Below are 144,179 nucleotides of genomic sequence, written 5' to 3' on the forward strand. Positions count from 1 at the left end.
CACCCCACTCTATCAAAAGCTTTTTCAGCATCTAACATGACCATTCTGAGTGAGGTGGGATTAATTGATGCTACACCAAAAGCCGTAATGGCTATGTTAATATGGGCGGTAGTATCACGTCCTGTGACTAATCCATGTTGTTGAGTATTGACCAGTTCGGGCATGAGAGGTGCGAGTCGATTTGCCAATATTTTAGCAAAAGCCTTGGCGACTGCGTTTATCAAAGATATCGGTCTATACGACCCCCACTCATCTGCAGGCTTTTTTTTTTTTAAAAGAATACTATCTTAGCTGTTCTCCAAGAAGAGGGAGCCCTCCCAGTATCACCAATTGAATCTACAACCATTTTGAATAAGGGGAGTAATTCCTGTAAGCATGTTTTATATAGCTCCATAGGGAGCAGGTCTTCTCCAGCTGCCTTACCCGAGGGGAGAGATAAAAATGCAGTCTTAATCTCATCAGATGGAATCTCTGAGCTTAGCAGTCCAACAGCTTCCTTGTCTTGTTGTACCTTCATATGAGAATTGAGATATAGTAGTATATCATCCTTGGTAGTAAGGGTTTCTGGAGTGTATAATTTACAATAATAGTTAACAAACTGTTCTAGTATCTGATCAGGTTTGTTATAAGTGACCATGTCGCTACCTTTAATTGTTTTAATATTAGTCTTGGCTTTCTTATCGGCTACTTTATAGGCAAGGACCTTTCCAATTCTGTCTCCACTCTTGTACTGTGTCAAATGATACTTATGAAGTTTAAAACTGCTTTTCTCCCTCAAAGTCTTCTTAGTATCGGATTGTAGTTTCACCAAGTCCATTCTTAACTTGTCAGTATTAAACTTCCCATCCATCAAGGCTGTTGCCAAATTCCGCTTGAGAGTTAAAATATTAGAAGTCATAAGTTTCATTTCGTTCCTAGCCTACGCATTTTTTTAAATACATATTGTTGGGCGAAGCCCCTTATACTTGCTTTGCAAGTATCCCAAACAGTTATTATTGTAGCTGAGTTTAGATTGATGTCTATAAATTCCCTTATATGTTCTCTAAGTTGTAAGATAAATGTTTGGTCAGACATCAGTGATCTAGGAAATGTAAATTGTCGCGCCTCTCGTTTCTAATGATAAATATTAAATTCCAGGAGTATATGGTTGTGATCAGATGTTATCCTAGGGCACAGTTCTATATTACATCCTTCCATAATTCTATCCATGCCCATGCTAGATCAATTCGGGAACAGAGTCTATGAGGTGCGGAGTAATAGGTGAGCCCTGGGATATTAGGTTGCATAGATCGCCATACATCCTTCAGGTTATGTAAGCGGCTTATTTCCAATATCGCAGCCCTAACTTTACGCATGCGTAGTGATGTACCTTGCCTTGTAGAATCAGCCGCATAGCTCATAACACAGTTAAAATCCCCCATGATCAATAATTCCCCCTCCCAATCTAATAATTCAATATTTAACAAATCATACAATATTGGTTCATCAATGTTAGGTCCATATACCACACAGAATACATATATTTGGTGTTCGAATTTCACTTGAGCAATTACCCATCTGCCTCTAGGATCAGCAGCAGTTTTAACAATTTCTATTGTAAAATGCTTCTGCTTCAATAATGCAATCCCTCTGATTGAGGCACCCAACGTAGAGCAGACAATAAGATTGTATCCCATCTGACCCAGTAGTTTTCTATCTTTAAAACCGATGCGAGTCTCAGATATCATTGCTAAATGTGGCTTGTACATATTGAGTTCCTCCTGCACTAGTCTTCTTTTTTGCCTACAATTGAGACCGGCGACGTTCCAAGCCAAACACCTAATCAAAATCATGTTGAGACCATAAATGAATACATTTCTTCTGCTCAACTCACCGCCAGTAGCTGCAGAGAGCTCAGAGTTACGAGCTCAGAGTTACGGGCTCAGAGTGCGGCTCAGAGTACGGCAGCAGACACGACAGCAGCCACGACCAGAGGAGCGGTAGCAGGGAGAGAGGCCGGTGCTTTTCCATTCCCCGGTGCTTTCTGCTCTCCCCGAGTCTCCCAGAGTCTCCTCCGCTCCCTCCATGGTTCTGAACCTATAACATCCCGAGGGAACCTGGTACCGTGTGTGCTACGCCTACTACGAGGTACAAGGTAAGAGGCGGAGGAAGCAGGGAGGGGCACGAGCGCGGCCACCGTTAGAGGTGGCTGCGAATTAAGAGCCGGGGGGTGCTGACCGAGGAGGCTGATTGACCAGGTCTCTCAGCCTGCGGTCCCCTGTGCGCTCCGCTTGCGTTGTCCCCCTCCTTCATGGCAGAAGACACCCCGCTCAAAGTTTCTCCCGCCCCACCTTCCCGAAAAAAGCGGTCGGAGATACTTCAAACCTGTAGTCAATTCATCAGTGGATAGCAGGTGCTTCATAACCAACTGCACAGCAGCTGCTTGCTAATTCCATTATTAAAACTCAAAAGCCCAAGGGAGAAAGAAAAAAAAACAAACAAACTTTCACATTTCAAAAATGTAAAGGAACAACCGCACCGCTCGACAAGAGTAAATCCCAACCATTACAAAAATGAGATCAGGAAAGCCACGAGGCGAAGACAACCCTCCAGAAAAACCTCAGGGGAAGACAAAAAAGGGCAATGGAGTCCTTCCGAGCACGATCAACGATGCAGTGGAAGGAGCTGCTGCGGGTAGAGACAAGAGCCCCAAAAAACTAAGTTCGAAAGACCCATGCACCAGCTCTATAGAGCCTTTAGAACCTTTTCACGCAATGACAAAACGACATGGTTGCCAGAGTTCAGCCGTGGCAGCAAAGAGGCCCCTCACGGGCAGCGCAGCCCGCGGCCAACCCGATTACGACGCAACGCCCTCTCCTGCCCAAAATGTTCAATCCCTGTGTCCCAAAGAAAGCAAACGTGCTTTAATCACTGACTTCCTTAAAGTTTGCCAAAGACTCTCCACCGGGAGTGGAGTGGAATTCCCTCGAGACAACGCCAGCTCCAAATCTTACAGCAACCAAAATAATGCCTCCACGGAGACAATGAATAAGGGCACAAAATCACCATCGTCTCCACCTAACTCAAGGTGTCACAGCGAGCCCCGCAACGCCCCCAACATTAAAATAAGAAGGATCTCTGGGGACGGGGGATCAGGCCCTCCCGGGTCAGAAGACCCGACCAGCAACCAACAGGTCAAAGGCCGTCTCTCGTCGTACCCACTTTCCAAGGCTCAACAAGCTTTCCACACTTCGTTGGCTTGCGCTTTAGTCCGTCGGGCTTCAGACGCAAGCAACGAAGCGAGCAACGATTCGGTCTTCCTGGGGCAATGCCCACGATCGACCCAGATAACCATCCCTGAAACAACAGAGGAAGGCTCACCTCAAAACCAAAACCGCACCCAAAAGCTGTCCACACCGCCAATGGTGAGTTCCCCTAGTCTACCGAGTGGTCAACCCATGCTGAAATCAGACAAAAAGGAGGGTAACTACAGCTTCCTCTCTGCAGGACCAACAACTGATGTGATCGAAGATCTTAAAATCAGTAGAACTTCAAAGTCACAAGGAGATATCGTTCAAGCAATTGACACTGCAGAGCTCAAACAAAGTACCCGCCTGTTCCCCGCCCTTTATGATTTAAGTCCTGGTAATGAAGACTGCATCTTAAAAAGGACATCGCGAAGGAGTGCCCACCAGTGCAAGCATCAAACCAGAAATTGATCCTTCCAAACATCTTGACTCCTCATCTATATTCAACCAGACCCAGGGGGAAACCATCGAGAGCACTCAGCCGGCCACAATATGGCCACAACTATTAAAGTCAATGGAAACCATAGGTGTAGCCATGTCCTACCACGCAGACAAACTAGACACGCAAGTCGATCTCCTCAACCTCTTGGCTTTTCATGTCCAGGAGATTGAATCAAATTTACAGGACTTAAACCGCATGATTACGAAGGTGCAACTTAATAAGGACTCCTCTTTTTACACTTGTCTTGCTCTCAAATAACAGACAAATTGGCTACGTACCCAGTCTGATGACACAAATACTGGGGGCCGTCAGGGATTCATCAAAGGAAACAAAGACAACCACAAACCAAGCAAACATCCAACAAGACGTTAAAAAGGAAACTGGCCGGCCAACAGACGATGATAGCAGTGGTGAGGAAAGCGCGGAATCTCGAGACAGATCCTTCTCTTTCTCCACCAACGATACCCCCATGCCAGTAACCTCAGATGATCAAAATCCAGTTGCCACTCGAGAGGAAGCTTTGCTAACTCAGGTACCACCACCAATCAAGGTAACCTCAGACGATCAAAATACAATGGCCATTCGAGAGGAAGCTTCACTAACTAAGGTACCACCACCAACCAAGGTAACAGGCTCCAACCATTCTGAACAGGCACCCACTCTCACAAAGAGAGAAAGGAAGCGCCTGAGAAAAGCAAGAAAATCTAAATCACAGACTCGAGGGGCGCCATAATCACAGTCCCAAACAACATACAAAAATTTCAACGGCAAAGAAGTCACACAACAGCCAGAGGCCAGCCCACCTCAAAACAAAATAACATCAGAGCCAGGGCTACTTTCAACAACAAATCCTCCACCAAAGCAACTACTAACTCAAAAGGTCAAATAGAAAGTCCGAATTCAATCCAGAACGTAAGGAAAGTGTATAGTATTTTCAACCGTCAAGGGGAGAAAGCAGAACGCAATCCACCAAGCTCAGACTTAGTTCATAACGCAGAGATTGAGCAAGGATCTCAACCAAAAGCTAGCTCCCAACTCACGCAAGCACCAGCCAACGACGGGCAAATAGACGCAGATACACCCGTCAAGAGTAAGGCAAAAAAGACAAGAGCCATGCCGAGTGTAGAAACTCAAGCATCATCTGTCCCGGCCCCTAATGGTAAGGAGGCAACAAGCAGCGTGAATACAACTAATTCGCCCACTTCAGAGCTAGAGGCAGAATGGGCAGGAACAGTCTCGTCAAATCCCGCAGAGATAAGACGTCCAAACGACCAAAAACGGCACACCCCAAGTAATAAAATCGAGCTAATTCCGCAATATAGCTCGAGAGGGCCTCATGACATACTGAACAGAGGTTCCATTTTAAAACTTTTAGAAGTACTACCTGGCCTCCGTCACCTAAAATCAAGTGACTTGGTATCAATCGAGTTTAAACCAAACCCATTCAAACTAGGCCATGAATCCACGATAACAACGTGGACTAAACATACCGTTACCAAAATAATCCTGACCCATAGGGAGGACTTTGCTTTATGGGGCATAGAGATAAAAAAGGTGGAGCCTGCACGATACCCCAGTCCGTTGCAGAAAGAAAGCCCTAAACGAAGTCTTCTAAAAAATGCCAAAGGTCCAGATCAAAGAAGCTACATCGAAGATGAAGACCATCCTCTCAGGCAAATCACAATTACTTTTGCCCACCAGGACGCAGCTGCATCCGAAAGGCACCAACAAGCACCCCAGGTATTAACCAAAAGGAACCTCGAATGAACCAACGGTAGACGAACAACAGGGAAAGCGCAGGGCTGCAAGATCTGTTCGTGGAACGTCAACGGACTAAACACAAAACTGGAGGAAGATGATTTCATAGAATTCATCACCCAGTATAAACTACTCTTGTTTCAGGAAACATGGTTGACAAAAAACACACCGCTGGTGGGATACAAACAATTCTTCACACCAGCACATAAGGAGGCGCGTCTTGGCAGGGTAAAGGGTGGCCTATCTATCTTCATATCTACTGATTTCCTTTGGTCATCCAGCTACATCGAACTACACTGCACTTGGATGCAATGTATCAAAATTGACATCTCGCCCATCATGGGTTTATTGATCATAAACTTATACATGCACGCCGGTGGAAAACACAAAGGGAAAAGGATAAAACAACTAATCAAAGCAATTAACACATTAAAATCCACCTACCCGAGCGACAACATCCTAATTACTGGAGATTTCAACATGAATTTACTGCAGGGCGATGAGGGAACCCTCCCTACTCACATCGATCCGCGACAGGGCAACCAAAGTAGGAAAAGCGCAATGGGGAGGAAATGCGCTACAGAACTGGAAGCCCTCCCCTTGTACACTCTAAACTGAAGGGGCCTCTTGGACAAACCAGCGGCCCTTACGAGGGTCAGCAAGACTTCAGGCTCAACAATAGACTACACTCTGGTTGACCCCAACCTATTCACTTACATCAAAGATTTCCATATTCAGGCACGGGGAGAAAGCGATCACTACCCACAGACTTTCACACTAATAACTTTGCCAACTAAGTCCGAGCAAGTGCAGCGTTTATCTTTGAACACCGAACTTTTCAACCTGCAAAGGCTAAATTGGAACGAAGAGAACATTTCCAACTTAATGGAGACATGCCACTCATTGTTGTCACCACCTGCCCCGTCAAAAGACATAGTTAAGACATGGGAATCCTTCGTGGTGGATATAAATAAGAATTACCAAAGCAAACGCAGAGGACAAAAAACAATGAGAAACGGAGGAGGGAAGTGGTACACTCCAAAACTACGCTTATTAAAAAGGCAAATGAACACTTATCTCAGGGCTCTACGCAAAAAGGATCTTCAACTACCACAAAAAACCTTGAAAAAAATTGAATCCTTAAAAAAAGAGCTAAAACGAGAGACCAAAATGGCCAAGCGGAAGTACATGGAAAAACTAGAGTGCACTATACTCCACGCAAGCAAACAGCGGAATTCCAAAGACTTTTGGGCAAAAATAAATTTCATGCTAAATGGCAAACATCAGCAGTTTAATTCAGATATGACCGACCAGCTCTGGTGTAGCCACATCAACTCACTATATAACTTCACGCACGATACATCCACCGATAACACACCGGCACTACCATTTGAGCCTACTACAACCCAAAGCCCGAGTATAATGGCAGAATCAAAGTCCCCCGAACCTAAAGTCACCTGCAAACCACTGACACTGGAGCATACAAAAGAAATCGATCAAATCACAACGAAGCAGGTATTGAACATCATAAAAAACTTGAGAGCAGATGGAGCCCCTGGTCCAAATGGCCTCCCCAACGCCCTATTTAGGCAAGATCCAAAGTTTTGGGCCAGCCAACTATCTCCTTTGTTTTGTCACAGCCTAAGCACCGGGAGCATTCCGGATTCCTGGAGGGGCAGTATTCTACACCCAATACATAAATCAGGAGCCCGCTCAGATCCAAATAATTATAGGCTAATAGCCTTAATAGATGCAGAGGCCAAGATCCATGCATCCAATCTTTTGGTAGATCTGGAATCCTGGGTCAAGGGCAAAGGACTAATTCCTCCGACACAAACAGGCTTCAGGGCTGGAATGGGCACTCTCACAAACTTATCAACGCTAACCCTACTGGCTAAAAAGGCAATCGATAATTTCTCCACGCTTTACACCTGCTTTTTAGACTTGACAGCGGCTTTCGATAAAGTGCCTAGATCCAAACTTTGGGCCAAAATGAAAGCCTGGGACGCGCCGCCAAAGCTACTGGGAGCAATTATAGAGCTATACTTGCACACCTGGGTTCAAATAAAAAAAGGAGACAGCCGATGTTTAGCAAAGAAATTCATAACTTTGAATGGCCTAAAACAAGGCTGCGTATTGGCCCTCAGCCTTTTTAACATGTACACCACAGACCTAGAAAGTGATCTACATACAATCCAGGGAGATCCACCAAAACTGGGACAAACACCCATAGTTAGTCTACAATATGCAGACAACATTGTGCTCCTCTCAAAAACCCCAATCGGCCTACAACGTTTGATTTCCCAACTCGCGTCATACATCACCAAAGCACAATTAACTATAAACCTTAAAAAAATCAAAAATCTTATGCTTCGCCAGCTTCAGAAAGAAAAAAACAAAATTCATATGGAAGATAAATTCTTCTATATTGACACAGGTGGACAAATATAAATATTTGGGCGTTCCACTTGACCATCAATTAAAGTACAACCACCACCTAGAACTGGGGAAATCAAAAGCCAAACAGCTTCAATTCGCCTTTAAAACTATACAAACACACCTAAGTGGTAGTTCTACCAGCCATATGCTAAAGATCGTAGCTGCCAAGTTCTTGCCATCGCTTACATATGGCTCGGAAATTATGGCAACTAGGGACTCCACAGTGCTAAATCTAGCCCAATCCAGACTGTTTAAAAACCTCTTCTCGATCCCGAGACACATCTCACAAGCCCAAATACGCTTGGAATATGGACTAACTAATCAGACTCCGGCAAGACAAGGTGCTCTGGCCAAATACTACTGGCGCATGAGGGACGTTGAAGATGACACCCTTGCCCATCTCTGCTGGCTAGAGGTAGGGAAACAGGCCGGGTCCTCTAATTCAACTTACAAATCCCTCAGGCAAGCGCTTGTTTCATTAAAGCTGGAAGAAACTTGGCTTTCACCCATATCATACAATGCCTTTAAACACTTCACCAACAAAGCCATCAAACAAGCATCGCTGCTAATGGACAATGCCGCAGTGGCCGGAAAACGCCACGCCTGGATTGTGCTGCTAACTTACAAACATCTGAAACCTCAGCCATACTTGCAAGACTGTTTTAGGGACTATTATGAGAGGAATTTAAGCCTTCTGAGGCTGGGATGCTTCTCGAGTAAAGACCTCACCCCCAAATGGCAATGGTCCTGGTCAACTCCTGCCTGTCGTCTCTGTGGCAACTCCACAGAGTCTTTATTGCATTTAATATGCATATGCCCTGCACTGCAAAAACTAAGGAAAACGCTTTTGCTACCACTTTTAAGAGAAGCTCAGGTGAGAACTTGCAGGGCGGCTGTGATAGAATGCCTCAGCGGGTCCCAGATACAACTAGCCTGCAAAACTATAAAATTCCTGGCTCATGCTGCAGAAGAGCTAGAAAATAAGGCAGTAATTAAAGATGACCTTGGCCAACCGGTCTTATCACGGCTGCCCCCGGACTCCCACTTCCCTTCCTAATGGTTATTCCTTTATTTTCACTTTTCCAGGATGTGTTCTCCATTCGGAGTCAAAATGCGTATTTTCCACCAAATTTATTCATTCCCCAAAGTATTCGCTCTTTTCCCTCGAACAATTATCAGTTGTTTCGTAGCTCCAACGAGATAGTCACGTCTTCCCTCAGCTACATCCTTATAATTTTATACTGCGACTGTGTATTTGTGTAAATTTGTTAAGATTATGTTTTAAACTTATTATTTTTCAGGCAATTTTAATTTTGTTTTTATGCTGTCCTTACGACGTACATGCTGTTTGTATGGTGGTAAGACCCACCCTTTTATGATTCTTATAAATCAAATAAAAGTATTTTTGACTACCTCCTCTGGTTTTAAATATTTCAAAAAACTAATGTTACTCTTTTTTTCTCCAATCTTTTCTACCTCTTGTGATAAATTTTAACATTGTCAATGTAATTTTTCTAGTTTTTCAATGCTCAGCACCGTATAGTCTGCTCCTTTTTGTGCCAACGAGATTGGTCTATCAGTAAGGTTAAAGATAGAAAATAATGATGTTGTGTTGATTAGACGCCATGGCACGTAGCCTGAACAGAGGTTTTGTAACGTCCAGCCTAGCTGTACAATAGAACGCAATTGGGATTGACCATGTTGTAACATTAGCATATCCTGTTCTATTATATCAATAGCAGATGATACAATGCTGTCAAGTTAATATATTCTGGAGGACAGAGTCGTTAACCCATTGTCCACTACAGAAAGTGATTTTTCCAAATTAATACGATCAATTTCTCGTATTTTTTCTGCAGTTTCAATTTGTGTTACTTTCCAAGCTTCATTGTAAGCTGCGTATATACCGGCATATATATAATGTTTTTGACGCTGATTGCGAGGTCCCATTATGAAATCTCGCAAGTCAGCACCTTCTTTAAGTAAAGTTAAGTGTTGCTTAATTTCGGGTAGTGTGGATTTCTGTAGCCAATCGAGGCATGGTTTTCCTACACTATATGTTGTAGTTATCCCTGGATGTTGTCTCTGGGAATATCTTGGGTCTGGCCTGTTCTGTTTGAACCCATGTGTTTTGTTCAGGAATCTATCATGACAGTTATTAGTGTCTGTGGGCCAGATCAACAATTTGTTCCAATCAGGAATAGTTCTGTTAAGTTGTAAAATATTGGACACGCCTAACCCCTCATCTGTAGTTTTATCAGGCATAGACTTTGGTATAGACGGGTTGTTTAAATCTTTTATCTTGGCTAGGCCAAGACAGGTTGTCTGTTGAATGGTGTCATTCAGGAACATTATTTATTCAGGGATCATGCAGGCTCTAAATAATGATTCTAAACCTTGTACCTGCCACTCTTTTGTACCCCAGATGGTTTTTGTCTCAATGTTATTTTTCCAAAATTCAAAACCAAATGTAGACATTTTTTCATAAAATTTTTCAGAATAAATCAGTTTAGTATTTGTCAACATGTTTTTCATTCCGGTCTTATTTAACATTTTGAAATAAAACGTTTCTGGATTAGTGATATTAAACCCTGAGAAGTATGGGAATTTTTCATAAAATGTTTTTGAACTGCCTTTTGGCGGAGTTGGACAATGTTCCCACTGATTATAACTCAAAACATTTCTAGGATTAGCAGATTTATGCAGATAATGATGCCCAAAGTGATTGAAGCAATACATTTCTTCATAATTCCAAGAACCTTGTAAATAATCATGTTCTGTAAATTTTGCTGACATTTTAAAATCTGACATCATGTTATTAATATTTTCAAAGTCCCAATCATCAGAGAATGTACTAGGTGATACAAAGTCACTTAAGGAGATCTTGAATTGATGTGGATATCTCAAGAGTTCAACCGGGCCATAGATTTCGTAATCAGTTTTGTCCCATGCTATACCACCAGGTATAGGATTTGCTGTGAAGTTCACTGATGATAGTTCTCGTTTTCGATGTGAGAAGATCTGTGTGGTTTCAGGACCAAGTTGATGTTCTGACTTGCTGTGTCCATTGTACTATATTTTCCATCAATAAATCTACCCAAACTTAAAACCAAGATGAGCCACAGAAGGAGGAAAAGTACGCCTAACACAATCCATAATTCAATCCATGGTGAAATCAGATATGTTTCTCCGAGTTGATGAAAGAGCTCTGTAATTTTCTTTTTGAAAGTTTTGTTTGCTGGCTTGTCTCCATGTTCACTTGGATCATCAGAAAAGTCATCCAAATTGATGAAGTAGCCAGATGCAGTTCTGTCAATTGTTTGGATGGCATCAGGATTGTTATTAATCTTTGTAGTTGCTTCTTCCTTTTTCATATTAGCATAGTCCGAGGCTACATCATTGTAGACAGGTGTTTCTTGACAAACTTTTGCAATTTGGGTTTCAAGAAGCACAAGTTCCATGGCTTTGTTGCATAGTCCTTTTTTATTCACTGCAGGTTTATCAAATGTGATTAGTCTCTCAGTTTGAACCTCTTGGATTGTAGCAAGATTTGGTCTTCTGCTATTTCTTGGGAGTCCACTGGGCCTACTACTTATGATTGGCCACATGATTGTGATTTTACCAGGTCGATTGATAAAACTCGGTTCTCCTTTTTACCAGCAAGGGGCAGTAGTACTACTGATCTTGTTCCGCTGACAGCTAAGACAGGTACTGCTTTTCTGTAAGAAGGCCCAAATTCCTTCTTCACCGCGATCTTTTCTCTGACCAGATCCCCAATCTTTGGAATCCAGACAGGTCTTGCTGGGACAGGTGGTTTTTCTTCAGTGGTCGTTGGCTTTAGCTTTGTGTTACTTAGACTTCTTCTTGTTTCATTTAAGTCCTGTAAAACAGCCAAATGATCTTTGATATCTTTTTTTTTTAGTTTGAATATGTTTATTATTGCAAGATGAGAAAAAAAGAAACAATACATTGAATCATGTAACGATAAAGTGACATAATATTAGCTTTGTGGTAAGTTTTACAATATAAAAAGATCAACAGAGAAAATATGAAAACAAGAGGAAAAGTTACGGAGTACATATTAGCTAGTTATAGATAGTGCGCAAACAAGTAGATAGTCACAAGTAAAAAGACTTTCAAATTTTATAATTCAAAAAAATGTTTCCAAATCTTTTCTTTTTTTTTTAAAGGCTTTTGGGCCTCTATGTTTAGCTAATGTAAGTTCCATAATTCTTATTTCGCTAACCAAAGCACACCATCCCGAAACATTAGGGGGATCCTTAGATATCCATGTTCTAACTATAACTAATCTTGCACATGCAAAAAGTATGGTTATGAGATCTTTATTAAGACAGCTAATTTCTTGTAGATCTAATAAAACTAAATGTGCAGAGAGTACCGGAGTTGTTATCTGTTTGTGTTTTAGGACTTCCATTATTCCGTTCCAAAATATAGATAATTCGGGACAGGAAAACAGCATATCTTCAATTCCAGCTGCATATATACCACATTTTGGGCATTTAGTTGTATCTGTTATTGAATTCCCCTGTGTCCAAGTAGATATTCTTTGTGGAGTATAATAAAGTTGTGTAATTGTTCTGTAGAGTTGTAGTCTAAGATTGGAGGAGTGTATTATATTATTTAAATGGGATAGTGCCATTGCAATCTGTGTAGGATTAATATCCATGTTATTTTATTGCAATTTTGATCGTATCATCACCCTTGCCCTTAACTAAGTATTGATAGCCCAATTTTATTAGTGATTTTGTTTTATCGGAGTATATACACTCAAGTAAGTCCGATTGGGTTACTTCCGTTATTTTCATTTTGCAAAAAAGGAAGTCTCTTATTTGTCTGTATTTAAAGTACATATCATTAGTTAGACCATTTGTTGCTTTCAGGCTTTCAAAATCTAACATACCATTTGATCCATAAAGGTCTCCCAATGTGCTAATTCCATGTCTAATCCATCGGTTTCCTGTCCCATCGGAGAAAATACCAGGAAGACCTGGATTGTTCCAGAGTCTAAGTTCAGCATTAAAGAATGAACTTTTGTCAGTGGACAAAATTTGATCCCAGATTTTTTTGATGTGCTTAGCCGTCTTAAATTTAACACGTTTAAAATAGTTCGGGGCGTGTGCACGAAGTAAGAATTGTTTACTATCAGATCCTAACATGTAGTGATGAAAAAATAGTGGATTTTCGTTCTTTATCAAACTCCTTATTCGACGAAAAAAGGTTGCTAGAAAGTACAGATTAAAATCAGGAAAAGTGAGACCACCTTTTGATGTTGGCAATTTCAGAAACCTAATAGCCCTTTGTGCTTTTTTGTACCCCCATAAAAAGCTGCTACATATGCCATCTAGTTTTTTAAAGAAGAGTTTATTAGGTTGAAATGGTATAGCCCTGAATAAGTAAAGTAATTTGGGTAGTACCTTCATTTTTATCAAATTAAGTCGTCCTATTAAACTACGTGGTGTCTTGTGCCATTTTTTAAGACTTAGAGCAGTTTCTTTTAGGAAAGCTTCATAATTCATGTTTAGTATCTTTTCCACATTAGCAGCTAATTTAATTCCTAAATATATAGCATTTTGGCAAATATCGTATATAGGTTCATCGGGGGTATAATTAGCAATGATTTGTGTTTTACTCACATTGAGTTTGTACCCAGATACGTTTCCAAATGTTGACGCTTCACTAATAATCCCAGGCATTGCCTTATTTATGTCTGTTGTATAAATTGCAATGTCATCAGCAAAAGCTGTTAATTTGAGGGTTTTTTCGCCGTGGTTAACCGGAATGATGTTAGCCTGTTCGTTTAGTGCATTTAAAAAGGGTTCAAGAGAGAGAGCGAAAAGTAATGGGGAAAGGGGGCAGCCTTGCCTTGTTCCTCTTCCTATCTTGAAATTAGCAGAATCTTTACCCCCATAGCTAATCTTAGCCAGTGGTTTATCGTATAGTGAGCTAGCCCAATCCAGATATGGTCCGGATATTCCCATTTTCTTTAGTACTTCACACAAATATTCCCACCCCACTCGGTCAAATGCCTTTTCCGCATCTAACATGATCATACCGAGTGGGGTGTGAATAGTCTCAGCCACATCAAAAGCTGCGATTGCCATATTTACATGGGCGGTGGTGTCCCTACCCGTTACAAAACCGTGTTGTTGTGAATTAACCATATCAGGCATAATAGGAGCAAGGCGATTGGCTAGAATCTTAGAGAAAATTTTAACGTCTGAGTTAAGCAAAGAAATTGGGCGGTATGAACCGCACTCTTTTTCAGGTTTGCCTTTTTTGAGGAAAAAGATTATTTTGGCAATTTTCCAAGATGATGGTGCTTGCTTAGATGAGAGAATTGAGTTTATCACATTTTCCAACAGTGGTAATAATTCTTAGGCACAAGTTTTATATATTTCCAAAGGCAAACAATCCTCACCGACTGCCTTCCCTAGCGGTAGAGCGTCAATTGCTCGTTTTATTTCAAATAATGTTATTTTTGAGTTTAATTGCTGAAGAGCTTCTATATTTAGAACCATTTGTGTTGATAAATATTTATTGAGGTATTGTGTTATTGTGCTTTTGGGGGGTCTATTATCTGGAGTGTATAGGTTTTGGTAATATTTAACAAATTGATTTAATATTTGGTCTGCTTGTTCATAAATGCCTTGATCTGACCCTATTATTGCCTTAATTTTAGTTTTGGCTTTTTTATCCGCAGTCTTATAAGCAAGTACTTTGCCTATACGATCACCAACTTCATACTGAGCAAGTTTATATTCATGTATTTTTGCACTATATCTTTCTCTTAAAGTTTTTTTTATACCAGACTGTAATTCGACTAGCTTTATTCTGATCTCATCAATATCTGTTTTTGAGTGTCGCGTAGCGTCGGCAAGTTGTTGTTCAGTTTGTAATATATTGGAGGTAATTCTCTTGTAAGCACTGCGACTCTCGGCGTTTGACATCAATATGTATTGTTGAGCAAACCCCCTGATGCTACATTTACAAGTATCCCATACAGTATTTATACTAGCCGTATTGATATTGAGTAGTATGAACTCTTGTATATGTTTTTTCAATAGTGTTATGAACCTAGCATCAGCCAATAAGTACCTTGGGAATGTAAAGTTTCGTGTTTCTTTTTTTTGATCTATTATTACAAATTCAAGTAGCAGAGTATTATGGTCTGAGGTAATTTTTGGGCATATTTCAATTTCACAGTTGTTTGCTATCTGGTCAGACGCCCATACCATGTCTAGTCTAGAACAAGATCTATGCGGCGCAGAGTAGTAAGTGTAGCCTGCTATCAGGGGGTATTTAGAGCGCCATAAATCTTTCAGATTGTTTAATCTTGCTAGTTCTATTATTGCTGATCTAGCTTTGTGCATTCTATTAGGGTTACTTTGCCCTGTGGAATCTATTTTATAATTAATGACACAATTAAAATCCCCCGCAATTATACTTTCTCCCTCCCATTCTAGTAACTCTACACTTAATTCTTCAAATACTTTGGGGTCATCAATATTGGGTCCATATACCACACATAGTACAAATTTTTTGTTATCGCCTTGCATCTGTGCAATTGCCCACCTACCCCGAGCATCTGAAGCTGTTTTAATTGTTTCAAATCTAGTTCTTCTTTGTTTTAAAATGGCTACCCGTCTAATAGTCGCATTCAAAGTAGAGCATACAACCAATTGATAACCCATCTGAGACAGCAGTTTTCTGTCCTGATACTTAATGTGAGTTTCTGAAAGTAGCACAAAGTCTGGATTGTACATTTTAATCTCTTCTTGTACTAAATTCATTTTTATTTTACTATTTAGACCATCTACATTCCAACTTAATAATCTTAGTTTAGGCATTTTTTATAAATTAAAGTTTCTCCCGTGTAATTAGTTTCCCTCTGTTGATACCTTTTTTTAGCCAAATATGTTCTAGTGTTCTTTAAAACAGATTCAATTCTTGCAATAAACTTTTCAAATGATCTTTGATATCAAAGGTTTTTTGTTTCACCACTGAAGTGTGACAATCGAGATCATGAATGATCATTCTTGTACCAAACAAAAGTTCGTACAGAGTGATACCTCCTAGAGAATTTCTTGGCAGATTATTAAGACTACGTTGGACACTTATTAGATGTTTGACCCACCCGAACCTAATAACCTCGCCGTTATAGATTGCTTTATGTCACGTTTTTTTCTCTCCACTACCGCATTTCCCTCGAGATGGAATGGACTAGAATACCGCAATGCAATGCTCATGCTTGCCATGGCCTCCTTGGCGCCCTGGTCAGAATGTAGCATGCCAATTGCGTATGTGCCGATAAAGACTCGCAAACCTTTTATAACAGTTCTGGCGTCATCCGAGCGCTGGGGCCACATCCAAATGAATCTCTTCCTAATATTTATGGGACCGCATTTGTCTAGTCGGACGCCTGCGTATAGATAGTCTAATGCTGTCTAATAAAGGTGTCTGGGCTGGTCTTCCTGTGTTAGAGTCAGATATCTGGTCCGGTTCATAACTGCGATCTCTATTGCAGTCCTGACACTCCATTGCAAAGTTATAAACTTGCACGCTCATTCCTGGCCACCAGTATCGTGATTGTAATTCTATTAGAGATTTCAGGATCTCTTGGTGCCTCAGACCCAATCCCACGTGTGCTTCTTGAATCAAGAAGACCCTCCGGTTCGTGTTTGGAATTACTCTATCCCCCACTCGTGGGATTTGAGCAAAAGGAACGGAGTTCGCATCAATTATGTATGTATTTCTGAGTGGATAATTCAGAGGTAACACCGCATAATTGCCTTCCATGGAGGCTTTTACTGCAAGCAGCGTTTCACCAACTATTTGTTTTTTCGTACGCTTTTTTGTAGCTACGGAAGCCGAGTGATCAGCTGCTGCTGTGGCTCTGTCAGTCAATGAATTCCCTGCAACGTGAACGCCATCACATTGAAGACTCTGCATATGTATCACTTGAGTCTTTCGTAGTTCTTTCTGCAAAATAACTACTTGTTCCCATAGATTTTTATGTTTAATTGTGGCACCTGTCTCATCTTTGTAACTGTTTTTTTATCCAGGTCTGCATGCTGTTATTGTAAGACCTGATGCAGTAATGTGAATCGCACACTATAAGTGTCGGGAATTCGCAATCGGCATTTTCAAGCGCCATCTTTAAAGATCATATTTCAGCTCGCTGAGCTGTACAGTTTCTGAGTGATTCAGTTTTAGTGACCATCGGTCTAAATTTACCCAAGCGCCAGCGACCTTTAACAATCGCGCACGCTGCATTGTAAATTTGTTTTTCCACAACGTAGTGTTGTGCAAATCTATCTGTGTAGATTACACAGGTGTATTGTTCTAGAGGCAGAATTTCGATTGACAGAGGACATTCATTTTCATATTCCAGATATTCTAGTTTTTTCATTTTCAGATCAAATGCGTGTTTCACGTCTTCTATTGCAAGAGAATTTTCCCATTGTATCCATTTTGGATCTAGAGCTTTAGCATTTAGAATGCCTGGTCTTGTTACTGCCTCAAGGGCTGACACTGATGTTAGTACAGATATGCTCTTCCCTTGGGCTAGGGCTCTTTCTTTTGCTACAGCAGTTTGAACCGTAGCTAGAATTTTTTCAGTAGAACTGAATTTCATTTCAGCTTGTGTGTACAAGTGTGATTTGTAAGCTATTGGTACCATTTCTCCCTCATTAGAGGTCAGGTATGTGAATCTGGTATACAACTGTTACAACGAAGTTTTTACAATGCACTACCACTACAACGCAGGCATTACCACGCATACCATTACAACGCATTGCGCTGGGGGGCGCTCTAGGATAGGGAATAAGTATAATTTTATATCCAACACCTTCCCTAGTGTCCACGGGGACTGGAGTTGGAATATAAAATTATACTTACCACTATCCAGCACCTCTAAGCGCTATGCGTTGTAAAGGTATTCGTTGTAAATACTGCGTTGTAATGGTATGCGTGGTAAAAGTATGCGTTGCAACGTCATACATCCTGTGAATCTGCATCTTCCTGGGATGACTCGGATTACAAGGTTGAGTTTGTTTGCGCGTGTTTGCAGTTTTGTTTTAGTTAACATGTCTGTTTGTAATGATCGTAAAATTTCTGTGTGTTTCTGAGTCCAATTAATCGGTTTAAAACCAGGTTTTATTAGTTCGTAGAGAGGTTTAACTCACTCTGCATAATTTAGAATGTATGTTCTTCCGAGATTCAGGAAACCTAGAATTGATTGTAACTTTTTCAGTGTTTTTGGAGCTTGCAGTACTGCACACTTCTCGAAGAAGTTGTCTGCTAGGCTTTTGCCCCCACTTGATAACTCATGATAACTTGATAACTCATGTTGTTGAAACGTTGGCCCCCCACATGCAGGTGAATTCAGATTTCATCTTGGTAGGGGACTTTAATGTCCACAGCGAAATAACTACCTATGTGGAGGCACAGACACTTTTGGCTGATGTGGCTACTCTTGGCTTTCATCAAATGAATCAGGGACCCACGCATTTAGCTGGCCATACTTTGGATCTTGTGTTATATAATTCCACCACCATAAAATGTTTGCCTCCCAGTCAAGTGGACTGGACTGACCACTCCATTATAGAATTCTATACTCGCTCTAATTATGACGTTAAGGGCATCCAGAGGACTATGGCTGATGTCAGAAGACCCTGGAATAAATTAACACCAGAGAGCTTTAGGGAGAAATACACAGAACCCAATTGGGTCGAATGTGGCGACAATGTCACCACTGCACTAGCCAAATTTAATGAAGCTGTAACCACAACTATTAAATATGTTGTTCCTTTTAGAACATATAAACCATGGCCTGCCCCTAAACAAGAAGTTTGGTTTACAGACGATCTCAGACAACTAAAGTTAATTGCGAGGAAATTAGAAAAACGATGGAGAGTCACACGTAAGGCAGAGGATAAAGAAAATCACAGGACTTCCCTAAAAAGTTACCATAAAGCTATTCGGGCTGCCCGGAAACATCACATAGCAGCCCAATTATCAGCAGCTGGTAAAAATGCTAAAGTCCTCTATCAAATCTTACAGACCTTTATCAAGCCTGCAGCCTGTGAAACAGAGGGGATTGAGTCCCAGGAACTCTGCAACAACATCTCACAGTTCTTTGTTAGAAAAATAGAAGGCATTTACGCTAAGATCTTAGCCTCAAAATCCACCTCCAATAACATGAGAACTGTTGACAGGATGGATCAGCCATACCTTAGTACAGCAGAAAACAATGCTAGCAAGCTTGTTGAATTCCCCCCAATATCAATGGAGGACATAAGTACTCTAATTACCCAAACTAAGAGTGGATGCCCTTCGGATATTATTCCAGCACGGGTCATGTCACTTCTGAGGGATGATCTGGGGGATGGAATTCGGCGGGTAGTCAATCTATCCTTGAGTAAAGGGGAAGTCCCCCTAGACTGGAAGCATGCTCTGGTGAGGCCTCTACGGAAGAACAACTCCATTCCTTGGACCGACCTTTCAAACCTGAGACCCATCTCTCTCCTCCCTTTTTTAGGGAAGCTCACTGAGAAGTTTGTTAACCGGCACTTATCCAAATACATCGAAAGTGCGGGGGGACTAGATCCATCCCAATCGGGTTTTAGGCCCAGGCACAGCACTGAGACCGCCTTGCTGTCCGTCGCTGACGATCTCCATATGCTTCAGGATAAGGGTTACTCCGTTATCCTGGTGCTTTTAGATCTGTCAGCGGCGTTTGACACTGTGTCACATGATATCATGACCGCCAGACTAGTTGACATCGGTCTGGGAGGCAAGGCGCTGGCCTGGTTAAGGAGTTTTTTCACCAAACGCACCCAAAGAGTCATACTGGGTCCTTACCAGTCAGAGGAGGTGGAGATCTCAAAGGGGGTGCCACAGGGCTCCTGCTTGAGCCCAACGTTATTTAACATCTACGTGACACCCCTAGCTAACATCATGAGATCCCACGGGTTTATCCCCGTATCGTATGCAGACGATACACAACTCCTCTTTCCGTTTAAAACCATGACTCCTGAAGTGCGAAACTCCTTTGCCCAGGGGATGAAAGAAGTGGCACATTGGATGGCAGCAAACTTCCTTCAGTGTAACGTCTCTAAGACCGAGGTGATGCTCTTTGGGGAAGCCAAACGTCTATGGACTCCTGACTGGTGGCCTCAAGATCTAGGCCCAGTCCCTGAGCCCAAAGTGGTAGTGAAAGATCTAGGAGTTAAATTGGATCAGGAGCTCACCCTTAAACATCATGCTACTCAAGTGGTAAGCTCCTGTTTCCATGTTATTGGGCTTCTCCGAAGAGTGTTCCCCCTGTTACCTGATACCACCAGGAAAACTTTAGTTCAGTCGCTCGTGCTGAGTAGACTGGATTATTGTAATGGTTTACTGCTAGCCGCCAATGAGGGGATCATTGCCAGACTACAAGTTGTGCAGAACACGGCTGCACGCCTCGTTCTCAATGCCCCGGCCCGGACTCCCTCAAAACCTCTACTCAATAAACTCCATTGGCTCACTGTGAAACAGAGGGTGATGTTTAAAACATGCTGCATCATCCATAAGTGCCTCACTGGTAAAGGTCCCGATTATTTAACCAAGAAATTCATGCCATACATCCCCTCAAGATCTCTGAGATCTGGAGACCGTGAATTGCTATGCGTCCCCAGATTCTGGAAGACACGTCAAGGGGGAAGGGCTCTATCAGTAGCAGGCCCGAAGCTTTGGAATGAACTTCCTTATGAAATCAGATTATGTAAGGAACATTTCCCCTTTAGGAAAAAACTAAAAACTTTCCTGTTTAATTATTAGTCTGGTTGAGCATTTACAACATAAGATAGGGCCTTTTGCTTTCTGATGCTGCCAAAGGCGCGGAGATACTCCTCAGGGAGTCGATTCCCAGCGCGGTACAAGTTTGCAAATAAAATAAATAAATACATATCCTAAAAATAGGACAGTGTGGTGGGCAATTCGTGATTTTTTAAAGTTGAATTTGTACCCTTCAGATGCGAACCCAAGTATGATGGTGTTCACTCTTTTCAAGTGTGTCTCCAGGTCATCGTCTGTAAGATAGATGTCGTTGACATAAGATAACTTAATCTTAGATCAACTGGAATATCAGGGGGTGATTGAAACATGCACCTCAAAAATGAACTTGTTTCCTGTTTCCAAGTCAGATGATTCATATCGTCTAGTTTTGGACTACAGACACCTAAACTCTTGTTGTAAAACTTTTGCAGTACAAAACTCACACAGTGCAGCACTAATGAATAATATTGTTCGCAAAAAATATAAAACGACATTAGGTATTTCAAATGGTTTCTTCTGTCAAAACATAGCACCTGAAAGCAGATATTTGACCGCTTTCTCCAGCATGGGGACCCAAAAACAATGTTGTTGTCTCCCACAGGTATTCAAGAATAGCCCGGGATTATTTTCAGCCAGGAAACAAAGGATCGTTCATTTGTGAGGTACATGTTTCAATCACCCCCTGATATTCCAGTTGATCTAAGATTTCTCGCACTTGTTTTTTAGCTTCTTGCTTAAGAGGATACTACCTCTGTGCAGTAGGTTGATTTGTTAACTGGATTTCATGGGGAGGAGAATCCTCATCCCATCCTACATGGTTTTTATATAATGCAGGGGCTTGGGTCATTGCCCATTTCCTAGTAAATGTGTATTTTTTATGAATTGGAATGTGATTTGAGAAGGCAGGCATAATCATTTCTTCGCCATGTGGGCACTCCCTGACAAACTCTGGTGGCTAGTCTTTCTCTGCTAGAAGGATATCATAACCTTTAGATAGATTCTCCAAGAAGAGACCTTTTATTTTTCTAGTTTTATCTCCCTCTATACGTAATGTTATTTCATATAGTTTATGGCGCACGCTAACTCTGGTGTCTGCAGTTTCCACTTGAATATATTCATTTGTGTCCAATGTCTCCAGAAGATTCATCAGGATCTTGCGAGCTATGGTAATTTCTGCTGCACTGTCTAGCATTGTCTGGGCCCACTCTCAGTTTTTCAGTTGTGTCCTCAGAATTTTCGGCATGTTTTACTTTAATACTGGCTACCTTCTTTCTGGGAAATTGTAATTTTTTACTTTGATGAGCAGGTTCCGTGCTCTTCTTTATGTTCTGACCGTCCTCTTATTTCTGATTTCTGTGAGGAAGTCTGAAAAGATCGAGAGGGACGTGTATCAATATCTTGATATCTGTCAGGTTTTCTCAAATTGTCCCTATTTCTAAGGTTATATCTTTTTTCAGTGGGCTCCCTTTGGGGAGACTTGCCTCCTCCTTTTGGAGATCTATCCCTTCATTGAGGAGACCTTCCTCTGGACTGAAACTGTTTTTCTCTGGGAGTTGTTTGTTTATTACCCTCCCACTTCTTCTCTTGAGAGTTTATATTATTTTTAATGAAAGTCTTTTCAGGATTTTCAGTTAGTGTTTTTAGTCGGTAGGTTGTACCGTCAACTGTTAATTGAACTAAATCTCTATATGCTTTTGTTAATTCTTTTATTTTAACTAAGAGTTCTTCGCTTGACATTTTTTCAATGTCGGGATGTGGTGTATAGCTGGCTAGAACCGGCCATGTGGCTCCTGGCCTACATAGTGGACCAAGCCTGATAATGTGATTTTGATATTTTAGGGCGCCATTAAACCAGAGCAGGTGCTCTTGGTAGGTTAGTGGAAATTCAACGTCCTCCAAAGGGGCGTATTCCGCTGGAGATTCCTCTATTTTGTTGTAGTGGAACTCGCGTGTCACAGCGTGTGCTTCTGGAAAATGTAGCCAGGAATAGAATACCTCTGTCTGCCGATATTCATGGGCCTCTACCACAAATATGACTGTACCGCCTCTTGATGATACTCCATTTTCTATAAGTTTTATAGTTCTAGTTTTTCTTATATTGACCGGGATGATTATAGCATTCGGGTCATTTTCATTAAACCCTGTAACGTCTGAATCCGGTTGATTCGCATCTACTGCAGCTCCACCGGTTTCGTTGTTGTCGCCGTTAGTTGACATTGTTTAATGGAAGTTTGCAGAGCAAGTTTCAAGGAAACAAAGATTAGGTGCACAATATTTTGGAACACTGTATCCTTCAGCGTTGACTAAACAAAAAATTAATAAATAGGAATCTCTTCCTACTAAGTTCTGGCGGATATTAACCTTTTACCCACTCCAGACGTCTGTTGGAGTTTTTACGGGAAAAAGGGGTCTGTGTGAAAAGCACAACTGAGTTACTCTAGTATCTTGCGTTAGATTATCGCCTTACCAAACGTTGGGCGCCATGTAGTGTAGTTCCTATATTCCCAATAGGCTCTGCGCATTGGAATAACATAAACGATAGTTTAGACGTAGGACTGAGGTCGACTAGGTCTCTATTGCATATGTTAGACTTAATTATGAATGCCAGCTAGCTCAGAGGTCACTAGAAACTTTCTCGAACGAACAGGAATGAGTTAACTTTCCTGAATAGACAAGAAGGGATTAGCTTCTGACAACCGCATAAACATGACAACTTTGCTCCCTCCAGAATAAGGAGTATATCTCCAGAGTCGTGTGAAAACAATAGATAGCTATTTCACTCAGTCAATCATGCATGCTTAGTTTCACCAGAGTGCAGAGAAATAGAGAGACAGGCGTTTTCAATAAAAGTTGTTATTTATTGAGCAGTCCTCTTTCTCATGCAAGAGAAGTGAATTGCCACAATTGCAATACTTGTCATAAAGTAAAGTGCGTACAGTAAAAGGAGTATTAGGAAATAATACTGTAAAAGCATTTATATGGTTCCTGAGCCATATGATACTTAAAATGGTTAAAATATATTCAATACATACAACGATAAAATATGACTAAACGTACTCAACTGGTGCTTCTAAAATACGCCTACCCCGGTGTACCTAACCTGAGCCTAGTACGTGGGAAGGAGTAAGTGAGCTGTAGTTTAAGTTAAGTTAGTTTTGCCAAGAATCTGAATCAAGAATTCTGTAAGGATCTAATCAGCTCCGTACCTTGGTTTTAGAATGAAGGAGGTCTTGTATCTCTTTCTCAGGACTCTTTCTGCCAGCAACCCGCAAGGGTGACTGGAAACACTAAAGCTGGATTTCTCGACAGGAGAAAAGAAAGCGTCTCTCTCAGTGCGTCAAATGGGAGGGTGGGCTTCCTTCCTCACTCGCATCAGCTGGGCTTTGGGTAAGTAGATAGCCGCCCTGCTCCAAATCACTGTGTGTTGCTTAAGGCAAATGATGGTATATTTATACCTGGAAGGTGCGGTGTTTGACGTAAGGTTGGACATAAGACGTCACTAAGAACTGTCACTAAGAACTGGCAGTTCTTTCAGGACTCTCAGGAGTTCTAGAACAAATCAAAACAGAAGCAGGGGGAATTCCCGAACTGCTGGAGGCTTGGCTTGTTTAAAGAACGCGTTGTACTTTCTAGGAGTCTAGGGAAGTAGCCTTGCCGTATTTGGACTGCATTGGCTATGACTAAATATGGATATGATTCTTATGCCTTTATAAGGATATCATTTGTTATAACCACATAAGGGCATGAATCGGGAATATTTAATTAGGGTCCTAGATACATTCACAACAAGATCAGCAGACCAGGGATGTGGCGATGGGGGCTTTCTTCTCCCCCAGCTATGCCTGCCTGCATATGGGCTTATGGGAGGAGCAAGTCCTCAACAATATTTACGCAGACATCATGAGCCAACACATTTGTCATTGGGACAGGTATATTGATGACCTGTTCTTGATTTGGAGGGGCCCTGAAGATCTGGCACTCCATTTCATAGAACAGATTAATTCCTTAAACCTTAACCTGCATGCACTTTACTGCACACATGAGTAGAGCAAGAGTCTGCTTTCTTGATGTTGAGGTCTTTATTTGGGATGGAAAAGTTGAATTTAGAATGAACAGAAAACCAACGGCTGGCAATACAATACTACATGCCACCAGACATCATCCCAGACACCTTATCCAGAGCATACCCTATGAAGAGATGCTGCATATTAAACGCATCTGCAGCACCCCATGATTGTAATTTGGCCCAACAAGAAAGTAGGGAAAGGTTCCTTGCTAGGGGCTTCTCCATCAAGACCATAGACAATGCTAATGCCAAGACTAACAACATTGAGAGGGTGGACAATCTGTCCATAAAGTCTAATATACATGACAATAGTGCTAGCTCCAGCAATCAAGTGACGCGAATGATTCTTACATACAACAGCACCAACGCATCCGCAGAATATTGAACAAAAACTGGGTGTTGGTGCGTAATGATCCGGTATTAGGGTACAGATACCTAAAACCTGACTTAACATTTAGAAAAGCACGATTGATGAGCAATGTGCTGGTTAAAAGCAGTCCAGAGATAGTGACAGGTAAAACGTGGTTATCCTCCCGTTAGTGATTTGTGAAATGTTCCTTGTGTAAGGCATGTAGATTTGCTAGCACTAGAACATCATATGCTAGCCCCTTCAAAACAGAAACAGTACCGATCACAAAACTGTTAACATGCAAAACAGAGTACGCAATATATGTGCTGGAGTGTCACTGTGGCCTGCGATATGTGGGTAGTAATAAGTTGCAGGTCCACAAGAGGATACTCCAGCACATAAGGGCAATAAACATCTGTGACCCTACGTACCCAGTTGCAAGGCACTTCAAGGACACACAATAAAAATCCAGAGTATTTACAATACTATGTGGTAGATACTATCCTACCATTAAGAAGGGGAGGTAACCGTGAGGCTCAACTACGCCAATTGGAAACTAGATATATCCTAGAGTTGGACACAGAGACACCCTCTGGTCTGAATTACAGCGAGGACTTTTACACCTGCCTGTTATATACTTTAGATTCAATGTTTGTTCTATTTGCACATATACAAGATTATATGACAAGCATTTTATATTTATTTTTATGCATCTTCACTTTTTAGTCTTCTAATATTAGCACTTTAAAAAACGTGGGTGGTGTCGTCAGGTAGCACGTTTAGCAATAGCACTTTGACAAAATAATAGACAAATTGAGTTGATGCCCACTTGGGGCTGTATGAATTCGCAACAATAGATACAAAGAATTATAATTAGGGCTCCCGGTTTTCTGTTTTTACGGATATTTACTTATAAATACAGACGGAAAACAAGTTTTCCGTTATCTGTATTTATATGTATAAACGGGAAAATACTAGTACATTTTGTTCTGCTGCAATCTGGTGTCTCCCCCTCCTTAGAGGGTTAAGAGGTGTCAGCCTGAGCTGAGACACCTTCCCGGGCAGGCACGGAGCCGCCAGCCGCACCTGAGCACTTCACAGGTCTTTGAAAGACCATTTACAGAGACGCGGTAGGGTGCTGGGCCACCTTTGTCGCAGAGATGAACGACGGGAAAGGAGACAAACCCCTCCCAGCAAGTTAGTTAAACAAAGCATCTGGCAAAAAGAACGGCTCACACAGAGAATGCAGAGAGCTCAATTGCAAAACTTTATGCTGATGGATTTAAGAGGGCCAAACCCGCTCTACTCCCCTCATTATCATTGGGGGGTAGGGATGTGAGAATTCTATTTGTCTGGAGCTTAGTGACTCCTCTTAGAAGACGGTTCTGTTTAGGTGCTACACAGCAAGACCTCCTTTGCGCACACACTAGTGTCACTCAGAGTCTCCTGTGCAATTCTAGTGCTTGAAAGTTACTAGAACCCGAAGATTTTGGAGCGCTTTACCTGACGACAATCACATTACGCATGACAGTTATTCATTTTTTGTAGGCACGGGGAGATTAATTGACTTGCCCAGAATCTAAGGATGTTGAGCCGGCGCGGAGCCTCGAACCTCGTTCTAAAGTTCCAAAGTAGGCAGTTTTGGCTGTTATACCACATCCCCTCCCTGATATTCAGAGAGGATTATTGCACAAACTGCGAGACACTCGACTCTAAATATAATTTTACAAATTCTTGCACAATTTGATTGCTCCCTCCCAAACATATCGCTTCTTGTATTTTATTCGGTCTGCTCTTCCTTCCCCAAGAATTCTTGTATTTGTAGTGTTTAATATCGTCAGAGAGAAGTATTGCTATCTTTTTGGAGGGAGGATCCCAGTATGTTGTTTTCAGTGGTCGAAGTGGGGTACAAAAAAGTAGGGAAACTGTGGGAGTTTGAATCAGACGGCGGGAATTTCCAGAGGAATGGGTCAGTGAGTGGAGCCAGAGGTGTGGCCAGAAAGAGCAAAACATCCCAGTTTTTAGTATTTGTCTGGGATTTCAGTGACCAGTTCCAGCTTAGTACATTATTTAATTCAACCAATGGATACACATGTTTAAGGTTTAATATGAGTTATCAACATTAAAATACATTCACAAACTGGGATACGTTTTTGATCAAAGAATGTCCCAAATAAGCTTAAAAATGGAATCACAAGCCATATGTCTCTGACACATGCAGTTTCTATCATCAGCACTTCTCCAATTTTCCACAAAAGCCGTTCAAACATGAATGGCAAAATATCCTAGTTTGCAAATGTTTTCCACATAATTAGGCTCTGCCATATTTGCCACATAATACATCATCTGCAGCATAATCTGACGATTTTAATAAAAAAACGTGTTTGTAGCTCAAACAGATCAAAAGTTACAATAAAAATGTGACTTGTGTTGCTGCAAAGGAGAGGGCCCTTTGCAAAGGTTGACTGGTCACCATTCTCACTGCTGCATTTGTATGTTACACTGGTAAGGATGAGGCAAAATCTTTGCAGAGACTGTTAATATGTGTAAAGATGTCAAAATAATAAAGTATCAGAAAACGTACAGCATTACGATACAGTTTTTTTTTGCTGTATAATTTAGTTAACACTGCAACAAAATTTTGTCCTCCATTGCTGCATAATTCCATTGGCCACAAATGAGGCAGCATGCGTTAAAAGTGCTTGTGCATGAAGCAGAGAGACTGTAATGTTTACAAACTTAGTTTGGTGCATGTGCAAATCCTGCTTTGCCTATTCGTGGTGAGTTGCACTACCACTGCTAAAACAAGGCCAATTGAGGTACCAGTGGGTGAGGAATACTGGCCTCAAGGGTCCTGATACCTCATTCACAGAGTCGCTGTTGCTCTAGGGTATGCTGCTTCATAGGCCTACCCACAAGACTGGAGGTTAACGTCAGTATGGATTGTGGTGGACAGGCCTTCAAGGTTAACTCACACTTGCCACTGCTAGGGCCAACCTGCTGATGCTAAGACACCGGGGCTTCTAAGGTCTGGCGTGGCCTTCTAAGGTCTACAATGGGAATGTGCTCCCTCAGGAGAGTGGTCTGGTGGACTAGGCATGACGGCTGAGCCTGGTTCCCCAGTTCCATATTCAGCAGCTCTGGCCATAGTGCCACATCCTCTCCCCACTGAACACCATACTAACCCACTGAGAGAAAATTGCAGTGCCTTCAGCTACAACCCAATTGTGCCCGCTATAAACTCCTGGATGGGACACAATTCAAATTATGCACTACACAAGAGTAATGTGCCGTCTGGAAAAAAAAGTAACAACATCCTGGAAAAAGCAAACACTCATAAGGAGTGCAAGATTAAGTAAAGCATATGAAATGTGAGCAGGTACAACATGGTTACCTTAACGCTTTTACACGAATTATTCAGAAATCAATGAGTGTTTTTGCCTGAAAAGTTAATGACATGACTACAGGGCCCGGAAAGGGCCCGTTACAATGTCCATTGGTTATATACTTAGAAAATGGAAGCAGTATAGTGGAAAAATCATTTGTAATTATTTAATGCACATGCACTCTGTGTTGTTTAATGAAACATTTGATTTTGCTTCATGCAGCCTGCCTGTTGGTATGCAACAAACATTTTAAGATATTACGAAAGTGTTTTCGATTCAAGTAGTGTTACAAGAAGCTTGCTAGTCTCCCTGGAACATGCTATGGGCAGACAAAGGAGTAATAAACAAACATTTTCAATGCAATAAGTCTTGCACTTACCCGAGTTTAAGCTATTGGCATGGTAAATGACAATGCCTTTTATTTATATATATTTTTTAAAACAGATAAATAAAAGGCATAGTCATTTACAATGCCAAAAGCTTAAACTAGCGTAAATGCGGGACCTATTGCATTGCAAATGATTGTTCTCCTCTGCACACACAAAAAATCAATCCTCATAGTAATGGCCAGGGATAGCTTTAGCGCTGGTGAGGCACAAATGGGTTGCAGCGGAAGGCAGTGTGAGTTTCTCTCAGTGGGGCAGTATGGTGTTCAGTGGGGGAAAGGAAGTGGCATTCTGCCGATGACAGAAACTGCAAGGCTCTGAGACCGTGGCTTGCGATAGCACATTTAAGCATATTAGGGACATTTTGCAAAAGGCAAAGTTTTCAAATGAATGTATAGTGTTGACCAATAACAACTTAGCGCATGTGTGCATTGTCAATTCAAATAAATGTGGAAAAATACTAGCTGTAGCGTTGTTTGCTTGTGGCAAAAATAAATGTGGATAAATACAGAAAAAAATGCCTGAAAAATAAATGTGGATAAATACAGACGGAAATGGCAAAAAAATACATACCATAAAACCGGGAGCCCTAATTATAATTTATGAAAGGCATCATCTGGCAGCACTTGTTTTAATCCTTATCACTAGATTAAGTCTAGGAATGTTTACAGTTGATAATATATTTACATGTTATTATCTACTTATTAGTTTTTGCTGTTTGAATGATTGCCTGTCTATCTTAAAAATACGCTATATAATGCGTTTTTTTAGAATACGTTTTGGCGTAACCTTTTTAAACATATTGAAATGTTTTTAAGAATGTCATCAGTGATGTCACTTTCCATGTCATGAGTAATGTAATATTGTAACGAAGTAGGGAGACGTACCCCTCATGAATGGTGGAGTCCTTGCCCTGCTGACCTTGCATCTCCGCCTTCTTCACAGACTAAAGAGTGGGAGGACGGTCTGACCGGACCGGACCGGACGACGAGGGAGAAGAGAGCGGCTCCTTTAAATGGGCGTTCACATCTGAGGAGGAAGGACCAGTCCCGAAGGACGTCAGAGTGACCGGATTGGCTAAAAGGAAGAAAGTACTGTACACAGGGTGTGTGATCACCCCGGAGGAGGAGAAGGCGGAAGTCAGCGGTACGGAGGAGAGCGGAGGAGACGAGGAAGGAGAGAACCCGAGGGAACAGCGCGGAGAAGACGGAGGGACCGAGACCAGAGGAAAGCCAGGAGGCCAATGACCCCGTGAACCGCCGTGCCACACTCCCGAGGGAGGAGTGTGGCTGTCACAGGTACGGCGGCGTTGGGCAGCCTGAGTGGGGAGCCGGAGTGCTCGAGTGTAGAAAGTGTACATATCCCGCTTTGTCCCTTCCCTCTGTGGTTTCCCTACACTTCCGTTACCTTTTCCCTCCCCGGTTCCTCACTTCAACCCCCCCCCACCTTTCTTTCATTCACGGAGCACTGTATATAGAGCGAGCAAGTGTCACTGGGTTCACCCTCACCTTTCCCGGTCCCCCTGGTGCACCTCACCTAGAGGACATTGACCTAACGGCCTCCCTCTTTGTTGGTCTCTTCCATGTTACGGAGCCGGCAGTATCCGGAGTGAGGACCCACCAAACTCCAGCGAGAGACGGGAGAAGACCACCGCCACGGACCCAAGTGCCTTTGCCCGAGAGAGACTGACCTTGAGAAACCGAAAGACGTTTATGTCAAAGCCCCTGAGAACCAATAAAATAAAACCCTCTTTGAATCCTATACCTGGTGTCACGGTCGTCCCTACTCCCACGCCTACACTGGTGTCAGAAGTGGGATCCGCCCCATCTGAATCGACCATGGCAATGGAACAGGTGATACAGACTCTTATAGATGGGCAACAAAAGCTGGAATGGGCGATCAGCCAGCAGATCAACACCGCTGATGCAGACCGGGAATTGTTCCGAACCTCTATGACCCAGCAAATGAACAATCTACAAAAGGTAGTACAGGCCCCAAGCGCCACCTCCCCCTTGGACAGAAGACCAGTCGGACCACACCTTTCGGGAGTGGCTTTGCAGAAATATGTGGTAGGAGAAGACCCCGACGCATTCCTGTTAAACTTTGAACGAGCGGCAAGGGCGTGTGGATCGCCTGAAGAAAAATGGTCCTTCTTCTTGGCCCTGTTACTGACTGGAGAAGCTCAGACTGCCTACTAACCATTCAGGGACGTCCTCCTACGCCGACATAAAAGAGGTGATTCTGGACCACCTAGGGATGGATGCGGAAGCATATAGGCTCCGCTTCAGAAAGGAGAAGGGAATCACTGGAGAGAATCCCAAAACAATGTATCTACGAGTTAAGATAGCCCCTGAGAAATGGCTGAGACCCGACATTAGAAGTAAGGAAGAAGTCATGTCCAGTATCATCCTTGAACAGTTTATGGAAGCCTTGCCTTATGGCACACAGAGATGGTTAAGGCAACACCCCGGACTAACAGCGGCTCAAGCCATCGAGATGGCAGCCAACTATAATCGGGCAGCACCCCAAACTTTTCCTTGGGATACCGAAAGGAGTGGCAAATCCAATCCGACTCCTTCCAAAACAGAGAAAAAGAAGATGGTCCCCGAACCACTCAAACCGCGACCCTATAGACCGGACGTACCTGCTATGAAGGGGCCCCAATGCTTTGAATGCGGAGAGTGGGGTCACATAGCCAGGATGTGCCCCCAACGAAGACCCACCGAAGAACCCATGGAGGTCGGCTACATTCCCAAGGCAGTGATGTACACCGCAGAGATGGGCCCTTCCTTTTACGTAAGGGTACTGGTAAATTGTAAAAATGTGAAAGCCCTGCTAGATTCCGGATGTCGGCAGTCCGTCATCCAGGAAAGACAGTTGCACCCCTCCCAGATAGGCCACGATGGGACCGTTCACATTAGGTGCGTTCACGGTGACGTCAAACCCTACCCTATGGCTCGCATAACCCTGCACCCGATAGGTAGGGAGCCTTGTTCAGTGAAAGTGGGAGTGGTAGGATCCTTACCAGAGGAGTTAATAATAGGAGTAGATAACCCAGATTTTCTATCCCTGTTTAAGAGAGAACTAAAAGAACTCCCTGCAGGGCGTACCTGTCCATAGAACCCTGGGCGTTAGATAGGGGTTTCAAATTTGCACAGGCCAACGACCCTTCCCTTATGAATGCGTAGGAGGCGGCTCACATCTCACAGACCACACCTGCACAGGGGTACCCCAGATTCAGGATAGAAAATGACCTACTGTACAGGGAAGGGAAAGTAGGAGATCCTACCCAACTGGTAGTACCAAAGGAATTCAGGGAGCAGATACTTTTCTACGCCCACACCCACCTAACTGCTGGGCATAGTAGGACCGAAAAAACGACATAAAATATATTGCAGCTCTTTTATTGGCCAGGCATCTACAAGGAAGCAGAGACCTATTGTAGACAATGCGAGGTGTGCCAAAAGAAAAACCTAACCCGACCGCCAGCGGTACGCCTAAAACCGCTACCAATCATAGGCAACCCATGGGACAGGGTGGGGATGGACCTAATTGGTCCCCTACCCCGCACCTCAAGAGGACATACATATGCTCTAGTGGTGGTTGATTACAACACAAGGTTCCCGGAGGCCTTCGCCCTCAGCGCCCCAACTACAAAGAACGTAGCTGAAAAACTGGTAGAGCTGTTCTCACGGGTGGGGTTTCCGCGGGAGATCCTAAAGGATCAGGGAACACCCTTTGTTTCCCGGATGATGGGAGAGGTATGTAAGTTGCTGGACCTCCATCACATCCGCACGTCCGCCTACCATCCCCAAACGGATGGCCCCGTAGAGAGGTACAACAGGACGTTAAAGACAACCCTCAAGAAATTATTGACTGCTGAAAATAAGGACTGGGATAGGATGTTAGCCCTATATGTGGTGAGAGCCCAAGTACAGAGCAGTTTGGGATTTTCACCATTTGAGCTCCTGTACGGCCGTCAACCACGGTCTCTTCTGGAGATAACCAGGGAAGCCTGGGAGAGGGAGGAGGCAGCCGAACAGAGAACCCTACTGGAATATACCCAGCAGTTAAGATTCAGACTGGGAAAACTAAGGGACTTGGCATACTCGAACCTAGAAAAGACCCAAAACAACCAAAGACGGTACTACGATAAGGGTAAGAAGTGGAGGACACTGGAAATAGGGGATTGGGCCCCGGTGCTCCTACCGTCTTCCACGCAAAAATTCCGGAGCGAGTGGAAGGGGCCCTATAAGGTGGTAGAGTCCTTTGGGCGTACCACATATCGGTTACAAATGTCCCCTACCAGGATACAAACCTTCCACATCAATCTCCTAAAAAAATAGATAGGACAGCCCCCTCGCCCGGCCAATCTAACACTACCATCCAGTAGTATTGGGTCGGCCTTGGAGCACCTTCCAGTGAATACCGAGTTGACCGAGACAGAAAGAAAGGAGTTGTTAAAGACTCTACACCCTTTCTCCCCATTTTTTTCGGACACCCCGGGTTGTACACATTTGGCGGAGCACCAAATCAACACAAAAGAAGGACAGGTAGTGAAACAGAGGGCCTATCGCATTCCAGCAGCCAAAAGGGCCGATGTGAGGAAGGAGGTTCAGGAAATGCTCAGGCTGGGAGAAATATGGCCTTCAAAGAGTAACTGGGCATCCCCCATAGTCATGGTTCCAAAGCCCGATGGGTCTACCCGTTTTTGCATGGACTTCCGGGCCCTGAACGCTGTGTCGTCCTTTGACGCATTTCCCATACCCCGGGTGGATGAATTAATAGAACGGATAGGGGAGGCACGATATATAACCACTCTTGACCTGACCAAAGGGTATTGGCAGGTACCCCTAAGGGAGGGGGACCAACACAAAACCACCTTTGCAACCGAAGATGGCCTCTTTGATTTTAATGTTCTCTCTTTCGGGCTACATGGAGCCCCGGCCACGTTCCAACGTTTAATGAACACAGCGTTAGCTCCCCACACCCAATACAGCTCGGTGTATCTGGATGAAATAGTCATCTTTAGTACATCCTGGGAAGAACACTTGGGACACATAACCAACGTCCTAACCGCCCTACAGGCAGCTGGACTACATGTAAATGCGAAGAAGTCAAGAGCAGCTTTCCGAAAAGTAAAGTACCTGGGGTTCATGCTAGGGGAAGGCGTTATAGCCCCTCAAGAGGAGAAGATCGGAGCCATAACCAAGAGTCCTTTCCCATCTACTAAAAAGGAACGGAGGGGTTTCCTGGGCCTCATCGGGTATTATAGACGCTTCATTAGGAATTTTGCAGACCTTTCTAGTCCCCTAACCGACCTCCTACAGAAAAACATCAGAAACACCCTTCCGAACCCTCCCTCAGATGAGGCCCTTAAAGCCTTCCAGACCCTGAAGGATGCTCTTACTACAAGTCCAGTCCTCATTCCTCCGAACTTTGATAAGTCCTTTTCCCTAGCAACTGATGCCTTTGACTCTGGCATTGGGGCAGTATTATCCCAAGAAGGGGATGACGGAGCCGAACATCCAATACTCTATGTGAGTAGGAAGCTCCATCCAAGGGAACATAAGTATCCCACGGTGTAAAAAGAGTGCCTGGCCATTCTATGGGCGATAGATAAATTGCGGTACTACCTGGAGGGAAAGGCCTTCGTCCTCTACTCGGACCATGCACCTCTTCAGTGGATGCAAAGAAACCGTTCCCAGAATGCTAGAATCCTGCATTGGTTTCTATTCTTACAAACTTTTGCCTTCACGGTAATACACCGGAAAGGAATGGACAACGGGAATGCCGATTTTCTTTCCAGGATGCCCGTTCTCCCCGATCGGGAGAATCCAGGGGGGTGGGATGTAACGAAGTAGGGAGACGTACCCCTCGTGAATGGTGGAGTCCGTGCCCTGCTGACCTTGCATCTCCGCCTTCTTCACAGACTAAAGAGTGGGAGGACGGTCTGACCGGACCGGACGACGAGGGAGAAGAGAGCGGCTCCTTTAAATGGGCGTTCACATCTGAGGAGGAAGGACCGGTCCCGAAGGACGTCAGAGCGACCGGATTGGCTAAAAGGAAGGGAGTACTGTACACAGGGTGTGTGATCACCCCGGAGGAGGAGAAGGCGGAAGTCAGCGGTACGGAGGAGAGCGGAGGAGACAAGGAAGGAGAGAACCTGGGGGAACAGCGCGGAGAAGACGGAGGGACCGAGACCAGAGGGACCGAGACCAGAGGAAAGCCAGGAGGCCAAAGACCCCGTGAACCGCCATGCCACACTCCCGAGGGAGGAGTGTGGCTGTCACAGGTACAGGCGTTGGGCAGCCTGGGTGGGGAGCCGGAGTGCTCGAGTGTAGAAAGTGTACATATCCTGGTTTGTCCCTTCCCTCTGTGGTTTCCCTACCCTTCCGTTACCTTTTCCCTCCCCAGTTCCTCACTTCAAACTCCCCCCTTTCTTTCATTCACGGAGCACTGTATATAGAGCGAGCAAGTGTCACTGGGTTCACCCTCACCTTCCCCGGTCCCCCTGGTGCACCTCACCTAGAGGACATTGACCTAACGGCCTCCCTCTTTGTTGGTCTCTTCCATGTTACGGAGCTGCCAGTATCCGGAGTGAGGACCCACCAAACCCCAGCGAGAGACGGGAGAAGACCACCACCACGGACCCAAGTGCCTTTGCCCGAGAGAGACTGACCTTGTGAAACCGAAAGACGTTTATGTCAAAGCCCCTGAGAACCATTAAAATAAAACCCTCTTTGAATCCTATACCTGGTGTCACGGTCGTCCCTACTCCCACGCCTACAAATATACGACTTCATCAGGAGTGCATTGAGGGGGCGCGAGTCATAGTTAGCTGAACTAACTATAACTGAGGAATTTCTCTGGTTTTGTACGAGTGAAATGTCTAACTAACTATAACTTTCCCTAAAACCTATGGTTCTTTTCAGTGAATTTCTAATGTTTTTTAAATGCTAATTTCTAACTATAACGTGCCTGAAACCTATTTTTTTTCAGTGAATTTCAAAGGTTTTTTAAATGCTAATTTCTAACTATAACGTGCCTGAAACCTATGTTTTTTTCACTGAATTTCAAAGGTTATTTAAATGCAAGTTTCTAACTATAACGTGCCTGAAACCTATGCTTTTTTCAGTGAACTTCAAAGGTTTTTTAAATGCTAATTTCTAACTATATCGTGCCTGAAACCTATGGTTTTTTAAGTGAATTTCAAAGGTTTTTTAAATGCTAGTTTCTAACTATGCCTACAGAGGTAGGACGTGAAGAAAGAAGAAAAAATGCACAGAAAGAAGCAAAAGAAATGCAGAAAGAAGCAACAGATGCCCACAAAAACAAAGAAAAGTGCAGGAAGACGCAAGACGTGCAGAAAGAACCAACAGAGGAGCAGAAAGAGGCCTTGTTGCAAAATCATCCTGTGCCCACAACTTTTTAAGACCGGTACAGGTGGTAACTGACTGACTAACCAGGCCTAGAGCCAGTGCTATGCTAAAAGACACTTAGAATACAGTGAAAACACCTACATACACTAGGGAACACTATGCATTGAGTTACCCCTGTGCTTAGCATGACCTCCTCTGTAAGGCCTTAGTACATAGTAGGGCAGGGGGATTAAAACTACGTCTAAGTCAAGTTTGGGCAGGCAGTTCTCCACAACTGTCCGTTTATTGTGTAGAAGAATTTGGCAAAACAAATTGCCAAATTTGGAGGATCTAGCCTTACTGCTAGAGCGGTTGACCTCAAAGCTGGGGAACTGGGTTTGAGTCTCAATGATGACGCTCAACATCCTGTGATTCTGGGCAAATCACGTAATCTCTCCATGCCTAACAAAAATGAATGTGTCCATCTGTAATGAAACAGGTGTGCATGTACAGCGCTCTGATACCCGATGTCTCGGGTCTATATAATACTCATGCCCCTATAATCCTTATACTAACACGTTTTATTTCACAGCTCAGTCTGGCATGATCTTGCCTGACTGAGCCTAAAACATTGTGTGTGCTACAAACTGAACTTACTATAGGCAGTGGAATGAGCTTGGGCTGTCCTCAATCAGATGATTCTCTTTTCATGGCAGTATACGCATCTAATATTAAGAACGCTTTCCAAGCCTGCCAAAGTAGCCATTGAGGCCAGAGAAACCCATTCATCCTACAGCACTCGCCCTTTTAGATTGTGTACCTTAGTAGAAATGCAAGTAGAACTTCTGCAAATGGTTTCTTTTAGTTTCAACTTTGGAAAATGGCTTTATAGCACTGCTTTATGGAAGTCCAGTGCAAAAACAAGGGACTATTTATAGTGGCTAAAGAAACATACCAGCTGAAACTAATACACCTGTTAAACACTAATGACTACTCTCATGATGCAGTTGGAACTGGAGTCAACAGGAAATTCCTCCAGTGAAGTCCAAAATCCCATCGGCCAAGAACTGGAATAGTGTAGAAACCATTGGTAACAAATCATTTGAAATTTCTATCAGGGTGCACACATGGAATTTCCTTCAGTGGATAAACTGTTACTAACCCTCAACTTCATAGATACTGTCTCAGTCATGCACTATTATTATTTGGGGGTATTTTTGCTGTTTCATTTAAGTATCAATCTCCTTCATTTTGGCACTATGTAAAAGCCATTAAACAAAACAAATTGTCCCTTCCATCTCCTGTGGCCTTTTTAGTTTCCCCACAAAATGTAATAGAATGCGATGTTCTTCAGAAGACATGCAGTGCTGTTACCCAAGCTGCACAGATCTGATGTTGAAGATGGGAGGCTGAAGGTACTCGTTATTACGCCCCTGACCTAAGAGTGCTGCTCTGAGTTGTTCCTTGCACATAAGTGGCTGAGGCTGATGCCATCTTTGCGGCCCGGACCCCCTCACGGCCTCGCCAGCTGCTTCCGCTTGGACGCTCCTAAATGGCGCCGGCCCATTTGCCGAGGCGGAAGTGGGGAATACGTCAGCGGACAATACACCTAATGATCATGAGCCACTCATTGCAGAAGCGCACAATGCAGGGGCAGGCCGCGTTTGATCACAGCTCTTCCCGGGCCCGTGTGACTCTGGCCGGATGGCATCCTTTAAGGAGGTCTGGGGCTCATTTATTTCCCTCTTGTCACCGCGGATGCTTTGTGCTAGCCGTGTAATGCGTCCTCATTTTAGATGTATACTGGTCAGCATGTGTGAAGACTGCCGGAGGTGGGGTGGGGAAGATTTGAATTTTAGATTGGAGTTCGGCTTCCAGGTCATATGTCAGCAGAATGACGTGTGCCTGCAGAAATAATGTGGTCAGCTAGAACTTTTATTTAGCACGTTAAAACAAATTTCGGCCTCTGAAAGAGATGCTGAGAAATCTGTAGATGTCACGTCAGGCAATCGTCTCAAACAAATGCAGTTAGCAGAGATCACTATGTGGTAGGTGCTGCTGCCTCTTCTAGTGCTTTAAATGGACAGGTACTGCCCGGTCGGTACCTGCACTTTTTGAACTTGCTGGAATACATTTAATGGGAGAGTACCAGCGCTTCTCATGAACCAACGAGCTCTACCGGTCATTAATGTCCTACTCCAACCTTAAAGTCCCAAGCGGAAGGCGATGGGTTTTAAAGCTGAAGCGGCCTTTACTTGCCGTTATAGCCCGCTACGACGGGCTCTAAGGCTGTAGTGAGCCCCTAAACTTCTACATTCCGACTGAAGCACTGCTGCCTCCTCTCGCGCTCCCACGGGTGCCCCGCTCCTTGTTCCTCAGGAGCGGAGGACAGGAGACGTGACTCATGCAGCACAGCGAGCAGAGCTTCGAGCATCACGGTGCACCACAGCAGACCTGCGACCGTCCTGCCAGTGCTGCTGTGCCTGGAGGAGCTTCAGCGGGCGTGTTTGGAAGCAGTTTCAGTGCTTCTGGGTTGAAAGCTGTGTACAAAAAACACAACAGGGATGCTAAGGGTCTAAAGAGAAAGCTACAAAGAACCAGTACATGCATAAGTAGTTTGTATAAGGAGAGCAGGAAGAATGTGAAATAATACCCATCAGCCCACCCAATGGCGGAGTCTCGTCATCTGGGTTTTGTTAAGAACTGGTATCTGCTAAGTACCTCCTTGATTGTATGTAGAGGAATACTAGCGACAGATCCACCAGTGATAGAGAGCCAGTAGAAAAGTATAGGTGGGTTGAAGATGGAGTATTGTTGCAGTGCTAAAAAGAAATTTTGTGGAGTGGTGAAAGGGTGTGTGTGTGCCTAGTGATTGATTGCCTAGTGTGATGTCAAGAAATGACTTTATTAAGGGGGGTCATCATACTGGCAAGATTACAAGCAGAGTGAAGATAGTGTGTTAAACAAATATCACTACCAGTTGTGAAAATAGAATGGTCAACATGTTTCAGCCATACAAGGCTTTCGTCAGGACCTGTTGGATTTACACTACTGCAACTGTAAAAAGTGAGAAAAGAAAAATAAATGACCTACCAGATATACATTATTTATTTATGTGGTGGTCTCAACATCATGAACAAAGAACTCTCCTATAACAAAAACAAATGTAATTACATTATTGTAGTAAACAGAAGCCGTGAAATGAGTGTGTGAATAGTCCACATTTCAGGTTCAAAGTTGAATAAACTCACCCATAAATTTATATGGAGATGGCCTCACCTCGCCTGGCACTCGCTCAGGTCAAAAAAGAGGCCCCGCTCTAAAGAGATGAGAGGGAGAAAACATATAATTCATTATATTTTTGAATTAGTAGGCTTCAGAGAGATGACTCTGAGTAGAAAAGGCAAACACAAAGAGGAACCTCTAAAGCCCAGCAGGAAATGACGAAGAATAAGCTCGAAAGAATATAATGAAAAAAGTCCCCATATCATTGTTGTAAAAAGGTGGACTTGTTTGTCAAAAAAATGCTTTGCTCCATACTCTGGAGTGATGCTAAGTTGATCTTAAATAGTGATTGTAGCTGATACCCCAAAACGAATGGTCAAAGGCGCGTCCTCTAAGGAAACGCTCTAGGGCCAATCCCTCACAAGAGACGTGTCAAACGACAGAGACCCACCTGTCCGTCGGTACCTCCTGCTGCCTTCTGTGCCGAGGGGAAGGTAGCCGGCATACCGGTGTGTTAGGAGTTAAAGACACACTGCGGACCAGAAAGGAAGCATGCGCTTCTGTATTGTGATTGGGAACAAAAACGGACCAATCGGCGAAGGGGTTTGCCGCTTCCTCATTGGTCGAAAAAGGAGACAACTTGAGACTCCTCCTTCGATGTGCTAGATGTTGAAAAAATGCCCTGAGGACCAGAATGGGAGCATGTGCTTCTTTCTTATGATTGGGAACCAAGTGAACCAATCGTCAAAGGGCTTGACTTTTCGTCATTGGTAAAAGACAAGAAGACACCTCCAGGCTCCTGCTCCCGCCCCTTAGTTGTTGTAACCAAAACCCGAGTAACCGGATGGGCAGTAAAAAAGTACAAAAAGGATTTTTATTATTCGCCTTTTGTCCTGCATGCATATCAAAAGACTGAGGTGGTATTTATTTGGCAGACTTTCTCCTGTTCCTTGATTGGTTAAGTTCCAAAAACAGGAAAGCGGAAGTAAAACAGGTCGGAGCACCGTATCTTATCCGTCTATGTAAGGCTAGGTCAGAAAAGCGGCCAAATTGGACCATATTCAGTTGCCACGGCTCTCTGTCACCATACATTGCCAATATCAACCAGGCGCTTTAAGAGTTTGGCCACATTTATTTCAAAGCTCTCTGCCACCATACCTCGCATATATGAACCAAACACTAAAGAAATGGTTGCATAATCACCGTAGTTTAGTAAGAAGATGTATTGCAAGCTCACTCAGCATACTGAAGGCCATGTGTGATGGCACGTTGGTAATGTGTGGGGGCAATCAGGATTTGTGTAAATTGTTTTTCAGAACCTCGAATAAAGAACTACAAAAAATATATATAGTAGAATATATATATATATATTTATTTAAAGGTGGTCAGAAAATAGATTGTATAAGGAAATTACAAATTTCAGAAGGCATATGAGTAATGCTAGATGGTAAAGGCACTTATGCACTATTGGTAAGGGGTCAGAGTTGGATCCAGGGGATGTCATCGTTCAACCCTGTGGTGTCACAATTAAGTTTAAAAATCCATTTCTGTTCCTTGATAAACAGGTATCGGGAGATGTCACTGACATGGTGAGGAATGAACGGCTGTTCCAGAACTAGCCATTCCATGTCTTCGGCAGAGTGTTTCATTGTCATGAAATGGGTGGTAAGATGTTTCGCCTGTTTATTACGCCTGATTGTACTCTTACGTTCTTGGATTCTCTGTTTAACCTTCCTTGATGTCATACCGACATAGCATAGTGAACAGGGACATCTGATTAAATATATCACCCTTTCACTATTGCAATTAGTGTGTTTTTTAAGGACCCATGGACGTGAGGTGCCAATATCAACAGTAAGAGTTTTCTTGGTCTGAGGACACACAGAGCAATTGCCACACGGGTGGTGGCCTTGAACTGGCGAAAGGTTCCAGAGTGTTGTAATGGAATCTTGGTGTGTGGACCGGGGTCTGGTATGAACCAATTCATCTTTTAAGTTAGAGCTTCTCTTAAAAGAGAACAGCGGAGGTGGAATGTTCTTGCCAGCAGTATTGAGAATACGCCCGTTTCTCCGTATAATCTTTTGAACCTGAGTAGACATGGTGCTGAAAGTGGTAACGAAGGTTAATTTCTCCAAAGGAGGTTTTTCCACTGGTGGGGCCAGCAGGACTTCTCGTGGGTTATTGGAAGCCCTTTTACATGATTTTCTGACTAAAGTACTCGGGTACAGTCGTTGTTTCAGTTTGGAGCATAGATCTTCAGACTGATCTTTAAAGTCTGATTTCTCGTTACAGTTCCTTTGAACTCTCAAAAATTGTCCGAACTGCAAATTCTCTCTTAAAGAGCGTGGATGATAGTTATCAAATCTTAGGAGAGAGTTTCTGGACATAGGCTTGCGATACAGTTTGCTTGCTAGGTGGCCATCTTTGGGGAAAATGAGTAGATCTAAAAAAGGAAGTTCCTTCTCACTATATTCCACTGTGAACCTAAGGAATTGGTTCTGAGAGTTCAGCCTCCTGGAGGTAGGTGGGCATAGTCCGCACAAGCGGTCTCAGGAAAAAAAACGACAAAAGAGGAGAGGGGTTCAAGAAGCGACCCGATCCCTGAGATGATCGGTCGTCCGGGGGGGTGGCCTTGCTGGTTTATGTATTTTAGGCAGGGCGTAAAAATATGGAGTCACTGGATGTGAAGTGACCAAGAATTGGGCTTCCTGTGATGTGATCCAGCCCTCCGCACTTGCCTCTTCCACGAGACTCTTGATCTCAGTAGTCAGTCTATTAGTGGGATCAGTGCTGACCAGGGTGTAGGCATTGGTGTCACCCAGTTGTCTCAGACATTCCGCTCGATAAGTGGTGGCGTCAAGAATGACTATCGCACCACCTTTATCAGCGGGTTTAATTATGATGTCCTCGTCCTTTGAGAGGGTGTCTATTGCCACTTTTTCGGCTCTTGACAGGTTTTGAAACAAATTTTTGTCTGACAGATTCAGAGAACTGATCTCATGGATTACCGCTTTCTCAAAGGCACCTACCTTAGGTGGTACCTGTTGGAGAAGGGGCATGAAAGTGGATTTCTTTTTAAGACCAGTATTGGTTGTAGTTTCAATCTGATCTTGATCTTTATCAGAAAAGAAGAAATGGAGCCGAACCTTACGAAAGAATTTTTCAACCTCTCCACGTAATTGGAAATCATCACCACTGTAGGTGGGTACAAATCCTAATCCTTTATTAAGGACTTCATGTTCAATGGAGGTAAGTGTACGTGTGCTTAGGTTGACTACCAGGTCTTCATTGCTACCTGGAATGATCCTTACTGGCCTCGTTTGTTGCTGCGAGTGTTTGGGGGATCCTGTTCGTCTTGCCATTGTACTTGAACTGGGTGTTGGCCTCTCCTTCTGCCCCTGCTGCGGCCACGGCCCTGTCCTAAAAAAACCTGGCAGTCATAGAATTGGGGCGGCGGATGGAATTGAGACAAAGTGTGGAAATTGTGGGTATCCCCAAGGCGGTGGTGTCCACCAAGGGCCTGGTTGGTAAAAGTTCCCTTGTCCAGCACGCCTACGATTTGGTCGATTATATTGGCCTCCCTCTTAATTGTGGCTTCCCGCTGGTGCTCGTGTCCGAGTCACTCGAGTCTGGGTCGGAGGAGGATGTGGAGTAACTGGACCCATAGTTCTTCCCTTTCTTTGTAATTTATGGAGTGTAGTTGTCACTTGTGTAGGGATAGATTCTTTCATGGGAGAATTTTGAACTTCTCAATTTTTGCGAAAAAGATAGGGTCTCTGTATTCTTTGTTAGTTTTGTTTGCCTCATCCAGTTGTTTCTGAAACTGTTTAGTAGTGAGTGTTTTAATTTGACCGTCTAACAGTTGTATTTCGATGAGGATTGCATTTGCCACCCTTTGCGCGGTTGTAATTATAAGAATAAGCCAGTCGCGTGTACATCGCCACGCGATCAATGACCAATCTTTAAGGAAAGCTTTGTCTGTCAAGAAAAGTCTTGGGGCATTGGTAACCAATAAGCCCGTAGGGGCACATTTGCCTTGTAGATATTCAGCCATAAGTTGTCCATGGATAATGGTTCGGTATGGCTCTTCTTAAGATTGAGTATCGTATCCCAATCCCCAGGAGTACTTGGACCTGCAGTAGGTATTGAATCCAACATACTCGGATTGTCATTTAAAATGGAAGCTAAAGTTTCATCGTCAAAAGCTAGGCCTGCGAAGTCCGCCATCTCGATGTCCACCTGTTAATCCCAGAGTAGAAGAAGCTGGAGGCAAAGCTAAATTTGCTAGCCTATATATAAGACCCGCAACCGTGGCTGCACAGAGAAGTCAAAAAACACAACAAGAGAACAGCTGAGGTGGAATGTTCTTGCCAGCAGTATTGAGAATACGCCAGTTTCTCCGTATAATCTTTTGAACCTGAGTAGACATGGTGCTGAAAGTGGTAACGAATGTTAATTTCTCAAAAGGAGGTTTTTCCACTGGTGGGGCCAGCAGGACTTCTCGTGGGTTATTGGAAGCCATTTTACATGATTTCCTGACTAAAGTACTCGGGTACAGTCGTTGTTTCAGTTTGGAGCATAGATCTTCAGACTGATCTTTAAAGTCTGATTTCTCAGTACAGTTCCTTTGAACTCTCAAAAATTGTCCGAACGGCAAATTCTCTCTTAAAGAGCGTGGATGATAGCTATCAAATCTTAGGGGAGAGTTTCTGGACATAGGCTGGTGATACAGTTTTCTTGCTAGGTGGCCATCTTTGGGGAAAATGAGTAGATCTAAAAAAGGAAGTTCCTTCTCACTATATTCCACTGTGAACCTAAGGAATTGGTTCTGAGAATTCAGCCAACGTTGGAATGCAAGTATAGAAGCCGTGTCTTCACGCCATACTACTAGCACGTCATTAATATATCTCTTCCACAACACCGTTTGTTGGTAATACGTTTCTTGGCATCACACTAGGCAATCTTAACACACACACAACCTTTCACCACTCCACAAAATTTATTTTTAGCACTGCAACAATACTCCATCTTCAACCCATCTATACTTTTTCACTGGCTCTCTATCACTGGTGGATCTGTCGCTAGCATTCCTCTACATACAATCAAGGAGGTACTTAGCAGATACCAGTTCTTAACAAAACCCAGATGATGAGACTCCGCCATTGGGTGGGCTGATGGGTATTATTTCACACTCTTCCTGCTCTCCTTATACAAACTACTTATGAATGTACTGGTTCTTTGTAGCTTTCTCTTTAGACCCTTAGCATCCCTGTTGTGTTTTTGTTAGCTAGATTGGGGGATAGGATGCAGGCTGGGCTTTAAATACTCCCCTTAGACCCCTCTCACGTTGTGTTTTTTTACTTGAAAGCTGTGTATCCAATAAGCGTAGTCTATGAGATTTCCCACACAAAAGCCCCTTCATCAAATCTGGATTGCTCAAAGGTTCCAGCTGATTTTAGCGCTCTCTGGATCCGCTGTTCACCAGACTGTACGGGAATTGAGTGAAAATTGCTGCAGAGATTTTCCTGTGGCTTTAAGCAGGGGATACCTAAACCAGTTATTTTAATCGGTGTGTATTTGACGTACAAGTACTTTAGCTGGCATTAGACAACACCAGTCTTAGGAGGCGTTCCGCCTCCTCCCTCACTGTCAGGGTTGTTGGTTTAAGGGCTTTGCTTTAGCACACTGACTCTGGAAGAATCTGCCAGGCACTTTATGACCTTTCAAAGAGCAAGGGCTGGCAAGAGCCCGCTCAGAATAGACAGCCTCCTGCCAAGAGAGGAGATGAGGATGTGGTCTCAAATGCCCCCGGGACCTGGCCACCTGGGGGCCTCAATTAAATGAAACGCAGGTGCCCGCGCTTAATTTTTTTAAACATTTCGGCTGGATTCTGGACCCAGTGTAAATTTTGCAGATTTATTCTTAAAAAATGCTTTTTTGGCCCTGGGGGTCCTTGTGGGACCCCCTGAGCTGGCCTAGGGGGTCAGGGTGTTTCTATCCTGCCCCCTTTTCTTGTTTTTCACGTTTGTTTTTCTGTTTTCTTGTGACTCAGTTCTACAGAGTCACAAGATGGCAGCCAACACTTCCTGGTTTGGTGTGTTGACAGCCAATTAGAATAAAGCTTGTGGTCGGGATGGTGCGCGGATCCTTCATGCCTCTATATATCGAAACTTCTATTTTTAGATTTTCTCAGCAACTACTGCATGGATTTACACCATTTAAAAAAAGGACGCTTTCTGAACCAAGCACTACCTTTTTGCCAAATTTGGTGTAATTCCGTTCAGCAGTTCGAGCTGTAGCCGTGTCTAAAGTTTCCTATGGGAAATGCATTATTCAATCTTTTTTTTACATTTCTCAGAAACTACTGAATGGATTTACACCATTTAACAACGAGAGTTCTTTCTGAAACAAGGGCTACCTTTTTGCCAAATTTGGTGTAATTCCGTTCAGCAGTCCAGGATGTAGCCGTGTCTAAAGTTTCCTATAGAAAATAACATGGAGAAAACACGTTTTGGGACCCCCCTTTTTTCTCGGACCCTGCTTGGCGAATCACCCCGAAACTTTCAGGATAGGAGCTGACCGGAGCGGGCCATAAGTTTTGAAAGTTTTGCGAAGACTCGTCAACCGGCGCCAAAGTTATTGGGGAAACAAAAAATTATTTTCCTATGGAAACTAGGTCCTAACTATCACTATCTACTGGCGACCACCAGTAGAGAATATGTATATCACCTGAGCTCGAGTCACACTCCTCCTGTTTTCACACAGGGAAGAGAACCCAGTTGAGTGGAACCAGCTGGCAGTAGTAGGGGCAGGAAGGGTGTAGAACCTTAGGGGATCACATTCAGAAACAATAATTTGGATGATTATGGAATTGTGTAGCATTTAGTGCAACAGTGTCATAAAAGTATTTTCTTTCTAGAAAATAGAAGCAGTGGGATGGACATTATGAATATTGTTTCTATTGATTGATTATTGAGTGCTGAGTTTGAGCATCTCCACACTATCTCCCCCTCGTTGTCTTGAGAGTCAAGTGTGGATCTGGTTGATTGTTGTACTTGACCCACTTTTCAGAGTCATAGTAGGACAGGCACGGTACATTAGTGGCAAACTTCCTCAACCCCTACATTTAAGGTTCAGTAGGCCTAACTTACACCATAGCCCCCTGAACAGGGTCTGAAAGCAGCATCTAGTTGTTAATTTATGTTAAGTTACTACATTTTGTAGAGCGATCAACCCCCACTGTGTTTTCACCACTAATAGAAAAAGATGTATTAGGGCACTAACCATGTTTTAATAGTTTTGAAAGAATGTGTAACTGTTCTCTAACTTCAGATGGTGATGGACTTTGTTCTGCAATGTGGCAGCTGAATGAAAGAAAGGAGAGCCACCTATACAAATTCTCCACAAGTGATAAACCACAAGGGTACCTTCTGTGGCGGAACACTGAGTGTTGAGGAATGCGATGATGGAAGCGATATTTTGGAAATATGTTCTGATGCTTATTCCCATCAGTTGCCTGAGATTTGGCACCATGCAACCTAAGACAGCAGAAATGCCAACAAGAGTGAACGGCTAACAGGCAGGACAGGGTAGTACTGGGGGATTGGCAAAACCCTCTGTAAATGCAGCTGTGCCTCTTGGTGTTCTGTGTATCTGAAATAAATGACAGAGAACAAAGTCGCCTAAAAGCAGTCTATGAAACTAGGGACTATATTGGCAGAGATGCAAATTTTGGTGGTGGGAAAGAAGCAGTTTACATTGTTTACAAGATGAATGGGAAGATTAACTACCAGGGAGGAGATACGATTAGAGAAGAAAATAGAGAAGTTATAGATAACCTGTATTATGTGAGCCAATGAAGACAGTGGGAGAGAATCGGGACTAAACCAGAGAGACAGTGCGGGTAAGTGCATGCAGATGAGGCATGGAAAAAAAATAATGTACGTTTTGGATGGGTTTAGTTGAAAAGAATGATATGTCATCCAATAATGGATAGAGGATACATCTACAGACATTGTCGTTAGGCTAAGAATGGTGGAAATCAAAAAATGAAGATCAGGGTGGTATTCATATAGAGGTGACACAAAAGCCCAGAGGAGGAAATGAGGGATCCAAGAGGAGTCCTGCAAATTGAAACGGCAGATCATCTGTGACAGAATTATGGGGATGCCTGTAACAAACAGAGGGAGAGGGTCACAAACTAGCCTTTCCCAAGTCATGGATTATTCATTCGTTGCTGCTCTGATTTGTTTATATTTCTGCCTAATAATTGCTGCCTGCTGTGTGCCTAGCTGCCGCTCTGATAATTTTGCACTTTACAATTTAAAAGCGCCGCTTTTTCTGTTTTAGCGCGTCTCCGCTGTGCTCCCCCTCCGCCTCCATTTTGTTGATGTTGTTGTTGTGGTCATCTATAGCCCGCCCCGCCTCCCAGCTGAGACGCCCTCCCACTGACCATTACAGCGCTCCACCACCGGAAAGCGCCGTGACTCGCTCCTCTCCCTTGGGCTGAGTGGTCGCTCCCCAGTGTCCTCCTGCTGTGTCACTCGGTATCGTTGCTGCTTTGATTTGTTTATATTTCTGCCTAATAATTGCTGCCTGCTGTGTGCCTAGCTGCCGCTCTGATAATTTTGCACTTTACAATTTAAAAGCGCCGCATTTTCTGTTTTAGCGCGTTTCCGCTGTGCTCCCCCCTCCGCCTCCATTTTGTTGGTGTTGTTGTTGTGGTCATCTATAGCTCGCCCCGCCTCCCAGCTGAGACGCCCTCCCACTGACCATTACAGCGCTCCACCACCGGAAAGCGCCGTGACTCGCTCCTCTCCCTTGGGCTGAGTGGTCGCTCCCCAGTGTCCTCCTGCTGTGTCACTTGGTATCGTTGCTGCTTTGATTTGTTTATATTTCTGCCTAATAATTGCTGCCTGCTGTGTGCCTAGCTGCCGCTCTGATAATTTTGCACTTTACAATTTAAAAGCGCCGCTTTTTCTGTTTTAGCGCGTTTCCGCTGTGCTCCCCCCTCCGCCTCCATTTTGTTGGTGTTGTTGTTGTGGTCATCTATAGCCCGCCCCGCCTCCCAGCTGAGACGCCCTCGCCCCTCCCCCTCCACCACCCATATATGACAGGAGTTCCCGCGCGCAGCGTTTACGCGCAGCGACCGCGCCCAACCCGCGCCGAAGGTGCGCCAAAGGTAAGCCCGTCTACGCCCGTCCGCGCCTGGACCACGCCCAGCGCCAGACCCCCTGGCCCCCGTCCCACCCAGCCCCCCCGCATTACCTACGATGCCGCCACCCTCCTAGCCCTTAACCCCGGCCGCGCTCCCAACTACGTCCATGCCGCCCCTGGACAAACCCATGGACCTTTCTCCTGCTTCTCCTGCAAATTCAGTGGCACCGTCAACATCTCCGCTACGACCACACCACAGATTCCCGACCCCAACCACCTACAATGCATCCTTCTCAACACCCGATCAGTCCACAGGCACGCCATTGACCTATGGAACCTACTAGACACCATTTCTCCGGACATCGCCTTCCTTACGGAAACATGGATGAATGCTTCCTCCGCACCAGACATCACCATTGCCATCCCTGAAGACTATAAGATCACTCGCAAAGACCGTACCAGCCACACAGGAGGAGGAATCGCTATCGTCCATAAGAAATCAATCCGCATCTCAACCAGCTCTGACGCCAACCTCGCCAACTCCCAACACCTTCACTTCCAGATCCACATCGACCCCAAAACCACACTCAGAGGCACCCTCCTCTACAGACCACCAGGACCCCGCGCAAAATTCAGTGAAGACATCACAGACTTCATCACCCCACACGCGCTCCCCTCCAAAGACTACATCCTTCTGGGAGACTTCAACTTTCACTTCGAAAAGATCAACGACCGCAACACCGCCATCCTCGTGGACAACCTCGCCAACCTCAGACTTAAACAACTAGTCACTTCCCCCACCCACATCGCAGGTCACACACTCGACCCCATCTTCACATCCAGCAACCATGTCTCCTTCAGCCACACCACTGACCTCCTCTGGACTGACCACAGCTGCGTTCACTTCACCTACAACAAACCAAAACCCAGCATCCACCTCCAACCTACCCTGCAAAGAAACTGGAACAAAATCACCACGGACCAAATCTCCGCATCGCTCCTTCAAAACACCCCAGCCCTCTCTTCTAACGCTAACGAAGCCGCCGCCAACCTCACCCTATGGTTATCCAACACCGCTGACACCTTAGCACCACTGAAAAAACGTCAAAACAAACCTGGAAGCAAGAAGGCCTCATGGTTCAACGATGATCTCAAGAAGTCCAAGAAACTCTGCCGCTCCCTTGAAAAGGCCTGGAAAAAAGACCCAACCACCAGCACCAAGGAAGCCTTCAAAAACGCCACCCGCACTCACCACCAACTAATCCGAAAAGCCAAGAAAACAGCATTCAAGGATCGACTTGACAACAACGCTCACAACAGCAAGGAACTTTTCAACATCGTCAAGGAATTTTCCAATCCCTCGGCCAACTCCAACGACATCACCCCCTCTCAAACCCTCTGCGACTCCCTAGCCTCATTTTTCCACAACAAGATTGCAGACATCCACAACAGCTTTGACAACCAACCCGGAAACCAACCCACCCTACCATTTGCTGATCATCTTCCCCCCGTGAACACCCTTAACGACTGGAACCCAATCTCCACTGAGGACACCATCCGCCTGATGAATTCCATCCACTCAGGATCCCCCACAGACCCATGTCCTCACCACATCTTCAACAAAGCAGACTCCGTCATAGCACCGCACCTCCGAGACGTCATCAACTGGTCCTTCAACTCCGCCACCTTCCCGGAAGACTGGAAACACGCTGAACTCACCGCCCTTCTGAAAAAACCCACAGCGGACCCCACCGAACTCAAAAATTACCGCCCCATCTCGCTTCTTCCATTCCCGGCCAAAGTCATCGAGAAAGCTGTCAACAACCAGCTCGCCGCCTTCCTCGAAGCCAACAAATCCCTCGACCCCTCACAATCTGGCTTCCAAGCTAAACACAGCACTGAGACCGCCCTCATCGCAGCAACAGACGACATTCGAACTCTACTGGACAATGGAGACACAGTCGCCCTCATCCTCCTTGACCTCTCTGCAGCATTCGACAAAGTCTGCCACAAAACCCTTTTACAACGCCTCAATAACATCGGAATCCAAGGAAAAGCACTTGAATGGATCACCTCGTTCCTCACCGGAAGAACCCAGAGAGTCCGCCTTCCACCATTCAAGTCCGAGGCCTCTGAAGTGATCTGCGGCGTACCACAAGGATCCTCACTCAGCCCCACCCTCTTCAACGTATACATGAGCCCCCTCGCGGCCATCGCACGCCAACACAACCTCAACATCATCTCTTACGCGGATGACACTCAACTGATCCTTTCTCTCACCAATGACCCCAGCACCGCCAAAACTAACCTACACGAAAGAATGAAAGAAGTTGCCGAATGGATGAAACAAAGCCGTCTGAAACTGAACTCAGACAAAACAGAAGTCCTCATCTTAGGTACATCCCCCTCTGCATGGGACGACTCCTGGTGGACGGAAGCCCTCGGAAAAGCACCCATCCCGACAGACCACGCACGGAACCTAGGCGTCATCCTGGATTCTTCACTCTCAATGAACAGACAAGTCAGCGCCGTATCCTCTTCCTGCTTCAACATTCTTCGCATGCTCAGAAAAACATTTCGCTGGATCCCCTCCGACACAAGAAAAACAGTCACCCACGCTCTGATCACGAGCCGACTGGACTACGGAAACACCCTCTACGCAGGTACTACCGCAAAACTCCAGAAGAAACTCCAACGAATCCAAAACGCCTCAGCCAGACTCATATTAGACATCCCACGCAACAAACACATCTCTGGTCACCTTAAAGACCTCCACTGGCTACCCGTCAATAAGAGGATCACTTTCCGACTGCTTACCCATGCACACAAATCACTCTACGACATCGGTCCAGAATGCCTCAACTCACGACTGTCCTTCTACACCCCCTCCCGCCAACTACGTTCTTCCAGCCAAGCCCTCGCCACTGTACCTCGCATCAACAAGACCACCATGGGAGGCAGATCCTTTTCATACCTGGCTGCTAAAACATGGAACTCACTCCCCGCTTACCTTCGCCTTACCCAGAACCACCTAGCATTCAGAAAGCAACTTAAAACGTGGATATTTTACAAGTAATCCTCCTCCCCTTCCTAAGCGCCTTGAAACCCTCTGGGTATGTAGTGCGCTATACAAATTCTATGACTTGACTTGACATGAAAGATCGGAAGAAACCCAACAGAGTGCATTGTTAGGATTTCCTATTGTGGTATTTTATGGTTTTTACTAGTGCCACAAGTTTGATCCATAGGCTGTCTAGAAAATAGTTGAGAGCCACAGAAGTTAATTCTGATGCTAGTTAATAGGCAACAGGTAAAAAACTGCAGATGTCCAGGATTCCAACTGACACATCCACTCGCACTATAAATACGGGCTTCTCAAGGAGTCACCAGATATTTTCAGCCATGAACAAGGTCAGTACAACATGATCCAAATTGTCAACGGATAGGGTGCAGAAATGGTACAACGTATGAAGATAGACAAACATATCACTACGCCCTGCGTAGACAGTAATAGATCGCAGACTTCCAGCGTACTAGCCGCGGTCCGTGCAGATAACAGCGGTGGGCCGCTTGAGAGGGGATTTTCAAGGGACGATGCCGGGGGAAAAAAAAAATTAATTTTACCTCTGCATCGTCCCTCGAAATCCCCCCCCCCCCCCACACCCCCACCCGGCCCCACCGCTGTTACCTGCACCGAACGCGACACTTCAAAAGCTAGCATTTATTTCTAATGTAAGCCAGTTGGTACCTCTTTCTTTGGCCGAGGAGACAAGTCAAGTTCTGCTTTCCCTTCCTCAGCCCATGTCAAGAAGATCCCAATGAGTTTACTCTAGGCTCAGATGCTTCTTCATTACAAGCATTGGTCTACAATCACACTGTTTTGTCCAGACATGGGCATCTTAAATGTCGGTTTTTACACCTGTGTTTTGAATTTATATACAATAAATGTGCAAAAAAATCAATTAGTGTGGCCTACCTAGCAGAGGACATCACCAACAATCAGAAAGTAGGAGGCCTAGGTGTTATTACACAGCATGTCACCAGAGAGAATGACTGATTAAAAATATTTCAGTACCACTGGAACATTTTTTAGAATGATGAAGGTTTAAATTAGGTGCTTACTGATTGCCATTAATTACATTTAAATTAATAGGACATCTTAAAGGCATGTTAAGTTTGCAAGCACAACCCAAGAAACCTGCTTCAGATGCTTGACATCATACACCTATAACAGGCTTTCTTTACATGCAAGAACTACTCTGACAGAAACAAATGTGGCAGGTCTCTACATGATACCAAAAAAACATAACTGTGATAAGAAATGTGTAGTGCATTTGATTGAATGTTTATGCTGAAAATTATACGTGAATTCCCGAACACGCAAGAGCTTTGCAAAATAATTATTCTGAATCACACCTTGCACAGCATTATACTTTTCATCCTTCTAACCAAACAGAGTTTAAACCTATTAGGACAATGCATCGATCCAAGGTCAAAAAAGAGAATTCCAAATCAGGCAAAGAGAATACAGATGCATTATTAAATAACAGGTGGCATAGTTTGGTCTAAATGAAGAGTTTGAGGTAGGATTATCATTAAAATGAATGATTAAAGATACTTTACATCATCTTTGACATGAATGAGTGGGAGAAGGATCTATTTAGAAAAGGATTTGTCATGAGGATCTATCTTCTATCAGTCATAGCTAAGTATGCATCAAACGTTCCAATCTCTTGTAAAGGCCCTTAGCATCAGTACTCACTCTAGCAAAGTCAAAGTGGCTTCAGCAGCAATTCCAGACTTGCATCATCAACATAGCTGCACACACATTAAACAGGCACTATGGTCTCCATGCATCATCTGAGACTAATGCAAGAGGTGATCAATAAGTTTTAAGTGATCTATTTTCTCATAATCCGTACATTCCCTGATACTATATTTTATCTTTCTTATTTCCTTCCTTTTGCTGTGAAATTTCACTATTACCTGAGAAAAGTCGAGAACTAGGACAGAGGGTCAGAATAATATTATCTCTATGGTAATACTATTATTCTTGATCTAAGGGTCTATTCTAATCTCAGTGCCCACTCCCCAAGCCATCTGCAATTGTTCCTTGGTATGGGCTCACCACTGTTGTGCCTGGGCACAAGGCTGCTTGCCTCATATATTTGCAAGCGTGATGTTAGCTGCTCACAGTGTTTATGCAAGCTTTAGAGAATCATTTTTTGGTGACAACAACCCATTTCAGGGGACCCTGTAGTTGGAAATGGGGCAGAATCTTGGATTACCAATAGCAGATTTGCCATAAAGTTTACTTTATCCTTTAAAATTGGGTGCCATAGTGTAACTTATATTTTGGAAATAGTTATTAAATAGGTAATTGACAGGTTTAATGCAAACTATCTAAAGTGAAAGTGTCCATGGTAGGGCAACCAGTCACAAATGTCACAATAGATGCAAATACAGTCCATGGTAGAAAAAATGACACAAAATTAGGTTTGTAAAAACATTAAAAAATAAAAATTACTTTGGTGAAACATCATTAGGACATTGGAATGATCGCTACTTTAAAGAAAGATATAGAAGTGAACTTCCTTCTCACAGCACAATATAATTCATGTGGTGTGCATCATGTATTCCTCACTATGCTGTTGGTAAAATCTTACAGGACCTTGTGGAAATGTACCCTGCTGCAATGTCTACTTTACTTCTCCTAAGAAATAGAAGCGGTAGTTTTTGGAAACATTATAATGCAGTGCTTCCCAAACACTACAGAACCAAGACCCACTTTTTAGTACGACAATCCTTCGCAACCCACCTAACTTACATAGACAGGAAGGGGGCGATTGATTTAAAGTAACTAAATCATTGTATGGTAGCACATTGTAATTTACAGGCTGCATATTTTCCATTGAAATGGACACTAAATGTGCCCAGACATTTAATGATAAAACTATGTTGCACACAAACAATGTGTGGAAATCGGGTTTCAGTGAGTGTTTATTATTTGTGCATCACCAAAAAAAGCATCTTGATTTGTTCTGATCCTATTAAAATCTTTCTTTCCATCATACTTCAGAATTACAAAACAATTGTGCTTCATTTTTGATTTTCTAACTGCTGAATGTGTTCAATTCATTTACAGGTATTTTCAATTTGTTGTGTTAGGAAAAAGTGACCTTCTACAGCCTATCCTTTCACACTTCATGTACGCCGGCAAGATTGTAGCATAATTCATTTTAAATTTTCATTTTCTCACTGCAAAGTGAGAGTAATTTGTAAACACCAGTCCCCATGTTAAAAAACATTAGCAGCAATTTGCCAGAAGACATAGCCTGACATTTGACCTCTGTTTTTCAAGCGCAGAAATTGTGACAATATAAATACAGAATTCTAAGGCATCTTTGTTTATTACTTGGACTTTTGCGAACTACCAAAAATCGGCTCGCGACTCAACAGTGGGTCCCAACCCAAAGTTTGGGAAACCCTGTTATAAGGAGATTTCACCTTGGTCACGCTTCTGTTGCCATTACTCCAAGAAAGAAGGGGAGATGATGTGGTCTCACGGCTAGAGCTGCCAAATTTGAAGCTGGGAATCCAAGGATTTCACTTAATCTCCCCGTACCTACCAAAAATAAAAAATAAAATGCATGTGTCCTTGTGTAACGTAACTGGTGCTGATGTAAAGCCTTCGGGTTTAGTTTGCGCTATATAAATCTGCAAAAAAAAAGTCGCCGCATTTACTGTACATCATTTATTCTGATTACCCTTGATAGAGGAAGCTGCTGAATGAACATCCTTAAGAGGTGTAGAAGCACTGCTCGAGAAATAAGGGTTCAATCACAGCTACAGGAACGTGTGGCAGAAATGTAAAAAGAATTAGGCTCTATACTAAATACAGATGCTTATAATTGCCTCAAGTAGTAGGTTGCTTGTTGTGTAGGTATTTTATTTAAATACATATGTATCATGAAAATTTATATAAGCACAATATTCCGCCTAAATGTTATATTCCTCCTCCAAATACCTAATGAAAACAAATTACTACACTCTGTTGACTACTTTGCATTCCAAATTGTCAATATCTCTTCTGAAAAGAATGAAATTGAGTGCGGTGTTAGGATCACATCACATTAATTTTATGTGCGGTTTAATGGTTTATTAAATCTAAGATGGAATATTTACTTCTAGAAACAGATTCGACAGCATTATTTCCTAGTCATTTCAGTCATAACATCTGTTTGATTTGCATAGGTTTGATATTGGTCTCTACGAGGAGACAGGGAGGCCACTGTTGGTCAGTATAAAATCACTAATGTGCAACGGATGATGCTAGACAATGCCTTTAGCTGATCTTCAATGTAAACAGCAGTGTTTGAATACTGGTGGATGTGATTAGTCAAAGCAGAGAAAAAATTCTTGATGGACACCATGCCGTGGAGGCAAGTGCTGCTGGATCGTTGGAACTTCAAGTGGGACATTCTCGCTTTGAGTTGCAGTTGTTGATTCTCTGTTGTGTGTATGCAGGGTCTACCAACACGTTTCAAGATCATTGCTATGTCTACGATATCATCTAGATTTTATTCCATTCTTGACCAAGAAATAGTTCTTCATGTTGGTTTTAGGACAAGTGAAGACATTTCAGGCATTTGGAGTTCCCGCTGCCTGATTAGTGGCTGCATTGGTGGGAACGCCCCTCCAAGTTTGGAAGCTGAAGAAAGAACTTGCGCCGTAGCCAAGCATCACGAGGCAGGCAAAGAACTGAAATTGAAAAGAGGGCAAGAAGAATTAGTGGCATTTTAATGGTTTCAATATTCATCATCATACACTGTGTGCCGCATGTCAAGACAACTTGATGCTAGTTACTTACATTTTTTTTCAATTTACTTTTTTGTTTTTGTTCAACATGGGCGTAGCCTATTCAAGTGTGCGACACCTGCACAGAGGTTGTACCTATAATGACAGTTCCTACTTATGCTTTGACATACATTTATAATATTGACTATACGCATGTCACTAGTCAAGTAGCACATGCTTTTCACTATAGGTACATAAGTCACATAACCAGGCTGGAAAGCCAATCGGCGAGCAAATGCATCATGTGGAAAAAACAATAAGCTTCAGTTCCAACCGGCAGCAATCAAGAATCAAGATACTCTAGCATGAAAAGATAAGCAAAGGTAATGTATGCCATTGAATGTTGGTGTTCTGCTAATATATGGCAAGATAACTGCAGATAAAGTTGGATGGATGTGTTGCAGGGAGCAGAACTATGCTTGGGATCTCAGAACATCCGTAGTCAGGAACTGAGTCCCCATACTACCTCAGTACCCATGGGCCCGAGTATGACTAGCTATAGTGTCTCACCTGCCTCCAAACCATATCCAGAGTAAGTGACTTGACAATGAGGAACATAACACTCCCAACTCTCTTAGGGATCGCGATAACAGGACACCCATTTTTGCTCTCAATCTCATCCACAATAAAAATATAACAGAGGCACAAAGGAAGTTTGAAATGTTTATTTAAACTATTCAGCTCTAGAATGCAGTATTCATGCCACAATTAGAAAAAAATGCCTAACAAAAATACAGTTAGCATAATCAGTAAACCATATATTATGAAAAGCCCTATCATATTATAACACAGACAAGCCTAACCCCCTTCCCTTCTACAGAAGTGGAATGATTATACAACAAAAATCTCTTGGATTAGTAGCAGACCCCATACCATAGCATTCACAGTTGGATATTCTACACCTTGGGTTCAGCCGTGATCTCCTCTCGGAAAGTCTCTCTCCGTATGTTACATTAATGTGCATACCTATATAACTAGGTGCTTATGCTCACAAACAACAGCTGCACACATGTGTTGTGTCTAGGTTCTAGTGCCTGACCAGAACGAAATAGCAGGGGACATAGTTGATTGACCTTGTCTGCTGTTTTCAGACTAAATCCCAAGAAAGAACAGAACGTAAAAACAGCTGCAAGTTCTGTGTGAAAATACAATGTGGCACAAAGATAAACGTGATTAGATAGTAACATGCCCAAAACAAATGAGGCCTGGATCGAGCACAGTTAGGCTAACATAGGAAAAATGATAATTGGCCATTAGGAAAAAAATGATTGGCTTTCCTTCACGTTGGGCTTCATATGTAGCACAATCCTACTAAATGTATCAAGAAAGCACAAAGCCAACTAGACTGCATATGTAAAGTTTCAAAATTACTAAAAGAAAAACTAAAAGACACATTTATGGTCACATGATTATGTAAACCAATAAATAAATACACACCAACTAAACTAGTGAAAAATAAAGAAATCACATTAAATCTGATTGCCACTCTGTAGTTATAGTTAGAATTCCCAAAGATCAGAATTCCTTGGATTTCAGCTCCTTATAACTTTCCACCCATTTGACGAATCACCACTAAACTTTCTAGACCTATAGCATTATCTACATTTTGAGATTATGTAAATTTGTGTGGAGTACCGTTAAGCAGGTGCAAAAATAAAAAGGAGTGGTCCCAAAATGTGTTTTCTACCAATGCATGGCCGTAAGCAAATTTAAAAATATAATAATATATAAATACATTCTCTACATATTACCACTTTAACAAAGCAGTTATAGGTAGGGACCTACTACTCACCTATATCTAAGGCCCTAAAACTGAACACAGCCAAAGTGTAGTAAAAGCAGTATGGCTGCCTTTTCATTCTCTAAAAATAACAATTACCCAATTATATAGTGGCTTGCCATTGCCCTGTACCAAGGTATACTGCAAAGTTATCACGCGATACCATGGCCCAAATTAGAACTAAGGACTAGCAGTATTATTGGATTACGGTACCCTTGCATCACTCATGTGTCACATGGGCAATAAAGAACTTAAGTCAGAATTACAAAGGAACGCAAGGTCACTATGCATGGTGGCCCTGTGTTGATTGGTAAATCTGGAGAAAAGCAAGGCAGAGCAATTCAATGTTTTGTGTGACTTTGCTCACCATAATCTACATTGCTCCTAAATATCACATACATCTGTATGACACTCCACTATGTGCTATTCCACTCTGCATTATTACGCTGAACACAATGCCACTATACGCCATTTCACTCTACGCCATTCTGCTGTATGCCATGACACTCTAGTCTATTCCACTGTATTCTAATCCACTCTACAACACGCCACTACATGTTAATACATTGTATGGTACTCTACTGTAAGCCACGCCACTCCAGTGTTTGGCTCTCCATTCTATGTCATCTTATTCTACACTATTTGATTGGACCCCACTCCAATGTACGCCACTCCACTGTATGCTACTCCACTATACACTATTACAATCTATGCCACTCCACTGTAGAACATTCATCTCTACGCCATGCCACTACACTCTCCGCAATTACACTGTACACAATTCCACTCTATAACAGTCCATTCTATACTATTACACAGTATGCAACTCTACTCTACGCCTTTTCAATTTCTGTCACTCCACTGTATGCCACTCTGCTATATGGTACTCCAGTATATGCTAATCCACTCTACACCATACCACTGTATGCTATTTCACTGTGCCACTCCACTGTAGGTTACTCCACTCTACACCACTCTAGTGTATGGCACTCTACCCTAGCCCACTCCATTCTACGCTATTCCACGGGACACATCCACTTAATGCTTTTACACTATACCCAATTCCAGTGTACGCCACTCTGGTCTACACCCCTTCACCACTGCGCTGTGCGCTACTCCACTATACGCTATTACACTTTGCACCACTCCACTGTACGCTACTACACTATACACTAGTACACTCTACGCCACTCCATTGCACGCCATTCCAGTCTCGCTACTCCATCCAACACTATTCCATTTTATGGCACTCCACTGTAAGCTACTGTACGCTACTCCACTCTACGCTATTCCACTTTATGCCGCTCCACTGTACGGTACTCTATGCCACTCCAGTGAATTCTTCTCCACTCTATATAACTCTACTCTACAAACCTCTTCTACACTATGTGCCTCTCTATTATCCACCACTTGACTCTAACCCTGTACACCCCACTGTCCAAATTTGCACACTCTACGACATTTTCAACACTGTATGACACAGCACTACACAGCACTAAATTCTACTGTATGAGACGTAGCTCGTATTTATAACAGTTTCCTCGTCTCTAAGCTATGCCACTTAAGCCTATGCCATCACAAACGATGGTAATCAACTGTACCCTACTCGAATCTAACCTGCACCACTGCACAATACTCAACTCTACACTATTCTACTCTATGCCACTCCACTGTTCTACATTAAACTGTACACTATTCTCCTATACGGTACTCTACTTTATGGTAATCCACTCTACACCCCTCCATTGTATGACACTCTCCTGTACTCTATATAACTCCACTCTGTAAAAGTATGCTACACTTCATGGCACTCTACAACATTCTACTCCACTCTATCTTCATATACTCCACTTTGCAACTCTACACTTCACTTGATGCCTGTACTCCAATGTACAACACTCTATTCCACTATACAACACTTTTCTATATGACAGCACTCCATACTACAGTATGGGACCCTGCTCCACTTTATAACAGGTTACTCCCTATGCTGCCCAAGTACACTCCATGTCACACTACTTTATGACACACCAGTACACTCTACTGTGTTTTACTCCACACTGTTTTACACCACTTCACTCCACTGTACGAGACATTACCTCACTGTATGCTACTAGACAATATTCCACTCGATGCAACTCCTCTGTTTCACACACTGCTGTACTTTATGCATCTCCACTCTACAATACTCTACCATGTATGCCACTCTCCGACACTTCACTCCTGTCTTTATTCCTTCATTCCACTGCACAACACTGTACTGTCATACATTGTTTTTTAATTATTTTAATGTTCTATGGAAAATATTTTGTATGTGTGACCACATGGTTGGTTATTTTTTATAAAATATTTGTATTTTTCTAGCACTTGGCCTTTGATAGTGGTGGTGTTACGTTCTGGTGATATGGTTTTGTGTTTGAATGCTTACAGTTAGGTTAATTGAAGTTGCCCAAAGGGGATTTTCTCTTGGCTAAGGTCCATTTGGTGCCCTACTCCTTTGGTGATAAAGGAGCCCCCCTCATTTTCTTTGAGACAACACTGTACCACTACAACATGTATGCCACTATACAACACTCTACTATTATACTCTAGTCCACTATAAGACACTGTATGCAACTTTGTATGCCACTGCACCTCATTTTACTCCACTCTACTCGGGACACAGTACTCTACTCTACCTCACTACTCCACTGTAAATCACTCAATGTAATTGTACTCTATAATACTGTCTGCCAATCCAGTGTACTACACTCTACAACACTGTACTGGTCACCACTACAAAAATATCAACTAGACTTAACACCACTCTACTCTACTGTACTGTAGTCTACATCACGTTCCAATACTGCACAATGCCTCTCTACATTCTACTGTACAATACAGTACTCCAATTTATGACACTTTATTGGCCTGTATGCTGCACCACTCAACTCTACTGCTTTTCACACCACTATAGTCTATGACATGCCACTACACTCGGACACTTTTCTCCACTCTGCACTATCTGACTCCAGTGTACTCCACTCCACTTTATTCCACTCTACACTTTATCCCACTCTAGGCCACTGTATTATACTCTTCTCTATGCCGCTCTACTGTCTGACACTCTACTCCACTGCATGCAACTTCACTCTACAACACTGTTCTACACTTTATGCCCCTGTATGGCACTCAAATCCACTTGTGCCTATCCAATCAACACCATTGTACTACACTGTATGACACTCAATGACACACCACTCAGCTTCGCTCTACGATTCTCCACTTCACTATATGGCCTCCACTCGATTCCAATCTGCAACAGTCCAGTCTTTGACACCAGAATTTGCAACACTCTCCTCTACTATTCTGTATGATTCTACACAAACCAGCTCTCCACTTGCAACACTGGAGTTTACGATTTGATACACATTTTTATTTAAAATATGAAAAAAACAGAAATTAAATGAAAAAAACAAAGGTTAAAGCTTTGTTATAGTTAGGAAAACTTATTTTCCCTATACAAACTGTAGGAAGGTGGAGTATTATATGGCGATGCCGGTTAGGTTTCACCAAGCGATACTCTCACAATACCCCAAGGATGGTCCTTTGCTTTACAATAATAAATCCTTAGCTCAGTCCTGGTAGCGTGGCAAACAGCAGTCAGGCTTTACTAGAGGAACATGTTTCAAGCATTTTAGAGTACCAACATGGACAATAAGTACTTCGAAAGAAATCAGATACCAATTTATAAAAATAAAGTCGATTTTAATGTATATTTAGACACCAAAATGTAGTAGATCAGATAAGTAAGACCGGAGATATGGATTTTAGAAGCAATAATAATTCACTGCAAAACATTAGCATTGCGGTTAAAGAAAAAACCACTGGTGACAATCAGTCACTTGCAGGTCGAGTTGCGTGGACCCCAAGGAGGGTAAAGGTGATCCAGGTCCCAAGACCAAGCCACGAGAATCTAGAAAACCAGTCTTTGGTCCGGGATGAGCCGCAGTCGTGCAGTTCCAGGAAGGTTGTCATAAGGACAGAGTATCATGCCTTTGCATTGTGCACATCCTGTTGTCACAGACAGAGGTCTCTTCTTTGTCCTTTGTTGCAAGCCAGAGCAGAACTGAGGTTCTGGTGCCAGGAGTAGCCCTTTAATCCTAGATTTAGGGGTGTGGGTTCAAGTACCCAAAGGGCTATTAGCCCCAGTGGCTAATCCACCCCGGAGGTGACCACATCTGGTGGAGGGTATGTCACATCTTCTACTGAGAACCCTCTAGTCTGCCACTTTTAAAAATGGCAGAAACCTTGCTTAGCAGTACAGACCAGGTAGCTGACCCTAGAACTTTTGCTAGCCTTCTGGGGATCTACACCTCCTGAATACCTAATTTTCCCACCTGACTGCGTGCAAATGTGCCCAGGCAGATGGGAGGCTGTATCCTCCTTTTGAAGGTAGCCTGGTTGCATATCACAGGCAGTGAAGGCTTTGAAGCTCACTGCCTTGATGTGCCACTTTACTAGCCATCCTGTTTGGGAGGGAGGTGTGACCTCCATCCCACCCAGCCCATTGTTTTTGACTCCTGGGAGGGTTCACACCTCCTAGTAGGGGATTCGATTCCTGTCTTGGTGGCAGCAGCTGGAGGCAGGCTGCCAGAGCACAGAAAAGGATGGAGCACCCAGGTGGGCATCCTCTACTCAACACTAGAATTGTGTCAGGGGTGATAAGCACATTGTTTGATACCAAACATGAAATATTTTGGCGGTCCCATAATGGAGCTGGTGAATTCTATTTTGCCCGGGTGCCAGCCAATGTTATCCTATGAACCGCTGATCACTTGTAGTAGCCTTTAATGGAAAAGGCCAAATAGGGACATATAATCTTGAACTTCCATGTCCACACCTTTTAATATAATGCACCATGCCTCCTTGGCTCCTTAGGGGTGACTGGCATATATTAAAAAAAATTGCATTGACTCTGCCACACATGCAAAGTCGAGTTATAGCAATACTGCTTTCATGAATTTACCTGTGTCACTCAGGGTGGCGCAAACAGTGCTTCAGGCCATGGTAACCCCTTTAAAACCCATGCCATGGGTATCCCTGGTACCACATATTAGGGATTTATAGGGGGGTTAAAGTCCTTGCCAATTGAGGTTGTCAAATCACATGTGTAAGTTTTAGGGAGAGAGCACTGGCACTGGGACCTAGGCAGCAGGCTACAGTGCACTTCCAGAGTTAAAACCATCAGCATTGGAGCAAAAAATAGAAGGTGACCATATAGAAACCAAGTTTAAATTACACACACTTTAAAAAGTCTAAACTTATAGTTATAACTTTCATTTACAATGTAGCCACCACCTTCAAATTGTTATAAGTAGGGGCCTCGCTAAACTCTATTTTAAGCTTGCTCCAGACAACACCAACTATAACTCGCCACTCTACCATGCACTGTGTTCTCGCAAAAAATGATACTTCACTACACAGTGCAAGACTCTCCATAACACTACACCCGACAACACTGAACTATATATACGACACTCTGTTACACTCTTTGCCACTGTACGACAATCTACTAGATGATACTCAACTCCACTTCATGACACTCCAGCCGACATCACTCCACTGTACAACACTCAGCTATAGTGTTCGACATGCCTCTGCGCTGTACAACATGCAGCTTCACTTTACAATACTCAACTCCACGATAAGACACACCACTCCACTTTTTAACACTTTACTCTGCTTTTAGTTACGGCACTTCACTCTATTCTATTACACTCTACAATACTCCACTCTATGACACTAGACTCAACAACTCCCCTTCATTGTACTGTACTACACTCCACTTTATGACACGCCAATCATTAACACTCCACACTGCGATTTGAAACACATTTTTATTAAAAAACAAAAACCATTAACATGCAATGACAAAAACACAGGTTATGGATAAGTTATAGTTAAAAATACCTTCTGTATTCTTTCAGTACAAACCCAACTTAAAATACACAAACACTAAAAATGGTAAAGTCATAATTATTATTTCAATGTATAATTTAAGTGCCAACTCCAAAAGACTACAAGTCCTTACCTCGCCACACTAAATCAACTATAACTCATGCCTTTTCCATGCATTGTTAATACCCTTGCATATTTCATCACTTATAGCATGTGAAATGATAGCATTAATAACAACATTTATAACTTCTCATATGTCATTATAACAACACAGTGCATGGTAGAGTGGCTAGTTAGTGTTGTCTGGTTAGCGAGCTGAAAAGGGTGTAACGAGGTGCGCTACTTAATATTATTAAAGTTTGTGTAGTTTAAACTTGCTAGAAATTTTCCTAACTATAACTATGCTTTAACTTTTGTTTTTTTCATTGAATATATAAGGCAGTTAATAGTAAGCAAAAGAGTCCTACAGGGGTACTAGGTTACGTTCTCTAAAATGACTTTGTGAATAGGTCCTACATTATAGCATTATTGATGAGTCGACTCACGTCAAGAAGACAAACTCATCAGCCAGTGAATCACAGACCATAGTAATGCAGACAACATTGAGAACTTAAAAGAGGGTGGTGTCAAAACTGCTCCCAGAATCTATTACATAATCTGCAAGTCAGTAGAAAGTGCAAAAAACATCTGCAAGGACAAAGTCTACAATTCAAATCCCAAACAGATTCTGCAAAGAAGCACAATAAGTACCTCTTTGAAATTATTGTCCAAGTCGCAAAAGTCATCACATCTACAACGATATTCCCACTCAGGCAATCCCAAGTCATATTGCCAAAGTCAGCATCAGGGTATGCGCACCTAGGGCATTGTCTCACCTCCCCTCCATATGTCATATTAAGCCGATGTGGTGTCATATAAGTCATATGCGTATAGTTAAGTTGAATATATTTCAGTCGGGTGTTCCTGGAAACGTTCCCAGAGTATCGCAAAACTTTACGCCACCCTGAGTCAGTAAGGACTCTACCCCCATCGATCCCAGCGCGCCCGTAATCTATCTAGAGGGCCAGTGGAGCCCTCCACTAAGGTGGTATTGAGCCATTTCACGAGGTGCCCCTCTGTACCAAGAGTGAATAAAGCATGTAGGACAATGTGTGTATCTAGTTCCTCCTTTGCTGGGCCTCATAGTTGCGCAAACGTGTGTGTCAACGCTTCACAGCACAGGAACTGGCCCTGGGGGAGTTCACTATCTTCCATCAGGCTTGCGAAAGGGATCAGAGTCTTGTCTAAGTAACAATCCCCACTGTCTCCAATCCGGCGTCCGACCATCTGGCCAGTTGGGCCTCCAAGAATACAGATTGAGGTTCACTGTGTGGCAGGCCAACCAAAGGGATCAAGGGGGGAGTACTTTACAGGTAGTTGCCTTCCGCTGCAGCATCGTCGGCACGCTTGGAAGACAGTGCACTGCAAAAGGGAGCAGGAGGGGAAGGACGAAGCTGGAAATAGGAGCTTAGGCCGTCACTAGCCCGCAACTAGGTACCGGATCCATTAGACACTTTCCCTCCTCGTTCACTCCCTCCACCCATTGTGCCAACCATTGTAGTTAGGTGGGCAACATATGAAGTTAGAAATTTGGCACCCCAAGTCCGCCTTCCGACATAGGGTGCTGTAGGATTCGCACGGACACTCTTGGGCGTCCGTCACCCCAAATCAGTTGCAGTAGGAGTGCGTGCAGAGGCCTAAACCAGCTTTTCCGCATCAGACCTGGGAGTATCACAAATACATATAGCAACTTCTGCAGCATAAGCATTTTGGACAGTGTAATCCGGGGCATGATGGGCAATTGCAACGAGCTCCAGAACTGAGCATAAGAGCGAAGGGAATGTAACGTCTTCCCCAGATTCCCATCCTTAAGATCATCCAGGTCATGAAAGATTTGTATACCCAGGTATTTAAATGTATGCTGTGCCCAGAGGGTATCTGGAAGATTCGTAAGGTCACAGTGCCCCCCCCCCCTCAACTGCCTCCGTGAGGTACAACAACAAGTTGTCTGCATATAAGAAACATGATGGCAATGCCCGCCCAAGGTCAATCCCAACCCACGCCCACTGAGTCGGAACTGCTCTGCCAGCGGCTCCACAGCCAGGGCAAACAGGAGCAGGGAAAGAGGGCAGCCCTCCCAGAAGCCACAAGAGATTTTGTAAAGTATGGATATGGTTCATCCCATCTCGACCCTCATAGCATGCAAGGCAAAAAGAAGCTGTACCCACCGCACCCAGTCACCCCCAAGCCCATGCGACGCATCACCTCAAACAGGTACCCCCAACTCACTGTGTCAACCGCTTTCTCCAAATCGACAGATAAAACCGCTGCTTGCTGGAGAGCCAGTGCAGCCGCGTGATAGAGCACGGAGTAGAGCCTGCGGAGGTTAGAAGAGGTACTAAGAGTGGGGATAAACCCATTTTGGTACGGGTGAATCAGGGATTTCACATGCGGAAGCAACCTCCCCACCAACACTTCACTCAGGATCTTAAATTATAAATTCAGCATGGAAAGCAGTCGGTAATCTCGCACTACCGCATTCTTTGGACTTCCCATCTCAAATTTAATTAAGCGTGCTAACAGTCGACCCACCCTCCTTTCCTCACTCTGCACTTTGTCTAAATAATCCTTATAGTTGTAACACCTCAATCTACCCAGCACTTGGTTGTACCACGCCCTCACTTCTTGTAAGGCCGTCTGGGACGCATCATCCATACCTGCAAATTATCCAGTCTGCGATAGTCCCCTCCAAGTCCAGAAGTTCACGATTAACCTCCCTGTGTTTCACACGCTTGAGCCATGCAATGGCCTTGTACCACAACCTTAAATGCCTCACACTCTATCTGTGGAGATGAGGCAGTGTTGGCATTAATAGGAAAGTAGGCTTCAACTAATGCTTCAAGTGAGGACCCGAAAGGGACATCATCAAGTTAAAACTGGTTAAATTTCCAAGTAGGGATCGGGGGCGCCAACCCAGCGGTTGGTGTAGCATAGGTAATGGGCTATGGTCTGACAGGTTATACTCCAGGTACTCTGTATGAGACACTGAACAGTTGAAGGCCTGGGGAACAGAGGAACATGTCAAGCCTTGTATGGACTTAGTGAACCAGTGAGAAGAAGGAGTACTCCTATCCCTTGCATGTTGCAGTCTCCAGGTGTCTTCTAAGCCCCAATGGGACATCCAATTCTGGAAGCCCGAAACAGTACGGTGTCGGCTGGGTCCCTGGCATGGGAGGGTGCGAACGTTCAAAGGTAACATCCGCCACACAGTTAAAGTCGCCCCCCCAGTATGAGAGAACCTATTAGAGATTGGGCCAGAGAGGTGGAGAAAGACTCCAAAAAACCGATGTGGTCCTGGTTGGGAGCATAAACATTGCCTAGGGTCACCTCCCGCCCTGCCAATCGGCCCACAAGCAGGGCATACATTCCCTCTGAATCCAGCCATGTGCGATCAAGAGTAAAGGAGACCCCAGGTTTCACCCACATCAAGACCCCTCTGTCGACAGCTGCGAAGGTGGTCGAGAAAACCTGCCCCGCCACCTCTTCTGTACCCTCCCAGCCTCCTCTATTAAGATGTGTCTCCTGGAGGAAAGCTGTGTGCACACCCCTGCGCCAAAGGTAGGAGTATATGTTATGGCTTTTGGCTATTGTACCAATACCAAGGATGTTCCACGTGAGGAACCTCACAGTGTTACATGGACCTGCCATTTCGACAAGAACCCTCTCCACAGTGACATAAGGGGGACCCCTCAACCGCCCGTGTTCCATTGCATGCACCACCACCCTCCTCTGCGAACAACCAAACAAACAAAAAAAACAGCAACCAAAACACCCCGCCCCCCCCCATTAAACTCCCCAAGCCCAGGACAGCCTGACAACGGTCAGCCATCCAAACAGTGTGTGGAACATGACCCTTAGTGAGGCCTTACTCTAGTAAGGTTCTCAAGGGGATTGGAGAGTAATAGCAGAAGGCAACATAGGGTTAATGCGCAGACCGTCCTGGGCACGCCGGCCCCGCCAGATCATGGTAGTCCAGGACCAGAGACCGCCGTTGGTAGTTCAGCAACTCCCAAGGATTCAAACTAGTCTGAAGTCTAGGCTGCCTCAGATAACTTCCTCAGCTGTCTGTGGTGTCACCACCGGCATCCTCACACTGTCACTGCGGGATGTGTTAGAGTCAACGTCCCCAGTGTCCTTCGTCCAATGAGCTGCCGCCTCAGGGGTGGGGCTCTTGCCCCGCATCCGCGCCGCCACCGCTTGCAGAGCTTCTGCCCTCTCCCTTTCGGTTTGGGTACAGGTCGGTTTCTTGGGAGCTCAAAAATCCCCAAATTCAAAATGCTCACATTGCTTAGGTTATAATGCATATTTCCTCCTCAGTTTCATTGCTTGGGTAATAAAGTTCAATACTGAGCAACATATCAATGGGTACTACAAAAGCTGGAGAAAGAACAATCCGTCCTGGTGGGTATTAAAAAATCTACCACTAAGAATGGGACGAAGGAACCACGGTCCTAGGAACAGAATATAAGGTGCCGAAAGGCATAAAGTGTTTTGTTGATTGGTGGGACCTCCAATCACAAGGGCAACAAGGTAGTGTTGGGAACCAAGTACCTGATACAGGAAAGGCCACCCAAATGTGTGTTCATGCTTTTCTGGACACCATGATTGGACGTTGTGCTGTGTACTTACTGATGCAGCCGCTCTCTTGTTGTAATCAATCTGAGTGTAAGCTGACTGGACCGCGGCGGCACAGGTTATGAAACCAGTGATATAGAGGGTTGCGGCAGCAATGTTGTAGCTGAAAAGCTGGAATCAAAATAAAGTGGCAGATTAATAGTGCTTATTACAGTCACCAAGTAACAAACAACTGAACTGTCTTATCCATTTGGCACTTAACTTGGCCTTTCACGACCTGATAACAATTGTTAACTAAAATCATCAATTCAATTTATCTGTAAGGGTCAATTTTTTGTATAAAAAAATAGGTATCTAAAGACTGTATTTGTAAATGTAAAATACACAGACATTAGTTTAGGTGGCAAATGGATTTGTAAAAAGAGTTGGTAAAGGAGATTGCATTGTATGTTATGGAATCAAATTTAAGGTAAAACACAGAGTAAAATCACATCTTTTTTAGTATGGTCAGATAAAACTAACATCTACAAACTGTCCTGCTAACTGAAAGGATGTAATAACAGATGCAGGCCACTTTCTTCTTTAATGCTTGCAAAGATGATACGGAAGTAAAATGACCGGAGGCAGATCTTAGGAAAGAAGAAAGTAATGTTGACTTTGACACCATGCTGACCTAGCCATGAGGTACGACCTGGGGTGGGAGTGGCTGATGCTGAGACGGCCAGGGACAGCCCTGAGGCAGAGAATACCATGCCCTGTAACCTCTCAACAGGAAAACAGGAACCTGTCAGAACACATTTGACGATCATCTTTTGCTGTGTCATACGCCCAGTAACAAGTGGGGTTCAGGGTAATGGAAAATAAGTTTTTACTTCTTTCCGCTTTACTGTAATCGTTATGTTAAAAGGGGGTGGTGGCAGGTGTAAAGTGCAGGGGGGAGGGGGGAGGCAGTTCAAAGCCCATTGTGTTGGGAGGGAGTTCATCCGACTTGACACAATTAAAGAGGGGAGGGTACTTGCACAGACATCTGTGAGATGAGCTGCGGCCCGTGAAGGGGTTAGCGACACAGGAAAGAACAGGGAGTGTGAAAGACCGAATACTCCTCCACGAGGCCTACTTGATGGGGACCGAAGGGGAAGGGGATGATAGTTTACAAGCTGTAATGCCATGCGAGATGTAGTAAGGGCTCAAGAGGAGTAGCTGTGCTGGTGAGAAAAACAATTCCACTAAGTTAACAAGGAATAATCACTCCCAACCTATGCACAGTAGTAACAGGCACCAGGGGAAGAGAGTCATTCGTAATAGTGTTTAAGCCCCCCAGACTACAAGGGAGTGTACTTGACAGGGTGTGCCCATTGATTCTTGAGACCCTGGACACATATCATTGCATATCAATTTCAATGATGTCCTGAATGCAGAAGAGGACAAATCGACGGGCGGTAAAGAACCGGGGAAGGAAAGTACAGCGCTAGCCAGATTTGCCTGAAATTTTGCCCAGTTAGACATATAGCACTTGAAACATGGCCAAGAGACACAATACTCTTATCTCTTATGACATCACTCGTTTTATAGACTGGACCACCTGTTGATCTGGGAAGGGGGGGTTGACTTACCAAGATACTGGGGACTCAGTTCATGGTTAGTGGAATCTCATATAATTTACAGCTGAAGTGAGGAATGGATGAAAATAGAAAGCCTGTTAATATGGGTGAATAAATTGAGGGGGGTTACTATTCTGTACTATGAAGAAAACGTGGAAGCAGTGCAGCAAGTGGTGACCCTATGGGTCGTATATAAAACAGTACTCAAAGGTCCCGCCCAGATAGAAAATGAAGGAAATGAGCGGAAACGATGCAGAAGCTCGAGGGGGAGGTGATGAGGAGAGAGATACAGCTTGAAATACACAAAAGGTGATGGGAAGAATGCTTGCAATGTATCGAACCACTGATGATCACTTAGGGAGCATTCCAAACCATCAATCTTTTGCTCCCCATGCCACCTTAGATTTGAACCAGTCATGTGCAAATTAGGCTTGGCCATACTCTAAGGGGAATAGTCCAGACTGAACTGCCAAGCCAGGTCTTCTCTGAACCTGAAACACAAGCAACTTAAGACCAGTTTCACCCAGACTGGGGCTTGTCAGTCGGTTGTACTTTTGCTCCAGTGGCACAGTGAGTAAGGGACCCATGTTTGGTCATAACCTTTGCAATGACGGTCATTACAAGAAACACACAAAAACTGATAGGGCAATGCTTGCAATTCATCAATTCATCTAACCAGTGGCAATCACTCGGGATAGCATTCCAACCCATCATTCTTTTGCCCACCATGCCACCTCAGATTAGACCCAGCCATATGCAAATCAGTCTGGACCCTGATCTAATCGGAACAGTCCAGACAAAACTGCCAAGCTAGGTCCCCTCTGAACCAGGACACAAACAACCAAAGACCGGTTTTGCCCTGATTTGGGCTCATCAGTCAGATGTAGCTTGGCTCCAGTGGCACTGTTCCATTGGAAAGTGGCACTTACCCACAACCACACTTCTCTGGATGCACCCCCTTCTTACCCACAGTAACATCACAATCGGATAGGGAAGACAAAAAACTGAAGCGTTTCATCTAACGGCCATCAAAGCAAAACCCAATGGAATCTGTAAGTAATAGCTAGAGGCTTGTGATATTGTAGGTGGTTCAGACCTCAGCAATTACCAACTCTATGAAAATGTCCTTTTCATTCAGTGTGTAGCTTCTGTTATATTGGAGCTAGACGGACGTAGTGTCAGCTCACCAGACTGAGAATCTGCGATATCAGATACTAATAAAGGAGGGACTATAAGTTATCTTTCACAGTTATACACCATACTGGACTGATCACACAGAGGTGGGTTATTTACAAAAGGGCATCATTTGGTCTGTCTGGGGAACACAAAGAAATGACAGCCTATCATGTGTGCCTCAGCTCTTGTACATGGAATGTTTTGTATATGAGACTGGCCGGGTGGCAGCATTTGTTCTGATCTGTAGCTTGAAAATATCAGATTTGAAGGCTGAATTAAATTATCACTTTTAAGTTTTAAATGATGTGAGATAAAATATTGTATATCTTGTCCCAGTCATAGTACATTCATGATGTTTACCAAGTAAGAAAAAAAATAACTCAATCTAAGTGATGGCACAGAGCCACAAAACTAAATCTGATTCTGCTCTGGTATGGAAGAGTTTGGAACGTCATAGCCTGGTCTAACAAAGGTACTGCGATGTCATACAGATGGCAGGCTATACACAATGCAAATATCAATTTTTTATTTTATTTTAAAAAAAATCTTTTTATTGGTATTTACAATTTACATTTAACAACGTACATATAAACTTGATGTTCTTGGAAGGTCTGCCCGTTGGGTCGATCTGATGAGTTTGACTGTTCGGTTTTATTTTGCCCCAACGAACTCGAAAACACGTAACACGTAATATGTAACAGATACTGTCCCCATTGTCTGGTGTCTAGTTGAAACCTAAAAACATACAACCCTGGAGTTGCTTGTTGACAGAAAAACACATCCTTACTCGTGGTTCAGCTATATTTGTCTATGGTGGTTTGAAGGAGTCTAAAAATGTGTCTGACTTAACCCACATCTATCTGTGGGGGTGTCTTCCAGGAGTGTTCCTGAGCGTTGTTTAGTCTGCTCCTCTGAGGAAGATCACCCAGTTTAGGCATCCTTTGAATTTGGCCTTGCTGGTGTTCTTCTAGTTAATCAGTACTATCTTTGCCGCTTACGTGAGGAGAAAGTCAAGAAGAATCCTATCCTCTTGAGTGGAGACGTCTGGTGTCATATGTGCTGTGATGATTGTGGCGAATGTTTGCCTAAGGCTGCAGCCCAATGTTCTGTTTGTGAAGTCTAGGACCTGTGTCCAGAACTGTTTGACTTTTGTACAGCTAAAGATGAGGTGTTCTAGGTCTCCCTTCTCAATTCCGCAGTTCCAGCAGGTGTCGCTGTCACTTAGGCCTATAGAAGCTAGTCGCGCTGGTGTCCAGTGAGCTTGGTGGAGTAGCCCAAATTTTGTCTTTGCTAGTACCAGTGATATCATATACTTCGACAGGGACGCCTACAGTGTCCCTAGTTCCTGTTCTGTCAGTTTGGTTTTAGTTTGGGCTTCCCAGTAGGCCGACTTTTTGGTGTTGAGTTTGGATTTGGCGGGTCGGAGTAGTTTGTATAGGTGTTAGACTTGGTGCCCTGTCTTGTTTATGTCTACCATAAGTTGGAAGATGGATGGAGTTTGTCTGTGTAGCTTTGATTTAGTTAAGGCTGTTTTGATAGCTAGGAAATTATAGAGTTCTATATCTGGGAATTTGTGTTTATTTTTTAGGTTGTTAGAGGTATATGGCTTTCCTTCCGTTTCTAGTTGTGCTGGGAACTGAATTCCCGGCTCCTTCCATGTATTCATGTCTAGTGTTTTCCTTCTGTATTTGATCTTGGGGTTACACCAGAGTGACTCCCAGTGTGAGTTTTTGATGCTGAATTCCAGATTGCGGTCTACCTTCAATAGGGCTAGGATCGGGTTATTGTTGAGAGCTTGTTTGTTAGATGTTAGCAGTGTGAGTGGCTCTGTATTGTTCAACAATGCTTTTTCTATGGCTAGCCATGTTGGGGTGTATTTTTGTGCAGGGAGTATCCAATGAATCCCTTGCCTGGTGATGAATGCAAGTTGGAACGTTTTCAGGTCCACTAAATTGAGACCCCCCATTTTTTTCCCCAACCTCAGGTTCCGAAGGCCTAATCTGGCTTTTTTATCTCTCCATATAAATGTTGATCATTAGGTCTATTTTTTTGTGTAAGTCTTCTGTTACGGTCAGGGGGAGCATGTCCGCCAGGTAGTTGATTATAGGGGTTACCATCCTTTTGATGGTGTCTATTCTACCCCACCAGGTGATGAACTTTGGTGACCATGTATCTAGTAGTTCTTTAATCTTCCTTAGCGTGAGCATCTCGTTCAGATCTAGGGTGTCTCTTAGGTTTCTTTTAAATTGAATCCACAGATAATGGACTGCTTTTGGCTGCCATGCCAGGCCTGAGCTGCCTATAACTTCCTTTGTTGTGTGTATGTTGAGTGGCATACACTCAGATTTGTCTTTGTTGAGGTTGTAGCCCGAATGTTTGGCGTATGTTTCTATTGTCGTCGGCGTAGGCAGCGATCTTGGCTGTTGTGTTGTTAATTGTTATCCCTGCGATGTCCCTATTTGCAAGTGTGTCGGTGATCAGATGTTCTAGGGCTAGTAGGAATAGTAGAGGGGATAGCGGGCAACCTTGTCTCGTACCTCTTTCTAATTCGAACCGGGCCGATGAGCCCCTGTTTATGGCTATTTGCACTTTATTTTTTTGTATAGTGCCATGACTTTCTTAGTATACTCGTCCCCTAAGTTGTACTCTTGCATGCAGCTCTCCAGGAAGTGCCAGGAAACTCGGTCAAAAGCCTTTACGGCGTCTAGTGTGATAGCGACGGCCGGGCCTAGTGCGTTTGAGGCGTATTCTATGACTTGGCAAAGGAGTCTCGTGTTGTTGTGCGACATACGTGCCTTCATGTAGCCTACTTGTGTGTTTCCAAGTAGCTGGGGTAGTATTTTGTTAAGTCTTGTGGCCAGAACTTTTGCTTATATCTTGCAGTCTAGGTTAATTAGTGATATGGGGCGGTAGTTTTTGGGCCATTGCTGGTCTTTACCCTCTTTTGGTATCACATTTATGTTGGCTTGTGCCATTGTTTCTGTTATTGACCCTTCTTTAGCGCAGTAGTTGAACATTTTGGTCAGAACTGGCAGGAGAAGTTCCTTTAACTTTTTGTAAAAGGGTGCTGTGTATCCATCTGGGCCCGGTGCTTTGATGTCTTTTAATGAGTTTATGGCTATTTCTATCTCTGTCTCTTTGAAATCTTGGCCTAGTGTTTTCGCCTCCTCTTTCAGAATCTTTGGTAGGTTCAGTCTTTTTAGGTAGTCTGTGGTGCCAGCCATGTCGATGTTGTCGTCTTTTGTGTATAGCTCCTTGTAGAACTCTCTGAAGGTATGTAGGATTTCCTTGTGGCCTGTGTGTGTTTTGTTTAGTTGGTCGGTGATGGTGGATATGCAATGCTGTCTCAGCTTGCGTTTGAGGTATGTAGCTAGAGTCTTCCCGGCCTTATTTGCCTCACAGAGGTTAATATGTTTGTACTTTTGTATCCATAGTCCCTCCCTCTCACTGAGGATTCTGTTAAATTGGTATTTCTTTCCTGTAAGTTCTAGAAGGAGTTCTGTGTTTGAGATGTTGTCTATGTGCTTGGTTTCTAGTCTTTTTATGTCCTTTTCTAATGCGTCTAGTTGTGCTTTTGCTTCTCTGTCCCTTCTGGCTTTGATTTCTATCAGGCTCCCTCTGATGGTTGTTTTTAGGGCATCCCACAGGCATTTGGGATCTGTATCTGGCGTGTCGTTCTCGGTTATATAGTTCCTGATTGCTCTCTCTATTGTGTCTTTGTCTTCCGTGTTTGCTGTTATGTTGTTGAACCGCCATCTACGGGTAATGTTTTCATTGTGCCTGTCCATTAGGTGTAGACTAATGCACGAGTGATCAGAGACCGTACTAGCTGCGATGTCTGTGTGTTCTATTAGGTGTGTGTGCGACTGAGTTGAGAATGTAGTCGATCCTGCTGGGAGTATAAATGTTGGTGACTGATATTGTTTCTTCTCCCCTCTTGAGCTGAGTGTACAGCAGTCTACCTTTGTCATCCTGTTCTACTCTTTCTATTGTTATTTTGGACTTTGTATTCACCAAGGTGATCACTCCTCCCTTTTTTCCCACCACGGGGGAACAGGCTAGCTGGCCTATCCATCTCGCTTTAATCTTATTTGCGTCTTCTGATGACAGGATACCTCATTTTGTTTTGGCCAGGTAGTCTAATATTTTCTTCCTCTTTATTGGGTGATTCAGGCCTTTAACCTTCAGGGATATAACCTTGTGTCTTTGTTACTCATCGTGGTCGGGTGCTTGGATGGCAATGCGAGGAGCAGACCAAGTCCGGAGCTCCTCTATACCCCGGGACTTAACCAGTACTACCAGCGCGTCAACACGGGCCATTCCGAGACCTAAAGAGAGAAAACTGAATCGGAACAATTCCTGCACGGAATGATAAGAACATCACACGGATAGCACTAACTAGCGACCCAAACGAAGCAAAATCAGAAGCAGCCGGTCGACAATAGCAGACTAGACAAGATGGCGGCAGGGGTCTAAGGAAAACTCTGCCCAGCAAGCACCGAGAACCTCGCACAGCGGGCAAACCAGGCGATAACGAGGTTAGTGCCGCCGATCACCCTAAGAAGTAGAGCGACCCCCCCCTAAACGAAGCTCACGAAGAGGAGCAGGGACCACCTTGGGCACAGCGCGCGGCGGAATGAAACCAAAACTAAAGGTGGCGGAGACGGCCATCTTCACAGGGGCTCACCAACACAACAGAGGTGTACCGGCGGTCCAAGTAGGGGGTCAGAAAAACAACATGAAAAACAACACAAAACACAAGGCACACCAGCGCGGGACCAGTGCTGCCCAATCCAGCGAAAAGGCAGCGGTTGCACTGGCCAGCAAGCTGGGAGAGAGTGCTTAGAGGGGAAAACGAGTGACAGAGGCGACCATCTTAACCGAGCTCAAGTCAAAAGAAACAGACGAGTGTGGCGAGCAAACAAAAACGACCAAGGAGGGGGTCAGAAAAAGAATACAAAACAAAAAGCGAGAGTGACCCCCCTCCCTCCCCTCCCTCAACAGAGCCCGTGAAGACAGCAAGGACCATCTTGGGCATAGTGCGCGGCGGAACGAAACCGAAACTAAATTGCGCAGAGGCGGCCATCTTCACAGAGAGCGCTTAGAGGGGAAAACGAAAGCGAGTGACTGGAGCGGCCATCTTAAAAAGAGTTCAAAGCAAAGAAATAGACAACAAGAGCAGCGAGCAAAACAATAACGGGAGAGTTGTGACCTATCACATCAGCGCAACCCCACGAAGGGGAAGAGCAATAGGTTTCGGTGAGCCAGGAAAAGCGCACCACGGGAGCCACAAACTACGAACTCAGCCATGAGTTCCGCGAGAGCGTAACGAAAGCAAAAAAACTACGCCCCGTGAAGACGACGATCTTAGGCACCTTGAACAGCAAACACCACAGCAACAGTTGTAGCAGACCAAGAAAGTGGAGACCATAAAGTTGCCGCATCAAACGGGAAACATCAAAAGCCGGCAGCACAAGAAATTTATATCGCGAACTTCAAGGATGCTACACGCATCACAAAAGTGGAACTATTGCCAATGAAATTGGCCATCTCAAACACCAAACTCCTTGACAACGTGAAGGAGTGCGAGAAGGGGGTAGCGGGCCAACGACTGTGAACGAACCAAACGGCAGTACACCTGCAATAAACGGCTAAGAGTCACCACAAAGAAGCGCGACGGGGGAAAAAAGAACTCAAGATAAGGAGCAAAAACGACTGGAGGAACAAAAGAAGCAACAAGCAACAACACAGAAAAAAGCTCTAGGACAAAAACGCAACCTCCACCAAGCGGGGTGGGAACAAACAGCCAACATAAGAAAAGCAGTCTACCACCGCCGCTAAGCAACGACAGGAGATTCGAGATCCTACAAGTCAAAATAGGCCTCCGAGCAATGGCAGGCAGCGAGGACAAGGCGTCGCAGCTACAAAAAAAGACTAAAGGCGAGAGCATGCCAGAGTCCCCCCTCAAACAAAAATCAGACATCGGCAGCCCGCTAGACAATATATCCCAAAAACTCGCCGAAGTCATTGAGCTGGCAAAATCGACGTAAAAAAACTCTGATGCCATACAACTAGAAGTCGCGGCATGCAGAGCAGACATCCATACAGCCAACACCAAGCTATCGACAGTAGAGGAAAGAGTGAGCAACATCGAAGACAAATCACTGCTAGCGAGCAAGGCAATGGGAAATATGGCTAAAGCAACTGCAGACATACAGAGGGCAAACAGCTGACTTTGAGGATCGACATAGAAAAGGGAATGTAAGAATACTCGGTATTCCGGAGGGAGAAGAAGAAAAGGCGGGGTCATGCGTAGCCATGCTGCAGGACCTCATCCCTAAAATAACAAATCTAAAATTCGAAAACCCCTTTGAACTGGACAAAGCATACAGAGTGCCGGCGCACAAACAAAGCAATAGACAAACACCAAGACCAATAATCTGCAAACCCTTGCGCTAACATTAAACAGAAGACATCTTCGGAGTTGCTAGAAAGAACCCAAACTTGCAATGGGGCGGAAACAGGATCATACTCACGCAGGACTACTCAAAATCCACAGATGACATCAGAAAAGGCTTCCTGATGCAAAGAGAAAGGTTAAGGAAAAAAACACTGTCTACTCTTTCGTTGGCCCATAGAGGTTCAGAGTAAGCAACAATGGATCAACGAGAATCTTCGATGATCCTACAGAACTAGCGCGATACCGGACAACAACTGAACCGCAAGAAATGGAAATGTCTACAACATCATCAAAAAGAAGAGCCACGCAAGACAATGAAACTGAGTAGATTCGTAAAGAGAACGCACAGGAGGGGACAAAAAACCCAGGAGGGGGGACTGAGTACACACCTACCTCAATAAAGTACCCTAAGACATATCTACCTCAGTAAGGTAGCCTAAAAGGGAAGGAAGACCCCGATGCAAAGAAGACAAGCACAACATAGAAACGCAACTGCCTCATATAAGGATACCACGCAACGCAATCTACCTCACAGGATCTCTACAGAACGAAGAACAAACATACGAACTACAGAGACCCGGAGAGAGGACTCATCCGTAAGAACCAGCTGCGAGCGACACAAGAACAAAGATATCCAGGCTCGACCTAAAAATATAACCTCTCAGATATGGGAAGTGCCTTGACCATCAAACTTTGTCAGGTCTTCAGAAACCCATCCAGTAGGACCTCTGAAAAATGCACACTTAAGTTGCAGATCCCTGAAAGGACACCATTTTCTGGCAGTAAATGTCATAAGTATGGGAGTTCCACAAATCCTGAACAAAAGGAAATGTATTACATACGGCCCCACATATATCTAAAGGCTGCCTGACACAGTACGTCTCTGGACACAGTAGGTGTCTTCTTCCTGTTGAAGCTTTTTCTTCAGCTCAATGGTTCACAGAGCTCTAAGGAATATGTTGCCAGGCTCCCTCAGCCCTGCTCGGGTATAGGGGAGTTCTGTACTGCAGAGAAATTTCCTTCATTCAAAGGGCCAAGCACAAATGTAAATACTTTTGGCATGAATTACAAAAAACAAAGTCAAGTTGAGAAATGTCCTCTACCGCTTGAATTTAATTTTGTAGTATAGCAATTCCCAGACATTCCCTCTAATACATCTGAAAAGCTGAGCCAGTTGCAGTGTTCCAATCATACTACGGGGAAAGTTGTAACTGTTTCCAAGGCTGGAATCCCTACAATGCAGAAGTGTATGCACAGTACAAGTCTACTCTGGCGAAAGCCAATGCATATATGCATTGGATCGTTTTCTCAGCATAGAAACCCCTTCCCCTACACTGCCACGAGGTTTGGGAATGTTCTTTTTCCCTTTTAACCCTGACAAGACAGTTAGTTCAACCCTTTGCAGGCACTAGTTGTAACCAATTCCAGGCCGGGAAAGGGTAATAAAGACACTTGCCAATGCTCAAAGAGTCAGAAGTTTGTAAGTGCTCAAAAACTCATAGGGATAAACACAAGTTGGAACCCCTAATTAACTCTCCTTTGCGTGGCAGGTATCACTGAACAATTGTTTATAGTCATGGCATACAAATACTCAGGGCTACATGATTTTACACCTGCTCGATAGCCTCCTGTAAATTCCTACTAGATGTAAACCTAGCTTTTTCTGGTGATAAGAATATCTTTACGCTTAAAATAGCTTGTGAATTGAGCAATTTAACCTGGACAAACTCCCTTATTCAGTCAATACCATACATTGTCGGAAAGTGTGCACAGAAGTGCTTAATTTGAGGCAGTGGTTTCTGGTGCTTGGCACCGGCACTTATGACAGTCTGCCACATGATGGCACTATCTGTCTAATTTAGAGATGAGCACAACAATAGTTGTTCATTATTTCAATACAAATTTAAAATAACTACCAGCCGCCCACGCCATTCTTATAGCTTTGGGGGTCTGGAATAGTCTGAATTGTTACACTTGTAGGAGTGTGATAGTTGGATGTTGCATTGGTACTGCCATTAATCCCTTTAAAAGGGGCAATGGGTGGTGGACCCTGTAGTGACCTCCTGACGAGGGCCCTGGCACTTATGTTTTCTAAAGATTAGACACTGGTGCATTGGTCCCAGGTTGAACTTTCATAAAAAACGTGGGCAATTTTTCACCACATTTGCTGTTTATCCAACACAATAATTTTTCTTTTTATACTTATATACATTTTTAACTCCTTCTTAGTTTCCCCATTTTTACTTATTTTCTTTTCATTTGAACAAATCTTACTTATTTATCTTATAGATTTTAAAGTTATCTGCATTGCAGTCAGACAGATTCACTGTATTTATTTTACAGCACAGTTTACTTCAGGCAGGGATGAGACAACCAACCCATTTTCTTTTGTTTTGTATCAAATTTGATTCTGCACGGTGGCAGTGGATTCTCCCCTTTTCAAAACTTATAAAGCTAGATGTGTTAAGTCGGCACTGACACTGTGTATTAGGTCGGATGATATGTACGTGGTTACTTCTATAGCGTCATTCCTTTGGGTGTCTAACCTTTGTTCCCTAGTCTCCATGATTATTATTTTCTTTATAAGGTTTTTAGAACGTTCTACTCCAGTCTTCCAGGCCAGTAATTTTCTGCAGCCTTCCCCATACACATAATGCACCAGTTTGCTAGCCTCCCACTTTTGCCATGCATCTCCTTCTAAATAATCTACCAATTCACCTCTTGCGTCTTTAAATTTATTATTTTGGATTATCTGTTGCCCTGCTTTATCACAGATGTCTAAGTCCCTTTGTATCCCCCAATCTTCAATTCCAAGTCTCTTCCTCTGGGCTTATTTTCCTTTCTTTTGTAGGCCGCACAGTTAGTTAAAAAAACTCCACTGTATCGTGCCTTAATTGACTAATGACTGATGGGTCCCCTGATAATGTCCTGTCCAAAGTCCATATGGGTGGGGCCAATCCTTTGTCTAGCGCAAGTTCTAACTTCACAGCTGAGTGGTCGAATAATTGTTCAAGCTGATGTACTACTTCTTTAATCTTTTGCCTCAGGTCTAACAACAACAAAAATCAATCCGGGAGGCATGGCCATATTGTTTATTATAATATGTGAAGCCCTTTTCCAGGTTAGTCCACTGCCTCCAAACATTCACTAACCCTAGGTCTTTCCACATGTGATGCACACAGTCCCTGATCTTGGGTGAGTTACCACTGATTTGATAGTAGATTTATCTGGAGTGGGCTCTAATAATACATTAAAATCGGCTCCCATTACTATGTATTTTCCGACCTCCATTATTTGGCTGTACAGTTCTCTGAGAGGCACAGGGTCATTTAGTATTTAGACCATAGTATCCTGTAAATCTATAACCTACGTTATGTATCTTTACATTTACCACCAACCATCTCCCCCCAGGGTCCGCAATATAGGTATTGTATTGTAATTGCATTTATAGAGCGCTTACTACCCCTGATGAGGCATTGAAGAGCTTTTTCAGCGAGTAGGATGCTCTTCCGGAACCCACAAAGAATTAGTGGTGAATTAGTAATAGTGAAAACTTGAAAGTTATTTGAGTGGTGGATAGGTTAGTCAGTTATTTGGATTGAGAAGTATAGTGGAGGGATAGAAGAGGAAAAAAGGTTTGCATTAATAGAGCGCGTGCTACCCTTGATAGGGTGTTGAAGCGCTTTTTCGGCAAGTAGCACACTACTTCGTAACTCAGAAAGGATTAGTGGTGAATTAGTATAGTGAAAATATGAAAGTAATTTGAATGGTGGATACGTTAGTCAGAATATTTGCATTGAGAAAGATAGTGGAGGGATATAGAAGGGAAAAATGGTTTGCATTTATATAGCGCTTGCTACTACCCCTGATTGGGCGTTGAAATGTTTTTTTCGGTGAGCAGCATGCTACTCGGTAACTCCTACAGTGCTAGTGGTGAATTAGTATAGTGTAATATGAAATTAGTTTGAGTGGTGGACATGTTAGCCTTCGGTAGAGTACAGTAGCCTGCCTCGAGTTTTTCAACAGGATGGCTACCACTTTTATGCTGCACCGCTGGTTTGTGCATGCAAACCGACTAACACATTTTTGCCCCTTTAGGATTTTAACCCATTCTGGATTGAGTGTGTTTCCTGCAATATTATGACGTCGCTGTCTAATTGATTTAAGTATTCTAGGAGTCTCTTCCTCCTGCTGTTTAAGTTCCATGTTAGGACCCTTAAATTGAATGTTGGGCTCAAGTTAGTCATTTTATCTTTAGGACCCCTTTCTGGACAACTTTTCTGATCTCTCTAGGACCTCGTCTCAAATGAGGATTTCTTTTTTCTATTTTCTTCTATATGCTTCCCACCCAGTGATTATCCTGTCTATCATTCAGTCTTCTTTCGTGCCCCCACCATGTCCTCACCACCTCCCCGCCCTCCCTGGGGAACCCTCCAAAGAACCATGTTGGGTAACTCAAGGTACCCCTGAGCCTCGTCTCTCCAATGTCTACTGATGTTTTGTTTTTATCTGTAGTATCAAACTCGGCCTCAGTCGAATCCTTTATGTTGTGCATTTTAATATTCCTCATTATCCTGAGAGTTGCAGGGGGCTTTAATTGAGAAGTAGCGGCAAGAGATCGAAGTTCCTGTATATATTTCCCCAGCTCCTACTGCCTGTCTTGAGCTGCCATGGAAATGTCTGATCTCGCCTTTGTTGAAAGTGTTGACCTTCAGGGCTTCTGATAGAATCTGCTCCTTTAGAGTCTAGGATTTGAAATTAACCAATATCTTCCTACTTTTTTCCTTATTTGGATCCTGATGTATCCTCTTTATATTAGTTTCCAAATCCTCTGAATCTACTGAAGGAACACACTCCTTAATCAAGTTAATCACAAACACTTTCAGGTTCTCCCCTTCAGCTCCTTCCGCAATATATAGCACTCTTATGTTATTCCTCCTAGCATTATTCTCCAGGGACTCTATCTTATCTCGTAGTTATCTTTCACCCGTTTTCAGTGTTTGAATTTCTTTATGATTGGCGCAGACTTCCTTGTTTAGTACCTCTATAGCGGCTTACATGGAATATAGCTTGTCTGTCAGGTCAGTATTTTTAAGTTCTAAACTGTCACAGACAACTTGTATTTTAGTTGATTCTTTTCTGGGATTGCGAATTTATGTTTAATTTCTGCCGTCAGTGCCACTATCAGAGATTCTTCTATACCAGGTTGCCCTGTAGAATCCTACGTTATGTCTCGCGACACTTTAGGTGGCAATTGTGGATCCCATTCCTTATCTTTGCCTGGGGGACCCTGAGAGAGTCCTTGATATCTATTTGTGAGTACTAGCTCTGCTCCCTCAAGCAGGGTCTGTTATCTTGTTTGCATATCACCACTTTCAGCTGACAAAGTCAATGGGCTGGATTGATGGTGATTAGGGAGTTTCCCCTCTTTCCCTTTGGCTGTACATTAAAAAAAGGATCGCAAGGATGGTGTGATTTTAAATGTACCCCTTGGGTTTTCCATAATATGCACTAAATACCAGACTGTGATAGTGGAACCTAGGGCGTACTACACACACACACACCCTTGTGAACGGTGAGTGATAACTGCAATGGAGGGGGGAGGACTCTTACTTTCATTTGTTGTGTTTTACCACTACCGCCGCCTTCGGTTGAAGGTAAATATAAGCTTACAATGTTATTTCTTAGAGCATATCTATTTTTATTACCTTTAGTTTCAACTGAATTAACTTTCACAGGTCCTTCTTTGTTTAGTCATGCTGGTTTTCCATTTATGGCTTGCCTCGCATCAGTAGGGAAATTGACCAATTCCTGGGGCTTTCCATTACTGCCCAACACTGCTCCTCGTGCTGGGCTCATAGATCGCTGCTTTGCCTTACATTGCTCCTTTGCGCCCAACTCCTGGAGCACCACTGATACTGCTGCTGGCACATCATGCAGCCGCCAGCCTGTGCTGGTGCAGCCTGGAGATCCCCGAAAGCTGATCAGAACTTAAATTCATCGGTCTCTAAGGAGCCCCCGAGCCGCTTGTTTCCAGGACCCTGTTCAGTGAGGACTCCTACACATTCTGTTTAGAGTCTTGCCCACCTGACTTTGCAACTTTTTGAGCCTGCTGAGTTTCTCAGGTAGGGCTTTGTAGACAAGGTTACAGTAGTCGCAGGCCCAATTTTACTGTACTTGGTCCATGGCAAAATTGCATCAGATTTTACAGATACCATAAAGTTAAATCACCCCAGTATCATGAAATTACGATTTGAACCTTATGGAATGGAGAATTACCATGTGGAGCTGATTTTACCGGTCATAAAACCACATTGAATTCACCAGCCCAGTGGGTTTTACCACATGCATTTACCACGTGCTCTGAGCAGGTGGTAAAGGTACACGTGGGCCTGAGGGTAGTCCAGGCATGAATTAATATTCCCAGTGCGCATTTGAAATGTCACCTTGTATTGTCTATGTAGTGTATTTGTAGAACACAACTGTTACTCCAAGGAGTGGCCTGGCGCTAATGCAGAAAAAACAGTAGGCGGGAAATAGTAGGGAGAGACTTAAGGACTGGAGAAGAGCCAGGTCTGTATTTGTTTGCCTTGATGCATCTTAGTATCAGCTGATGTTTATTCCACGAGGAGGGGCCCAGGAAAGAGAAAGATCTACCCCCTGACTTTGCCTTCCTAACCCGTGGAACTTTGGCAAGACAAAGATATGTAGAGCGGAAGTATCTCTGGGCAGCATGGAACTTAATTCTATCTTTTAGACAGCCCAGGCCGGTTCCATGTGGAGCTTTCTGAGTAAAGAGCAGTATCTTAAAGATGAATTGTTTTCCTCCTGGGAGCCAGTGGAGACTCTGAAGAAATCCTGTGCATGGTAATTCTGAGGTAACCCAAATATTGTTTGAGCTGCTGCATTCTGGACCAACTAAAGCCTATCAATCAGGTATTTGGATAGGCCAAAGTAAAGTCAGTTCCCATAGTCCAACCGTGATGTGATCAGGGCTTGGATCACTTGGTGTCTGGCCATAAAGGACAAAAGATACAGGAACGTTAGCAACATACGTAGCAGGGCAACACAAGTACCCACCACCGAATTGACTTGGGTGTGAAACAGCAACGGTCCAAGAAATGTAATGCCCGAGTTTTTCACCGAAAGATTTTGAGTCGGCGGAGGGGAGGCATTAGATGGCCAGAAGGACTGCCAAGATGCCTCTGCATCTAGACTGAAGAAGAGGAGCTCGTTTTTTTCAGCATTACATTTTAGTTGATTTAAGGAGACACCTCATCACTCCAGTAAGGAAGTTAACAATTGTTATCACCTGGGAATGCCTCATTATTCTTCCAAGAAGAAAGCAGTTGGATGTCATCAGAATATGACATGATCTTGGCCACTAGTGACTCCGCCAGGGTAGCCAAGAGAGTGAAATATACATTAAATAGAGTAGGGCTCAGAGCAGAGCCCTGTGGCATTCCAACCCTTAATTTATGAGAGTTGGTGGGAAAAGGGGGACACCACACCTCTTGTCCTCAAGAAAAGAAGTGAGCCAATTCCAGGCCTGCCCTCCAATTCCCACCGAGCTGAGACGGGCTAATAGAATATGGTGAGAGATCGTGTTGAACGTAGCCAATAGGTCTAACAGGATCAGCAGTGCCTTATCACCAGCTTCCAGGCTAAGTCTGATGAAATCAACTACCTCCAACAAAGCGGTCTCAGTGCTGCACTTTGGGCGAAACCCCTATTGACTAGCATGTAACAAGTAGTTGCTTTCGAGGTGGGAAGATAGCTGCTGTTTGACATGTGTTTCCAACACTCTCAAAAGAACTGGAAGGAGAGAGATCGGTCTGTAATTGGCTGATCAGGGGGGACTGCCTGAGTTTTTCTTTTAGAAGTGGTACAATTTTTGCCTGCTTCCATTTTTTTGGGCATAATCGATTAGGAGAGGGAGGTGTTAACCAGCTGATTCACCAGCGGGTTAATAGCCTTTACCCCGGGAGATAGAATAAAAGTGGGATCTGGATCAGAGGGAGATCCAGATTTGAGGCGACTCAATATTGAAGAGAATCTTCCACGGAGATTGGAAAGAAGTAGTCAAGAAAGTTGGCTTCATCTTTAGTGACGGAGACTAATTGAGTGCACTTCAGACTAACCACTTCCATATTCTCATTGTGGGCTATCATATCTGTGCCATAGCCCAAGGAGTCACTTACAACTCCAAGTGGGGAAGGCTTGCCTGGACAGTGGCTATTTTCTCATGGAAGAAAAGGGTGAGTTGTTCTCACCATTCCTGGGAAGGAAGTTTCTGGTTTGGGCCTGCTTCAGAGAGGTGGAAAATTTAACAATTAAAAACATTCCCTGGAATGGTTTCCCGCATTTAAAATGTTAGCCTCAAAATAGAGGTTTTTGAATTAATTTAATTTCTTTATGATATTTTCCTAGGGGTGCATTATACTCTGCTTTTGCTATAGGGCAGTAGGTTACCCTCAATTGCCGTTCTTTACGTTCACATTCTAGGTTGGTTATTTTGAGGAAGGGATTATACAATGGGCAAGACGATTTAGTCCGGCGCTGCTGATTCCATCTTTCTGGAGCTAAAGCTCGGATGGAGGATTCAATACAACTATCTATCTGACAAACATCATCATCAACCTTGCCAGAGAGAGGGCTTTCCCTCTTCCAGCCTACTAGACAGTGTTTCAGACTGAACTTTATGGAAGGCTCTTACCGTACAGGATAAATCGCCTTTATTATTTATTGTATAAGAATTTGCATTAGGCTATACACATTAATATTGTCACAATGCAGGAGAGGGATGACCTATGTGGTACACAACTTAAACACATTGGTGAGGATGACTGTTAATCCAATCTTAATTCGCCAGCTGCAGTGTGAGAGAAAGAATTGGATAAACCTGCTGACCTTAAAGTTCTTTATTTATATGAAAATTGTACTGTTGTTCAGGTGACAATATTAAAGTGAAACAAGGTTACAACCAATATGACAGACGCCTGCATGTCCTTTATGGTTTTTCAGCTTAAGAAGTTTGGGAGGTTAGTTATAGCTCACATCACGAATTGGACCCTCTTCTATATCCTGCCAATCACAATAACTAAAGGTACAGTGAGCGAAATCTTAATAGTCATTTTATGTATTAAATCTCTGTGGTTTTGCATTAGTAATGAATAAAAGTATGGAGTATCTATGTTTCTTATACATATATGTACCTAATCAAGAGACATCATCAGTATAAATTGATCACCAGAAAATGCTCTTGCATTCTCAAGTACATCTCTATGCTGTGTTTCTGTTCATCCACTCTAGCACATGCAGCTTAGCTTTTGTTTTCATCTTGCATTAGTTACATTCTATGCTTTTTCCCCTCTTCTGCCATTTCCTGGGTGCTTTTTTTCCCTATTCTACCATTTCCTGGGTGCTTTTTTCCCTATTCTACCACTTCCTGGGAGATTTTTTCCCTATTCTACCACTTCCTGAGAGCTTTTTTGCCTATTCTACCATTTCCTGTGTGCTTTTTCCCTATTCTACCATTTCCTGGGTGCTTTTTTAGACAGAGGAGACCACCACAGCATATTCTTCTGATGGGTATTGAATGAAGTGATGTCAATGAAGGCCTGTGTGAATACCAGTTAAGGGTACTATTGAAACCTACCTCAAAAACCAAAGGCCCATTTACAATTGTTTCCGCATTTATTGCCATTTGCACATTGTTCTTGATTTTTCCAATAATTAAACAATTTAATACATTTGTATAGGTATTTATGCCTTTTCTAAGGTGCATTATAATATCAAAGGTTAGCCAAGAGTTGTATTAAATGGCACTGCCATATTTTACCTAGCATGAGGCATCTCTGGTACAGATATAAGGTTTTATGTATCAGAGAAGCACATGAATGAAATAGGAACATCTTCAGCTGGACCTCAGACAAGCTCATCTCAGCAATACCCTGATGAAGATTTCTGAAGTAAGGTGCCTCCTACCTGACAAAATCTCCTTTATGCTTAACAGTCACCAAATTAATCAGAGAGACATGTCTACCACCATATAAGCTACGTATGTTTCATCTTTATTTTCTATATATTTTACAATATGGCAGTGATTGGTAGCTCTGTTTAGTACATCAGAAATTTTCTAGACGATTTTATTGTCTACCTGTGCCCTCAGGCTAAAATTTAGGCTAGAAAGAGGAGATTCTGGTGTGACAAACCATACTTACCACCAAATCCCAGGGTACCATGTTAAATTTGAAATGTAGGTGCAGTAGAAGCAGCACGAACAAAATGACTGTTGCTATCCAGCAGAAGACCGCTACAAACATGACCCAACCGTAGGCCGGAACATGCTGATAATGTGAATCTGCGATAAGAGCCCAAACTAGTAGGCCCAGTACCTAGAAAGAAAAGCAATAAAACACTGATCAGGAGTTGAAAACGATATGCATGTGAGACAATTAATCAAAATGTGAAGGTAACAGCAATGAGTAATTACATCATATGGCAAGGGAAGTTGTGTCCTGCATCCTGAAAGATAGCAGGGAGTTTATCATGAGATGTTTCCATCTGTGTTCTAGTAAATTAGGCAAATCTTTACAATTTCACCAGTCATACTTTTTTCCCTTGATTTTCTTGTAGTCATTGCAACTTAACCGCGTCAGTCCCCATCAGCAGGAGTAGATCATTTACATTCCACAGTTTCCTTCCTAATGTACAGAGGTCACTTTACAAGGCAGCATTCCTCCCCTCCCAAACCCTAGTAAATATTGTTCTTCTCCCGCAAATAGTGTTCCAATGGACCTCAAATTTCCAGGCCGAGATGCTTGTGAAAGTTCTTCTATTTTAAACAACAAGGGGACCCCAAATAGTATCAGCGAGGGACCTCGGGGAGCTCAATCATATAGAAACAACAATGGTCCCTGGCAAGGAGACGAGTAATTGAAAATGAATATAGACTCAGTCAGTTCTATATTAACGAAGACATGCCTAGCCGGGCAGAGGTCCTCAAAGTTTATATTTAGATCAAGGTTTGCAAAACACAATAACACCTTCAACAATTCACGTACGTGGGGCACAAGCCTGTACCCAACCACGACAATACACAGACAAAGACATCCACAAAGGGCTTGTAAGGCAAAATCAACAGTCTCTGCAGGGTTTCAATTTTAGACAGAGAATTTCTTGTAGGTACCATTACATAGTTTTGTATAGTGAATCATTCCACAAGTATATGGTACACAGTGAGTCGACGACGTTTCGGACCCCCTTACTAAATGATGGGGTCCATCATCAGGACAAAACAATAGTTGCCTTTTAAGTTATAAGCCTCTTTAGCCTAAGGGGAAAAAGGGGGGACAAAGGATACATTAAATTTTACTACACGCATAATGGTAGTGACATTGTGCAGTGGTTACTAAACTAAATCGCTTATATCCTGGTGAAGACAGCGAGTGGATTTATTTACGGTTTCAACAGGCATGTGACTGGGTGAGGAAGCACATACTGTTGGTGACTGAGTAAGTGCAAAAGTGTGAGTGAGTAGTTCTCAGAGTAAAACCAGGGGTGACCATAAAATCAAGTAAAAACCGCGCAGTGGTACGAGTGGATTTCACAGTGGATGCAGGTACGGCGATACACTTATATTGAAAAAACATCATAGTCAAGTGAAAAACGGCGCAGTGGTGCGGAGTGAATTCCAAGAAAAGAGGATATCGATGTGGTCGAAGATGCAGCGATACACATACAGTTACAGTATATACAAAGGTGGGAGATGTGGGGCTTACCAAGGGGCATATAGTATGAAAGCTCACATAAGAGCACGCAGGCGAGTAGGTAAGTCAGGACCAGTTTAGAGGGCTTGTCCGAAATATTCGGTTTGTCTAAAGGAGGGGAGGGAATAGCAGCGATTAAGACGGGTGACAGCCATTTGGTCAGTATGGACGGACAGTGAAAAAGTGAGGCGGCTTACCAGTAATTCGTAGGAATTTATTCCAATGGTCCAGGGGCGGGGGAGGATTAATTTCTGTTTCCGCATGTACTTGTATGCAAGGTATACATTTTACGGGCAGGAATCAAGGGACAAGAATATCAGAGGCACATTATAGTGAAGCCGAGTAGGGCTTACCTTGTAGACCGGGTAATACCGGTAGCGCCGTGTCGCGCTGGGGTCCTGGAACCAGGAGGGCCTGCGGGTAAGGGAAAGGAATATCAGCCGAGCAGGGTGTAGCGCGGAGCTCTAGAGATGAGCGAGGAGCGTGGCTAAGACTTACCGGTTCAGTCGGCAGCACTCAGTCGGCAGCACTCGATTGCCTGGTTAACCAGGAAATCGAGTGCTGCCTCAAGGGCTTTTTTGTATAGTGTCGTCACTAGATGACACCTTGTAGGGTTGGTAAGCAATGTCTGTCGGGCATTTAATGTGGTGGGGTCATCTGGAAATGTTGGGTATTGTTCCTGTATTGCCTTATTTAGGTTATAGTGCATAAATATAAAAAGGAGTGTTTTGAATAAAGTGCAAATCTTCGAGTGACAAAAATATGCCCTCTGAGTATATAGCACCGATTTTGTCTAGCCCTGCCGAATGCAGTGCCGCCAGCGCTCCTGGTTCCTGTGTTACAGACAGTGGCGGATGATGTCCTATGGGGAGTGCTGGAGCATATAATGGAAGTTTGTTTGCTTTGGCGCCTAGGGCCTGCCATGCCGAGATCGTGCAATGTACAGTGCAAATTTCAGAACGCGACATATTTGAACGTCCATGCAGTAACATGTATCAGAGCGGGACAGGGTGGGCCTCTCCTTCCTCAACCGCCAAATGGGTCGTGTACATATGTGGTCTATACCAGTAATGCCAAACTGCGCTTGTGCGCATAAGTAGGAAAATTAAAAATCAGGTGCAACATACCCTCCTTGTTTAAAGGCTATCGTCATCACATTCCAGCTGATCAGGAGTTGAAAACGAGCTGTTTTCCAGCCCACACTAGCTTCATTAGCAGCGTGTGAAAAGCACGAAATAGGATTTTTGAGAGCACTATAGGTTTGCTATTGAATATGTAGAAGAATCATGGCAATATTGTCATTTTCATGATAGCTAGCCTATCAGACAGTGTGAGGAGCATTTCTATCCATCGGGTCATGTCCCTCCAATTTTTCTATTGCTTTACCATAGTTTTCTCTTATGACGCAATCTGGGTCCCTGTGTATCCATACCCCCAGGTATTTCACAGGTTCTATGGACCATTCCAGGGACTATTCCAGGTTATTTATTTTTATTTTTTTTGGGTGGGGAAGTGCACCATTCCTGGAGGTACTGCAATACCAGGTTGATGCGTGGAGTGGACAGAGCAAGCTCCTATACCATCTCCCTGTTCCAAAAATCAATGTAATATATGGTCCCCAGATAGAGGACGTATCAGATATTAAACTGATAAGAACAGATACTACACTTGATCTTAGCCAAAAGGCCGAGAAGCGATGGGGGACTATTCCAGGTTATATGGCACTCTCAATGGGATTATCACCTATTTTGACCAGTTTATACCAAGTCTCAAGTAGCGTTCAAATTGGAAATATTCATGAAGCATGGGCATGAGGTTTTTTTCAGGGTCTCGTACATACAGAACAATATCATCTGCATAAAGCGAGATACTAATGAGCCTCAGCCGAATTTGCAGCATCGACTCTCTGTGTCTCTGCCTCACTATGCAGGCCAGTGGCTCCAGTGTCGGAGTGAATGAGATTGGGGCGAGGGGGCATCCCTGCTGCGTTCCTCTGTATATAGAGCATATATAGAGTAGAGCTCAGATGTATTTCCATTTATATGTCTTCTAGCCCTGGGGTCCTTGTATAGTAGGCTTATCCACTTCAGCAAGTGTGCAGGAAACCCCATCCTGTTCAATATACTAAATATGTACCACAGTTCTATTGAATAAAATGCTTTGGCTGCATCCAATAGGACTGCTGCTGCTTGTAGGTCCGGGTTTAGCTGGGATTGTTAAATTCTTTAACATTCCCATCTCAGAAGGGAGAGTTTATTCGCACTCTGGGGTTTTGTCCCACTAACCATGGACGGGTGTATGAACTCTGCTCTGTGTGACAAGTGCGCTTCTAAGGGACATGCTGCGGTTGTAAGTGCATAACATAAAAATCGCCCTCCAACGTCAACATTCTAAACATGCCACACAAGTTACAAATGTGAAAACATCAACCAGTTTGGCATGGTACCACTTCCATTTGGCCAAAGGCAGACTTTGCCTCATATGCACAAAGATCATTCCTCTACCATGGCAGTTTTCAGATTCATGAGGAGTGGCAAACTCGGTTAAGCCTCTTTTAACATTTGTGAAAGAATTAAGATGTGACCCATATAAATGAGTAAGCATCTGTGGTTACAAACTGATGAACTGTTATGACGAGGGTTCTCATATTGCAATTTTCATTGACAGTAGGCTATCTGAATCAATGCCGGAGATGCTGTTTTGGCTGATTTAAGACGTTTGCTAGCGCTCAATTTACCCACTAACTGATTCGTATCTTAGTAGCCTGAAATCAGACTGTCTGCTTAGCCTTTTAACATACTGGTGCTATCTTGAGTTCTTCTGAATGAATCCACTATTGACATTTGCTTTTGATAGTGTTGTGAGAAAGGGCCTCTTTTGACATAGTTAGCCCCCACTTTTGCCTGGACATTGATGTGATTTCAATTGTGGTGCACAGGGTAATTGTGGTGCACAGGGTACATAAAAATAAGGGCCCCTGTGTCAGTGTTCCTTCCCACTAAAGTATTCCCCAATTAGCGCTTCAGGCCCCTGTAAGTCCCTAGTAAAAGGCACCTAGGTACCAAGGGCATTGGGACGGAAGTGAGTCCCCTAAGGACCCCTCACCTGAGCCGAGCAGACTGCAACTGCAGCATGCATGACCTGGTGAAGACAAAATGACCCAGTCAACATGTCACACTGCCTGTGTGCCATGCCAGCTAGCACTGTCTAAGATATAGGTAAGTCACCCGTCTAGCAGGCCTTACCAGCCCTAAGGCGTGGTGCTCTATATCCCAGGTGTGGGCATATCTGCATGAGCATATGCCCCTACAATATTGCTGACTGTTCGTTAGTGTTGTAAGAGCCACAAAACCCATAGATAGTACATGGGCTGGAAACTCGACAACTCACGTTCCACAGCACCATGATGGCTTCACTGAACACAGTGTTTGGTACCAAACGACTCCTCACAATAAAGTCACAATGATGCCAATGTAGGATTCATTGTAGCATGTACTCAGAGGCCACCTCAGAGGTGCCCCTTGAAAACCTACTCACCCTGGTGTGGGCACTGACTGGCTTTAGGCAACCCGTCACACACAGACATGTTTCTGGACCACTGGGTGGATAGTCTCTGCTCTCTGGGATCAGAAACAATGCACATCCTGGGCAGAAGTGTCACACCTTCTCCCCCAGAATGGGCTAGTGCTCGAATGGGAAGCTTCAAAGGCCTGCCGCCTTTGAAATGCTATCCCCAGACTCTGCTGCTAGCTACAGATGGCATCCCTGGGTTTACACCCCCACTTTGGGTAGGAAAAGCAGCGGGAACACTTAGAAAGGCTAGGAGGTTTGCCCACCTTTGCCAACTCCACCTCTCTGGTAGAGGAGGCGAAGTTGAGCATACTTTTCAGTCCCCTCTATCTTGAAGATGAGGAGACTCCTGCAATCAGGGGCTATGGCCCCCTCCCACAAGAGGGTGGTATAATAGTGGGTGTAGTCATCCGAGGTAAGGTGCTCATTGGCCTCACCAACTACTCCCTGAAAACGCCCCCTAAATTTAGTATTTAGAGTGCTCTCTCAGACCTAGAGACCAGATCTGCGATGACCTAAGAAGAAAGAAGACATCTCTGAAACTGACCATGCAGAGAAGCCGGAAGACAACGACTGCCTTGTCCCCAGCCCTACCGTCCTGTCTCCAGCTTCGACGAACCTGCAACAAAAAGGCAAACTGTCTTGCAGCCAGTGACCTCTAAGCACCCTGGGTGTACTGCTGCCTTCGAAAAAGACTCTGATCTCTCGTGGACAGCCGACCTACGCAGAAGAAATCAACTCCAAGGGTTCCAGATCCAGCTGGAACTGCAACTTCTGCCCACTCTGCACCAGACGCCCATGGCCCGAGTCTAAATGGCTCACCTGCTCAGTGAAGTCTCCCAGCGATCCTGACCTCAAATCCACCATTGGCTGACCTCTACTGACCTCCACAACGGTGCCTGTAGTGTGAATCCAGAGGCTCCCCTTGACCGCGCCTGGCTCTGATAAGAAGACTCCGAAGTCGAAAGGCACCCCTGCACCCTAAGTCCCTGGGGCTTGACGAGCTGAACCGATGGTGCCCCTATGGCCCCCAACACCTGTACTTACTTCTGCTGTCATTGGTATCCCTTCTGCAAACTTTGTTGCAATGCCTGCAGCCTGTTTGTCAAAAACAGAATCCTTACTGAAAAGCATTTGGCACCCAACGCAGTAAACGCGCTCTGCACCCCGCCGCCCCTGTGCCACTGATGGTGTTTGTTTCGTGCTGCTTTGTGATCCCCCTCTATGCTGGTCCTAACCACAAAAGCTAGGCCCCTGCAACTGATCTACTTACCTGCAAGCAGTGTGGCTTAAAGCACCCCTATTCTCCATTGAAATGCATTGGGCCGAACTCGGACTTTGACCTCTGCATATGGCCGCCCGTGCCGCTGAATGCAGTTTTGGTACTCACCTGACCCATGCTCCTTGCTGACCTTTAGTCCCAAAGACTGGAACTCTAAGTGTGATACCTGTTTAACTGCAACATTGTTTCCCCCATAGGATAACAATGAACTGTTCAGAAATTGCACTGTGTCAACTTTCGAAACTGGTCTTAAAATAAAGTACAAACAAAGCTTCATACACTGTTTATTTCATAGCAGCCATTCCGTAAAAACCAGATGCCTTCTCATTCTGATTCTGGATGCCGTCTTTGTGAAGGGTCATGATTTTTGTTGACATGCAAATGACACAAAGACCCAGTTAAACAAAAAACATATCAAAATAATACAATAAGCCAGAACTCAGTACGTGATGCAACAAAAGGAGTTTGTGCATACATGTAATGGGAGTAAATACAGGGGTAAAAACTATTTTTCGATAAGCAGAAAAATACAAATAAATAAACAGAATGTCATTCAATGTTTCAACCAGAGAGGACTAATCAAGAGGTCATCATCAGGACTGCACCAATTAGAGTTCTGAGAATCCGTGAGTTCTCTTGTGTGAAGGAAAATGATGTTATTACTTTCAAAGGTAGAAGGTGCAAGAAAGGTGCAAGCCTGCTCAAAATGGACAAATGCATGGACAGAGTGTGGGTGATCTCGGGGAAAGGAGTCATAGTTGTCACTGTTATCAGAACCTCTACTAGCAACTTTTTGTCAAAAATTCTAGCCTGGAAACTCCTTTTTACCTTGGTCATTTCATCTGTCTTGTGACAAGATACCTAGAGGTACATTCCGAACCTGAATGGTGTCCAGCTAGCCTGCCAGGCTGGCTTAAGCCCTGGCCTCAACTTTCCCAGTAGAGATCTGTCATGTAGTCTGGTGGGGATTTCTCTGCTGAAAGTGCACCTGCATCCATGATGGTTGGATTTTCTGTTCAGTTGAATGGCAAGTGGGCCAAGTTTGATTACATATACAGGCTGTTCTCCATCCTATTTTTAGCATCAGCAATAAACCCTGAATGTGAGTTAGTTGATAAGAAAGAAAAAGATCAATGTCCCTGACGCACTGGTAGAAAATTGTTTGCATAGCACATACATTCTTTTGTTTTCCTACCTAAGTCGAACATGCCTTGTTAGGTAGACCCAAGTCACCTCCATGTCCCAGAAGATCCCTATGACCTGTGGGGTCCAAGAGGGTTATCTCTCATCCCGGAGAATCCTCAACCTCTCCATGAAGCCCTTTGGTACTTGCAAACAAATGCATCGCAATTCTCTCTTTTTTTTTAAAAAAGAATTTTTATTAGCCGCAAGGAAAGAAATATAACTAAAAAAACATGTCAAGATGTTAAAAATAGAAAAGATCAGATCGTAGACAGGATTAACATATCATAATAAATAAATTCTCATTAAACCCAAACACATCAAATATAATTCATGTTGCAGGCAAATATTATAAATCAATATTCATATTCTAAGTAGACCTTGAATAAGTATACGTTTCAACAGATAACAGACCCCCAAATCTTATCGAATTTAACCAAGGCCTTATTACCTCTAATCCTAGCAAGAGTAGATTCCATGCAGTGAATCTCGTTAAGTAATGACCACCATTCCATGAAGTGTGAAGGTGTAGGGGAAATCCAAGCGCGGGCGATTATAAGTTTCGCGCATGATAGCATGATTGTTATTATTGGCTTTTGTGGAGTGTTCGCGATATTAACATCAAGCAGAACTAAAGCAGGATCCAGAGAAAGTGTACGCCCTAATTTTAATTTCATTACATTCTCAACCGATGTCCAAAATTCAGATATCTTAGGGCAAGTAAACAACATATGCACCAAGTCTGCCGCAGCCAGAGAGCACTTAGGGCATTTAGTTCGATCAGTATGGCTACTATTAGAGGCCCATTTGGAAATTCTTTCGGGGGTATGGATAAGCATGCAAGTTGTCTTAAATTGTTGCAATCTTAAGCTTGAGGAGAGTACAGCTTTATGGATATTACCCAAAGATCTGTTAATAACTACTGGGCTAATATTACTCCCTAGCATCCTACTCCATTTCTCCACCAAGGTACTGCAATCGCTTTCTCTGTATGTAATAAAACGTTTATAACAGCAACTTATTAGGGACTTGTTTTTTTGAGAGTAGAGGCTCTCCCAAATAATAGTGGACTCAGAGATACTCTGAAGGTGCATTTTTCGGATCAGGAAATCATATATTTGCATGTACTTGCACCTCATAGTATCAGTAACATTATATAGTGTTTTAAGAGTCTCAAAGCTCAGCATCCCCTGTGCGCCATATAGATCTTCAAGTGTTTTTATTCCATGCGCCGGCCACATACTAGCGGTTCCATCGTTAAATATCCATGGTAAACCCGGATTACCCCATAAAATTTGATTAGGGTGAAAAAAGGTCAGATTACAAAAAGCCTGTATATTACGCCAGATGTTTACAAAATCTCTTGCGGTCTTAAACCGTACTCTTTTAAAGTAGTTAGGGTCGTTAATCCTCCATAGAAAAAACTTAGCATCCTTATCAAACATAAACGTTAAAAAGTAAGGTCGGTTGTCTGATCCTTCCGTATTAATTAAGTATTTGATGCGTCCAACAAAAGCGGCCCAAAAGTATAGTTTAAAATCCGGAAAGTTCAGCCCTCCTGTTTATATGGTCCCTTTTAAGAGAGTCATAGATTTTGCGGGCTTTATGATATCCCCATATAAAGCTACTAAAGATACCATCTAAGTTTCTAAAGAATAAGTTTCCCAAAGCCAAAGGAATAGAGCGGAATAAGTAAAGAAATTTTGGTAGTATTATCATACGTATCAAATTGATTCTGCCTATGATATTTAGGGGTAGTTTATGCCATTTTGTTAACAGAACTTTAGTAGTTTTAACTAATTCCTCATAATTTATTTTCGTTATGTTCTTAACTTGAGCAGTGATCCAGACCCCTAGATAAGTGGCCGCTTGACATAATCCGATGATTGCCCTCCCCGGTTTGTAGTTACTAATTATTTGGGTTTTATTTGTGTTTAGTTTATATCCGGATACATCCCCGAATCTAGTTGCTTCTGCCTTAATGCCTTGCATAGCTTTTACAATATCAGTTGAGTAAATAGCAATATCGTTGGCGTAAGCTGTAATTTTTAATGTATGTGGACCAAATTTAAAAGGAATGATATCAGATTGAAGTTGTAGTGCTTGGAGAAATGGCTCTATAGATAATGCAAATAAAAGGGGCGACAAGGGACACCCTTGGCGGGTTCCACGAGTAATAAAAAAAGGAGCGGACGTCAAACCAGCATAGTTGATTGTGGCTTCAGGTTTATCATAAAGAGACTGTGCCCAATTCAGGAATTTACCCCCAAAGCCCAACCCAACCATGACTAACCACAAGTACTCCCACCCCACTCGGTCAAATCCCTTTTCTGCGTCTAACATGATCATACCGAGTGGGGTGGTTTCCTTTTCCGCTATATCAAAGGCAGTTACCGCCATAGTGATGCCTGCCCATGACAAACCCATGTTGATGTGGGCTGACTATTTTGGGTATAAAAAGGTGCCAGTCGAATGACCAGCACCTTTGCAAAAATGTCAGCGTCTGCATTAATTAACGTAATAGGGTGATATGAGCCGCAATCGTCCGGTGGTTTCCCTTTTTTTTACGAAAAAAAACAATTTTACCCTATTCCAAGAGTCCGGGACTTTCCTACTATCCCCAATGAAGTTAACAACTTGAAAAAAAAGTGGTATAAGTTCTTCAGCACACAGCTTATATATTTCCACAGTGATAGTGTCCTCACCGGACGCCTTCCCAGATGGCAATAATATACCAACAGCATACAACTATATCTGAAAACCTTCTTGTCTCAAGATATTCAATGCCTCAAATGCTACCTGCATCTCATCGAGACCCAGATGTCAAGCGCCCACCAGAAGTTTGACACCACTAAAATATAATTCCTGTTATTCACCAAGAAGAACAAGCAACAGCTAGTTCAAACCTGGCTAATTGAGATGAACCTGTGTGTATTTCTAACCAGGTTTTCCCCCATTTCAAAGTTACTCGAATTGGCCCTGGACCCTTCCCTCACCCTCATGGAACAAAACACCAAGAAACCCAAATTGACCTACTGCGGACAGAGGGTGACTTTAGAACAGCTATTCAAGCTCTCGTACTCTCACATCTAAATGGTGGCAATGCTCTCCTCCAGGGGCCTTCCAGATTCAACACTGGTCCCTTCTTAAAGTTATTCTACAGGCAGTAGCATGACTCATCATGGGCCAGAAGAACTATGACTGCAACACCCACGCCCTGATGGAACTCTGCTGGCTTCCTGTGCTGGTCAGAGTCATGTTCAAAATCAACTGCATACTTTGCAAAGCCTTCACAAATGGCAGATAGGTTCACCCCCGCAGCCAGGACATCATCAGACTAGAAATGAAGAACTGTAAAAGTAATTTAAGGCAACAGGCCTTCGCATTTATGAATAATGCTGTAATAGTCCCCTCTCACTTTTATAATCTAGTTACCCCTCAAATGACATACTAACTAATCTGTTTCCCTTTGACCCGGGACAACACTCTGCTGTCTCTTTGCTAGGATCGCTCCAGACAAATACCATACATACAACAATGCAGGAAAAACGAGCGGTAGAATCCCAGCCCTAACGGGGGTGGTTTATCTTCAATAAGGACCTGACAGATCGGAAGCAAGATGGTGACAGCGGGAAGCAAGATGGTGACAGCGGGAAACAAGATGGTGACAGCGTGAGTGCCGCGCTGCTTGGCTGCGCGCGCCAGTCACGCAGTGAGAGCTGATCGGCTAGCTGCCCTGTGTGAAACTCAGGATGCTCGGTAACAGCGCACAGCAGAACTCTCCCTCGAGGCAGAGACAGCGGCAGCAGGACTCATGGTGTGCCGGGAAACTGAACTTTTCAACCGGCAGATCAGTACTAGAGTGCGAGGGATTAAGCATCCTCCTAACCCGTTTGGAATCCTTTTGTCTCTTCTCTCTCGTGTACGCGGCTTGCGTACATCGGAACGAGACAGTAGAAGAGAAAGCAGAAAAAACCTCTGGCAGACGCGCTCCTGCTTCCTCGCAGCTGCTAGCCTGGAACGGGGCATTCTGCTTTAAGCTGGCTATCCCAGTGACAATTATTTTGACTTTTATGCTTCTTGAATACCTGAGTCTGAGGCAGGAAGCGAAAAAACTTACAAACTCCAGACTCAGCCTCTTCATTGAAATGAGCGTTCATGGGGCAAGGAGGGGGATCAAGCAGAAGACTCCAGCTCCATCGAAGGACACATTGGCAGAAGAGATCACCGGGAAGACAAAACCAGACCAGGTCAGTGGGGCAAAAAAAAACCACTTTGGCTAAAACTGGGGGGGGGGGGGGGGGGGCTGCCAACAAAGACCCTAAGGACATTAAGGACATTAAAGACCATAAAGATTCTACCTCTAATCAATGCCCCGGCCCAGCCCCCCCGCCAAAATATTTATGGTAGCCATATCCCAGGCCTGCTTAAAGAGCAAACAACCCCCCACACCACCTAAGACCCTCCCGCAGCTGGACGGTACTACTAATAACGGGGGCTCAAAAAAAAAACCTTGCCTCGGTAACTTGAGCACCACGGAAAGTCTGGTCAGCTTCCCAAGTAACATTTCTGCAGCTGCAGCTGCATCTGCATCTCTTGCCAGTGACTACACACCCATTGAAGGCTCAGAGCTCAGCCTGCCTCAACCTATAGTTGTCCCTGGCTCCACTGACTCCCCTATACCACCAGTTACCCCTCTGCCTGCACCGTCTACAGCCCCAGAACAACAGCTACTAACTGAAGGAGCCAGCCACCAAGGGGTCGACACACCTCTGCTCACCTTTGGCACCAACTCTCATCCTACAGGGGCTGAATTTACTTTTCAAAACTTGGAGACTCCCATTGGATCACACAATCCCTGGACCCCAGAGGCTGGGCCGGAGGATTTCTACACTGTAACCGACAGCACTCCTAGCTCTTCCGGCGAGGGAGAGGAGGAGACGGACGACGAGGACGAAGGGGCAGGCAGCGCCAGTATTAGCGAAGAGGAAAGCGAGGGCTCCCAGGTTAATCCTGACACAATCGTGCGGCCCAAGAAACCCAGAAGTAAGAACAAACGACTAAGCCAGCTTAGATGGGACTACTCTGACTCAAGGATGTCTTACCCTTTGGAAGAAGATAGCTCAACCCAACCACAGTGGAACAGCCTGAGGAATCAGCAATCTAAAGCAACCGAACCAAGGGAGCCCTCTCCGGCAGCCATATTAGCATCTATAAAAGACTTCCAAGAAGAGGTGAGGGCTGATAACCGGTCTGCCAAGAGCACCACCAAAAAACTTCAGGGAGGCCTAAGAAGGCTGAACAAGACTTGCATAGACATTTGTGACCGGGTAAGCATAGTCGAAGCACGGACAGAGCACCTAGAGCGGGGGAGGGGGCTCGGTAGGGACACTCAGGTGCAAAAAAAATAACAAAAAAACAAAGATCTACACTTTTTTTCAGGTAGTACGTTTATGACTTCACAGCCACATCTCCGAACTCAGACATTCCTTCCCAAAGAAAAAGTCAAATTTGTAAAACTCCTACGACAGGGAGGGGGAGGATGGATGGAGAGAGGAAGAAGACCGGTAAAATAGGGAAAAAGGTATGCCCTGCAGTTCTTCAATCTTATATTATCAGATGACCAGCTTAGAGTCTCTACGAATAGTATCTGTTAATGTCGGTGGATTAAACGACGCGATTAAAATGCAAAAGGTAGCGCTAGGCTTACGGACACTGGGTGAGAACATCATATGTATGCAAGAAACACATATAGAACATTCTCAAAAACACTTGCTAGATACCCTAGGGTTCAAAGTGGCGGGCGCAACCTCACAAGGGGTTCAAACCAAGGGGGTAGGAATCTTACTAGATAGAAAACTCGCCCGTAGCAGCCCCCGAAGTAAATCTGACCCTCTAGGGAGGTGGGTCATCTCAGAGATTGTATTTCCGAACAACTCTTCTATTACTCTCTGCTCTGTATACGGAAGCAACCTTGACGAACCCGGAGTTATAAATCTCATATCCAGGGAGTTAGCAAACTGGCCCACCCCGATAATACTTTGTGGGGACGTTAATATTCACCTACCCTGCAAATGGGCTCCAAACCCAACACAGAAATACAAAGGAAGGAAACCCAAAGTCTTTCAAGCCTTGAACAATCTCATGCAGACTTGTGGCCCAATTGACAGGTGAGGAAAAAATAGAGAATGCCCACACCTCATAGAATGAACAATGATTCAAAAAAATCATACACATGTAACTCAATGACACATGTGAAGGTACATTTATTTATACCCACTACTGATAGTTTTTATATTTTTCAGAAAATTGTTTTTAAAAAAAGCAAGAAGAAGGTAAACCCACACAATCAACACAGTGATTATACAAATACACACAATTATAAACAATTATAAACAACAGCAATTCATGAAAAACGTAAAGAGCGCAGTAATACATTAAATGTGCCTATGCTAATGAACATTGTGCAAGCTCTTGCTCTTTCACTTCGCTTTGGTGGTCTCAAAACAGGCATTGATGTGTAACCATGAATTACTAAATGTGTTAATATTTTCATCCTGTGTATTTACGTTTTTCATGAATTGCTGTTGTTTATAATTGTTTATAATTGTGTGTATTTGTATAATCACTGTGTTGATTGTGTGGGTTTACCTTCTTCTTGCTTTTTTTAAAAAAAATTTTTGAAAAATATAAAAACTATCAGTAGTGGGTATAAATAAATGTACCTTCACATGTGTCATTGAGTTACACGTGTATGATTTTTTGAATCATTGTTCATTCTATGAGGTGTGGGTATTCTCTATTTTTTCCTCATTATATTACGGTCCAGCCCCCCGCAGTCCCGCTTAGGACCTGACTCCTTCTGTTCGCCTAATTGACAGGTGGGCAAACAAAAATCCCACACAACCCGGATACACGTTTTACTCAGCTGCACACAAAACCCTAGCCAGACTAGATTATTTTCTTATATCAACTTCACTAATGAACAACTTTTCAATTGACATAGCACCCCACTTCTTATCTGACCATAATCCACTTGTAGTCACTATCAAAGGGATTTTACCGCAGAAAGAACCCACCAAGTGGAGTTTTGAGAAAGCGCTATTAAATGACAATAACTATGTAACCCACATGCAGGGCTGGATCCAGGAATTCCTGGAAATAAATAACGGTACTGCTTCTCAAATGATAGTATGGGACACTCTAAAGGCAGGGATCAGAGGCGAGACCCTGAGGTTTTCTTTCCAGAAAAACAAAAGGGAAAGAAAACGAATCAGCGAGTTCAGTGCTGGAGACGGACGAAGTTCACCCACCATCTTTGGCAAATAATTAAATTCCTTGCCTGCACAGTGCTAGAGACGGACGAAGTTCACCCACCATCTTTGGCAAAGCATCGAATTCCTTGCCTGCAATATGCAGGTGATATACTATTGCTGAGTAAAACCCCAATTGGTCTACAAAGGACAACCGGGCGTAGAAGATTCCTAGGAGACTTCTCTGTCTAAAATATGTCTGAAACTCGAATGGCTCTTAATTTACCCTACACACTGTGGGTCTTCTTCTCAACTCTTTACTTCTTGTCTCCCTCCAACCCTTTGCTCCACTTAAACTACCTCCACATATTGTTCTGTACATCCCTATTACGACACCCTTTGTGCTTCCTTTTGCCTTTACTTCGGAAATTAACTTTTTTGTTTTCGTGCCTGCACCGATGGATTACTAGGCTCCAAGGGGTGGGGGGTGGAAATAATTTGATTCCTCGCTGTAAAGACAATTCGTTGTGGTCTCACTCTGCAAAAATAAAAATTAATGTAAAAAAAACAAGCATTTACAATGCAACAGTCTCGCCTTTGCAAAAGTTAGAGCTATTGGCATTGTAAATGATAATTTTTTTATTTATGTGTTGGTTTTGAAAACAGATAAATAAATGGCTTTGTCATTTACATTGCCAATAGCTTTTCTGGCTTCCTAACTTAGTCAACTATGTCGCATAATTTGGTCCTCCTCCGCCACATAATTCAAGGAGGCCTTGCTTAGTGGTGCCTTAAACCAGTCACCTTCGTGCATTAATCTAATTTTGTGTCATTCCCATTTTTCTTTCATTCACTACTGGTACAGCATAGTGCAACGTGTCAGCCCACTTCAGCCATTGGCTAACTTCCCTGAGAGCTCCTGCACGATGTGCACTAATTTAGAAAAAGTAAGGTCCTGTAATCGCAGCGACTAGTGGCTCGGTGTAGGCTTTTTATTAACAAGATCGATGCAAAAAGGGTTATCTAAATAAAGTTTTACAAAACCCAACAAAAAAAGTAAGCATTCGCAAAAACAAAAGGTTGGAAGCAACGCCAGACCTATGCGCTTTGCTAATGCTTGATTTTATTACCACGTTCTTCTCTAGTCTACGAGGAATAACCATGCCGGGGAGCAGCCAGTCTACTCCAGCTCTCTGCCTGCAGCACGTGCTGAAAATGCTGATACCACATTTCAGTGACTTTCTAATATCTTACAGGACTACACTTGAAGAGATATGCTAGCACTACCTCCACTCAAATTAAATAACAAAATGGTGCTGCATCCACATCTTTTCAAAACATAAATGTGTGTACGTTAACCGAGGGCAGTGGCTATGAGGAAGGAACTTTCTACTAGAGTACAATATGGCCTAATGTTTATGTTTAAAGTGGCAAAGTAAGAACACTAATGTATTTTAGATGATAAAAGAGGCTTGTGAACTGCAACAACTGCAGTGGTGCATTTCTTCTTCGTACTGCCACGGGCTGAAAAATAATTAAAAAAGATCACATAAATCCCTAATGGGCATATGATTTGAATAAGCGTCATCATGTTTCGAATTAGCGACACCCAAGAAAGACTATTTCAATATGGCAGCCATGTTTATAGCGATTAGTACATATGGTATTTTTGACTCTCGCTCCGTTTTTGGCGCTGTGTGTTGGAGGGGCTTAGCTCCAGCATAAGTCTCTGTCTCAAATCTTCTACACTGCCCGGTCACAGCTCAGAGCTGAGGATGCAGCACAACCCCACAGCATTTTTAATTAGGCGCCAATAAATACATGAACACATTCACTGAATAATAACCACAGAATGTCATGGCGAAAAAAGGGGCGGGATTTAAAAAAAGACACCGAAACGCCCACGAATGGCATCCAGCCAGTGTAAAACTTTGGCTCCCCAACTTCTACACATTGCGTGATCCTGAGAGCACCGCGAGCTCAAAAGCAAACTAAATGCCGATTTGTACATGTTATCAGAGCAGGGCTCGGGCCGGTGCGGGCTGTGCCACTCGCCCGGGCGGTGTCGCCAATCGGGAGGTGGGGGGGGGGAATAGCGGCCGTGCCCGGCCTGCCCACATCGGGATTAAGAAGCTTACAAACGCCCACAGAATGCCATGACGAAAAAAGGGGCGGGACTTAAAAAAAGACACAAAAACGCCCACGAATCGCATCCAGCCGGGGGAAAGAGTAATTGACACCCATCTCTTCCAATGGCTAGCCTCCATTTATGGAGCTAAGCAATGGAAGAAGGCGCGGGTTCAAATACACAGTATTGAGATAACATAAAATCTCGGCCTGCGCCAACACTGCTGCACAGTGTACGCTAGGTCAAGACCTAAAAAGCAGAAGCACATTCTCAGAAAGGTGCAACACCAGCATGCCAAAACATGACCACAAAGACATTTCCAGGCTGGAGTCCAAACATCTAAAAAAAAAAATGGATAAACAAAAACACTCCTCAAGGTTGGAACAGGAAGATCCCATAAACATCCAGGACAGAGGGAAAATCCCATAAGGCTGAAACACTTCTATCCAAAGAAGAGATCATAGGGCCATCTCCAAGACTGGATCGTCAACAGGCAAATATCTGAAATGACTCGCTCTTCATTCTTTATGAAGGCACCTCCAATGTTTAAAAAATAGATTCCAATCAAGGCATTCCCCAGAGCAGGAACATAAAACTCCCATGCAACAATTCTAATATGAAGCATTCTCCATGACCAGCATATCGACATTTCTGGAATAGATCTAAATTGAAACATTATCCATACCCCAAGACCAGAATGTCAGCAGTGAAAAAAAACAGCTGCCAAAATTGACATTTCCTGAAGGAGGAACACCAATGTCCCAGGAACAGACCCCAAACACAGCCCTTTGCAAAGGCTGGAGCCTTTGCGACCGAAGCACATATCCCAATCCCCTACCCCATATTTTGCACAGGAGCGAGGGTGCGCCAGCATTGTAACAAAATATCCTAGACATAATTAATAATGAAATATTAACATCACAATAAAGAAAAACAAATAATGACTCTTACCATGACTGGGACACCACAATATCAAGTAAAATCCCAGTGACAAAGGTACATAAGAACCAGAAGTAGGAAGCCCAGAAATATTCCATAGGATTAGACCACCAACAACAGAAGAAACGATTTCTACCAGAGGAGCAATTCCCTATGGCTGAAACACCACCATCCAAAGTACAGAGGCTAAGCTCTTGGGTAAAAATATCAATTCACCCACTCACTCACACACTCTCTCTCCTCCCCAGGGCTGAACTATCCAATTAAAGGATGGAGCTGTGAGGCCTACTACATTCAGCAGATTCATTTGATACCATGTTTTCAAAATATAAAGTAGCTCGGATTTTAAAACTAAAGTTGATATTACACCTATCAACATTTACTTTCTACGCACAGTCAATCATTCTACTGATCTTAGATTGCATCTCACACGGCAAAAACAAATCTAATGTAGGAAACAATTTCTTCACTAACCAAAAGGCATGTCTTTCGACAGGATGAAAAGTCTGAGTGATTATTGTACTTCCAGGTCACTTCTTACCGAGCATGTGCATTTGACGAGCATAAATGGGCTTAAAAAGCCCCCAGGCCAGGATAAAGATCCATTAGAGCTGACACTGGTTAATGGGATGCAGAAAGGCGGGATTCTGTGAAAGTCCAAGCTATCGCAGAAAAAATGCGCTGTCAGTAGACACCGACAGCCATGGGCGCGTAGGTCTCTATCAGACTTCCAAAGTTACCTCCATGCGGCTTTCAAAGGGACACCAGATGCTCAGGATCTGAAAAAAACATTCACTCCCTTGGTGTAAAATGTATGTGTTGTTGACAAGGTATATAATAAGGCCGGAAAAGGGACTTTCATCAAATTCGGTACCAAAACTTCTGTCCTCTGGCACTCCCTTCTTCTCTGACTCCAGTAAAGAACCAACATTGACATTCAGAAAAAAATATTTGTCCCGGCTTCCGCTTGCAGTTTGCGGGCTGCGAGGGGCCGCGGGCTCTCCGGCGGGGCTGCCCTGCTGCTGCGGTAGTCCACGTGGTAGGCGCCCACGTGGGACGTGCTCGTGGTGCCTTGGTGGGCTTGCTTGTGTGCTTCCCAGAGAGACAGTTGATTGGGAACGCGCGCGGCCGGCTCCGATCGCTTTCCTGAGCGTGCGCGTGACAGTCTCCTGGGAAGCAGACCAGGCAACTTAGTATCGCGCCTGCGCGATGGCATATGGCTTCGCCATATGCATCGCAGGCGCGAGACCTAAAAAGGACCCGACAGATCTTAGAGTGGTCAAGGATTTCTCACGGTGGAGCAGATAGGCTCCACCATTGGAAACAGGTGTTTCCGCACATTTAAAAAAGGTGGCAAATGCACAGGTTTGGCAAGTTGGGAGCTCAGTCAATTTACAGCAGGAGGAAGGAAGTCTGTTCGGCAGTACCTAAATGACCCTCATAAGAAGGTGCATATGAGTCCCTTTTCAAAAACCACACCATAAGGCTTTCCTCAAGGCACTTCTGCAAAACATCATGAAGTTAAAATTTAACAAGCATTGGCAATGTCAATAGGCCTGGCTTATGAAGTAAAGTGCCTTGTTTGTCATTGATGGATTTAGGTACTGAATGAGTTATCATACATGTACTCTGTCATTAATCTTTGCACTCATGCATCGATTCATCAATCCATTGACTCGTTCTTGCATTCACCCCTGACACAGCCACACTAAAACACACACAAATTCAACAACATAAGTAAGATACACTAAAACAATAAATGTAGAAAACCAACCTGCCATCGAAACACAACAAGCATATGCTTGCAATAAGAAATGTAAACGGAACAGGGGGTGTCTGTCTTGCAAATGTATAGTAACTAGTGCACCATTGTTTTAAAGTTATAACATGGCCGTCACGCTTAGAACCAACGTGTCGGCCATCTTGGACAGGTAGAACACTGGACAAAAACTTTCCATGATGGTCTTGTTCTTTAGAGGAAGTGGCCATGTTGGGTGCGGCAAACTGCAGATGAAAAGAGCAGCAAGCGAGCAACCCATTAGCACTGCCTGTAGAACTGTAGTATTCTCTTAAGAGACATGAACATAAAGAGTAGCAGTAAACAAATTAAAGGGGAGCTATACAATTTTTTTTAAAATCTATAGGGAAAGCCAACTAGCCCTGAAGTTGCAGCACACTCATTTTCAGCTAGATGTGCTTACATGGTCAGAAAAAGATGCCATTCACGTGGTAAGAGAGCCAATGAATGATGCAGACTGAACCATTACCCTATGCAGTTCAATGTATGGATAAAACACAGTGTAAATGACACTCAGACAGACCGATGGTAGAACAGAGCCCATCCAAGGGTCCTCTATATGGCTATTTTCTTTTCTTTTTTTTTTTTAAATATATTTTTATTGCAGGAATCAGCCAAAATGACATAGTAGATCAGAGACGTATCTGCAAAGGAAAACAGAAGCAATAGACCCCCCGTGGGGGAGCACCTCTCGTACACAGCCATTCAGCCCACAACCCGAAGGTCGGGCGGCGCCTGCGATGAGTCCACACATGAGGGTCTGGTAGTCTGCTGGAGTCGATCTGAATAAATGAGCGGTCTTCGTCTGCTTTTCTAAATCATCCCAAACCCCCCCCCCCTATTCCCACCCAACCCAACTCCCCCCAGAGGACCGGGGACTAATCACGCAGTATGAAAAACCAGAATGATAATGAAATGAAAGTGTCCTACGCTCCCCTCTACCTCTATCCACCCCCCCCCTCGCCTAGCCCCGCCATCATGTGTTGTGTGTGTGATAAGAGCTTGTGGGAGGAAACCTGTTCCTGCTGTATAGAAGATCAGTGTGATGTAGGTCTAATGGGACTCAGGTTGTGCTGCATCATCACTCTCGGAATCGCTGGAAGAGCTGTAATCGCGCAAGGCCTGCACTAATGTCTCCCATTCCTGTGCAGCTTCTAGCGCCTTCTCATTCTGCTGTCGCCTCGCCAGTTGGTACCGCAGGGTGCTCTCCCCCATAGCCCATTTCAGGAGTTCATTGTGCCATTAACTGCCTGTTGGACCAACTCGTGCCTTCCAGTGCCTGGTTATCTCTCTCTTTGCCAGAATGAGTCCCAGGTCAATGAACTTACTGGAGATTTTGTTTTTAGGAGTATGAGGGAACCAGTGTAGGATCCCCACCGCCGCGTCAAAGGTCAGGGATCTCCCAGTGACTCCATTAAGGGTGTCACCCTTCAGCAGCCAGTATGAGGACAGCGCTGGGCAGGACCACAGCATATGTATAAGGTCCGCCGCAGGTGTTCGGCATCTGGGGCAAGCCGCTTTATCTGAGGCGAAATATTGTTGAATTTTCGCCGGAGTCAGGTAGGCCCGGTGGAGTACGTAAAAATGAACCAACTGAAACCAGGCGTGGCGCGTTCCTTTCCAGGCAAGACGCATCAGTTGTGCCCACGTGGTTTCCGGTATGTCTTTCCCAATGTCGGCCACCCACCGAGTCCCGAGTGTATCGAGCGGGGGCAGCCCTTCGTTGATCAATCTAGAATATAAACACGTTACCGCCTTGACCGTCCCAGACGACATCATGGCATATTGGCACACCGGTGATGTTGATGGCTCCTCCATACCCTTCTGCCAGTGCGTCTGGATCGCTCGAGTGACAGCTGTGTGGAGCAGGAAGTCGCCTCGGGGAATGTCAAAGCGGTCCAGAATCTCCTGGAAGGGCAGCAACGTTCCGTCCTCATAGAGGTCTCCTACTAGTTGTAGCCCTGCGTCTTCCCAGTGCCTTAAACGTGACCAGTCTCCCCCGTGTGGCAAGGCAGTGATCATTCCCAGCGGAATCTCTGGAGCATACGGGTGTTTCAGCTCCCCTCGGCCATGGGCACGATTCCAGCATAATCGTATAGTGCGCTCCTCGAGCGTGAGGTCTTTCAGAGCTAACTGTTGACGCAATACAATGTAGGATATAACATGCCTGGGCATACCTCTTCCCCTCCCCTCCTCCGGGCCTCGGAACTCCCTCGCTACCTCCTGGGTAAAGGTTTGCAACTGAGCCGCTAAATAGTACTTTTCGAAATCTGGCACTGCTAGGCCCCCCTCTGGTTTCGGCCTCATCAGGGTCTTGAGCGCCACCCTTCGGCGGCCCGATCCCCAGAGGAACACCACCAACATTGAGCTCAGGAGCCGGAAGGTGGCCGGCGGGATCCAAATCAGGAGCGTTCGAAAGTAATATAGCAGCCGAGGGAGTGCCACCATTTTCAGCAGTGCTATGCGTCCAGCCACCGACAGCGGCAAGGTGGCCCAAAAATCCATACTGCCTCGTAGTGCGCGAATACATCGGGCTATATTGCCGTCTAGGAGATCGGCAGGGTCATGGTATACATATACTCCTAGGTATTTAAGGCAGCTAGGTTCCCATCTGATCTCTCTGACGGTGTCAGGTCTGGACTCCCCTTTTCGAACCGGGAACAAGCAAGTTTTGGTCCAATTTAATTTGAGGCCCGAGATCTCTCCGAATGTCGTGAGGGCCGTATCAGCCCCAGCCAGGGCATTGCCCGAATCCTCGAGTAAGAGCAGCAAATCATCGGCATAAAGGGAGATGCATTGTTGCCCCGATAAGGTCTGTAGCCCACCGAAGTAGGCCCCAGTTCGAATCGACAATGCCAGCGGTTCTACCGCAAGTGCAAAGAGCAGGGGTGATAACGAGCATCCCTGTCTCATGCCTCGTTCCACTGGGCATTGTTGGGAGACCAGCGGACCCGCTCTCACTCTGGCCGTCGCCGAGGCATATAGTACCATGGTCCATCGGGTGAACCCCTCTCCTAGACCAAAATGCGCTAACACCCTACGTAAATACTCCCATTCTAGGCTGTCCAAGGCCTTTTCCAGGTCAATCGAAAGGATTAAGGGGCACGGGGCCTTTGCGTGGGATTCCTCTAGTAAACGGAATAAACAACGGATATTCATAGTCTTATTGCATTTAGGGATGAATCCTGCTTGATCCTTATGTACTAAGGAGCTCATGTGACCTAACAGTCTCGACGCTAATATGCTGCTCAGAATTTTATAATCAACCGTTAGCATCGATAGCGGTCGATAAGACGCCGGGTCATCGGCCTCCCTGCCAGGTTTGAGGAGGGGGACCACTAAGGCTTCGCACATCGAGCCGGGGAGGCGTCCCAGGCGTTTCGCTTCCCTATATACCACTAACAGTCGGGGAGCCAGGATGTCCACGTAGGTGGAGTAAAATTCCACCGGGAGCCAGTCGAGGCCCGGAGTCTTGTTTCTCGCCATCCCCTTTATGGCGCTACGGATTTCTCCGAGCTCTATGCCTCCTGAGTTAGTCTACTACGATATAGCCTTTCATAATACCTCAGATAACAGTCGAGTATCTCTGGCTGGGTGTGTACCTCGGTTCCCTCCGCGGTGCGCATTGTCACCGTCGGGGTGGTTCGTCTCGTGGGATTGGCTAGCCAGGCTATGAGTGCGCCCGATCTATCCCCCTCTGTAAGTGACCTGGTGATATAGGCCTTATAGTCGAAACAACGCAATCGTTCGACTTCTACAGCTACCGCTTCCCTCGCTGCGGAAGTTCGTTCCTGAAGTTCTGGATGGCCGGGGCGGAGAAGCTCCATCTCGCGGAGTTTTCGGTCAGCGTTGGCCAGGTCATCAAGGATGACCCTTCGCATTCCCACCTTCTTAGTTATGCAGTAGCCTCTAACCACCACCTTAAAAGCATCCCACTCTGAGGCCCTCGACCCGGCTGTGCCCTCGTTTGTCACAAAATATTCCGCGATTTTGTCCTCTAGGTCCGTTCTGAACACCAGATCCTCCAATATCTCGGGGCGCAGCTTCCAAGTGGGTACACTAGGGACACCCGGAAACCATCGAAAATCCGCTAACAGGGGGTTGTGGTCAGAGATGGTCCTGGTCAAGTATTCAGACCGCACGGTCGCGGACACTAGTTCCGGCGATCCCAACAGCCCATCCAGTCTCACATGCAGTTCATGCATACCAGAGAAGTATGAGTAGTCCTTGATACATGGGTGTTGTGCTCGCCAAATGTCCGTCAGCCCCCATTGAGTTTGCCACTCCCTCCTGCCTTTAGCCACCCGTCGGACTGGGGAGTCCAGAAGGGGGGGGGGTGTGAACGATCGATATCAACGTCCACCACCGAGTTAAAGTGTCCTCCCATCAGGAGGGTCCCCGACAGGAAATGGGCCAAGGAGCCCGATAGCACGGTCAGGAAAGCGAGTTGGTCCCTGTTAGGCGCGTAAATGCAACAAATGTTCAGAGCCCTACCCCCCAATGTGCCAGAAATTGCCACGTATCGTCCCTCTGGATCCACCATGGATTTGGTAACCTGCAGGGGTACCCCAGCCCGCACCCAGATCAACACCCCTCTTGCGTAAGCTGAGTATGTGGTGTAGTATACCTGCCCTCTCCATCTACGCTGTAGCGCCAACCCTTCTGCTTTGGTAAGGTGTGTCTCTTGTAGCAGCGCAGTCTGCACCCCTCTACGCACCAGGTAAGCGTGGATCTTGTGCCGTCTGGACATAGTGTGAAGGCCTTGCACATTCCAAGTGATACATTTCAGATTAGTGACATCAGCCATTGTCCCATAGTGTCTCATCTAGGTTCCTCCAGCAATGCTCAGTTATAAAAAGTTTTACAGTCAATTCAACACCAATGGCGGTCTCCCCCCCCCCAATAACAATAGAACTTCCCCCTGCAACAAACTTCCTTCCACCCTCCCCAGAACAGGTCCCAAATAGTACCATCTAGTTCTCATCCAAACCGTACCCTCAGAAACCCCCCCTTTCCCAACTAACCCTACGGTAGCCACCGCAGGTGTGCCTTAAGGGCCGAGTGGGGGTCGAGCGCCAACAAGGGGTCACCGAGTCTCAGGCTACCGAGACCCGACCGAGCTCCAGATCATGAATATTGGGCATAAAAAGCCACCCCAACCCGTCCGGTGATCCATGGCTCAGCAGCGACTTCCAGAGATCCTTCACCCTCCGCCATATTCCCCCACCCAAATGGAATCAGCTCACCCAAGTTCATCCCTGCCCATCTAGTAGGCCTTCTGCCGAGTCAGGAGTAATCACAGGTAAGTTCACACTGTCAGACTCCGAGTCCTCCGTGTCCGATTGGCCCCCATCTCCGCCAGGTTCCGAGTCTTCCGTGATGGGTCTGCCTTGGGAGCCAGATAAGTTGGAAACCATCTCCAACACCCCTCGCCGCTCGGCTGCAGTCTCCACCTTCGAGGGTCTGCCCGGTTTACCGCGGCGGCTCCAAAGTCTTTTGGATCTCCGTTGTTGTCCAGCCTCCGACGTCATTTGAAAGGAGGAGCCGAAGCCATCTTTACCAGCTCTGTACAGTTCAAGCCAATTGCAGACTTCCTCCGGATTTTCAAAGAATTTGGTCCTGTCATCGAGGATGATGCGGAGTTTCGCTGGAAAGAGTAGGGAGTACTGAATGCCCTCGCTCCGCAACCCTCGTTTGACCGCTAGGAAAGAGGTCCGCTTACGTTGGGTCTCATAAGCATAGTCAGGGAAAATGTTCACTTGACTGTTTTCCACCTGGTATGGGCCGTTATGCCTGGCGGCATTGAGGAGAAGCTCTCTGTCCCGGAAATGTAATAATCGCGCCACCACCGGGCGCGGGGAACGGCCTTGTTGAGGAGGCCTGGCTGGTACCCTGTGTGCCCGCTCCAGGGTGTAGAAGGAGGAGAGCCCTTCAGGTGCCACTGTAGTCCTGAGCCAATTCTCCAGATAGGCCACCATGTCGCCATTTTCAATCTTCTCCGGTAGGCCCACCACACGGATGTTATTTCTCCTATTGCGCCCTTCAGCGTCCTCCTCTCGTCTCTCCAAATCACCGATCCGGGTTAGGGCATCTTTTATCGTAGCGGCCAGGGTCTTTTGCGCTGGCTCCAGGACCCCCAACGAGCTCTCCACCTCTTTGACCCTGTCCGAGAGCTAACCATGGTCCGCTCTAAGAAGGCCCAAACTCGTTGCGACTTGAGCGATGTCCTGTTGTAAGGCCGATCGTGTATCTGCGATTGCCTCTAGGATCCTATCAAATTGTTGCTGCAGGTGAGGGCCTCCGGATCTCTCCAGGTCATGTCGGTCGTCTTTATCCGGAGCCTCCGTGTCCGAGACGGCTGGAGTGCCACCTTTAGGTCCCCTTGGTTTCCCCATGGCGGCCGGGCTCTGCAGTAGGGGGCTCGACAGACGACCAGCTAGGAGGGGGTCTCAGCTGACTGCCTTCCGGTGTACGGCCGTGGTGATATAGGCCTTCTACCGTTCCCAGCATAGTGGTGCGTAGTTCCCCCACTAGTCAGCCCTCCCGTGGTGAGCCGCAACCGAGTCTCCGGGAGCAACAGAGGGGGGAAGTAGGAGCGATCACCGCCAGGCAGCGTAGTCCCGTCGGACCAAGTTAGGCCTCAGTCTTCCGCCACCGATGTAGCCGAACCTCCGGCAGGACTTCCGAGTGTTGTATCGCCGCTTGCAATGTTCCTCAGAACCCGAGGGGGTTCGGACTCAATGGCGTCGAGCACCCTCACCGTTAGTTTCAGGATCTAGACGGAGTAAGTTCGCCCGTCTCGGGCTGCTCAGCGCCTCCAGCCACGCCCTCCGGCAGTGAGGGCCCTCGCAACGCCGACAGATTGATCAGTGATCTTCTGGGAAGGTCTTCGGTGTCTGTAACCTCCCGGGCCGTCGGATGGACCGCCGCTTCTCCGAGGGGAGAGATGGAAAGAAGGCGAGCGCGGAGCCGGCGGTCTCTTCCGGGCTGAGATTCTCGCCAGTTCTATCGAGCTGGAGCGGGCGCCATCTTGAGCTCCGCTCCGCTTCCTTCGCAACTTCGGTTTTCGTCGAGACCAGTCGGTTTCCGGGTTTCTTCAGGTGCTCCACCAAGTCGGCCTCACTACGCTCTTCAATTTGAGGGGATCGGGGTGCTTAAGACCCTCGGGATTCAGGATAAATGCCGGCTCAGTCACGGAGCCAAGCTCTCAGGCGACCACCGCCATCTGCGTCCAAACCACGCCCCCCCGTCCTCTATATGGCTATATATATATGGATAGATGAATTGTCTAATGATTTTGTATATTACAAGATCCTGCAGACAGAAAAGAAGACATACTAGCTAAAACTATTACAGTGCAAATCTCCCCTCCCCCTCTAGGGTATGTCAGAGGCAGTATCCAACACCAAAATCCTTCCGTAAAAAGGTAATCTGTTCAAGTCACAGAATACCTATCTGTAAGCTTTAATACTGAGAAATGAGAATTACTGTACTAATCGTAAGCTCTCCACAGAGCAACTATCTGGCATACCGTCATAAAAGTGCAAATGTATACAAAATTATACTTGAGAAAGCAGAACACTATCTCTCCTAAGAGACCCTAACAAGGATTATTGTAGTGTATATCTTCTATCCCCATGGTTTGTTTGGGTGGATCACCAGCACAAAAACCCTCTCCCACTACAGTAATCCGTGAAATTTCCATTTTATAAAATACCTTCCAACAGATTTTAGCACAGCGTAGTAACAATCCAGTCTTAAAAGCCTATTGTCTTTGACACATGCTTTTCACAATAAGTAGCTGAGGCCTACTGGTTCCTTAATAACATTTCATAAAGTACAGATCAAATCTATGAAACCTTTAACATTTAACCTTTAACATTGGCTTTACCCTTTACCCAACACCAGCCTATAAACTGGCACTATCATGCTTATAGTTCTAAAATTACAAATATGTCAAAAAATACAGCTTGCAAAACAATATGCAACCCCTCTCAACAAGGCCTAACAAGAATCATCACAGTGAAAACCTCCAGGGTTTGTCAGAGTGGGTGGTCTACGCCAAAACCCTTGCCTAGTACCGTAATCTGGGGGATTAAATGTAAGCAAATTGCTGCCTATATAGCCTATACCTGTAACACAATGTGATAGCAACCAACTGTTAAAGGCTTGATAGATTGAGCATATGCTTTTCACAATTAATAAGCGAGACCAACTGCCTTTGTCACAATGTTTCATAATATGCAGATCAGATTTATGGCTTCGGAGATAACGTTTCCAGTGCACCAAACAGGCATATTCCTTGTCTCCATAACCAATTCAAGTCTACGGTTTTGCACGTACGATTTGCCACAAGACAGCTGTCAGACACACAGTCATTAAAAATAAACCTGCATACAACATAACAGTTGGCTAGACAAAATATTAGCTCTCCTCGGATGGTCTCCCATGGAGTCTAACAAAGCAAATCTTCTATACCCCCAGTTGGTCATGCTGAGTAACCAGCACCAAAACCATTGCTTACTACAGTAATCGGTGAGATTTCACGTAACAAAATACCCATCAGTAGGCTTTAACAATAAGTAATATGTTTAATGACTTTAACATATGCTTTCACAATAAATAAGTCAGTCCTACTGCCTTCATCATAACATTTCATAATGAACAGATCAAACCTATAGATGTTATCATTGCAATATAAGTAGTCTTTTTAGTAAAAGCACACAAATTTGGCCAAATCAAATCGTGTACTCAGAGGAACCAACATGGTGGAGCTTAAGCCCTTCTTTTAGTAGGACTCTGAAACCTCGACTCATAATGTCAAGCAACAGTTGCGAGGTCAGCCAGACCTAAAAATTCATGTAGAATAGTGTATTCCTTGGCTCTAAAAAAAAGAAAACTGCACTCTGAAGTCTAAAGTTAATGACTACCATCCTCCCATCTGTACTGCTGCCATAGAAAAATAAACACCATAAATTACCCAAGACACTTTAGTAGCAAAACAGTGTCTTGTGTGTGACCCTGAAAAGTCAAGTTCAGGAAGTTGGATAAATGATCATAGCTCTTTGGAATGCAAGCACTTTCATGGTGGAAGCACACAGCTTCTGCCCTGTCAAAACATGTACTCCTGGCTACCAACATGTGAATGGAGTCAAATCCCCGTCCCTTTTCCTGGTAGTGCTTCTTAAAGTGGTTTTTTAGGCTGATCACATATTGTCCGGAGCAAACACAAGCTCAGTTCTCTGTCCATCATCTCCTTATGTTTGCTTTGTTCGCCCTAAGTTAGCAGGGTATACCCAAACGTGGGTCCCTTGCTCACTTTGCCACTGGATTCAAGCTAGCCAGGCTGATGAGGGGTGTTATCCCAGAACCGGTCCCAGGATGCTTGTTTCCGGTCTTGGAAAGACATGGCGTGGCAGTTCTGGCTGCACTGTTCCCATGAGGAACAGGGTCACAGGGCCGGCTTTAGGGCAGTGTGACCGGTGCGGTCGCACAGGGCACTGACCTGTGGATGGGGCGCCGGCCTCAGGAGGGCGCTGTCTTTAGCAATATATTATGTTAGGAGAGATAAGCAGGACTTATGCCCTGTGGCAATGAGACAACCCAACGATGCGGGCAAGGGCGTAGGGGCGCCACAAGTCATTGTCGCACTGGGCGCCACCAGCGCTAAAGCCGGCCCTGCAGGGTCAAGACTAATTTGCATATGGCTGGGTATGAATTGGGGAGGCGAAGTGAGCTAAAGAACGATAATGGATTCAACCCAGATCTGTGACTGGTACAAAAGGGGGTGGTGATGGACGGAGCATCTGAACCAATCAAACACTCACACCCAGTCAACAGATCTGGGTTTAATCCATCACCGTTCTTTAGCCCACTCTGCCACCCCAGTTCAGACATGGCCATATGCAAATCAGTCTGACCCTGTGCCTCATGGGAACAGTCCAGCCCGAACTGCCAAGCCATGCCGTCCCTGGACCGGAAACAAGCTACTGAGGACCGGTTTCTGGCATTACAGCTGTCTTCAGCCCAGCTTGCTTGAATCCAGTGGCAAAGTGAGCAAGGGACTCCCGTCCATCACCACCCCCTTTTGTACCGCTTTGTTCGCCATAAGTTGGCAGGGTATGCTCAGACATGAGTCCCTTGCTCACTTTGCCACTAGATTCAAGCAAGCCGGGCTGAAGACGGCTGTAATGCCAGAAACCGGTCCTCGGAAGCTTGTTTCCGGTCCAGGGAAGGCATGGCTTGGCAGTTCGAGATGGACTGTTCCCATGAGGCACAGGGTCAGACTGATTTGCATATGGCCATGTCTGAACTCGGATGGCAGAGTGGGCTAAAGAACGGTGATGGATTAAACCCAGATCTGTTGACTGGGTGTGACTGTTTGATTGGTTCAGATGCTCCGTCCATCACCACCCCCTTTTGTCCCGCTTTGTTCGCCATAAGTTGGCAGGGTATGCTCAGACGTGAGTCCCTTGCTCACTTTGCCACTGGATTCAAGCAAGCCGGGCTGAAGACGGCTGTAATGCCAGAAACTGGTCCTCGGAAGCTTTTTTGCGGTGCAGGGAAGGCATGGCTTGGCAGTTCGGGCTGGACTGTTCCCATGAGGCACAGGGTCAGACTGATTTGCATATGGCCATGTCTGAACTGGGGTGGCAGAGTGGGCTAAAGAACGGTGATGGATTAAACCCAGATCTGTTGACTGGGTGTGACTGTTTGATTGGTTCAGATGCTCCGTCCATCACCACCCCCTTTTGTACCGCTCAGATCTGTGACTGGGCGTGAGTGTCTGAAAAGATTCAGCGCTCCGTCCATCATCTCTGTGTCTGCTTCACATAACGTCCGGAGACAGCTGCTTTGTGAAGCCAGGCCTACCTCCGAGCAGCTATCCATGCATGTGCAACGTTTGGTCATTGGTTTAGGCTGGGAACTTTCAGAGTGGAAATACAACAACATACTCTCCGAAACCGGTCTCCTGGCACAGTGTAACCACAGGAATACTTTGTGGCAAACCAGAAAAGTTATCTGGTAAAAAATGTGCGCGTGTATGAAATATTTAGAGGGATTTAGACCTTGTTGACATTTAAAAACACACCTGATATGGAATCATTCAATAAATTCCACTCTAAAAATAAATATTCATCATCTCGGAGTCTGAACCCTTTTACTTCTGTAATCGACCTGCTGGGACAAAGTATCATAAATGACTCGCCTGATTATGCAGCCAAAGAGAAAGACATACCACAGACAAAGACTGATCCTATCTAGCCTCTTGCACTTTACTCAGTATCCGGTTGTGAAATGTGTAAACAAATAAAGGTGTACCTGCGTCATGTACAAGTCTAATATTAAGTATATGATGCATTGTTTTCACCGGAACAACCTTAACTTTTATCAGCACAAAAGCCAGCAGATAAGGGCAGCCTGGTCCTTTCACCCAAGAGAGCACATCTTACAAAGAACCTCGTTTAGTGAAGGGTGGGAACAGGAGATCTGCCAAAATGTGGTAAGCCAGTGTTCCTGTCTTTTCTTCTGCTTCACACAAAGGGTTTGGAAAGGTATATTTCAATGATGAGCTACCACCAGTGCTTCCACTAGGAAAAACTTAGTAGCAGACTCAAGCGCTTGGAGAATGGTTTCAAATGGGCTCCCCTACTTAGGGCTGCCACTCTGAAGCCATTCCCACCAGCATCTGTTCAGTCTGGGTCTGCTTTGACAATGGTCTCAGACAGAAGAGTTCACAAATGTACCTTGTCTCCTAGGGGAAAATCCACACCACATGGTGGACATTAGTAATATCAGTTTTCAAGATAAACCAACGCTTTGGACGTCAAGTCTAGAAATTACATAAGGGACATCAGATTCATCATGCCAGAATGGCATGGTGGACTTTCATCCACAGTGCTTTCCCCCCCCAAAGCGTGGCCCATGAACACAAAAACTGCTTTGGTGGAAAACTTTAGATTGACCAGTGGAGGAAAGTAGTTGGCCCCACTTTGTAATGATAGTAGGAGTGTGTTATAATCATGGGTTGTTGAGCACTCGCATATATTTTGTGTGACTAATGTATTAAAAAGAAAAAGAGGGCTTATGAGATGTCAACCCGTCTTATGATGAACGCCAATCACTTGTGTACTTTAGTTGAAAGAAAGAGTTATTGTCATTAAGGAGGCTTGAGAGTTTTTGCTATGCTTTGTGAAGTTTGGTGGAGTAACCACTGTGGTTCTCCCACTGGTTTGTCTGGTAAAATTGATTAAGAATAATAACTTTTAGTGTTCTACGCCCTCCATTACAGTGGTAGCGCACTTTTCAAGCACTGCCTGATTTTGAAAGGGAAATCCAGAATTACTTAAGGCATGACTACACATCTTCTATACTGACAAGGATAGCGGGTACTTAGGGCCCGATTTAGACTTCAGCGGCCAGGCTTCTCCGTCATAACCGAGACATATAACCTGGACACCAAAATATAACTCCCATAATAACCTAAGGGATTGATATTTAGGCAGACGGGATAGCCATCAACGTTGTGAGGGAGTAACCGGTCTGCTGAAATCTAAATCAGGCCCTCAGTCTGCCATTGAATTTATACAGCATTATCGATTCTCCAGAATAACTGGGTGGAGCAATCAGGGCTTGGCTCACGGGACTGTGAATATGGAGACAATGGTGTTGATCAAGCCCGCCAGCTTACTGGGTTGGCAGCTAATGTCTGCCATATTAAGAGATCTCTGCCTGCCTAGTGGAGAGGTCTGTGATGAAAGTGCAGTTGAATGCCGAACAGGCTGCCGTGGTGATTCAGCTCACTCAGCATTTCCTTTAGCTCTTCAGCCACAAAGACCCAAAAAGTTAGGTTTGGAGTATAGAGTTTTCTCCCTATGTATCAGGAGAATGTCTATACGTCCTACTGAGACCTCCATGGCTCCAATTATGGTTGTTCTGAGCAAAAGCAATCAGTGGCAGTAGCCCACCATTAGTGGGGCTGCCCCTACTGTGACCCGAGGTCCTGTGACAGTCTTTCCAATGGGGCATAGGTTTCCTACTGCAGAGAAGGCTAAAACTCCACCAGTGTAAAACCAGTATTCAATTCAATTCAAATCTTTTATTCGATTAACCGTTTTGTCAATCATAAAAAGTACATCATAGTTAAACAAAACATAAAATCACAATTGTTATTGATACATTTTAGGAATACAGTTTTTGTTCATTTACAGCACTAATACTGATAATCAAGTAAAGTTCATTTCCAGAGTTTTACGAATGGCTATACAAGTTTTCAAAAACACAGCTAGATTCTTTGCCACATATTGCGAATCGAGCTGTTGCAAGGCTAAAAACGCCGGGCGACAGGTCCTCAACCCCATTTGGCGTAGCAAAGGTAGAACCCAGCGCCTACGTGGTACTGCATAGTAGTGACAAAACAGTACTACGTGCATTGTTGTTTGAGGGGAAACCTTGTCTCATGGACATTTATCCAAATCATGTGACCAGATTAACATTTTAGGAAAGGTAACTAAACGAAAAAACAAATTAAACCGAAACCTCGTTAATAGGTACTTTTCATAGTTGGATATGTGATACGATAAATATGGTTGTATACCTAGGGACATCTGAACCATCAGAATATGGGCATTAGATTGTTTAGATACTTCACCGGACATACGGAGTTCCCTTAGATGAGTAAGACAGTGAACTTTCAGGGTTTTTCTACTCATCTCGGTAATGGCTGAAGGCTCGATGATGTACTGGGTAAGGTCAAGGTCTTTCAGGAAATTGACCACGTAAGACAGCCATGGGATGTTTTTCCAGGCCGACATCTCGAGACAATCTGAGATCAGGGCACGCGTAAGGTGACACTGGGCTTTGTCCATATGCGATGCCATAGGAGCATTGGTTGACACCTAACATAATCTGTTAAATAGTCTATCCCAAGCTCTATATGGCATCCAAAAGAGGGGGCGCTCCGCGGGAGAGCCAGGAGATATTTTACGAAGCCATTTTGTATTTTTTGCAGGTCATCTGTTTTTACGTAGCCCCAAACCCCGGCTCCGTATGTGGCGATGCTCAGGCATTTTGCTTGGTGGATTTTAAGCAGTACTGAGGGAGATGGTTTACCCATTTTTCTGGAAAAGGAGACGAGGGCAGAAGTTGCACGTTGGTAGAGCAGTCTTCTATTTACCATCGCCCTTTTCCATGATAATTTATTGTCTACAAGGATGCCCAAGTAAGGGTATTCCGTGACGCGTTCCAGTTTTGATTGGTCTATGCAAAGATGTTTCGAGCTTTTTATCTTGGGCCCTGATTGCATGACAAAGGTCTTGGTCTTGTTGACCTTTAGCCCAAGTGAAAGCATAAAAGTGCAATACTTGTCTAGCTGTTTCTGGAGCTGCACTAGGGTCCTAGCAAAAATTACGGAGTCGTCCGCATAGAGGAGTGCTGGTATCGGGCGCTTATTGATGGTAGGTAGATCCCGGCTCCCCTCCAGCATGGACGCTTCCAGGCCGTTGGTATATAAGTTAAATAAAAAGGGGGCGAGGACGCAGCCTTGTCTTACTCCGCGGTTTATTGGAAAAGATGGGGTCAACTCTCCACCTGTACCAAATCTTACGCGAGCCGATGCGCCAGTATAAAGCTCCCGCAAGAATTTGAGAAGAGGTGGGTCAACACCCAACTTGTCCAAAATGGACCAGAGCTTAGCATGGATTACACAATCAAACGCCGCACTGAGGTCGACGTAGACCATAAAAAGGTTTCCCCGTTTAACTCCAGCATATTTCCCTATTAGAAGTGTTAGGTTTAGTGTTTGTTCGACGGTGCCCAGTCCCTCCCGGAATCCATACTGTAGGTCCGTTAAGATGTTCTTTTCTGTCGCCCAGTCCTGGAGGCGGTCCAGTAAAGCCACCACTTATTAATGGAGCAGGGGAACCCTGAGCTCGGTTGGGTGGAAAACCTGCCAAATTATGGTGGTGCTACTGCTCCACCGAACTCTGCCCCCCTCCACACAATATGATCGCACTGCAAACACTATAACAAGTGACTGTCTAGCTGGAGTTATTACTGTGAAAAAACAACAGTTAACGCAATAAAGTTAACACAATGTTAGATTACAATTTCAAGATCTGCTGTCCATGGCTGCTATGTTCTTTGTGATTATTGTGATAGTCACACTCACTGTTCACACAAGATAAGGATGTGATCATATCTCATAGGAAATAATGGACCAGTCTTACCCTAAGAGCTTTTCGCAACCGGGATAGCTCTGAATCTGTCGGAAGTGTGGATTTAAATAATATAAAGACAAATGAAGGTCCTTTAGGATACCTTATAAAGATAATGAGTATGTAAGAGGCCAGAGATGGGACAAAAGTCTTTTTGCCAGACGTGAGGACTCATAAAACGTTGGCCCAGGGTGTCTTGGACAAGCTAATTTGCCAGGTTTGATAGCCTAAAACTTTAAACAGATATGCCTCCTGAAAGGTTTGAAATGGTTAAGAAATTCAAATGGATTTAGTTTTTTTGGAAAGCCTAATTAATGTCACTGAAAGGCATTAAAAACAAAAGAATAAAAGCCTAAAAGTGTTAGTGACACTAGGTTAAATGCCTCCAGCCCAGGTGGGAAGTGTTTATAGATTAATGTGATCAGGTTGGTCTTCAATCCTCAAATGCGAATTTAGGTTGATAACACATGGCAGAGGGCAGCACTCAGGGGTCTTGCTAATCTAATTCTTATGCTTTGGATGCAGCTAATGATCTACCTAACTGCTTGGCCCTATAAGGGTCCTCCAGGTGAGGCTCAAGATACTTCTTCCAGTACTAAGACAAAAACAACATCATGAGCCCATGATCACAACAGGTGGAGGTTATTATGTATCATTGGGAAAGGTGGGGTGGTTCTGCCAAGTAACTAAGTAAACACTGGTGTATGCAAACACGCTTGCCAGGCAGAATCACCACTCCAGGAGGTTCACCTGAAATGGTTGGATAATTTCTTGGACACTAGTCCTCCAGAGGGGCCTATAAAGAATCCGCAAGCACATTGGTCAGCTTCTCTGGGCAGGCAGCTGGGGGCTTTCGCAAAGAAAGAAACCAGAATTGGTGAAGTAGGCCACTAGAACGTCTTAAAGCACTTATTCTTAGCCGCATCTCTAAGGACATGGCTGTCTCATAGCTCTGACCACCCTAACGCACCGAATCATGGTCCACGTAGGTCTGGCCACATTGTAACTTCTCAGTAAACTGAAGTGAAGCAACCAGTTAATATCATCAGTGTTGATGATGGACAGCAGACCAATGGAAATCAGTTCTACTGCATGTTCAGTGCATGTTCCATCTATGAAACACGCACCACTCCGATTGTTTCTGCATTTTCATCTCTTGCCAAACAGAGGGTATTGATGGGCACAGCAGGTTATCAATCCGTCTGGAATGCACTTGGTGGAATGGTGATTACATACAACTAAACAAAGGTAACATTACAGACAGCTGCTGTGCCAGTAAACTGTTTATCTGACCAAGACAAATTCTGGAGAAGAAGTGATAAGTAGAGGGGGGTTGTTTGACCCAGTTGTTTTCTGTGCGCAACATCTATTGTGTAAATTAGATGAATCATTTATCAAGGAATGTCCATGATCATCTTTGGGTCACCCCAGTGACAGCCATCCCACCTGGTCAATTTTCATGCTGGTGTTACCTTTCAATTTACTATTACTAAAGAACAAGGGAACCCTCTAGGTAAGCAAGGACCTGGGGTATCAATTGAGTAAAAAACAACGGTCCTTGACAAGGAGGAATAACAATTTCAATAATTATAGGCCACAATATGCGCTATAATGAACACAAAGTCCAGCCGGACTTCAAAATGTATTCGATAACTAAATAAGTCAAATCAAACAGAACAATAAAGCAGCGGGACACAGTCCTGTATCCACAGTACTAAACATACAATACACAGTACAGTTAACTAGGGATTTTCAGGCATTTAGAGGGAACAGGAGCAAAAAGGTAATTTCACAATCGATTTGCTTCACAAATGTAGAAAACGTGAGAATATCAAACCACGTTGCAATCATAAACTACTCGTGCAAAAGTTGACCGGCAATTCTGTAGGACCGGGGGTGGCATATTTACCTAGGCACGGTAGATTGGACCAATTCCAGAATCAAGGGTGGTCGGGCTTCCAGAAGTGGAGTCTGGGGGGGTTGGGGTAGATAGCGCAAGAGGCTAGCCTCTTGCGCTTTCCGGGGACTCTAAACCCTGAGGTAAGCCTTCTTACCGAGCAGTCATTGTAGATCAATTATTCGCCTGGCAGCCCTGCCTAATCTCGGTCTCACTTGCTGTAGGCTCCCCGCTGGCATCACACGCCTAATCCAACAACCAGCCCTCCAGCCAACTACCTTGCGTTGTGGGCCAACCCTTCCAGGCAACTTGGTGACTGTTAATTTGCGAGGTAAGCCCTTCCACCCAATGTTCCTTCACTTTATCTCTAGGCACAGAAGCAAGCCCAGGCTAATCACGGTCTCAATTCCCGTAGGTACAATACGCCTAACTTAATTGCCAGCCCACCTGGAACTATCTACCCCAACCCTCCCAGGCTCCACTTCTGGAAGCCCGACCACCCTTGATTCTGGAATTGGTACAATCTACCATGCCTAGGTAAATATGCCACCCCCGGTCCTACAGAATTGCCGGTCAACTTTTGCACGAGTAGTTTATGATTGCAACGTGGTTTGATATTCTCACACCTTCCACCTTATCCACGTAATGCTTCTTGCACGCCCTATTCCTATGCACGTGCGTCGTGTTCGCCTGGCACTGTTTGCCTGTCACCTTCTATACTTTTTGATATGTACCATCTTGGCATGTTTTGGGCACCGTTAAGAAATGCGTCTTGTTTGCGACACGGTTGATATGTACCATCGTGGCATGTTTAGATCACCAATAAGAAATGTGCCGTGGTTGCCTGTCACTGGTTGCCTGACACTCTTTCACATGTATGACCAATAGCACCTCAAAGCATGGTATGTTAACATGTTGAAATTGTTCTATGAGTAATACAGCTGGTTAATCGTCTGTTATATGTTTCCTTGTTCCCTCCTGTTAATACAGGCATTCAAATTCAGGCAAGCACTGAATGTCCTGATGATGATGCACTATTTTTAACTGGATCGAAACGCCGTCGACATAATATGTGGTCTAAACACTAGTTCACTATCATGTGCCTAAAATCATGTGTTTTCTACATATGTGAAGCAAATAGATTGTGAAATTACCTTTTTGCGCCTGTTCCTTCTAAATGCCTGAAAATCCCTAGTTAACTGTACTGTGTATTGTATGTTTAGTACTGTGGATACAGGACTGTGTCCCGCTGCTTTATTGTTGTTCTGTTTGATTTGACTTATTTAGTTATCGAATAAATTTTGAAGTCCGGCTGGACTTTGTGTTCATTATAGCGCATATTGTGGCCTATAATTATTGAAATTGTTATTCCTCCTTATCAAGGACCGTTGTTTTTTACTCAGGTGTTACCTTTCAACACAGTAAAAATGTTTTATTGTTTAGTTAGTTAAAACCATAACAATTTAAGACAAATGACAAATGCTAAAAAAAAACAAATTTTGTAGAAAGAAAATGAAACAAGCATTTACAATGCAACGGTCTCGCCTTTGCAAACGTTAGAGCTATTGGCATTGTAAATGACACATTTTTTATTTATGTGTTGGTTTTGAAAACAGATAAATAAATGGCTTTGTCATTTACATTTACATTGCCAATAGCTTTTCTGGCTGCCTAACTTAGTCAACTATGTCGCAAAATTTGGTCCTCCTCCGCCACATAATTCAAGGAGGCCTTGCTTAGTGGTGCCTTAAACCAGTCACCTTCGTGCATTGATCTAATTTTGTGTCATTCCCATTTTTCTTTCATTCACTACTGGTACAGCATAGTGCAACTTGTTAGCCCACTTCAGCCATTGGCTAACTTCACTGAGAGCTCCTGCACAATGTGCACTAATTTAGAAAAAGTAAGGCCCTGTAATCTCAGCGACTAGTGGCTCGGTGTAGGCTTTTTATTAACAAGATCGATGAAGCAAAAAGGGTTATCTAAATAAAGTTTAACAAAACCCAACAAAAAAAGTAAGCATTCGCAAAAACAAAAGGTTGGAAGCAACGCCAGACCTATGGGCTTCGCCAATGCTTGATTTTATTAACACGTTCTTCTCTAGTCTACGAGGAATAACCATGCCGGGGAGCAGCCAGTCTACTCCAGCTCTCTGCCTGCAGCACATGCTGAAAATGCTGACACCACAATTAAGTGACTTTCTAATATCTTACAGGACTACACTTGAAGAGATATGCTAGCACTGCCACCTCTCAAATTAAATAACAAAATGGTGCTGCATCCACATCTTTTCTAAAAATAAATGTGTACACGTTAACCGAGGGCAGTGGCTACGAGGAAGGAACTTTCTACTAGAGTACAATATGGCCTAATGTTTATGTTTAAAGTGGTGACCTAAGAACACTAATGTATTTTAGATGATAAAAGAGGCATGTGAACTGCAAGAACGAAACAATGGTGCATTTCTTCTTCGTACTGCCACGGGCTGAAAAATAATAAAAAAAGATCACATAAATCCCTAATGGGCATAGGATTTGAATAAGCGTTATCATGTTTCGAATTAGCGACACCCAAGAAAGACTATTTCAATATGGCAGCCATGTTTATAGTGATTAGTACATATGGTATTTTTGACTCTCGCTCAGTTTTTGGCGCTGTGTGTTGGAGGGGCTCAGCTCCAGCTTAAGTCTTTTTCTCAAATCTTCTGCACTGCCCGGTCACAGTTCAGAGCTGAGGATGCAGCACAACCCCACAGCATCTTCAATTAGGCGCCAATAAATACATGAATACATTCACTGAATAATAACCACAGAATGCCATGACAAAAAAAGGGGCGGGACTTAAAAAAGACACAAACGCCCACGAATCGGATCCAGCCGGTGTAAAATCTCGGCTCCCCCACTTCTACACATTGCGTGATCCTGAGAGCACCGCGAGCTCAAAAACAAACTAAATGCCGATTTGTTCATGTTATCAGAGCAGGGCTCGGGCCGGTGCGGGCTGTGCCACTCGCCCGGGCGGTGTCGCCAATCGGGAGGCGAGGGGGGGGGGATAGCAGCCATGCAGGGCCTAGCCACAGCTGGATTAAGAAGCTTACAAACGGCCACAGAATGCCATGACGAAAAAAGGAGCGGGACTTAAAAAAAGACACAGAAACGCCCACGAATCGCATCCAGCCGGGGGAAAGAGTAATTGACACCCATCTCTTCCAATGGCTAGCCTCCATTTATGGAGCTAGCCAATGGAAGAAGGGGCGGGTTAAAGTACACAGTATTGAGATAACATAAAATCTCAGCCTGCGCCAACACTGCTGCGCAGTGTACGCTAGGTCAGGACCTAAAAAGCCAATGGCTGACGTGAGCGGACTGTGCCCTACGCTGTATGATGTGGTGGGTGGAAAAAAACGTCAACCACACAGTAATAGACCAATGGATAAATTGCCAAAATGTCTGGTTTAATGCCAAAGATAAAAATGAAAAACACCCCCACAAACAATGAAGCGTTAAGATCACTACACAAAATGAGAAGGAATGAACACCCAGTACAGAAATTAACCCATTTGGGTGGACCAAATTGACAGTGCAGATGTTGGCATTAAGCACGTGATAACGTAGCAACAGGCTGCCGAGTGAACTATGCAGCACAGAAGTAGTCTGCACCATCATGTGAAGCAAGCACAGGCTTTGCTGCAGACACTGCCACTGACGTCTAAACATACGATGCAGCGGACCACTGTTCATCTTAAGATAGAGAATGGGCACGGGTATTTGAAATTGCCTTTAAAAAGATATCTAGTTCTTCTACTCTGACCGAAGCACACAGGTGTATAGTTAGATCTCTGGGATCACTCTCTAATAAGGGGACACGTGGAGGTCAATCACTCAAGAAACATTTATAGAGCGCTGCTTGTCACCCGAGAGGGTATCCAGGCGCTCGAATCCTCCTTTACACCACCACTATTGAAGGTGTGCATTAGACCGCTGGGACACAGATTCACAACCATCTAAACGACAACTGGGGTAGCCAAATATCACCAAAAGCCTCAACCATAAATGAGATATCTCTGTTAAAATGTGAGAAAATCACGTCTTGGTGCTGGGAGGAAACCAGCAGAATCTAGCCCATTATAACGTGACTAAACCCTTTGACCACAACACAAAACAAGTAGAAAATAAATGTTGGGTACTTGATGAGCAGGTTATTTCAGTTCAGTATGAAGGGGGTGGGGTGCTTGTGTTTCCATTGATGTAATTTCGAATTTGACGAAAATACAGTAGTGACGTGACTAAAAACAGTGTGCAAAGTGCTGCTGTGATCAGCCGAGACCATTTTGCTGGGTTGGGCAGGCCTACGGTTGCAGGTCTTGCCAGTGCCAGCAATTTGGTGTGTCTTAGGGTCACTTTCTCGCACCAACGAGTAACTGGGGTCATCAGTAGGTCAGTTTTTCGTCCTATTAAGCGCCAGTGGGAGTCCATTACTAGCAATTGGGTACAGTCTAACATGGGGGTAGTCTTGAGTCGCTGGGGTGGGCACGGCACTTAAATGAAAAGGAAAGATGCGGGGGAAGGGATGGGGATACGACACTGGTTATGGGGAGGTTAGACTCTAACAAGGAGCTGCTAGCATCATTATGCCTGACCCAGACCCCGATATCTGCCCTCAACCCACACACGGTGCCCCAGTTTGGGGAAGAGCGTCCTCGCAGAGCTGTGGTGCCATTCAAGGCACCTTTCTCCCACTATACAAAGGATACCTTTGTGGTTACCAGAAGTGATTGAAGTACTGCAGTCAGAGAGCCTGGGCGCAGCTGGCCCCCGATCCTAGACTGAAGGAAGCGATGGAGAGTCCTTGGCTGGTAATGGAGAGCTACTCGCCGGTATTGCCTAGGCACTTCCTTGGCTGCCAAAGTTAGCGGGATTTACCTTCAGGGGAAATTTAGACTACTGAGGCAAGATAAGGTTCTGGCAGAAGATTGATCAAGTTGCTGACTGCAGAAAAGCAATGGATCCCAGACCCTTCAAGCCGAGTAGTTGGCTTAGGGAATGGAGGGAAGTGGGGTGGTGGTGCCAAGAGAGGAGATGAACGAGAAGACTAAGAGTGGTTTTTGTAGACATTTTTGTGTTAATTATTGAAAAACTGAGAGTCGTGAAGCCAAAAGATTCCATGATGTGGCAGAGGAAAAAAGGTGCGTTTGATCCTATAATAAGTAAGCATGCACACACCTACCTGGGATCTGCAAATTCAAACATAACTCCCTGCGTACCCCAAATAAGTGCTTTAAGAAATCTGAAGAAATGAGAGCTCAAAATTGAGTCAGACTGGTTTGCTTAGCAAGGCTCCCCCCCAGTTTTGCTTTAAGATCCCATGGGTTAACTCTTATCCCAATTGAAAGGCTGCTCAACAACTTTACTGTGGCTTCTGCTATGGTGTTAGAACACCTACAGTGGGAGTGGAGTGGATGGCGGGACAAGGTGGGGCATATTTTGTAATAAACCAAGAGTCCTTGGCACAAAGGAATGCAGCTCCGCATAAAATCGAAAAAGAGTTACCATTGGGCCTATTAGGGCGGAACCTCTAGAAGGGTTTGTGCGTTCCCAGAGGGTCGTAGTTCCTTTAGATTTCCTCACAATCTGTAAGCTTCACAGGCCAACTTGTTGATTTTCATCTGCTAGGCTTTGGTTCAGTGGTTCCTACTTCAAGTGTATGCAAATAGGTTGCTCTGATTTCTGTGCTTGCTATGTGCCTTTCTAAGCTGTCTTGGAGCCAGTCTTTAAGGAATCAGCTAAGACAAAGTTGATCCTGTATTAGCTTGGTTAATGTTAAAATGCACCCTCAGCATTTAATATGAAGCCCTTTACAGGTGTGTGGCTTAGGTCAGGGTTTTTTTACCAGTCTAAGGTATTTATTAACAGGTGTTTTCGGGCTCCGTGCTGGCATTTCAGGGTACCTGCTGTACATCATTAGATTTATTTTATGAAAGAAGCGAACCTCCTAACATCTGTGCCACACACTCATTGCCTTTAAAAGTAAATAACTACTAAGGAAATAAAAGGGCGGAAGATTTCAACTCATTTAAACATCAAATTGCAGTGGTCTCTGGAACTTGAAGCATTGGGTAGGAGGCGTGTTACCAGGAGCTTAACATGGGGCATGTTCAATCAGTTTAGTTTGTGCACATTGTCTTGAAGGGCCATTTGTGTGCTGTAGAGAGAGCGAGGCTCTGGGCAAGGAAAAAACGGTTTTAGAGTCACTGCTCTTGCCAGTAAGGAGGAGAGAGCGCACGATGCTTTAAGCTACGAAGCCTACATTTGTAAGGATTTTAAACTATTCTGTCAAAACAATCTTGCCGTATATTAGTTGAAAAATATGTTTAGCAAGCAGCTCAAGTGCATTTGTTTTACAAAGCCCAACCCTTATAATTAAAACTTTCTGCAATTTAGACAATGTATTACACTTTCTATTGGTTTTTGCTAACTGCAAACCTGTATTAAATAAGGACCTAAGGCTCTTGGGGCCCGATGTAGGTACCAAATACCGGTCGGAAACGGCCGATTTCGGCCGTTTCCGACCGGTATTTGGCCTACTGAGATGTAGGGGACATTTTTTTGTCCGATTCGGTATTTTACCGATTCGGTAAAATTACCGAATCGCAAAAATACCGAATCGGTAATTTTACCGATTTTTTAAATTTGGGATGTAGGTGGGACTACTTTCAGTCCCACAGGCCCTTCAGATTCGGTATTTTAACACCCAATCCAATTGGGTGTTAAAATACCGAATCCAGATGTGCATGCACATGTGTGCCTGCACACCTATGCCATGTGACAGACAGACATGCCCTTAGGGCATGTCTGTGTGTCACATGGCTCACATGCCTTTTTTTGGGGTGCTGGAGGGTGTCAAAGTGACACCCCCTGCACCCTTCGGTAATTACCGAATCGGTAATTACCGAATCGGTAATGCCCATTGATTCCTATGGGCTTCAAGGCCCATAGGAAGCAATGGGGGATACCGAATCGGTATTTACAGAATCGGTAAATACCGAATCTTACAGATTCAGTATTTACCGAATCTGAAATACCTACATCTCCCCCCCTCTAATTTACCACTTCATAAATACTGATTCGGTATGATTCGGTATTTATGAAGTGGTAAATGTAGATTTACCTACATCGGGCCCTTGGTCTCTGAAGAGCAGCTGTTTACTTTGAGGACGATATTTATTCTCTTGCTTTAGATCACTGGGACTTAAGAGCTTGGCCAAATCTGGCCCTGGATCGTCTCTCTGTAATAAGTCCCTGACATAAACCCTCCACCAAGTCAAGCAGAACATAACTCAGCTGCTCCGCATCTGCGATCCCCATCCTGGGAACTGGTGCTGCGCCAGTGCATGCGGGAGGGGCGGGCCAACTCCTCCGCTATTCTGACATTTACTTGTTCACTTTGTGAGGGAATGCATTTTTACAGTTCAAGGATTGATTCATTGAACACTAGGCATTCACATAACCAGGATTATGCTAGTGTATCAGAAGAACAGACTTAAAATCAATACTGCTAAAAAATGTAGACTATTAGTAGCACTAATTGTTATCTGCGAAAAAACTCAGTTACTTGTCCTGGAGTACTGCAAAACTAGAGGCAGGAAGATCACGGCTATGCCTGTAGTTCTGATATTGCACTGTTCATTAAAATTCTCGTTGGTTCCTTGCCCTGGCTTTGTCATTCTTCGTGTATCCTGCCACCTAGTGACGGTATTGGAAACTGCCTGAAAAATAGCTTCTTCAAAGGTTTGTGCCACATATGAACATGCCATGGATGGTCCTTCCATGTTTGTAAAATAAATCTTTACCTTTCTTAGTTTTCTCCTGTTTGACTTTGTAAACTTGCCTCTAGCCAAGAGTAGTCTTACAATGTTTTTTTTTTCTCTTACACACTCCTCTTCAGAAGCTGCTTTCCGAGAAGCCTCCTTTCTTAAGTTTCTGGTTTGCCAAATGGATGCATAAGCAAACTGCACGGCCTTTGCATTTCAGAACCATTCACTGTATTCCATCAGGACACTGTGGTCGCACGGACCTATTTCCTCCCACCTTGTTCCCTAAGGTTCTGATGCAGGTTCATTGGAATGAAGGGATTGTTCTTCAAATGTCTGCCTTTTCCTCTTTGGTGCCGATATCGCCTCATTTGTCAGGTAAGTTACTTCCTGTACCACTTGCGGTCTAGATTGCTGGCTCATCTCCAGCCGGTACCTGGACGCACTGCACGAGTATCTAAGTGGCAGCATCCTCCTGGTGCAAACCTGGCAAACACCTATTTTGGTTGTCTACATGCATTCAGGTATCCGTGCTCCCCTTAAAATAAACAGTGCCCTTTAATCAGTCTCCTGACACAGGCAGCCTCCCATTCTACTTAATAAATATACCTTCTAAATATCAGTCACTCCTACACTACGATTGGGAAGAGTTTAGGATAGTGCACTTGTACACTGTGTGACGGGGAGGGCATGTACTTTTTTTTAGGATTGTGGGTAACTGCCTTTGAGATGGAGACGCAGGTAATGGAGCAAAGGAGTGCCTACATGGATTTACTTAGATCAATGACGTGGTGTTCCAAAGACAAAACATCTTGGTCATTTTACACAGGGGGGCAGAGATGGGGACAGGAATGCTAGTAGATGTGATGTTGCACTAAGACATGGAATCCACAAACACCAGATCAGTAAGTACTTAGACAAAGTATCATGCTTATAGGGATAGGGATTGTCTTGAAACTGATTACATAGACACTGAGATGAAGAATGTACAGACCGGCAATGACGTGGACACTTCATTTGTCTTCTACTGTGGGACAAGAACATGTACACACCCACTCGCAACCCACACAAAACAATAGATACTGAATAACTCTTATGCTTTTGGTTGAAAGTTGCAAAAACGAACCTCTTATTGGAGCCCCTGTGTTGCAAAGTAAACCATATTGAAACATGTTATTAAGTACTTCTTTATTCAAGATCAGGATCCCCAGAAAAGAGTAGTGTTCTAGGACATGCATGCTTTAGGCAACTGCATTATGCCAAAATAACATCAAGCATATGCAACAGGTCTCGCATTTGTGAGAGTTTAAGCTTTTGGCACTGTAAATGACAATAACTTTTATTTATGTGTTTAAGTGCGTATTTACGCACTACTCGCAGGTTTTCAAAACACAAATAAAAGGCATTGTCATTTACAATGCCAATAGCTCAAACTCTTGCAAATGCGAGACCTAATGCATTGCAAATGTTTGGTGCTCTCCTGGCAGCAAGGGCTTCACTGGCCTGTGCTGCCTGGCCACGGAGGGTGATTTGTTGGCAGCAATGGTTTCAATTAGTTGCAGCTGCCTATGTTTTTTTCGTGACTTCACGCAGGTGCGCGGCCTTCAAGAAGCTGTGTAGCCTGCGACCTGAAGTCTGCATGAGCGAGCTGCACAACCTGGGCTCTCTAGGCAGCACGATCTTCAAAGAGCCACAGCAGCCTATGCTCTTTCTGCAGCATGGTTTTTAAGAAGCTGCGTGGTTTGCGCTCTCCAGGAAGCAAGAGCTTCAAGGAGCCTGTAGCGGCTTGTGCTCCCGGGCTGGCGCAAGGGTTAAGGGGCCTGTGCTGCAGCGGTGTATATTTTATGGTCAGCAAGGGTTTCAATGAGCTGTCCAAGGTGTGTGCTCCTTGCTTAAAGCAGCTTCAAGGAACACAGTGGCCTGTGCTCCCTGCTTAGCGAAAGCTTCAAGGTGCTAAAAAGGCCTGTGTTCACCAGACATTAAAGGTTACCTGTGCCCTCTAGGCATCATAGGCTCTAAGGAACTAGCTACTGCGTTGTGTGCTCCGGACTCCAGAGCCTCAGGAAGCTGCAGCGGCCAGTGCTTCCAGAACTGCGGCTTCTTCTGTTTGCGCTCCCACGGTCTTCAAGTCGCTGCAAAGTCCCACTACTTGGAGAAACGGGGAGCAGAGCGGCCAGGGAAGAAACGGAGCGGCCGACATCAAGAGAACAAGACCTCTAGAAACACTCTCCCGCTGAGGACTAAGAGACATGGACGAGAGAGGGAGACCTGGGGAAACATTCACCGCTCTGTACCAAGAGACAGCGTGAGAGTAAGCGAGGGAGAGAGAGAGAGACCCTAGATAACACTCTCCCGCCTGGCACCCTGAGACTACGAGAGAAGTGGCCAAGGAAGAGACCTGGTGAAAATACACTCAATGCAACAAATAAATAGAAGAAATAGTCACTTACCTCAAGGGCAGCGTCCCATGAATGATGTGGTGGCCGCCATTGTTAAACAAAAAGGAAAATGAAAGCGGGCAAGGCACGCAGATAGTAAAACAAGCGCACGCCGCCGCATGCGTTCACTGCGCTTGTCGGCTGGCTCGTGCACAGATCCTGTGCTAACGCAAGGGAAGCGGACTCCGGCGCCGTACACGCTCACAGCGCTTGTCGGCGCGCGGCCAGCTCCTGACGCCTTTTTTTACACCCCATCCCAACAGGAATCGCCAGCGCTAGCTCGACCGAAACTAGTAAGCAGCTCCAGATTTCACCCCGGAGTTCCCTAGGAGACTAGAGGGAGTCTACTCTGGATGCATGCGGCTACAGAAAACGAGAAGCTACACTCAGGGTTTGCCCTCTGGACTTCAATTGCAGTCCTGAATAGGTAAGATCTAACTATCGTCAGGTAAGTACGGGGGAGGGGAGGGGTGTGTGTGTGTGTTTGTTTGTGTGTGTGTGTGCTTCCGTGAGTGTGGCTGTGGGTGCGCGCGTGATTGTGAGTGGCTGCCATTGTGAATGTGGAGCAAGAGATGTGCACGGCTGGGGGGGGGGTGGGGCGCGCGTCCACGAGGTGCAATCGGCGCTTGTACCCAGGCCTGTCTCCGTTGAGAGCCGACTCAACTGCAATAGGTCGTCTCGACCTAAAAATGAAATAAGATAAAAATAGAATTACATTAAAAAAAAATTGACATACAAGTCTCTTTGTCTCTTTATGGTATTTCTGAAAGTCAATGTTTAGAAAAAAAGTTCTGTGAGTGGTGGAAGACCGTGGTGCCGTGGTTAGCACAGCTTATTAAATACTATAAGAAATGTAATCACTCTACCGTTCAGTTATCATTACTGCTATTTTCGCCTGAGGCTTGAGCCGGGCGGTCATTCTTCTCTCTTGCTGCATTTTTAAAACATTTGCTTATTGTTTTCACTTGCCCTTTGTGTCCTCTCCCCCCTGCACCAGCGCGCGGATTTAGCGCGACGCTGTGGTGTCTCTGCCGATTTCGGGTAGAGACATTATTTTAAATTACTGACCATTTTAATAGATTGGTTGCACTCCTCCTGCATAGCGCTGCCTCCCCCAGAGGGTCCAGCCGATTTCAGGGCTGTTTGACCTGCTGGCAAGGGTGGAACTATTGCGGCGGCCATCTTGGGTAGGGCTATCCTTCCTTAGGGGCGAGAGTCACCGCTATAAAAAGAGTAGAAGGACTTTGGCGTACCATTACTGCTATTTTCGCCTGAGGCTTGAGCCGGGCGGTCAATCTTCTCTCTTGCTGCATTTTTAAAACATTTGCTTATTGTTTTCACTTGCCCTTTGTGTCCTCTCCCCCCTGCACCAGCGCGCAGATTTAGCGCGACGCTGTGGTGTCTCTGCCGATTTCGGGTAGAGACATTATTTTAAATTACATTTTAATAGATTGGTTGCACTCCTCCTGCATAGCGCTGCCTCCCCCAGAGGGTCCAGCCGATTTCAGGGCTGTTTGACCTGCTGGCAAGGGTGGAACTATTGCGGCGGCCATCTTGGGTACGGCTATCCTTCCTTAGGGGCGAGAGTCACCGCTATAAAAATAGACAGCCATGACTCCGCGCAGCGGACGCGATCAGCGGACGCGCCGGACTCGCGCCGGAGTCAAGCCAGAGTCCAGCTTGTCTGCGCACAGGCCGGGCACAGGGCTAAGAACTCTGCTGGGACCACTAAAGTAAATTATAGCAGGCAACTACTACTAGCCTTAAAACCGGACTATGATTGTGAGCTGCACAATTTAGACCCTTCGTACTGGACAGGTCCGGTGAGTTGCCATAAATGTCACAGCACATTCTCATGGTCTCAGGTATCCGCCCTTATAACACTTACCGCCCCTACCCTTACTTTAAAAGCGGGCTTAATTAATGCTAGATCTCTACCAAAACATGCCCAGCACATACATGACCTCCTAATAGATGACAACCTAGATTGTCTCTTTATTACAGAGACTTGGCTCAAACCCTGGTGCACTCCGGATCTGGTACATGCCCTACCTTTAGGGTATGGCTTCCAAAGGGTTGACAGAGGTAATGAGCAACGGGGGATGGGGGGGAGTGGCCATTATACATAGAGATATTTTTGGGTGCGTAATGACAGAACTCCATGATTTAAAGGATGCGGAAGGGATGGGCTTTAGTCTTAAAATCCATGACAACTTCTCTTTCTCTGGGGCATTAATCTATCGCCCTCCCGGCACTAGTACTGACTTTTTAGGAAGTATGGGAGAAGCGCTAAGCCCACTGATACTTAGATATTCAAACTTTACCTTGCTGGGGGATGTGAACATTCATCTTGAGTCTACCACTGAGGCATCCACCTCCTCCTTTAGAGAAACCATGGATGTACTGGGTCTCAAAATATGTGACACCCCAGCCACCCACGAGGCGGGACACACGATTGATTGTATTGCTACCAACTTAGATATTTTAACAATAGACCAGCTGAAACCCCAAATATGGACAGACCATGTACTAATACCTTTACGATCACACCAGAGACTAATGCCAATAATAAGCATACCTGAAAAAGTAACCAGGCCAGACAAGAGGACTGGAAAGCCACTATGAAGCACCCAGAATTAATTTCAATAGCTAGAGATTGTAGACCTAAGTCAGCAGGATCCCCAAACCTAAACACCTTTAGGGAATGGATGACGGTACTAAAAAGTATGACCGGACAGGGAAGACACAAGCTCAAACCCGGGAAAAAGAAGAGATCCGCCCCTTGGTTTGACCTAGAGCTCAAAAACAAACAGGGGGAACTAAGATGGGCTGAACGTAGCTGGCGGAAAAACTACCTCAGCACAGAACGCAGCAAATATAAAAAGACTAAGAAAGCGTACCACGCACTAATCAAACAGGCTAAAACAAAGTACTTCACGTCAGCCATAGTAACAGCCAATAGTAAACAGAAAGCGATTTTTAATATCGTAAAGGATTTTAGTAAACCCAAATGTCTAATGCAGGACATCCCTCCCTCACAAATGCTTTGTGATTCGATCGCAGACTTTTTTGAGGGAAAGGTTAGGGGTCTGACGAAAGACTTTGAGGCTCCCATTTTCGATCCAATATATGAGGACGAAAATACAAGGCAGGAAGTCACCCAGCTTACAGCTTTTCGTACAATCAGCCTGGAGGAGACAAAACGTGCCATTTTGGCAACCAAGTCAGGATCACCATTTGATCCATGTCCTATAGGACTCCTACATCTTATTGCTGATATTGTTAACTCAGACATAAATGCTATCGTTAACAACTCACTGTCTACTGCCTACGTCCCCCCTGAGTGGAAACTGGCAGCTGTAAAACCTCTACAAAAAAAACAACTCCCTGACCCCACCACACTCTCAAATCTGCGTCCGATTTCACTACTTCCGGCATTGTGTAAAATCACTGAGTCCACAGTGAACAAACTGATATAAACAAACAATGGTCCGAGACCTATATATTTCTGAATGAACAATGAATCAAAACTTATTCAATTAAAGGGCATATGTTATTTAAACAGCCCTGCTCAATTAATGATAGACATAAAAGAACGGCAACAGCAACAAACTCCAAATGTATGCAATATTTTTAATCTATTGTCATATTCAAGATTTTAAACACAGTTCACAAATTATACACATTACCCCGTATTAGAGCGTGCAGTATAGCAAAGGGTGTCAAAGAACGTGAAGGTGATGAAGATGAAAAGAAAAGAAATCACACAAGATTATAAATAAAAACAATTTAAATAATTTCAAAAAACATCCAGCCAGTAAATGCCGGAACAGTACAACCTGACCACTTCAAATAGTCCACAGAAACTCCCTAATATTATTCTCAGACATGGAATGTGATAAATGTCTGCACTATATCACAGAGAGAGAGATAATTAGTGGTCCAGGTTTTTAGATAAGTGTCGGACACTTATCTAAAAACGCACCCTTGTTTGAGGCCTCTAGTGGTTGTGAGCTTCCTTGATAGCCTGGACCCGTCGCCTATCTTAATCCTTAGCCAGGTGTTTGAATAAAATAGCAGTATGCCTTTTAAAAGCTTCTCAGGGATGTCCCATGCGCGCAGCTTTTTCCACAGCAGGTGGCAGTCGACACTATCAAATGCTGCTTTTAGGTCTATGAAGCAGAGGTAAAGATGAAGTTTCCTCTGCTTATACTTGTTTGCAATTATAGTTAGACCTAAAATGTTGGTTGTCGTCCCTAGTCCTTGCTTGAAGCCTGTCTGATTGGCTGGGATGAGGTTAAGGTTTTCAGGCCATTCCTTAAGTTCTTCTAACACCAAGGTAGCATAGTATTTGGCCTCTACGTCAAGCAAAGCTATCAGCCTGTAGTGAGCAGGATTAGCTCTTTCTACTCCTTTAAATATAGGGGTCAAGATCGAACCTTGCCAGTTTACAGGTATGTTGTTTAATTGCTCAACTTCTTGATATAGGTTGGTTAGGTGGGTGCCCCAGAATGAAGTATCATGTTAATTTTTTTTTAGCTGGCTTTCTTCTATCTGATGTCCCCCTACAGGGTGTGCCATTGTCGCCTCCACCCCCTCCCGAGACCTATGGGGCGTAAATTTTTTAACCCACAAGTGAGCTTAACATGCCTATACAGTTGTTCAGCGTGTTACTTAAGAGTCAATGCTAGCACTTTTGGCCGTATATTTATGACCCATTGATCGCTATTCACGAGTGATGTATAACTAGCCACTCTGTCTTGTGGCCCGGTTCCCTTCTGCCATAGTGCATGCTCACACGCCGATAATGCCCTCCTGGGCAATTATACAGCGTTTTCTTGCACTAACATATAACTTATGGCACATGGGTCACCTTTCAGACTAGCATATAGCACCTTATGCAGAGACTGACCTAGCTGAAAACATTCTTATACCGAGAGCATCATGTATATGTTTGTCTTATATGTATGTATGTCTCTCTTTGTTTTTTCAGACTATACAGGTTCCTCATATCAGTGGTAAATCCCACAACTTGTTGGTTTGTTTTCTTGCACTTTATTTTTACACCAGTAGCTTAATTTTAACTTTCACGTCCTCTGGCCAGGGTGGGCCTTAGCGCGCCCATACCGCCGAGGTACACTTAATACGGTCCTGAAGAATGCCCAGTAAATTACACACATAAACGGGCAGAAACATGTCGACCCCACTATAAGTGGAAACTTCCATAACAGTCTTTGGTAGTTTTCCCACACATATCTTTTAATCATGTCTGACTGACCAGTGAATACATTTTTTGTTTGGTACAGTTTCAGACATTTATAACCACATTTCCTTTTTCACATCACTGTCACGAAAAACCAGCTCCGCAGTAATCTGGCGTTGTAGCACACCAGGGAGGCATTCGGCTTCTCCTGGTGGGCCCGAGGATGAAGCATGTCACCAACCAGGTTGGTGAGTGAGGGCTTCCAAAAAAATCCCTAAAAGATTTCCAGTGTGTTCTTAGAAGGGAATTTACTTCTGTCTCTGTCTTAGTGCTCATACCCAGACCTTTTTGCGCATGACACTCTTTTTTTGTTTGAGAAGTTGAATATCGTCCAAGGCAGGCTCTAGACTACACTGATCTTTAATTCTCAGGAACATTGCAGTTAGAGAGCCAGTTGCTGAGCTCCCCTGAAGGTGGGAGAGTATTCTCTCCCTATAGCTCCAGGCCAGATCCTTCCCAGAAATTGTGGGGCAAACGGCCTCTGCATTGTACCATTGGCTTGTTCAACCCATAGCCAAAAGCAAGTCCCTGATGTAGGCTATCCATGGTATTTTTCCCGCGCCATGTAGGCTCAGAACCTCCCTTAGCTCTGTCATGTAATCAACCAGTTCCGGGGTGGCTCATAAGCGACGCCAAAATGCAAGGGGTCTGAAGGCAATTTAATCTGTGATTGGCCTTACCCCAAGGTCCAAACGGCGCGGTGTAAGGGGGAACTGAGCGGAAGACCAATCTGCAGCCTGAGTGATGTTTCAAGGTGGACAATGCCCCCATATTTCAGCCCTTTACATGGCAGCACCCCTTGCTTGCACTTCATTCATTTCAACAAGCGCACCAATGGGTTTGTGGCTGGAGTTCCTAAATAGCTAAGCCAGACTCCTATGGTCTGTGCGAACTTTAGGATAGCTCTATTAATTTGGGCTCCCCAGTCCATTTCTTCTGTTAAATTGACCCCAAGGTACTCAATTCAATGAGCTTTATCCGGTTAAAACAAGGCAACCATAAAAGCAATGAACATGTACAGATTTAATGACCAAAATCATTAAAAACAACCAGCAATCAATTAAAATTTCATAAATACATAATACAGACACCTGCTTCAGTGGAATGCTGTGTAGACAGGGATTTGGTTGAGTTGAGCTAGCTGGATTGAAGACCATGTATTAAGTAAGCAGGGTGTTAATCTCGAGCCTCCTGCGTTTACAAAAGGCAACAAAGTTCTCAAGGGTCCTCTGAATGTCCATTGGTGATTTGGAGAGTGTTGGACTTGGCCCTTTTGGCAGGTGCACCCCGAAACTTTTTGCATTTTCCTAGCCAGTTTCTGAAACCTGGTGCAGGTGATTTTAGGCCTATGCGCACTTTTTTTCACTGTGGTCCTGTGTAAAGTGCGCCCGCTCGGTGTATGTGTGGTGAGAGTTGCCTGCCCTCCCATAGGAATGCATAGGGATATGTGTGTCCATGGTAGATCCTGATGTGTGGGGAGTGCAGGGTCGAGTTTCGTACGTGTGAACTCGTGAGATTAAATGCTGCGCGATGATGTGCGCAGATTTAATGTCTCTAGTGGAGAAGTGCCACTTTTAGAAGTTGGCATGTCTGTGCAGTGAAAGCGAATTGACTGTCTGGCTTGTGATTGGCTGGAGCTGGCTGGTGTGCCTGGCTCCAGGAGTCAGGATGGGTCTGCCCAGTGGTGAATGGGGAGATCTGCATGTTAATGGCAGGGAGGAATTGCACCTGGGACCTGAATAGGGATAGGCCTTCCCTCCACAATGCTGGCTCTACCCCCTGTGGTGTGTCTGATGTCCCTGGCCTGTCCTGTGAATAGGGAGAGGGTCTGAGCAAAACAAAGTGCTCCAGAACCAGTTGCATCTGGTTCACCCCTTGCCTGCACCTTTGGAGACAAAGGATTTTGTGTATAAAAGAAGGGGCTGTGACCCCATGTTTTGGTTCTTGTTCCTGACTTTAATCTACCAGGGGCATGCTGCTGCTGGGGCCCAGGGGAAGGCTTGCCTCCCTGGGCCCTGCCCAGCTCCTGGATTCCTGGAGGACTTCTTGGGGACCCTCCTGCTTTGCTGGAAAGATTCCTGGCACCTTTTCATCTTCCTTCCCAGCCCCCAGGACCTTTGGCAGCATGGGAGCGCTTTGCTGTACTTTTGAAATGCATGCCTGGTGAGCACTTGATTTTCCCCTCTGGGAGCGCTTTATCTTAACCCTGTAGCGCTGGGCTGCAGCGTTTGCGAGGGATTCCCCCTGTCAGGGGATTCCCACCTCTTTGTGTTTATCGCGGATGCCACCCCGCTTCTTTAATTATTTATATGTCGGGTGCCCACCCCGATTAGGGCCGCTTCGTTATTTGGATCCCTAGCGGGTGCCCACCCTGCGTTTTAATGCTGCTTCGGGTGCCCAACCCGCATCTGTGCCAAGGAAAGCTCACCGCTGCGGCCGGGAGGAAGTCAGGCAACGTTTTGCCTGACGGCAGGCGGGACTTCCGGTTTCCCGAGGGAAGTCCCGCACACGCCGCCGGTGCAGGAGAAGTGAGGAGAGACTCCAGTCGGGAGTCCACCCCGGGCTGGACAGTGCCGGGCAAGGGAGAGAGTGCGACGGGTCAACGGGGCTCCCGTGAGCTTGAGGGAGCCCCGTGTGCAGCAACATCGTCTCTGGACCCTGGGCCGAGCTCTCAGGAGCAGAGAGAACCCCGCGGTGGCGGCAGATGGAGGAAGCCCCGGGTCCCAGGAGGGGGCCCGGGTGAATCAGGAGTGGCAGCCGAGGCCGCCAACGCAGTGCGGGGCTCCCAGGAGTCCCGAGGGAGCCCCGCAGGAGAAGTGCTGCTACATCACCGAAGGAGAAGAGTTCCCCTCCAAGACGAGCCGGTGAGTAGAAGTCGCCTGGGGGCAGGAGGAACGTCGAGTCACCCTGCGGGTGCCTCAACCCAGAGCAGCCCCGCTTCCACAGAGGGCAGCTCCGACGTTTGGCCCAAGTTTTCGCTCGGGCCCAGAGGGGCCTATACTTTGTTGTTTAGGGGGGGGGGGTGGTGTTGGGGCACGTTGTCGGTGCCCACTCCACCGGTGCCCATAACAGTGCAGTGCCAGTTTTCAGAGTGGCCCCAATGGCAGCGGGCCTCTGCAACGTTTGGGGGCATATTCATTCCTAGAGCCTATGCGTGACTCCAACGTTTGGGGCACCTTTGATTGTTTAAGGAGCCATTGGGCTCCTGGGGCACACTTGATTTTAGAGCCTAGATGGCTCCAATGTTTTGCACAATTTATTCCCAGGGGCCAGCGAGAGCCCCCCTGCTACAGTTTACCTTCTACAGCTGACTAGCAAGTCGTGGGCAGCTGCACCATTTAGACGCAATTCTGGTGAGAGTCCCTGAGAGGGACAGAGGTGCCAGGCCTTCCACAGCTGCGCAGCACTTAGTGCCAGCTGCAGTGTTTAGGCCCCCTGCGATGGTTCTCAGCT

The 144,179-nt window shown here is 44.6% G+C and overlaps 1 protein-coding gene and 1 non-coding gene across 2 annotated transcripts; both read right to left on the reverse strand.

The window, feature by feature from the left end:
* Positions 1-55,428: 55,428 nt before the first annotated feature.
* On the reverse strand, positions 55,429-100,145 carry PLLP (plasmolipin). The gene is made up of 5 exons (XM_086950711.1): positions 100,074-100,145; positions 99,200-99,322; positions 88,404-88,577; positions 68,998-69,114; positions 55,429-56,453 (listed from the first exon to the last, which is right to left on the reverse strand). The coding sequence occupies exons 1-5, from the start codon at positions 100,143-100,145 to the stop codon at positions 56,334-56,336; spliced, it is 606 nt and encodes a 201-aa protein (XP_086806837.1). The 3' UTR covers positions 55,429-56,333.
* On the reverse strand, positions 91,459-91,649 carry LOC147663059 (U2 spliceosomal RNA). Its single transcript, XR_015305439.1, has one exon. It is a non-coding gene; the product is annotated as a U2 spliceosomal RNA (small nuclear RNA).
* Positions 100,146-144,179: the final 44,034 nt, after the last annotated feature.

This window comes from Lissotriton vulgaris, unplaced genomic scaffold (genome assembly GCF_964263255.1).
Source record: "Lissotriton vulgaris unplaced genomic scaffold, aLisVul1.2 SCAFFOLD_2348, whole genome shotgun sequence".
NCBI classification, from domain to species: domain Eukaryota; kingdom Metazoa; phylum Chordata; class Amphibia; order Caudata; family Salamandridae; genus Lissotriton; species Lissotriton vulgaris.

What these genes read in the sequence shown, in the direction of transcription:
- PLLP (XM_086950711.1), bottom strand. Translation starts at nt 100,145, where the DNA reads ATGAACGCTCATTTCAATGAAGAGGCTGAGTCTGGAGTTTGTAAGTTT. An exon ending in GCTTCCTGCCTCAGACTCAG is followed by an intron (nt 99,323 to 100,073) that starts GTATTCAAGAAG and finishes CTTCATTTCTAG; the next exon opens with TCTGATGATGTCCTGGCTGC. An exon ending in ACAAGAGAGCGGCTGCATCA is followed by an intron (nt 56,454 to 68,997) that starts GTAAGTACACAG and finishes TTTCAATTTCAG; the next exon opens with TTCTTTGCCTGCCTCGTGAT.